Source organism: Myxocyprinus asiaticus, chromosome 29 (genome assembly GCF_019703515.2).
Source record: "Myxocyprinus asiaticus isolate MX2 ecotype Aquarium Trade chromosome 29, UBuf_Myxa_2, whole genome shotgun sequence".
Lineage (NCBI taxonomy): Eukaryota > Metazoa > Chordata > Actinopteri > Cypriniformes > Catostomidae > Myxocyprinus > Myxocyprinus asiaticus.
The window spans coordinates 8424605-8568783 of NC_059372.1; the positions used below are offsets into that span (position 1 = coordinate 8424605).

The 144179-nt window shown below is 38.1% G+C and overlaps 3 protein-coding genes across 3 annotated transcripts in view; 1 reads left to right on the top strand and 2 right to left on the bottom strand.

The window, feature by feature from the left end:
* The first annotated feature begins 20192 nt into the window (after nt 1-20192).
* On the top strand, nt 20193-105002 carry LOC127420197 (cadherin-11-like). Its single transcript, XM_051662249.1, has 13 exons — nt 20193-21077; nt 53227-53521; nt 53727-53846; nt 55457-55624; nt 70101-70282; nt 79858-80114; nt 82379-82515; nt 84911-85032; nt 87787-87904; nt 89450-89782; nt 95489-95693; nt 97487-97853; nt 99588-105002. Exons 1-13 carry the CDS (start codon nt 20193-20195, stop codon nt 100488-100490), a joined length of 4092 nt encoding a protein of 1363 aa, XP_051518209.1. The 3' UTR covers nt 100491-105002.
* Nucleotides 105003-113376: 8374 nt separating this feature from the next.
* Nucleotides 113377-119029, bottom strand: LOC127420461 (magnesium-dependent phosphatase 1-like). The gene is made up of 6 exons (XM_051662777.1): nt 118899-119029; nt 118417-118480; nt 118165-118272; nt 114659-114766; nt 114465-114550; nt 113377-114359 (listed from the first exon to the last, which is right to left on the bottom strand). The coding sequence occupies exons 1-6, from the start codon at nt 118930-118932 to the stop codon at nt 114277-114279; spliced, it is 483 nt and encodes a 160-aa protein (XP_051518737.1). The 5' UTR covers nt 118933-119029; the 3' UTR covers nt 113377-114276.
* Nucleotides 119030-138972: 19943 nt separating this feature from the next.
* cltrn (collectrin, amino acid transport regulator) overlaps nt 138973-144179 on the bottom strand; it is a 16509-nt gene continuing 11302 nt past the window's right edge. The window contains exons 4-6 of the mRNA XM_051662206.1: nt 143781-143897; nt 142659-142853; nt 138973-140677 (exon numbers count right to left, since the gene is read on the bottom strand). Of these exons, the coding sequence (XP_051518166.1) occupies nt 140527-140677; nt 142659-142853; nt 143781-143897 (463 nt within the window). The 3' untranslated portion in view covers nt 138973-140526. The remainder of the gene's footprint in view (nt 140678-142658; nt 142854-143780; nt 143898-144179) is intronic.

A 144179-nucleotide genomic window follows, 5' to 3' on the forward strand; every position in this document is an offset into this window, starting at 1 on the left:
GGTCCTTCAATGGTACTTCCAAAAAACATGGCAATTCTATGAATCTTTTTGTTTGTGAAATTTCAGTGTGTGTGATTATAGTCTGATATGACTTGTTGCAAGAATAGGATGAGATTTATGACAGCTTCAAATCTGGTAAACGGTTTTAATGGCATTTATAGGAAAGCTTTTTAGCCTGTCCCTGATATCTGGGTTTTAGTTTGTGTCTGTTACTGAATTCTATACATCAGTCTGAGCATTAACGCCAGATTACAGCAACAACTCACTGTAATTACACTCTTGCCCAGTTAGTGTGTGCATGTGTGTGTTCTCTCTAGCTTGTTCATTAATGAACAAATGTTCCACAAATGAGCAGTCCCTGTCTGCCAGTTAAGGTGGCGCAGATCTGCATGATATACTGATGTGACTTTCATTTTCTATGCTTTTTAGGTCAGCCATGTAAGATTTGAATGTTTTCACTGAATCTCTCATGTGTGTAGTAGGTCTCCTGTCGTCTGTCTGTGCGAATCTGACATGCTTGCGGGTTATTTTTACTGGCGGCCGTGTTGGAATCCAGTGAAGTGAGAGTAGAACAGCGAATTGCCATTTGAAATGCAGTGACCACTCATCATTACCCATCTGAGCTTACATGAATTGCATATATTCACAAACCTCCCTCTCTTTTTCTGTTACTCTTTTATCTCTCTCTCTCTCTCTCTCTCTCTCTCTCTCTCTCTCTCTCTCTCTCTCCTTCTCTCTCATTCTCTCTAACATTAATTTATTTAGTTTTATTTTTTGGGCACTTCAATAGTTCTTAAAAAATATAGATGTATATTTATATTTTTCATATATATATATATATATATATATATATATATATATATATAGTATATATATTAGAGCTGTCAGAGTTAATGCATGCGATTAATAAAAAAATGCGTACATTTTTCTTAATCGCGATTAACGCATTTACCGTTAATACAGCATAAATACTGGTGTGAAGGGCGGAAACTTTGTAATGTGTCTGCATGGAGTAATTACACTGACGCACACACCACAGCACCAGAGGCATTCTACCAAGGTGGGCCTACAAGCTTAGCATAAAACAGCATAACACGGCAGTCCCATTTACATTATATGGGCAGATCTGTCTTAATACGCTAGCTGAGGTTACGCACTCTCCTATGATAGAGCAGCGGAGGTTGTTATCTCAATAAATAAAATAATCTCTGACAGCGCTACCCTGTCAGTGATAAAATGAAGAAAAAGGACCCTTAACACTATTTGATGTACAAAACAACTTGAGATAGAAGTCAAGTATTTTACAGCCGATGTAAGGCACATTTTAATTACCACAGAAGCACGTCAAGTCTTAACTATCACCAAAATGCAGAATGAGACGTTTTTGTTTGCAAGCGCTTTTCATGGTGAGTTCAAAGCGACGCATGACGCTGGCGTTGCCACTTTGACGTGAATCATGAACACAGCTTCACGATTGCTGTAACAAAGGGGATAGCCACAGTCTACTGGCAAATTAATGTTGTGGATTAACTACGAAAAATTATGCGATTAATCGCGATTAAAAAATGTAATCGACTGACAGCACTAATATATACACCGATCAGCCACAACATTAAAACCACCTGTCTGGTGTCCTGGGTAGCTCAGCAAGTAAAGACGCTGACTACCACACCTGGAGTCGCAAGTTCAAATCCAGGGCGTGCTGAGTGACTTCAGTCAGGCTTCCTAAGCAACCAATTGGTCCAGTTGCTAGGGTGGGTAGAGTCACGTTGGGTTAACCTCCTCGTGGTTGCTATAATGTGGTTCTCGCTCTCGGTGGAGTGCATGGTGAGTTGTGCGTGGATGCCACGGAGAATAACGTGAGCCTCCACACACGCTATGTCTCCACGGTAATGCGCTCAACAAGCCATGTGATAAGATGTGCGGATTGACGGTCTCAGACGTGGAGGCAACTGAGATTCGTCCTTCGCCACCTGGATTGAGGCGAGTCACTACGCCACCACGAGGACTTAGAGCACATTGAAATTTGGGCATTCCAAATTGGGGAGAAAAGGGGTGAGAAATCACCTGCCTAATATTGTGTAGGTTCCCCTCATTCCACCAAAACAGCACCAACCCGCATCTCAGAATAGCATTCTGAGATGCTATCCTTCTCACCACAATTGTACAGAGTGGTTATCTGAGTTACCGTAGACTTTGTTAGTTCGAACCAGTCAAAAACATCCAGTGAGAGGCAGTTTAGCAGACTGAAATGCCGTGTTGATGAGAGAGGTTAACAGAGAATTGCCAGACTGGTTAGAACTGACAAAGTCAGACAAAGTCTGAAACTGGATGTTTTTTGTTTTTGGCACCATTCGGGGTAAATTCTAGAGACTGTTGTATGTGAAAATCCCAGGAGATCAGCAGTTACAGAAATATTCAAACCAGCCTGTCTGGCATCAACAATCATCCATGCAATTATCTAATCAGCCAATCGTGTGGCAGCAGTGCAGTGCATAAAATCATGCAGATACGGGTCAGGAGCTTTAGTTAATGTTCACATCAACCATCAGAATGGAGAAAAAATCTGATCTCAGTGATTTGAAGCGTGGTATGATGATTGGTGCCAGATTGGCTGGTTTGAGTATTTCTGTAACTGCTGATCACCTGGGATTTTCACACACAACAGTCTCTAGAGTTTACTCCTAATGGTGCCAAAAACAAAAAAAAATCCAGTGAGGGGCAGCTCTGTGGATGGAAATGTCTTGTTGATGAGAGAGGTCAACAGAGAATGGCCAGACTGGTTTGAACTGACAAAGTCTACGGTAACTCAGATAACCACTCTGTACAATTGTGGTGAGAAGAATATCATCTCAGAATGCTATTCTGAAATAAAGGGGAAAAAAAAAAGAAAAAAAAAAGATTTTTTTCCCTTTCTGAAACTCCACTAAGGAACTCTATTCGACCACACTTCCTAGCACAGGAACTGATTGTGTGGAGCAGTGCACACTTATTCTATACGTGCAGTGCATGTCCTGGGCATAATAAACACAGTACCGGATTTACTGTACGGAGAATGGAGACTTCACCAGCAAGCGGTAAGACAGGTGTGGGAGAGATAAGGGCAAGTTGCCGTATCTCTTCGCATTCACCTGGAAATGTTCACTTACTGTCATCTGAACCAGTGTCTGAGTGACAGCCAGAGAAAATAATAGTTTTTATTTTAAACTTCAGCAAATTAAAGCATTCAGCATTCAATTTGTATTATGTCTGTATGTATAGTGTCTAATAATGCATTGACAATGCACATTTAAGTTTATCTTGCCAATAAAGCTTGATATGAATTGAATTTGCCCATTTGATCCTATAATAAAATAATAATAATAATTAACATGTACATATTTAAATAGTTTAAATAAATGATGACTAACCAATTTCTTGCAAGTTTTTGAGACAAAGTATAAGTTATATTCATGATTATATTTTATTTTTTGTTTTACTGTACCATGATTAATACTTCTATTATTTTAATAAAAAAATAAAAATATACAGTGTTTATAGAAAGCTATTTTTTTTTTATTTGAATACATTTATTTGATTTACGTTTAGTTAATAATGTATTTTATTTTAATAATGAAAAAACATAGATATATAGATATACAGTGTTTACAAATATCAGGGAAATCATCCTTCAAACCAATTAGCTTACTACGGTTGTCTCAGCATCAACAGTAGGTTGAGATAGGAGAAAGTATTTTAACATAAAAAGTACACACTTCAGCATAATTTTTTCATTTTTAGAGTTTCAAAAACTTGCACCCGCACATATATCCCCTCCTTTTAAACACAGTTCACCTATTACAGATTAAGTTGCAATCAAAAAACTTTTTAGAATGTCTTACACACTGCAGAAGATGAATATATCCCAAATAAACAGAGCTGTAATATCTGCTCTCCCTTATAATGCCATCTGTTTTTTAAGCAGGGCAGAAAATGGGATGGTAATTATGGTAACCATAAGGCAGTATTGCTATGGTGGTATTCAACTGTTGAGAGTTTTAATATAACATAATGATTGATCAAATGATTTACTTGAGATGTTTAAGCAGTGCCAAAGCAAATATTTTACATTCTTTATATATAAGTTTGAAATGTGCATTAAACATCAAAGGCAGACACAAAAAGAGGCATACAAAACATCTGCATAATGTGCAGAATTTACATGCTTTATAGTGCAGAAATAGTATGAGTAGTATGGTAGCTATTTAATACACAGCCAGAGTCAGGTGCGTGAGTTTTTTTGGGTGCAAAGGAGGTGGTGGTTCCGTTTTCTAGATAGGTCAAGGGGATGTAATGAGATGAGAAGAGAGGATACATTTGGAAAAAAAAAGTTTGCTTTTAATATTGATGAGTTTAAGAGTGGCTCTCGTAGAGATGACATTATCCCTCTTTTACCTTTGAGAGAGATTCGAAAAATTGGATGAGAAAAGGGAAAAAGAATGTAAAACACAGACCCGCAGAGTAAATCAAAATTTTATGATCAGATGCCCAAAATATTTACTGCGCTCCCTATGACACAGAGCAATGCTGTGAATTATAGAATAAACTGAAATTTATCGTCTTTTTCATCAATTTGGTAAACACTCCAGTTTGGATCAATAAAAGGCAGCTGTACACACTCAGAGGGCCGACTGTCTCCTCATTTCCATTTTAATGAATGAGGCTTAGTGAGCTATTGAGCAAGTTATAATTGTGTTGTGGTGTAGAGACCTGGAAAAGTGTAGGATATGAAAAGGATTTGTTAAATTGGAGTGGAAGTATGTATATTTCAGGTTTCCAAGAGTGTGACTTTATTTCGTGCCAGAAGTATAAATATTTTTAATATGTGAAATATATGTCAAGGTGTGGGCACTTTATCTTAGAAAGTAAAGGCCTATTCACTCAAAGAGTGAAAATGAACCCTAAACAAGACTTTGAATAGAAACAACGCTCACATATGGACTTGAGTCCCTCTAAAGATTTTTTTTTCATTGGGAATCCTGTTTCACTCAGCAATATTTAAAATTACAGAGGTAAAATGGGTTGTGAACATAGTCTCATGTTTACTTGTGAATGACCAATGTGTGATTTCATTTCATTCTTGGTCTGAATAGGTCTTTTGTCTGATTCGTTTAACTTTCATCTATTCTCTAGTAAAAATGGGTTGCAAATGTCATTTCATGTTGGCTTTTAACCATGGGAAATAACAAAGTATGTTTTTGTTTCACTTTTGGCCTGAATAAATCTTTCGTTTGTGATTTTTGTTTAACTTTTCATCTATTCTCTAGTAAAATGGATCACGGGCATTGTTTCATGTTTTCTCTGAAGCATGGAAATGACCAGAGTTCGTTTTCCTTTAACTTTTGGTCTGAACAGAGCTTTCTTCTGTGATTCGTTTCACTTTTCATCTATTCTAGTAAAATGGGTTGCAAATGTTATTTCATGTTGGCTTTAAAGCATGTGAAAGACTGAAGTGCATTTTTGTTTCACTCTTGGCCTGAATATATTTACGTATTCAATTTGTTTAGGTTTTTCGTCTATTCTCTAGTAAAATGCATTGCGAACATTGTTTCATGTTGACTATAAAAAGCATGTAAATTACCAGAGTGGGTTTTCATTTCACTCTTATTCTGAAAATACTTTTCGTGTTCAATTAGTTGAGACTTTTTGTTGATTCTCTAGTAAAATGGACTGCGAACATTGTTTCATGTTGACTCTAAAGCATGTAAATGATCAAAGTGCGTTTTGTTTCACTCTTGGTCTGAATAGATTTTTGTGAGCAATTTGTTTAGATTTTTTGTTTATTCTCTATCAAAATGGATTGCGAACATTGTTTCATATTGACTTTAATCATGTAAATTAGAGGTTGATCGATAGTGGATTTTGTCGATACCGATAACCAGGGTGGCGGAAAAGGCCGATAACGATTAATTGGCCGATATTTTTTTTTTTTAAATCGATTTATAACATGATGAAACATTTCTTAGTCTTGCATTGTTATGACAGGCACAGACATTGAGGCTACAAAAGTCCAAAATGAATAAAATCCCTAAATCAGTTTAGTGTGCAACCAAAATCCCAATAATAGCCCAAAAAATTCAGATTTGGTGCTTAATGCTGGACTTTTATCTATAAATAAGCCCGAAATACAGCGGGGACTTAGCTCAGTTACAATGCTCTATATGTAATATTTACCAAATTAAGCTTTTTATAGCCAAATATATTCACCAGATGAAGAGTTTGTATATACAGTATATATGGTAAAAGTATACATTCACACATACATATATATATATATATATATATATATATATATATATATATCACCAGATAAGGTTTATTGATGAGGAATAAAAAATAAATAAATAAATAAATAATAATAAAAAAAACTATCTGCAACTATCGGCAGAGGTTTTTTTGCTGATAACCAAAAGATCCAAAAAGCAACTATCGGCACCGATTAATCGGTAAAACCGATATATTGGTCTGCCTCTATTGTAAATGACCAAACTGCATTTTTCTTTCACTCTTGGTCTAAAAACACTTTACATGTGCATTTTGTTTAGATCTTTTCATCTATTCTCATGTAAAATGCATTGAAAACATTGTTTTATGTTGACTTTAAAGCATGAAAATGATCAGAGTGCATTTTCATTTCACTATTGGTTTGAAAAAACATGTCATTTGCTTTTCGACTTGCTTTTTTGTTAAGTTCTTGGTCTGATTAGGCCTTAAGACTGTCATTGAGAAAGAGTGATAAGATGGATGGAAGTGGGTGATGAAAAGAGAGATTGAGGAAGGGAAATGCCTGGTAATTATAGTTCTTAAGTCTCGTTATGTTGGTGACAGCTTCCATCATGCCTTGGGGCTCTAAAGATCAATGGCTGGGACCTGACTCTAATACTAACGAACTTCAGATCGTTAAACGAAAGGGAGCAGAGCCGAAAAAATTAATTATGGCCTTTATGGCTTCAATTTATCACATCAGGGCGATGCTTCTGATAGTTCTCATGCCTCAAGACATTTGGGCGGAGGTTCTATGTCAGAAGATCCAATTTGGACCAATGACAAGAACTGTATTGACTTGTATCCCCATAGAGCAAGACTTTGGAGAACATTGTACAATAATCTAAGCTAGTGCTAATTCTGTTGCATTTTAGGGGCTTCTTAGAATGTTCATTCACTGGGAAATCTGATGCAATATCAAGTCTCCTGTTAATCATAAAGTGCTACCTCATCTAAAGCTTTCATTGGCTCATAAAAAAGTTATTTTAACTGGTGTAGCACTGATGAATACAAAGGAGTGCTTTCTGACAGTCAGAAACAATATTATCTGCTCACTGGGACTGACACTATTCCCTAATGCTCAGCATTAGCTTGAAACAAAATGACAGGGAAAAACACAGGCCAAGTTTGTTATGAGCTCTTTGTTTGTTCAGTCACTTCCATTAAAGGAACTTGATTAATCTGACTCAGTTACATAAGTTTTTTACTTCAGTAAAAATACTTTATGTAGTAAGGCTTTAATATTAAAGCAGGAATATTTTAAAATAGGCTACTTAAAGGGATAGTTCACCCAAAAACTCATATCTTTCCCAAACTGTATGACTTTCTTTATTATTCATTAAAACATCTTCTTTTGTGTTCTTCATATCTTGGTTTGTCTTTTCAATACAGTTGCAGTGGATAGTGACTCACTTTAAAACTTTATAAAGGACTAAAAAGTATCATTACAGTAGTCCATGGGGCTTGATCCTGTAGATGTTTGTTGAGAAACAACATGGAATTTAAATTCTTTGTCATCGAAAATCTTGATGTCCATGTGCATGAGTGCATGAGAGAAACTTGTTCACAGTGACACACATGTTCATTCAAGAAACTGAAATACAGTGGCAAGAAAAAGTATGTGAACCCTTTGGAATTAGCTGGTTTTCTGCATATATTGATCATAAAATGTGATTTTCATTAAAGTCACAAGTATAGACAAACCTTAAATAGTCAGCATTAGTTTCATCAGTCCAAAAAACATTTTCCCAGTAGTGTTGCAGAGTTTCAAGGTGGTCTTTGGCAAACTTCAGGCACGAAGCAATGTTTTGGTTGGAAAGCAGTGGCTTCCTTCGTGGTGTCCTGCCATGGACACCATGCCTGTTTAATGTTGTCCGTATAGTAGACTCATTAACAGAAATGTTAACCAGTTCTGGTGATTCCTTTGAAGTCTTTAGCTGTCACTCTAGGGTTCTTTTTTTACCTTATTGAGCATTCTTCTTTTTTGGACTGATCTTTTTCTTTTTCGGGTGATGCTGAAATGTAGAAATGTTGCCTATTGAGTCCACCCCAAGTTCCCGCCAATGGGGACAATAAAGTACATTCCATTCCATTCTGCTGTGTGCCTTTTGAGTCATCTTGGCTGGACGACAACTTCTAGTGAGAATAGCCACGGTACTAAATCATCTCAATTTATAGACAATTAATCTTACTCTGGACAGATGAATATCTAAGCTCTTCTAGATAACTTTGTAACCTTTTCCAGCTTTATGCAAAGCAACAATTCTTGATTGTAGGTCTTCTGAGATCTCTTTTTTTGGAGGCATGGTCCACGTCATGGTCCAGATGCTTCTTCTGAATAGCAAACTCAAAATGTTTGAGTGATTTTTATAAGTCAAAGCTTTTACCCACACCTCCAATCTCATTCATTAATTAGATGCCAGGTTTGCCAACTCCTAACTCTAATTAGTTTTTGTTGACGTCATTAGCCTAGGGGTTCACATACATTTTCCAACCTACGCTGTGAATGTTTAAATTATGTATTTAGAACGTACAAGAACAATACAATAATTTGTATGTTATTAGTTAAAACAGATTGTGTTTGTTCATTATTCTAACTTAGATGAATTTCTAATCAGATTTTAAGACAAATTTATACATAAATGCAGGTAATTACGAAGGGTTCACAAACCTTTTCTTCCCACGGTATAGTGAAGCTGGAATGTTGTAAAGTCCTGACACAATTCCCTATTGCTCAATAACTTGAAACACAACGACAACGACGACCTTCATTCATTTAGTCTCTGTACTTCCATCGAAGCCTGTTGATTAATTTCTTTCGGTTGCATAAGATTGGCCTTGCCATTCGATTACAGCAGTGTTCAGCCCTCCCACTACCACCTATCTCTATTACTTTCTCCAGCGATACAGTTCCTGTCACCAACACTGATCTGTGGAAACAATATTGATCCACCAGCAGAGAGGTGACGGGCCGTATACCCATTTTATTGCTTTCTATTAATGGTGCATTTCATGGCCGATGGTAAAAATTGTTATGATGTGAACAAAGACCCAGGGCTAAAAGAAGGCCATGGGAGGGATTTGTATGGTTCATATTGCTATGTTTTATTCATTTGAAAGATGGAAGCACTTCAACATAAATTAAAGTTAATGTACTTGGCAGAGCTCTTTTGGACTCTCATGGTAATACTTGTCTTGGCCCAAAGTTTTTTCTCATCTCTGACATTGCAGAGTTTCAACTTAATGGCAATTTTGTGCGATCGAATACCAATCTTAGTCAAGGACTAATCTGCTGGTCTTGCCCTGCCAGGCTGTTTTAATATTCTTCCTGCGAAGACTGGTTCCGCCTAATTCTTTTTTTTTTTTTTCTTTTGGGGCTATAACAAAGTTTTGGGTTGAACTCCAGGCATGGTTACTTTGTTTTAGAAACAAAGTTTATCTGTAGTTCATCTTTAAGAGCATGGCACTAGCAATGCCAAAGTCAGAGGTTTGATTCCCAGAGAACACACATACAGTAAAACATTTTTTTCCAACTGTTGTACTATTACAACAGTAACAAAACAAAAATGTATGTAAAACTTGACACAGTGTTTTTAAGTGAAAAGTTCACCACACAAAGCACATTATGGATAGGAACTGTTTATTTTATTTTACCTTTTTTCGAAGATGTAGGCATGTCTTGCAACCTTTCCACATTGGCATCTGTCTATTTTAAATAACTTTTACCAAGTGACAATGGAATTTGTGCCAAAATACTGTAGAGTTTAAATGGATGCACAGCCTTTTACATCAAAAAGATGTGGGAAATATGTTCTCCACCCTTTTAAAATTTGATAAGCCTCTTTATTTAACTATCCTGACTATGCATGATTATACGGTTAGTTGCATTTTATTTTTATTTAACATTGTTTTTTTTCCTGCTGTCCATAATCAGAACAGACCTGGGTCGACCCACTAATTAAAAACCAGTGCATTAGATAATCAAGGAAAACTTAAGGTGAAATAACAGCCCTTAAATTTAGCGACAGTGCCATTGCCATAAAATTACATTTGTTTAACGTGCTGTTATCTCCTACCTCACAAACAACCAACTGAGTTGGCTGTTTAAATGTGCGACATGAGCTGTAGGGTTGGCTGCTTCAGGACAAAGCTGTTTCTCTCCTGCTCTTAATCTTTTTCTGAAAAGCTGCCCTACTGTTGAGACAGCAATGAGATTTTAGAGGAGGAGGGAGAATGTCACAGTTTAACAGTGCAAATGAAATACTTAACATACATTAAAGCTGAAATGTTATAAAACATTTTAAGGTGCTAGAAGCAATTTTTTTAACACCATGCATAAAATGTCCTTACTACCTGACATACATGAAATGAAATAGGCTCTGTAAAGAGCAAAAAAAAAAAAAAAAAACTGTATGACCCACACTTTTTTATTTCTCTGCCTGTCAATTACTTTGTGTGTTTGAGATTGGGTTTGCTGACATGTCTTTGGAGGGTGGGGTTTTGGACAGAGGGGGTGTGGTTGTAGAGATGAGTGTGGTCTAATTCAGTGGCTAAATCTGAGAAGTATGCAAAAGCTTTAAGATGTAGTAAAGCTGGAATATTGTTAAATACTTGAGATATAGTAAATCTGGGATGTTGTAAAATACTTTAAATAAAGCTGGAATATTGTAAAATACTTGAGATATTGTCAAGATGGGATATTTTAAAATACTATAGATATAGTAAAGCTATAGCAAAAGTATTGTGAAATATTTGACATTAAGCGGGAATATTGTAAAATATTTTAGATAAAGTTGGAATGTTGTAAAATACTTGAGATATAGTCAGACTGGAATAGTGCAAAATACTTGAGATAAAGGCTGGAATATTGTGAAATCATTTAGATAAAATGGGAATATTTTAAAATACTTGAGATAAAGCTGGAATATTGTAAAATATTTGAGATATAGTCAAGCAGGAATATTGTAAAATACTTAAGATGAAGTGGGGATATTGTAAAATACTTTAGATAAATATGGAATGTTGAAAAATACTTGAGATATAGTAAAGCTGTAATATTGTAAATACTTGAGATAAATCTGGAATATTGTCAAATACTTGAGATAAAGATTGCATATTGTAAAATAATTGAGATAAAGATTGAATATTGTAAAATGGTTGAGATAAAGCTGGAATATTGTAAAATACTGGAGATATAGTCAAGCTGGAATATTGTAAAATGCTTGAGATAAAACAGGAATATTGAAAAATACATGAGAAAAAGCAGGAATGTTGCAAAATACTTGAGATATAGTCAAGCTGGAATATGTTAAAATACTTGAGATAAAGCTGGACTATTGTAAAATAACTGAGATATTGTCAAGCTGGAATATTGTAAAATACTTGAGATAAAGATGGAATATTGTAAAATATTTGAGATAAAGATGAAATATTTCTAAATTATTTAAAGCTGGAAGTTGTTAAATACTTGAGATATAGTAAAACTGGGATGTTGTAAAATACTGGGGATATAGAAAAGACGGAATATAGTAAAATTCTTTATATAAGTAAAACTTACAGAAAGTTACAGAAGAGAGAGAGAGAGAGAGAGAGAGAGAGAGAGAGAGAGAGAGAGAGAGATTTTTTTTTTTTTTTTGAGAATTCACAAAGCTTTTATTTACAAAAAAATCATCTTGTTACCCATCAGATAACATCTCAATACAAATCAGTAAAGTGTGAATATTAATTCATTTTCAAAAATGGCACATAGAGCATTATTACAGCACCAGATATTTTCAAAAGTAAACAAATTATCAATACATTTATAGTAATAAAATTCAATTAAGATTCTAGATTGCACCAAGTTAAAAAACAATATGACAATTTTTATACTATACCCTGTTCAATTTTTTTTTTCTCCTACTCAAATAGATGGCCATTTTTGCTTGTCCCACCACAAAATTAAGCAATTGACACACAAACTTTTTCTTTAAAACATATTTGCATCCTAAAATGAAAATCTCTTGTGAGAATACCTCATTGCAATTTTTAAAAACATCTTTTAGAACAGAAAACAATGGTTCAAATCTATGACAGTTTAAAAATGCATGAAAAATAGTTTCTCTAACATCACAAAAAGGACACTTATCAGTGCTTCCAGGATTTAAAACAGAAGTAAATGCATTAACTGCAATAACACCATGAACAATTCTCCATTGTAAATCTCCTGTCAACGGTGGTTTGTAAAAGACTCTCTATTTTGGTTTTTTGTCTTCATTTAAATTGAAAAAATCATGCCAAGGTGTATCTATCCTGTTATTTAACTTTTTCTTTTTAAAAACAATTAAACAGTATTTATGCAAAAACTTTCTGTCACAGAAAAAAAAATCAACATTTTAAAAAATCAGCTTTTTCAAGATAAAACCCAGCGCACCCATCCAATTTAAGAGTAAAAATCAAGCTTGGAAAATGCTCTTCCAAGTCTGGATTGCATAGTCTGTTATTATAGTCCAATAAAAGAGTCTCTCATGATCACTTTGAGCAGATTCCCATCTCCGAAGAAGTTGAGCTATAACGTGAGTAGAATCGATTCCAAGACGTTGAGATGTTGCGTCTTTGTTTTTAAAATCAAGTCCAGCTACTTCCAGCAAATGGCCAAGAGTCACCATTTTGTTATCAATAATTGCTTTGTTTAGTCCGGGAAGGAAAAAATGGTTTGTTAAGTCCAATCGCTTACCGTGGATTAAATTTTCTTCTAATAACCAATAAAGGGATTTTGAGACCTCCACTTTTTGAAAAGTGAAAAGATTCCACACTTTAAAGACATTCTTATAAAAAACAAGTAACATGGGAAAATTACATTTCAAAAATTGTCCTGCCTAGATTAAAATTACCCAACCTATTCAAAATCACTTTTGCCACAGTATTCCAGTTAAAGACATCTGAAACAGTTAAAAGTCTTTGCACAAATTGTAATCTAAAAGCAGCTATTCTACTTTGCAGATGTATCAGTCCCTGACCACCTTCTTCTTTGGACAAAAATAAAACATTTTGTGGGATCCAATGTAGCTTATCCCAAAAAAAGTCCACTAGCAGTGCTTGTAATTTCGTTAACAAAGTTAACGGGGGATCCAAAACAGCAAACTTGTGCCACAGCGAAGAGGCCACTAAATTATTAGCAATTAAAACTCGCCCTCTAAATGACATTTTTGGAACCGGCCATTTCCATTTTTCAAGTCAGACCTTTAGCTTTCTCGATTATACTCTCCTAGTTCTTTTGTGTAACCACTTCATCTCCAATAAAAATTCCTAAATATTTAAAACCTATTTTTCCCCACTCCAAGCCCATAGGAAGTTTTGGTTTATCATTTTTCCAATCACCTATTAAAAAAGCTTCACTTTTTTCCAGTTTATATTAGCAGAAGAGATTTTTTTTTTTTAAGTTTTCAATGAATTTAACAAAGCCTGAATATCACTTTGTCCATTGATACACACTGTCACATCATCTGCATAGGCCGACAGTATGAATTTATTTCTGCACTCTGGTAAAATTACATCTTGAAGTTTGCACCTTATCTGTTGTAACAAAGGCTCAATTGCTAAAGAGTATAACATACCAGATAATGCACAACCCTGTCTTATGCCTCTAAAAACTTTAAAAGGAGCACATAAACCACCACTGACCTTTAAAATACTCTCCACATCACAATAAAGGACTTTAATGAAGTTAATAAAACTCTCACTAAAGCCAAATGCATTTAAAACCTTCCATAAAAAACAATGCTCTACCCGATCAAAAGCTTTTTCTTGATCTAATGAAATAAAACCACAATTTAGGTTTAGCATCTTGGAGACTTCGATAAGATCATGAATAAAAGCAATGTTGTCAAAAATCAATCTACCTGGGACATAGTAAGTTTGATCAGGATGAAAAACACTGTCCATTACTTTAGCCAATCTGTTAGCTAAGACCTTTGATAAAAGCTTGTAGTCGCTGCAAAGCAAAGAAACTGGACGGCAACACTTTATGTCTCCAAGATCTCCTTTTTACGGTTGGAGGGTCAACACAGCTCTTCGGCTACTTTGAGGCATTTTACCCCTTGCCAGACTGATGTTCAACACTTCTAGGAGATCTTCTCCTATTGTTCATCAAAAGGACTTGTAAAAGTCCACTGGTATACCATCGATGCCTGGTGTTTTTCCAGACACCATCCCTCGAAGCTGTCACGAGGAGCGTGAGGTCCGAGAACCATGTCTGGGTGGGCCAGTAGGGTGCTACCAGGACGACCTGCTCCTCGTCCTCCCTGACCTTGCACAGGGTCTGTGCAAGTAGGCTTACTGGGGGAAATGCATATTTGCATAGTCCAGGGGGCCAGCTGTGTACCAGTGTGTCTATACCGAGAGGTGCCTCGGTTGGGGCGTACCAAAGCGGGCAGTGGGAGGATTCTTGGGAAGCGAACAGGTCTACCTGTACCTGCCCGAATCGACTCCAAATCAGCTGGACCACCTGAGGGTGGAGTCTCCACTCTCCCCTGAGGGTAACCTGTCATGACAGCGCATCCACTGCAGTGTTGGACTTGAGGTGCTGCTGACTCCAGAGGAGGAGACGGCGGGCGAGTTGTGACATACAACGGGAGCATAAACTGCCTTGATGTTTGATGTATGCCACCATTGCTGTGTTGTCTGTCTGAACTAACATATGCTTGCCCTGGATCAGTGGCTGAAACCGCCACAGGGTGAGCAGAATTGCCAACAACTCGAGGCAGTTAATATGCCAACGTGGCCGCAGGCCCATCCAGGAGCCGGCGGCTGCGTACCCATTGCATACAGCGCCCCAGCCCGTTTTGGAGGCGTCTGTCGTAACCACGACGCGCCTGGAGACCTGCTCTAGGGGAACATCTGCCCGTAGAAATGTGAGGTCGGTCCAAGGGCTGAAGAGGCGGTGACAGACCGGTGTGATGGCCACGCAATGTGTCCCCCGGCACCATGCCTATCTTGGGACTCGAGTCTGGAACCAGTGCTGAAGCGGTCCCATATGCATCAAGCCGAGCGGAGTGGCCACCGCTGAGGATGCCATATGCCCCAGGAGCCTCTGAAACGCTGTCTTCTGTCTTAACGCCTTCAAACAGGTTAGCACCGACTGTGTGCACTTGTTCATGAGGCGCGCCATCATCGAGACTGAGTCCAACTCCAAGCAAAGAAAAGAGATGCTCTGAACCGGGAGGAGCTTGCTCCTTTCCCAGTTGACCTGAAGCCGAAGGTTGAGGATGCGAATGCCCACTTCCCTTAACGGGACAAGGGCTGCATCTGCGACCTTCCTGAAGATGCGAGGGGAAAAGGACAGGCTAAAAGGGAGGACCTTGTACTGATACGCCCCAACCCTCAAATGCAAACCGCAGGAAGGGTCTGTGTCGAGGTAGAATCGAGACGTGGAAGTACGCGTCCTTCAGGTTTACCACCGCGAACCAATCTTGATGCCGGATGCTTGCTAGAATGCGTTTTTGTGTCAGCATCTTGAATGGGAGTCTGAATAAAGCCTGGTTCAGTACTCGCAGGTCCAAGATTGCCCGCAACCCACCGCCTTTCTTCAGTACAATGAAGTAGGGGCTGTAAAACCCCTTCTTCATCTCGGCCAGAGGGACCTGCTCTATTGCACCCTTCTGTAGGAGGGTACCGATTTCCGCAAGCAAGGTAGTAGCGTTCTTGCCCTTCACCAAGGTGAAGTGGATGCTGCTGAACCTGGGCGGATGCCTGGCAAACTGAATCGCATAGCCGAGTCGGACGGTCCGGCCAGCCATCATGACGGGTTGGAAAGCGCAAGCCATGTGTCCAAGCTCTGGGCGAGGGGAACCAAGGGGACAATCTCGTCGGATGAACCGGCAGGTGGGGTCTCGCGGCAGGGTAGAGCCTGAAGTGCCATGCCATGTCGTGGCCGAGCTGAGTTCAGGGACATCGAAGCACTTACCTGGCTCTTTGTGACCACCCCCGGAACAGCCTGGGACGGTGGAGGAAGAGGCCTGTCCTCGTGACCCGTAGAGACCGTCACATCGGGGGTGGATTTGTGCCACAGCTGGGCACGCAGGGGCGGGGAGACCACCGCTGGAGCGCAAAACCTGCCAAAATGGAATGGTGGACGGTGTTCGTGATGACGGCCATGCGCACCGGGTATGTGACCCAGGGAACAAGGAAACCGATCTTTTGCTGAACTCTTGGGTACCGCAGCCACTTGGGCATGAGGCGAAATTAAATGAAAAGGTAACAGAAGATTCTCCTCCCGGCCCTCCACTGGGGGATGGAGTGGTCTGCTTACCAGCTCCAGAGCAGCGGGTTTCATCGTCCCTGGGTCACCCGTCTCAGGGGCACTTCGAAGCATTTCGCGGTTTCTTGGTGGCCAGCCATGAGATGGGTGGTGTCTGCTTCCTGCGGTGGGCTCCACGCCAGGGCTGGGCTGCTGCGGAGGAGCCGGTGCAGTCACCACAGGGGGACGTCCTTGGCGACGAGCAGACGGGGTGTGGGATCTTGTGCCGCACCGGGGCAGGATGTGCCGGATAGCCTCTGTCTGCTGCTTCACCGCCGAGAACTGCTGGGCAAAGTCCTTGGCGGGGTCGCCGAACAGGCCAACCTGGGAAATGGGGCGCCAAGGAACCGTGCCTTGTCGGCCTCTCCCATATCGACCAGGTTGAGCCACAGGTGGTGCTCCTGGACCACCAAGGTGGACATTGCCCGCCCGAGAGACCGTGCTGTGACCTTCGTCGCCCGGAGGGCGAGGGCGGTCACCGAACACAGCTCTTGCATCAATCCCGGGGTGGAACTACCCTCGTGCAGTTCCTTTAGTGCCTTGGCTTGATGGACTTGCAGGAGAGCCATGGCGTGCAGGGCGGAGACAGCTTGCCCAGCGGCACCGTAGGCATTGGCCATCAGGGACGACGTAAACCTACAGGCCTTGGGTGGGAGCTTTGGGCGCCCGTGCCAGGTGGCGTTGCTCCGTCGAATAAAAAAAAAAAAACACAACAGCACTATTCATTTTAGACGCTGACAAAATACTGTCGTGGCCAACAACATCTCCCATTGCCAAACAACAATCTTCAACACTCACCGCGGACGCCACTTTAACACCGTGACGGCGCATGAGAGACCCAGCTCGTGAGTCCACCATGGCCACACAAGGGGAAAAAAACCCATGCGACCCAAATCAAACAAACAAAAACAATAAAAAAGAAAAGCAATAAATAAAAAATTAAAAAGAAGAAAGAGAGAGAAAACTCATTCAGAAAATCACGCTCCACACTCACGCCACTCCAAACGCTCACATTCACACCGGAAATGAGAGAGAGAGAGAGAGACTATTGTATTTAGTAGCTTTAGGAACTAAAGTTTTAGAGCTTTTGGTTTTAGAGCTGTGACTTGCTTTAGAAAAAAAGTGTTGAGGTGCTATGATTGAAGTGTTGTTCTAACACTTTAGAGATGAGATTACAGCTAAACTGACAGACATATTTAATGAAATGCAGAGAAAACCAATAGCACTGACATTTTAAATGAAGGGTTTTTCACAAGTAGTCTTGCTTAAAGACAGCCAGTGTTGCTTGAAAAAATGGTTGAGGTGTAGTGTGGTTTAGAGCCTCTACAGTGTATAAAAATGGATAAGGAAATGGTGGAGTGCTTGAGAGTGAAATGGTAGAAGAGTAGCCTGCTAATAAGGACGCCAATAAACTCGTCTGTACAGTCTGCAACACTTCAGTTGAATGCTCTGTCATGACTGCAAATCAACACATTTTCAAAGGCCCAATTGATTAACTGTTTCAATATGCTTATCCACCCAAAATCAAAGCCAGGTCTGAGCAACCGCAATTACGTTTCTGAGCGTTATGTTTGTAAGTTGGCCAAGAGCAGTTTTAAAGAAAAATGCAGTATGGGTTTTTTTATTCTAATGCTGTTTAAAGAAGTTTATGTCAGGATAAGTTTCATTTTAGTTCATTTTACTCCATTTAGACCAGTAAAACCAGAGAGCATCCTATATATTAGCTATGTATTTTGTCCCTTTTTTACATTATTATCAGGAATATCCATTTAAATCGCAATTACAATCACAAACACAATAATGACAAAGCTGGGAAAAATGTTTGTTTGGTTTTTTTGTGTGTTTTTTATCATATTTTGCTAAATGTGAAAGTTTTTGCCCACTTCAGCACACTTGAATAGCTTTGAAACCATCACATATGAACAATTTGAAATGTCACTGAAATTAATCTCTTAGGTTCTTTATTTATTTTATGCTATTGGAAAAGGTTTTTGGAAAAGTCCCAGATTGTAAGTAGTTGAGCGTTTTATGAAACCTGGCTAGACATTTCTGTATGCTTTTCTCTGCAAAGAACCAAACTGTTACCTCAATCATTGGTTCTCAACTGGTGAATTACAGGTCTGGTATGTTTCCGATAGAGACAGCAGGGAAAACAATGGCAAATGCTAATAATAAAATGCAACTATCCATATAATCGTGCATAGTTCGAATAGCAAAAAAAAAAAAAAAAAAAAGAAAAGAAATTTACTTTTAAAAGGCAGGAGCAAATGCTTCAGCTGTCAACAAAGACTGTGTGTCTAATCAAACTCTGTTTCATTTGTAATTTAGGGGAGAAACTAGCCAAATTATATATACACTACTGGTAAAACGTTTAAAAATACTTACTCATTCTTTATTATAATTTTTTTTTCTTCACATTTTAGAATAATAGTAAAGTCTTTAAATCTATGGAATAACATAAATGGAACTATGGGAATTATGTTGTGAGTAAACAAAATCCAAAATAAATCAAAACTGCGTTATATTTGAGCATCTTCAAAGTACTCACCCTTTGCCTAGAATTTTCAGAAATGTACACTTGACATTTTCTCAACCAACTTCTTGAGGTATCACCCTGGGATGCTTTTTAAACAGTATTGAAGGAGTTCCCATCTATGTTGGGCACTTATTGGCTGCTTTTCTTTATTATTTGGTCCAAGACATCAATTTCAAAAACTATTTTTTTTTTTTTAAATAAAATTTTAGTTTTATAATTAAATAAATTAATTTTTAATTTTAATTTTTAAGATCATGAGAAACATTTCAGTCAAGTGTTTCAAAACTTTTGACCGGTAGTGTATATATATATATACGTAGTAGATACCCACATGGACTGGTTGTGTGGCATGCCCTCATCCTCAAAAACCATGATCGAAACATTGCAACGTCAAAGAAAATACGACCCAGACTACATCAAATACAGGCTCTGCTGTTATGCGTTTATAAAATTGTCAGTGGCATGGGTTTGGAGTGGCACTATCTGTTTGTCCATGCCACCGGTATGTTCTGGAAACTTGTTTGAAAATCTTCTAAGTCTTCCGTAGCGTGACTCTTGTGGCGGCTAAATTCCACACTTCAGCTTTAATTAGATTTTTGTGTACTTTGGTATGACAAACAAGTTTGGCACTATGTTGGGTCACCACTTTATTTTTTGGTTTTGGACCTGAAGCAAAACCAGTTGAGAACCACTGACCTAATTGAAATGGTGGTAGTTTTTCAGTAATCCCAACTGCAAGTCCAAATTAAATTTACCACTAATAACCTCTAATTCCCCCCCCCCCCCCCTTATTTCTTTTAACAGGTTTGTCCGTTCAAAACCAAACCATGGGAATCACCTTTGGTATTTAGCCGGAGCTAACAGAAAGAAATATAATCCAAGAAAGAGGATAAAGTGCTAATTTAGTTCTGAGCCTCATGAGGAACTTGGGATGGTGAGCACAATTAAAAGGAAAAGGAATTAAAGAGAAGAGATGAATGGAGTAGCCACCCACACAGCAAGACAGTGTGCAAGTGAAAGTCAAACTTATTGTTCTTCCCCCTGTGGCAAACATTCTGACTAATAAAAAAGCGAGGCATGATGAGTGGTTGTATCTGGGCAGTGTTGCTCTTTCTCTGCACGTGGTTGGAGCTTGGGGCAAGTTGCACTCTTCTGAGGGAAAAGAAGAGTGTGGACCTTTTTAAAACCATAAGGAAAGATGAGCAGGCAGAACGTCTAGACTCGGAGGAAGGGCAGAACGAGATGTCGTTTGTCAACACGGAAGGAACACCAAGTTCGAGACTGGCACTAGAAATGGAGGATAAATTGTCGATTTTGGCCAAAAGAAACAAGCACATAATGAATTCTGAAACAGGATTGGATTCCATACAAATAAAAGATATTGCGAAGGGTGGGTATAAAACCGAAGTGACTCCAGTTTCGTTGTCTTACCCTAGTGTGAACACAAATAGTGCTCCACTTATTACAAATGATTATCATCCCAAAGATATCTCAGAATCTGTTACACAAAACAAAGAGACAACCACATCACCTCTTAGCCACAACTCTGAAATATTGAAAATATCTGTAGATTCTTCTTTCTCCACTGAACTAACTCCTGTTGTGGTGGAAACCAAATCATTAGACCATGGTGAAAATGGAATACCGCCTGACAGATCTACTCTGACCTCAGTATCTTTGGATGGCAGAATATCACTTGATGCTAACACCAGCTCATCAAATGCCAACAGGTTTCTCTTGAGCCCTAAGTCTGGGTTAAAAATCAATGGACAGGATGTGCAAACCATAGGGATGGGTGACCAGGAGGCAGACAGCACTAGTGGAGGAGGAATTGATTTCCGCCAGGCCTTCACTGGACAAGAAGAGATGCCCTCTCAATCCCGGAGCCGTAGAAGTTGGATCTGGAACCAGTTCTTTGTGATCGAGGAATATAGTGGGCCAGAGCCGGTGTTGATTGGGCGGGTAAGGAGAATGTCTGTACAGCTGATTGTTTCGATTGCATATTAATGTAAAATGATGCCATCTGACCAGCTTAATTTGTTGAAGTCAACATTTAAGAGCGTTCACAACCAATTTGACTTCCTTAATGTACATTTCTGAGTAGAACAGGATATTCAATGAGGAAAAAAGTGTGGATTTCATCCATCGTGGATTGATTAGATAGCGAAAAGTGTATCTGATGATAATGATATCAACATAACTAACCAACACTTCATGTCATCTACCTTAATCTCTGACTTGTGAGGCACTGTCAAAAGACGATCATTGTGACTCTGTAAAGAATCGGCACTATGAAGTCACATGTTTTTAATTTGGCATATTTTACAAATTTAATATGCTAATCATCACATAATCTGCTGAAAACATAAGCAAAGGTGAGTCAAAACACTAGAGACCGGAAAACAGACTTCCATTATGAATCATGGAACACTTCCAATTTCAGGAAAAAGGTGGATAAGAAAGCAAAACTGTAACGCTCTTGTTAGCTCAACAGCTGTTCACCTGTAAACAGAAATGTCTCATAGCAACCAATTTGAAAAACATGCAGTGATTTTTTTTTTTTTTTTTTAAATAATAGCAGGGAATTTTAAGAAAGTAATTGAGGTCAGTTGTGATTTCATGAACTTTAAGTTTAAACATGTAAACATAATTTAGATACACTCATGTTATTCCCGTTGCTTAGCGATTGCTAACATGGTTAATTTGAAAAATCAAGGCTATTACATTACCTCTTAAGTTTTTAAAACATTTACTAGACATGCTCAAAATGGTCACAAAAAGCTATTACACAGCTGTTGGTCACATTTAGTGACACATGCACACGCATAGACACAAATATACGCACACTCTGCAGTAACTAGCTTGATAAGATAGCTTCACACTCAGTAAGTCTGCAAGCTGCTTATGCAGAACACAAAGCTTTAAAGAGTCTGGCGTTAAACCAACACACGGTATGGAGAGTGCACTTCATAAATGTTTCATTCTCTTCTCTGCCTGTCACTGTGCTTATACTGTATCTGAGTAAATGTTTATTCGATGGGTCAGGGCATGTTGTTGTCACTGATGTTCATCACAATGTGTCATCACTTCTAAATTAGATTAGGTTGAATGGAGGACAAACATCTAAGAGACAAAGCTAAACTTGACTGTGCACTGTAGTGAGAAAAAACACCAGGGCTGACACATCGACAGACACTGATGTACAGTATAAACTAGGAACCACTGAATTTGATTTATTGTTAAGTTATTGAACCTTTAGACTGTTTAAAATGAAGAATAGGAAGTATTAGACTGGGTTTACTATTAAAGACCCCATGAAATTAACATTGGAGTTGTGTGGCCTTTAGGTCATTTTTAGTCTGTTTAGCTTTGATTTAAAGTATATACTTGTATACTTAAGTATACTTGTCAATGTCACCGATTAAAGGGATAGATCACTCAAAAATGAAAATTAAGTCATCATTTACTAATTTTTCTTTCTTCTTTGATGTCACCAAATGATGACAGAATTTTAATTTTTGGGTGAGCAATACCTTTACATAAGAGGGATTTTGTCAAATTGACATTGTTTTTTTTTTTTTAAAGATAAACATAAATGATACTGAAAGACAAAATATTAAATGCCATGGATCAATATTTACTGTTTAATCTATTATTTTGTAGAAGGGGTAAAAATGTCAATTTTCGTGAATGAAAATGGCTAAATTAAAAATACATTCAGACTGAGCCACACTGACTGCGTTTACATGGACACCAGAAAGCGGCTTATTGCGAGAAAGCAGCGTTCCCATTTACATGCACTGTATAAGCGGTGTACTCTTTACTCCCATATACATGCTACTCGGTCAGTAAGCAGCTTTCTCCACAGCAACATAATTTCCCCACAACGCTTGTGTAAATAAACATGGTATCTGAGGAAGACTTCACTATTTTATTCTCTGTTGCTTCGCTTTTATTTCTAGATATTCCAGAGTTGTTACTGTGATTGTTTCCTTAACTTTCCATCAGGACCTGCAGCGGAATTGCACTACTATAGTGAGGTTTCACTTTACGTAAAACTCTGGGATTCCCTCAATGTACAAGTGCATATAAAGGAACCTGATGGACCATCGATATTTTACGGTGGTGTGTGTAAATGTAAAAGTATAGTTTATAGTGTATGTGCTTTTCCCACTGTAGTCCCAGAAATGTTGAACTCTTTCCACTGTGTTGACTTGTTGTTGGGCTTCATCCTATGACGTTTGTTCTCTGGTCTGTTCCATCCACATGCGTACTCCCCCAAAACCTGCTAGAATGCCATTTAAGTGTTTACATGGCCACATAAAAATGCATTCTCCGGAAGAAACCTAGGTGTGTTAAACCGCTTTCTCTTAATCCCTTAAATGGCGTAAGGAAATCGGCCCTCTTGTTTACATGACGTTTCAGAATGCCGCATTCTGCAAAAACCCTAGAATAAACCATTTTCTTAAGTGCATGTAAATGTGGTCAGTGAGAGCCCCATATTTTGAGAAGGATATAGCTGAAGGCAGAGCTCCAAAAAGGGGCAGGAGCTCCAAACCACCATTAAAGATACAGGGATCCCCTAACCCAACCCTTCCCCTAACCTTAACCGTATGTGGAAGTGATGCCCCTTTTTGTAGTCGGTGCAACCCCCTTTTGGAGTAACCCCACCCTCTTTTGGAGATTCTGCCTTCATTTGGAGATCTCCAGCCTGCAGCTATACCTACTTGCATAAATTAAGATAAAAAAGGAATGTTTGCTCAGAACAAGAATCTAAAAAGGATGTTAAAATACACTTAATTATTCTTAGTTTTAGGCACTCAAACTTTGGAAAAACAACACAAAAAAGTGTTCCTTTCCAGTTTTGGACTCGCACCACTGACATATAAAAGTTAACTGATATTAGTAAAAGACCTACCTATCTCTGTGTGAAAATGAAATAATGATGCTCTTAAAAGTTTTTTATTTTACCTATAGTTTTACTCCAAAATCATAGGCAAAAATTGTCATTTTGATACCTTCTACAAAATTATGGATTACTTTAAATATTAAAACATGGCATTTAATAATTTGGCTTTCATCATCATTTATGTATTTCTTTCACCAGAAAAAATAAATAATAAATATCAAAAATTAAATTTTGAGCCAGGGACCCCTGATTGAGTTTACATGGAATGACCCAGAGGATGTCCCACCCTAGCTTCCCATTTCAAGAATTATGTCAACACATTAAAGAATATTGTGTTTGTCAAACCATTTTGTGGTTTAAGTTCGTACGCATCACAGCCTTTGCTCTACAAACACAGAGAGGTCACTTCCATCCATTTAGAAGTCAAAAGAATTACTTGTTCATCATAACCATCTTCATGTCAAAATAGTAGGATCCATTCGATATGTCCCACCCCAGCTTCCCGTTTCAGGAATAACGTCAATACATTAAAGGTGCACTCATTAATTCTAATCCAATACACTTTTTGTCAAATTCTGCAAATGTCTCCTCGCAGTCTGCTTGCTCCTCGTTCTGTGGGTGGGCTGAAAAAAAAATCTAGTATTTGTACACAGCCCTGGCTCTGTAAACGGGACAAAAACAAAGTGGATCAGACCGATCCACACAACACTACTCCAGCCAATCAGCAAAAGGGGGTGGTTCTTGCACGTGCACAGGATGGGGGTGGGGGCAGAGCGAGACGGCAAATCTGGCTGATGCAAACATTCTAAACTCCAAGGAGGACAAATGGCTAAGACACGGACCAAGAGAAAAGGGTCAGATGGATATAAACTAAAAAAGAAGGATTATGATAAGTTGAGGGCTAGGAGCCGCATCAACATAAGTGAGGCTTTTCAGCAGTGGATAGACCTCCGAGAGGTAAAAGGCTTGAAGACGGATGCAGAAGTTGCTCTTTTTCTTCTCGATAGGTGGGTAACATAAATTTTGCTATGTTTTACAGAACCCATATATGCTGTTGGTGTGATGTTAGATTTAGTAGCAGGATAGTTGTGAGTGTCTGGAGCTGGTGTGCGTAAAACCATCTTGCATGCATGAATTTGGGGGGCGGAGCTTCCAAGGGAGCACTGAAGGGAGGGGTGTGTTTAATTTGGCAGTTGAGTTCGAATATCAACAGTGTTTCTCAGGAATCGCTGAGTGCATCTTTAAAGAATATTGTGTTTGTCAAACCATTTTGTGGTTTAATTTTTTACGCATCACAGCCTTTGCTCTACAAACGCGGAGAGGCCACTTACATCCATTTAGAAGTTAAAAGACAATCTTCTCCAAGCATTGAGAGAAATATTAGAAGAGTCTGTTCAATATTTTATTTTCTCATGGCCCACATGGTTGGTATTTATTATTGAGAAGTCAGTCTAGTGTGTGTATTTGTGTATGAGTATGTTTAGGATGTTTTTTATGTGATGTTTGGGCTGTGCCTTGTTTGATCTTGTTTGAATCACACTCAGAATAAAATGTATTTAGTGTCTCTGAAAGAACAAATCTGGACAAAAGAGAATTAGAACAAGGGAGAAAAGTGGTAGATCAAGGAGACGAGTGTGAGACGTTGTGGATGAAAGAAAATGAGAAGAGGAGAGGGACATTTCTTGCTGGGACAATCATGAGAGATCATTTCCCAAATTTAGTTCTTTTTTACAGTCTTCTTTTTTGTGTCTCTTAATTTGCATTGTCTTGGGTTTTTACAGATTCATTTTCTTTCCACAGTGAGAAGATTTGAGCTGCACAACAGAGCCGAAAGAGCAATTAAAGAGCACAAATATGAGTAAGAGAGGATGATTATGAGATATAGAAGATTTATAGACTTCTACTATGCACTAGAAGTATGTACTGGTGATGGGAATTCACAGACTTTCTGTAGTGAGACCCCAAAGGAATTAACAGTTTCTTTAGAGATAGCTCAATTGTTTCTCCAAGACACCATTGAGATGAAATGCCGCCCACTTTTTCAGTGTTGGTTCCGGAAGTGTTTTTTCCATTAATTTTTCCATAGGGATTTCATAAAGTACTTCATAAAGAGTTCTAAGCCATGAATAAAACCAACCAGCTCATCATGGGTAGTGTAGTTTTTCACAAGAAATTCCCTCTCTCTTTTTATTTTTTTATCCCCTTTTCTCCCCAATTTTGGAATGCCCAATTCCCACTACTTACTAGGTCCTCGTGGTGGTGCGGTTACCTCAATCCGGGTAGCGGAGGACAAGTCTCAGTTGCCTCCACTTCTGAGACAGTCAATCCATGCATCTTATCACGTGGCTCGCTGTGCATGACACCGCGTAGACTCACAGCATGTGGAGGCTCATGCTACTCTCCGTGATCCACCCACAACTTACCACGCGCCCCATTGAGAGCGAGAACCACTTAGTTGCGACCACAAGGAGGTTTCCCCATGTGACTCTACCCTCCCTAGCAACCGGGCCAATTTGGTTGCTTAGGAGAACTGGCTGGAGTCACTCAGCACACCCTGGTTTCGAACTCACGACTCCAGGGGTGATAGTCAGCGTCAATACTCGCTGAGCTACCCAGGCCCCCAGAAATTCCCTGTATTAAACATGAGTTTAAAAAAACCAAGTTGAAATAACATGGACTGATGGCTACATCAAAAGTATATACCATCAGTTAACAACCTCGAAACTCACAGTAGGTCTGTTTTTAAAGGTCTATAATTTATCTTTAAAAATATGTTCCCCTACGGAAAAAGTAAGTATGATTTTTATGTCCAGAACCAGACTGTTGCGCACTATTGTAACTGTTAAGCTAGAGCCATTATTGAGGAGAAATTAGAGGGATGAGTAGGAGACTGAGAGCTAAGGACGGGTGGTTTTGGCAGTCCTGAACTAGCAGTGGTGGGTTTATCTCTTCATATGTTTACTCAGAGTTGGCACTTTTGGAAGCTTTTGGCAGCTCTCCGCTGTGTCTGTCCGTTAAGCTGAGGGTCTTAGTTTAAGGGTAGGCGGTGAAGCTGCCCATCACTGGACCGTGAGCACAGCTGAAGCCCCTCTTAGCATGTGGTCGCATTCGACACACTCTCTGTGAGCAGCAGGATGCAGTCCATGCACAGTGTGTGTGTGCTGCATGCCTGTGTTAACTGGTGTGTTCTTACAGTGTTTGAGTTTCTATGTTATTCTGTGTACACAAATTCATGTGTTTGTGTGCATATAGTGTAATATGCATTTGCAACGTGTGTGAAATAAAATAAAGATACGAATTAATGTAACATTTTTATTATTTCTATATTTATTAAAATATTTTATTATTATGGCAACATTTTACAATAAGGTTGTATTCAGTAATGCTTGTTAACTACATTAGTTTACATGAAGTAAAAATGAACAATACTTCTACAGCACCTATAATCTTAATGTTAATTTAAATGAAACAATGAAATGTGTATACATTAACATTAGTTAATGCATTGTGAACTAACAATATTCAATAGCCTTTTTCATAAATTAACATTAACCAAGAATAATAAATGCTGTAATACAACTTTGTTCATTGTTAGTCCATGATGCCTAATGATGACCATCACGTCATATTCGTTAATCGTAGTCAGTTTTACTTTGACTTAATAATTTTAATTGACAAAAATGTGCCAAATGTAACAAACATGTATCAAACTGCACTGAAATATTTAGTAATAATAATAAAAGTAATCATTTTATACCATTAAAATGTTCTTCGAAAAACTTTTAGTAAAATCTACTTCATGACATAATATTTATTAAAGTGATTGAGTAAATTTAACTTAAACATTTCTGTCAATCCCTGTCAACCTTTTATTTATAAATCTGATGTACATGGTACTTAAAAAATTAAATGAACATTTTAATGAACATTTCACATCTTTGTGTTCTTCTTCATCGATCGTTCGCTTTTGTATTTATTTTTCCCTTTCTCTCCTTTGTGAGTCCAGTTGTGTGCCTCCTCTGTTCTCCTCAGAACCCATGGACCTGTTGGTGCTGGTGGTGCTTGGGATCATCTTGCTGCAGATTGCTGCACCATCCTGTTGAGATTTCACTCTGTTTCCTGCAAGCTGGATTCGATGCCCAACTTGAGGACCTTATGGGATGAATTAATGTTCAACTGAGTTTCCAAGTTTTGCTCTTCATTAAACTGCATTACCTGCTTCTGAGTCCCGCTTCTGTTTCATGACAGAAAATCCAGCCAACATGAACTTAGCAGGTACAGATCCCATCTGCTCCACGCTCGACCAGCAGGGAGAACTACTGGAATGATATTCTGAGCTACTTGCGGGTTCCCATGAGGCTTGGATGATCATTATTTCCCAGCTCTCAGATCTCGCCGCCCAGGTGAAAGATCTTCGTCTCTCCTCTTCCTCTCTCAACACACACCACGGCTCCTACAACCCCTGTAGCAGCTGAAATGCTCCCGGCGCCCATCAGAAAACCTTGTCTCAATACACCTGCGCCATATTCTGGAGAACCAGAGGGGTGCCGTGCTTTCATTTCCCAGTTCTCCCTGGTCTTCCTCGTTTCCTTCAGAGGTATCCAGGGTTGCCTACATCATCTTACACCTGGCAGGACAGGCACGGAACTGGGGAACGGCTGCCTGGGAGAGTCATCTGCCTTGCTGTGACTCGTTTGAGAAGTTCTCTACAGAGCTGAGCAAGGTATTTGATTGCGCAGCTCATGGGAGAGAGGTGGCTCGGCGTCTGACCAAACTACGGCAGGGTGGTGGGTTGGTGTCCGAGTACTCCATCAAATTCCGGATACTGGCAGCCTCCAGTGGATGGAACGAGAAGGCCCAGTGTGACATTTTCTTTGGAGGTCTATCAGAGGCTGTGAAGGATGCTATCTATATGCTAGAGCTGCCCGACAACTTTGACGATCTCATCAGCCTGACCATAAGAGTGGACCACCACCTGACACACCGTCGAGATCTTCGCTCCTCTACCCTACCTCCTTTCCATGATCTCTCTCCTCTGTTTGCTGTATGGAGTCGGAGGCTATGCAGCTTGGACGAGTCAGCGGTGACGCCACCTCGGATTGTGCGTTTACTGTGTAGGATGGGGACATATCGCATCAGTCTGACCAGAAAAAGCCAGGTGCTCACTAGGGACCAGGGGACGACTGGTGAGCGCCACAAAGTCTAGCTTGTCTCCTATGCTCCACACCTCCCTGCCTGCCATCATCATGTGGGGCCAGACTTCCCGATGGGTGATGGCACTCATCGATTCAGGAGCTGAGGGTAACCTGTTGGGCGTGGAGCTTGCTGCCCGGTGAGGAATTCCTGTTGTTCTTGTTTAACCACCTATCAGCATCTGCTCGATTAGTGGCTCTTCCCTTGGGCAGATTACTCAAGCCACGGTCCTGGTAAGTCTGAGGATTTCAGGCAACCATGAGGAGGAGATTGTGTTTTATCTGCTACGGATTGCTTCTAATCCTGTCGTTTTGGGTCATCCATGGCTGATAAAGCACAATCTGCACATTAACTGGGCTGGCAATGTTGTTACTGAGTGGGGGACTTTTTGTCCTGCTCATTGCTTGCTTTCCGCTCTGTCTCCTGTCTCTCCTTCTGTCTTTGTGTTTCAGGGGAAGGAGGTCGATCTGTTGGGGGTTCCGACAGTGTATTATGATCTGAGGACGGTCTTCAGTAAGTTCTAGGCCGCTTCCCTGCCTCCGCACTGCCTGAACGACTGCGCTATTAATCTCCTCCCTGGCACTTCTCCACTTCGCGGATGACTCTACTCTCTCTCCGTACCTGAGCGAAAGGCAATGGAGAGATACATTAATGAGTCATTGGCAGCCGGTCTCATCCACCCTTCCTCGTCCCCAGCTGGGGCAGGATTCTTCTTTGTGAGCAAGAAAGACAGGTCTTTGTGGCCCTGCATCAATTATCAGGGGCTGAATGACATCACCATTAAGAACAAGTACCTCTTGCCTTTGATGACTTCAGCCTTCGAGTTGTTACAGGGGGCGACTGTGTTCACAAAGTTGTATCTCCACAATGCATACCATCTTGTGAGTATCAGGAAGGGGGATGAGTGGAAGACAGCATTCAACATGCCCACCAGGCATTTTGAGTATTTGGTGATGTCTTTTGAACTTACAGTACCAATGCACCCACCGTCTTCCAGGCACTCTTTAATGATGTGCTGCGTGACGTGATTAATCTGTTCATCTTTGTGTACCTGGATGACATCATAATTTTTACTCTGTCTCTCCAGGTACACACTGAGTACATCAGGTCAGTGTTACAAAGGCTGCTGGAGAACAAACTCTTTGTGAAGGCGGAGAAGTGTGCGTTCCATGTGAAGTCGGTTCTGTTCTTGGGGTACATCTTGTCATCCAAGGGGGTGCGCATGGATGCTTCCAAGGAGAGAATCGTCACCAATTCGGCAATTTCTATCTGCGTTTTATATGTAATTATAGCCAGATAGCCGCCCCTTTCACGAGTCTGACCTCCACCAACGTCAAGTTTGTATGGTCGGACAAGGCACAAAAAGCTTTTGAGTTCCTTAAAGTCAAATTTACTTCTGCCCCATATTGAGTATGCCTGATCTGTCCCGTCAGTTCGTGGTGAAGGTCAACACATCAGAGGTGGCCTTGGGTGCGATTCTTTCCCAGCGCTCACCCAAATATGGCAAGATTCATCCCTGTGCCTTTTAATCGCACCGCCTCACTCCTGCAGAACGGAACTACGACATCGGTGGCCTTGAGCTGCTAGCCGTCAAGCTTGCTTTGGAGGAGTGGCGTCATTGGTTAGAGAGGGCAGAGGTACTTTCTACGGTATGGAGTGACCATAAGAATTTAGAATACAGCAAGACAGCCAAGAGACTAAATTCTCGCCAGGCTCGCTGGTCTCTATTTTTTGGTAGGTTTAACTTTACCTTATCCTACAGGCTGGGATCCAAGAACGTCAAACCTGACTCGCTCTCTTGCCTGTTTGATACTTCTGCCCACTCGAGTTCGCAGGACACAGCCATTCCCCGGGTGGTGGCCGCTGTGTCCTGGAAGGTCGAGTCAGAAGTACGGAGAGTGCTTCGGTGAGTGACGGTCGCATAGGGAATACAGGCGGGTCGGTTGTTTGTGCTTGTCATCTGGGGATGAGACACACTGAGGCCGTCATTTGGCACTGGTTCTGGTGGCCTGTGATAAGGCGGAACATATTACTTTTTGTGTTGGGTTGTTCCGTCTGTGCTCATGGGAGCCCCTAGCCATTCCCTCGAGACCCTGGTTGCACAATGCTCTCGGCTTTGTCACAGGGCTTCCAGAGTCCCGTGGCAATATGGTCGTGCTGACGGTGGTGGAAAGGTTCTCGAGGGCTGTCCATTTTTGAATAAGTCGATCATTGCGTTGATGAGATAAACACCACTTTAGAAGACTTGGAATATAGCGCACAAGTCGTATGGACTACTTCTATGATTCTTTATTAGTGTTTTTAGTCCTTATTCCAGCTTCACAGCTGTGTTTGTTATATCGTTGTATGGAAAATTCTATGTGGAGATTCTTGAAAAATTCAACATATGGCAAAAAAAGAAAAACAGAAAACAGGTATGGAGTAAATAATGAAATAATTTGTATTTATGGGTGGATTATTCCTTTAAGAAAGTAAATAGGGTGAATTGTGACTTTGTGTTGACTTTAGATATGTGTGTGTCTGAGTGTTTGTGTGTGAGAGTGTGCGTGTTTTGACTGGTTAGACTAATATACAGTGAATGTGCTTTGACATTGTAGTCATGCTGTGCTCTGAGAGTCGCACACACGTAAATGCAGACTGTTCAGCCGGGGGGCTTCATGTAGCGAGGGGTGGGGGACTCCTCAAAGCTGCTGTTTGATGCTTTGCTTTTTTCTGCATTTGGCACACACAACCATGTTTGCTTTATTGCCTCCCAAAATCAGCCAAGCATACTTCATATGTGACCCCCTAAGGGCGGGAAGTCTCTCTGACTGCAGGAAGTGTAAATCTTCCTCACTTCATATCACCCCCAGCTAAATTTTTCTTTGGTTCCACACTCTTGGAAATTCAAGGATATTCTGCGATTATTTCTTCTGAAGTCAGGGTCCATTTGTCTCTGTCTGAAAAACTCTTTCAGTGCATTTGTAAATATATTTGGAATCTGTTCCAGTATACTACAATGAAACATGAGGGAACTTGAATAGTGTAATACTAAAATGGGAATCCATCCAACCATGTTGTCGTCCAATTATGAGTCTCGTGAGGGACTTTTAGATGTAAAAAACAAGAGCAGGGCTGCAGGAATCAACTTTTGGCGACCGTTTGATGGCAAGATGTTTTACTAGAGCTGGTGTAATTGTCATCTCCAGCTATCTCTGAGTAATTCCAGACCCGTTCATCATCAGTGCCCATTAGACGAAAAAAACAAAACACAAAGGAGATCTTGTTAATATATCAGTTATTTGTCCTTGACAGCATCGATCACCATGATATATGTATATAAATAGAGTGATATTACAAAAAAATAACCATGCTTTTACATTAACCACAACCTTGTAGTAAAACCATAGTAACCAAAAAATCAACCATGTTACTACAGTCATGGTTACTTGGTACAAAATTACTATAATAAAACCATGATAATATATGGATACTACAGTATTAAGGTCCATTTACAACCAAGCACTACAACTATAATGACAATGACACAGAGGAACAATATCATTGGGACCACATTCAGAGCAATTTTTTTCCAGTAGATGAACGATAAAAACATTGAAAGCCAATTAAAATCCATCTGACTTTAAAGGGCTCGAGCATTTAAAATGACAGACAACATTGCATACATCGCCGAGGTTCAGAAAAACCCACCACTGTCTGACAAGTCAAATCCCCTTTTCAAAGATGCCTTAAATAAACAGGATATCTAGAAAACAATTGGGTTTACCCTCGGAATGAATGGTGAGAGGTATTAACGGAGATGAGATATTGAAAAGCTAACACTAGCTGGTAGCATAAAATTACCTCAGGTATCCAGTGCTAATGTCGACAACATTGTCTTGCCTCCTCTGAAGTTGTAGTGAATATTCACATATGCAATATACACATTTACAACAAAACTAGAAAACACCCTTTTATACCGTAAATATAGTGATAAACTGCAGCAATTAATTACATATTTTGTTTGAAAAAATATGTCTATTATAAGGCTGCGTGGGGCTCAAGTGAATAATTTTTGTGAACTAGTTCATTCACTAGTTTGTATGAACTAGTTTGTTGGGAATTCCCAACGTTACATACACTGATGAGCCAAAATATTATGACCACCTGCCTAATATGTTGTTGGTCCTCCACGTGCTGCCAAAACAGCACCGACCTGCCGAGGCATGGACTCTACAAGACCCCTGAAAGTGTCCTGTGGTACCTGGCACCAAGACATTAGTAGCAGATCCTTCAAGTCCTATAAGTTGCAAGGTGGAGCCACTGCGGATGGGACTTGCTGGTCCAGCACATCCCACAAATGCTCAATAGGATTGAGATCTGGGGAATTTGGAGGCCAGGGCAACACCTTGAACTCTTCATCATGTTCCTTAAACCAATCCCAAACAATGCGTGTAGTGTTTAAGGGCACATTATCCTGCTGAAAGAGGACACTACCATCAGGGACTACCATTGCCCTGAAGGGGTGTACCTTGTCTGCAACAATGTTTAGGTAGGTGGCACATGTCCACATGAATGGCCGGACCAGGGTTTCCCAGCAGAACATTGCCCAGAGCATCACACTCCCTCCACCAGCTTGTCATCTTCCCACAGTGCATCTTGGTGCTATCACTTCCCCAGGTAAATGGCACACACGTTCACTGCCATCCACATGATTTAAAAGCAAACAGGACTTATCTGACCAGGTGACCTTCTTCCACTGCTCCAATGTCCTGTTCCGATGCTTGCGTGCACAATGTAGGCACTTTCAACGGTGGACTCTGAGCCTAGAGGTCTGCAGGTCTATGCAGCCTAGAGGTCTGCAACCCAACCTGGGCCCGAAGGGACCCGAGAACCGGACGGGTTTCAGGCTGGGTTCAGGTCAGTTTTTCAAGTAGGACTTCGGGTTCGTGTCTGGTTCGGGTTTGTAATTAATGAAAAAATAAACAGGCTTACCGAACTTGTTTCACGCATGCGCTCTCACTCACAGATGTGCAAACGGACGAGTTAGGGGCATTCACACCGAACGTGTTTTTGCGCACATCTGTTCTGTTTTCCCATTGTTTAAACACATGCTGGATGAATGTCGTATTTTTATCCCCTTTTCTCCCAATATGGAATGCCCAATTCCCACTACTTAGTAGGTCCTCGTGGTGGCGCGGTTACTCACCTCAATCCGGGTGGCAGAGGACAAGTCTCAGTTGCTTCCACTTCTGAGACCATCAATCCGCACATCTTATCACGCATGACGCGCGGAGACTCCGCATGTGGAGGCTCATGCTAATCTCCGCAATCCACACACAACTTACCACGTGCCCCATTGAGAGCGAGAACAAATAATCACGACCACGAGGAGGTTACCTCATGTGACTCTACCCTCCCTAGCAACCGGTCCAATTTGGTTGCTTAGGAGACCTGGCTGGAGTCACTTAGCACACCCTGGATTCGAACACGCGACTCCAGGTGTGGTAGTCAGCGTCAATACTCACTGAGCTACCCAGGCCTCTGAATGAATGTCTTTGACATTTGCACCACGTCTCATTTTTTCATGTCCATGTCAAGTTAAAAAGTACTTCAAACTGTCAAAAACGCATGAACCTATGCTCTGTCTCATTCTTTGCACTGCATCTAGATTGTTTTCAGTGCAGTTGTCACAAAGATTCAAAATTCTAAACAAGTTCCGGCTGCATAGAGGGGACTGTTTCAGTGTTTCATATTATTACAGATTGTTCTGCACCAGGTGAAGTTTCAGCGCATAAATGGTAAGGCAATGCTTTTATGCTTTCATTCTGCTCTAGTATACTGAGGGGCTGCCGTGCCTTGTTAAAGCTGTATGTTTACTGTTTCAATAATGTTACGAATGTTGCCTATATGCTTACATAAAATATAGCCTATTGCAACAGTACTTGCTAGGAGAAGAAATTAGATAGTACGCAATTTCAGGTTCGGATCGGGTTCGGACTTAAAATCTGATGGTATCATTCGGGTTAGGTAGGGTCGGACCACACGGTCTTGGGTACAGGTCTCTAACGCAGCCCCATACACAGCAGGATGTGATACACTGTGTGTTGTGTCACATTCCTCCTGTAACCATTATACATTTTTCTGTGACTTGTGCCATAGTAGACCTTCTTCGGTTCGAACCATATGGGATAGCTTCACCTGTGAGTGGTCATAAAATTTCATTGAAAAATTTAGCTCATTAATGGAAAAGCTACAATATTGTGAAAATAGCCGAACTACTGTTACGCTGCTGAAAAATGTGGTTTAGCTGGTAGCATCGCTACTTTTAGTTAACTGCTCCCCAACACTTCAGACTTCTCAAAATTATCTCAAAGATTTATCATCCAATTCTTCCAAGACCACTGGTCCCCATCTACTTTATTTGAATGGAGACCAGCATTCTGCTAAACATCTCCTACATGTTCCATAAAAGAAAGAGAGACCAACAGGTTTGAAACAACATGAGGGTGAGTACATAATGACAGATTAAAAAAAATAAAACAATTGTGAAATATTCCAATAATAAGTCTCCTGAATGATGAAAGAGCAACCTATTAGCAACAATATGTTCCTCTTGTTGTCTTTTCTCTGATGTCACATTATACACTTTGTCTCTCACAGTCTCCAGATCTATCGGGCCTTGCTGCTCCGACTGGTGGTAATTTCTATTAGCACTGATTTTTTGATGTTCTCGAAATGTTCCGCGCTTTGTTCTCTATTATTCTCTCTGTCTTCTATTTCTTTCTTTCAGAAGAGCGGAGACTCCTCTGTCTATCGCTGTGGCACACGCTCTCTCCCACTACAAATGGCTTCAGAGTGCACTAAAGAAAAGCACTCAGTGTACCTCAGAGCTCTTGCTATGATCAAAAGCCTTTATTCCCCCCAAATACCAGCTACCAGATGGTACAGATATTTTTCTGTCTCTGGCTGTGTTTTGAATAGCACACTGCCATGCAGTGTTGGGGAGTAACTAAAAGTAGAGATGTTACCAACTTAACAACATTTTTCAATAGTGTGACTCGCTAGTGTAGCTTTAGTGTAACTCATTGTTTGATCAGCTTGATCACACAGGAAATCGACATGTTGTTTCCGAAAGTTCATATACCATATAATCAACCCCATTCTGCTGAAATATTGTCAAGCAGCATCCCCCATCAACAATTTTTTGCATCAATTCAGACGTGATCACCTTTCCTTCAAGCACTGTTTGGGCTGTGTGCAATCTCTGAGACTCAGGTTCTAGTCCCATGGAAACCAGGAAGTAGTCACGTTCATATATACAATGGCAAGCGTGATTCTGAGGTTTTATTTTTGCCCTAAATTCACATTTTTACTCCACTGATGGTTAGGTTTTGGGTTGAAGTTTGGATTAGAGGGCAGAGTTAATAAAATATGCATTCCTGTTGACTGTATTACATCATTTACAACTAAATATACAACTCCTTTGTGGTGCCCCTCTGTGGACATTTCAGCCAGAAACTGGAGCTTACATGTGTTCATATGTTCAGCAACACTTCCAGCTTCGGCCACTGGGGTCAGTGATTTGAATTTGGGTAAGCACAGACCGATTTCAGCAGCAAAACTTTCGTGCTAGTGTTGCTGAATTCACAATGTGATTAGTATGGTTTGATTGGACTTTCAAAAGTTAAGACCTTTTATACAAAATGTAAGTTTATTCTGTATTGACGGATCTCCCAGCATGATTTCTTCAAACATGGAAGGTTCTAAAAGCCTAGTCCTTCACTTTTTTGCACCAGAAAACAGTAACACGAATGCAGATTACACCTGTTTGATGGTTCACCTATGAGCCAAGAATAGTACGAGCGAAAGGGTTAATAAAAAATGCTAAATAACTTGTTTTATTTCTTAGATAATGACTAAAGCCACTCGCTGAATTAAAAATGCAAAGGAACAAGGTCATATAACAACAGTGTAGCATCCTATCATTGCTAACATTGCTAAAAATTGCAAACTGTTTTACATAGGCCTACTTATTTTAAAACTAGACAAACTTTGATGTTAAAAAAGAAAAGAAAGAGGGTTTGATAACATTTGAATTTTTTGACAGCTGGATTTTGAATAGTATTCGGCCGTTTGAACACATTTGGTCAATGTAAGTCTATGGGGTTTGGGGGATTTTGGATAATCCACTACGGTAAAAGCATTAGCATGATCAGTTAGAAAAGACATAGCAACCCGAGTCAGAACACTCTGAAGGTCTGTGCCAAGCTTGGTGGATGTAGCTTTAACGCTCTAGGACAAGTTACAATCAGACATTTTGGGAAAAAAACCCTCAACCAAGTCTGTAGAATATCAGTGTGATGGCTTTGTGAAGCCAACATAAAAACAGTAGGCAGTTTTAAATTCCAAAAATAGCTTGTGCAGTGTTCTGTACGTGGCTGAGTTCTGGCATCTCTGAATATACAGTTCAAGCTTTCTCATCTGACATATGCAAATGCTTATGTATGTCTGTGTGAGTTTTAAGGTATTTTCAGTGGTAATTTGTAGACTTATATATAGTCGATATACAACGATCAGCCACAACATTAAAACCACCAGCCTAATTTTGTGTATGTCTCCCTTTTGCTGCCAAAACTGCGCCAACCCGCATCTCAGAATAGTATTATGTGATGCTATTCTTCTCACCACAATTGTACAGAGCGGTTATCTGAGTTACCGTAGACTTTGTCAGTTCGAACCAGTCTGGTCATTCTCTGTTGGCCTCTCTCATCAACAAGGCATTTTCATCCGCAGAACTGCTGCTCACTGGATGTTTTTTGTTTTTGGCACCATTCTGTGTAAATTGTAGAGACTGTTGTGTGTGAAAATCCCAGGAGATCAGCAGTTACAGAAATGCTCAGTCCAGCCCATCTGGCACCAACAATCATCCATGTGATTATATAATCAGCCAATCGTATTGCAGCAGTACAGTGCATAAAATCATGCAGATACGGGTCAGGAGCTTTAGTTAATGTTCACATCAACCATCAGAAGGGAGAAAAAATGTGCTCTCAGTGATTTGGAGCGTGGCATGATTGTTGGTGCCAGGTGGGCTGGTTTGAGTATTTCTGTAACTGCTGATCTCTTGGGATTTTCACACACGACAGCCTCTAGAATTTACTACAAATGGTGCCAAAAACAAAATAAAACATCCAGTGAGTGGCAGTTCTGTGGATGAAATGCCTTGTTGATGAGAGAGGTCAACAGAGAATGACCAGACTGGTTCGAACTGTCAAGAAGAATATAATCTCAGAATGCTATTCTGAGATGTGGGTTGGCGCTGTTTTGGCGGCACGAGGGGGACATACACAATATTAAGCAGGTGGTTTTAATGCTGTGGCAGATTGTTGTATATTGTCCCTGTTAGAATATCCACCTTAAGGAAAATGTAATTAAAAGACATAAAGTCTATCAAGATCGAAAAAATATATTTCTTTTTATTGAATTTTTATAGAGCAACATAATTGTGTGAAATAAACAAATAGGGAAGGTTCTTTTGATTAAAATTATGTTTTTTTGTTTTGTATTTTAAAGGTGGTGAGGGAGCCATTTACCCCACATTTGGGGTAAAAGCCCCCAGCGGGGTTATTGTGATATTGTGTAAATACAGGTCCAAAAGCTATCGGGCAAATTTTTGAGTAACAAATTAAGATAATGCTTATTCATAATAACCACTTCAGAAAAGGGTTATCCATTTTCTGTTCATTTCAATCACATTTGGCATTTTATAACATCTCAAGTATTTTATAAACAAATTAATCTCTATTAAAATTGAATTAGTAATAATAATAAGAATAAGAATTATTTTTTTCATTAATATAAAAAGCCCGAACCCATCCCGAAACCCAGGTCTGGTAGCAGACTTATTATCAGTCAAAGTCTCTTCCTGTCTAAGTGGCCCGTTCTTGGTCAGAAAAAGCTATGTTGCGGACCAGACTTTATGTCGATAGTCAACTTCTGGCTTTGCAAGAAAATGATATATTTAACACAGGTGTGTGTGTTTTATACACACGTGTATTTGTAGGACTCTTGTTGTGAGAAAATGGTGTGTTAATGTTTGCTATATGGAAGTGATATCTTGGCAGTGACACAAAAGAAGAAAGAAAGTTGTCACTGGTGTAAGACTAAAAGCATAAGGAAGAGATTTAGCCAACCAAAATAAGAACCCAAGAGCTCCTTTAATCACAAAGAGAGACAGACAGGGAGAGAGAGAGACAACTGAAGAATGAATAATCCCTTCAGCTGCCTTTGGCTGGCCGTCAGCTTGCTTTCTATCTCGCACCCTGACCCAGCTTAGAAATAATAACTTGATTCCTTTTAAAGGGCCCATGAATTGGCTTGACGAGTGCGGTTTTCTTTCCAGTGTTGAATTATCTACTATTAATACAGGAAGTTGGGGAGGGACATATTGTAGGGTTCGTCACATATTTTAAATGGCCGATAGGCTTTAGTTTACATCACAGCCATGAACATGATTTGCTACTTGCTGTCGCATTCACATTCTAAAAAGCATTTGATTGGACTAAATGAGTGAGTGCAGTGTGAATAATCAATATTTTTGTCCATATTCGTGGAAGAGAGAGATTGCAAATTTTAAAAGCAAATACAGTATCTGCTAAAAGTGAATTTTGTTAACGTTAAGAGTACACTAGAATGTAGATGACCTCGAAGCTAAAAGAAATGGACTTAAAGCCACAAACCTCAACTCCAATTTTGATTCAGGGCAGTCTCATAAGGGAGACATCACCGTAGCAACTTTTCGCCTACATCATGAAAATGTCCTTCTCATTCTGTTTTCTTACCTCAGTTCAGACGATTCCGTCACAGGTTCAGCAATTTTCAGATTTTTCGTGTGTTTAACCGTAATGTGTTTTATTATACTTATAAATATGTTAGTTTAGTTGCAATATACTATCACATAGATATTTTAGCTTCCCTAACCCCACCCCTACACCTAAACCTAACCAATTCTCGACCATGTAAAAGAAATAACAAGCAGATACAAGTATAGTCATAATAATTTTTTCCAAAAAATGACAAAAAAGCACTATAAAAGTATTCCAAAAGATTCCTGTTCAATTCAAAGTCCTCCAAAGTCACACGATAGAGCCGTGTGAGGAACAATTGCTGAAAATCTTTGTGGAGGCAGACACATCTCATTCAAAATGTACATCATAATATATTATTATGTTCCAGTCGGTCACAATTCATGCAAGAGCCAGTGGCATTTGACATCAGCTCGGACATTCTGAAAACTCTCTTTGTGTCCCAAGGCAAACAAAATAAAAATTAAATGATACAACATTGAGTATATGATGACAATTTTCAATTTATTTAATTTTAACCTTGGGTAATTCTACAAATCCTCAGAAATTAATTGAGTACAGTGACATTTAAAAGACGGAAGTTGGTTCGGCTATCCTTATGAGGACTCTCCATAGACATAATGATTTTTATACTGTACGAACTATAGATTCTATCCCCAAACCCTAACCCTACCCCTAAACCTAACCCTCACAAAAAACATTCTGCATTTATACATTTATAAAATAAATAAAAAAAATAAATAAAATAAAATAAAATAAAAAACATCGTTTAGTATGTTTTTAAGTGATTTGATATATGGGGACACTAGAAATGTCCTCATAAACCACATTTATAGCATAATACCCTTGTAATTACCCGTTTGTAACCTAAAAAAATGTCCTCGTAAACCACCCAAACCCACCCACACACACACAATTAGAGAAAGAGACAAAGATAGAATACACCTGAAAAATAGGTGCTAGATTCCACAACAACAAAAGATAGATGGATGGGAATGTGAACAGAGGGAGGTGTTAAGTGATAGTTGGACAGATGGACAAACAGAAAGAGTGAGAAAGTGTGTGAAGCAGATGGACAAAGAGTGTGAGAGGCAAACAGATGAGAAGATGAGGACAACACAGATGGACATGCTAACTGCCACTATGTGTGTGTGTGTGTGTGTGTGTGTGTGTGTGTGTGTGTGTGGGTAAGGTTTTGCCTTACATTGTGGGGACCAAATGTCACAAGGATAGTAAAACCTGAAATCTCCTTTTAAAATGATATAATAAACATACAAAAAAAAATTTATATTGAAAATGGAAAAAGGTTTCTGTGAGAGATATTTTTAGGGGTAGGGGATAGAATTATAATTAGCTCAGTAATAAAACAATAGAAGTCAATAGAAATACCGTATACCTACCATGAAAGAAAAACAAACATGTTTCATGTTCAGCCTTATCTACTGAAAATTACGAAACAGTGGCGACAATTTTGCTAAATGAAATTACGTGATTCATTACACGTATTGCGGCAGTTCCGAGGTGAAATTTCCACAGAGTGGCGCTAAAAGCGAGTTACATTTTCTCCCAAACAGATGAAGGGCTCTATTTTCGCGAGTGTGTAAAGCGCAGCATTATGCACTACGACCGTGCGCAACGTCTCATCCAATTGTCGTGAGAGCACTAATTCTAAGTGCAATTTTTTTTTGCCAGCACAAAGCTCAAGTGGGTGTGGGTATGAGTGTTTGCGCTATTGTATGTAAATAAAGTGGCGCAAAGCGCAATTTGCTATTTTCCTAAGAATTTCATCGTTTCAATACTATGTCTTATCTCAGCGCAAATTCCAAATTCAATTCCTGCATTTAAAGTTTGAAGATTCCACCAGCAGATGGTACTAAAGTTCATGTCCAAACTCTGAAAATATAGTGAAACATTAAATTAAGTCCCTGACAATCAGTGTCATAGCCCTTTTTTAGAAGAAAAAATAAAATAAAATAGATTATGTTAAAATATCTAAAGGTCATGGCTTATTTTTCAGTTATTCCCTGACGAAAATCGAAAGTTCATGGCAAATTTGTTGCAAACTTGCCACAAATTCACCACTGATCATTTTCACATGCAAATGAGCTTTGCGGCAAACTTGCGGCAAATTGTGCATTGTTGCCAAAGGTTTGTTGGAGGTTCGCCACTACTGGCGAACAGCTGCAAACTTCTGGCAAACATCTGTGGCGATTTAAATGCTCATTTGCATGTGGAAAATAAAGAGCTGCAAATTTGCGGCTAGTTTAGATTTTTTGTTAGGGTTATCATTATGTTTATATTTACAACTGTATTTATGATCGAATTTATATTGGTATTTTTCCTCCCGTTGTTGCAGAGTGATTTTTATGTCATTGCAAAAGGAGTAAAATGTTTAATGATTTTTTTTTTTTTTTTTTTGACAACTTTGTTGTAATTTGAATTTAGAATTATGTTTGGTTTTATTTTTTCGTGTTTTAATAAATGAATATATTTTTTCAAAATCAAAACTGACCAATAGAAGTGAAGTGCATTCCGATACAATCACTGTTAATCCTAGCCATGATTTGTGTGACAGTAGATGAAAATGATTAATAATACTTACATTCTCTATAATTTAAAGAAGCATTCATCCAAATTCTGACGAAAATTACATTTTCTATGCGTTTAAAAGAAGCGTGCCACTGTCAAAGAAATATATCTGGCATTCATCGAGGACGCAGTTAATACACAAAAGAAAGCAAGTCCATATTTCTGTTCTTTTATTTCATTGCATACAGTCGATTTACACTAACAACTTCTTATGAATGTGCTGTCTTTGTTTAAATTGTTGGTGCTTGAGGGAATGGACTATATAATAGGATGCATAATTGGAAAAGAACCTCATAAATAAATTGCACTTTGTTCAGCCTTTTGTGCGTTGAGCGCGCAAACCCACTTGTGCCTAGACTTAGCGCATACTTGCACGAAAATACCAAAACTTCATGGCCCCTCTTTCCAAAACCCTGCACTCCAAAGAAAACAAATAAGATTTATTGAGACTGACATCATGCAAAAACCGTTGTTTAAAACAACAGCAGCAAAATAGCACCCTCAACAGAGAACTGTTATGAACATGGCTTAAAAATGGCAGTAAGCCTCAATAATTCGCTGCAACTACAACACTATGAGAATGAGCAAATGATTGACAGGTGAAAAGCATCAACACTGTCCGTGGATATATTTTAGTTTTCTGTTTGCAAAGTCTACAGCTGTCACAGAGACTGGTGAGATTTCTCAGGACACTTATTTCATTAATATCTGAAAGTGAGTAGGAACATTTTTTGCATACATTTCCATGAAAAAAAAATCATTTACAGCACCTTTAACGCTTGCGCTCTTAAAAATTTTTTAAAGCTCTATTGAGTTTTAAATCAACAAAACCTACCTACCTCCCTACACTAAACCTTAAAACTAAACATAACCGATAGTATCATGAACGCAAATGTGAGATGAAAAGCACAATTGATGAACCAACCGAGTCATTTTGTGGTGCTTCTATGACATTTTTGGCTCAAGTGCTGACAGGCACACTCTTTAGGACTTGCAAACCTGGGCCTTTGCATTGCAAGTGCAACACTCAATTGAACAAGCTTGTAAATATAGTTGGTTATGTAATGCAAACATTAATATGCATCGCCTTATAATGCACACGCTATATTAAAAAAGTTTTGATGTCATAAGAGAGCATTGTGTGAGGAACAGAGCAAAAAAAATGTAGGTATAGTAACGTGATTTTGTAAGGTGTTCATGTCTCATATCACTCCATGCTCTCTTGTTACGTAGCAAAGTAATTTAAATCAGATTTAAATATGCAATTTAATGCAAATATATCAATTTTTTTTTATTATTTAAGGTAGCCGTGTAATAAGCGGAACTGTAATAGTTTATTTTGCGATAATTGCCAACTGCCTGTATATACTATTTTAGAGTTAAATAGTAGGCAGTATGCTACATTCTGAACATAGCCAATGCATATTTGTTTTAACAGGTTTATTTGGCACATTTTTGCTCCCTGTTTCTGACAATTCCCCTCTGACCTTATTGGTTGGCTGAGCTAATGAATTTTATGCCCGACCAACCATCATCCCCCCTATCAGTCGAAAAACACCTGGTGCTCCTCATATCAGGCAGACTCGATATATGGATATGGAAGTCTTTTTTAGCCCCGGGTAAAAGGTGGCCTTTCTCTGCAATCCATGGATCAGTCCCACTGCCTCAAAGCTCAAACATAGTAATTATGAGTTTGATGGAAAATATTAAAAGGTATAAGTCTTTTTATTATTAATGGTTGCAAAAATAAGGGTAAAACGAAAAAAGGTACTTGCGCCAAACTAAGTGTTCCTGTAGCTCAACTGGAAGGTCACAGGTTGTGTTTGGGATAGCATACTAACATACTACTTTCACCATTTCTGTAGTATGAAGGATGTACACTCACTGAGCACTTTATTAGGAACACTATGGTGCCTTACGTTGTCTTCTGCTGTTGCAGCCCATCCGCCTCAAGGTTCGACGTGTTGTGCATTCTGAGATGCTATTCTGCTCACTACAATTGTACAGAGCTGTTATCTGAGTTACCGTAGCCTTTCTGTCAGCTCGATCCAGTCTGGCCATTTTCCACTGACCTCTCTCATCAACAAGGTGTTTCCGTCCGCTGAACTGCCGCCCACTGGATGTTTTTTTGTTTTTGGCACCATTCTGAGTAAACTGTAGAGTGTTGTGTGTAAAAAGCTCAGGAGATCAGCAGTTACAGAAATACTCAAACCAGCCCATCTGGCATCAACAATCATGCCACGGTCCAAATCACTGAGATCCCATTTTTTCCCCATTCTAATGGTTGATGTGAACCTTAATTGAAGCTCCTGACCCGTATCTGAATGATTTTATGCACTGCTGCAACAAGATTAGCTGATTAGATAATCGCATACAAGTAGATGTACAGGTGTTTCTAATAAAGTATTCAGTGAGTGTATATTGTGTATGTATATTATTTTTTTACCTTTCTCTCACCAAAACTTACTGTATTGTATGCCTTCAGAAGACTTGGAATATGATGCAAGAGCCACATGGACTAATTTAATGAAACATTTGGGTCCTTTTTTTAAGCTTTAAAGTGAGTCATTAAAACATTCATTATTCATTAAAACATCTCCTTTTGTGTTCTGCATAAGAAAGAATTGCGATAAAGAAGAATAGTTTTGGAACAACATCAGTACATTTAAATTTGTAGGTGACTGAACTCCACTTAGATGCAACATGATGAGGTCAAGTGACAACCAAGTAATAAATGACTGTTTAAAATGTTTATTTTTGCATAATGTGTTCTGTTGTACATTTTTTATAAGAACTGTAGGCAGTATACAATATATACTGCATGGTATTTAGTAATTAGTAAGCTATTCAATTCCAAACATAGCAACAAGTAAATTCCCAGGGAACGCACATACTGATGAAATGTATTGCTTGAATGCACAGTAATTCACTTTGGTCTCAATGATAGTCACGGACAGATCTTGTGGATTGTATATCTCACATCATTTATTTTGTCATCAGATATTATATGTTGTGGGGTAATGCCTTAGAGAGTCTAGTTACTCAAAGCTACACAGAGATCTCATTATTTCATTGAGTATATCTTTATTCACTTGAAACCAGATGGTCTTATAAGTCATCATTGTCATGGTATGTTGTTAACACAAAAGAAGAGAGTATTTTGGTAACACATCTCATTATATATAATGCATTGTAAAGGTAGGGGAGACTGTCAGGTTTTGGTTGACGAAATGGCAGGACTCAAATGCAGAGTAGCAATTATGGCTTTTATTGAACAAAAATATAACAAAAACAAGCACAGTCCAGGGTGACAACACAATGATGGGCTGGGCTGGAATGGGGAACCAACAGAAATCTGACTGGACAGGAACACAATCAACAGCGCCCTAACAGGGGACATAAACACAAGCAACACCCCACAACGAACCAGCACCAGACAGAGCACAAAGGGAGATTATTAAGGGAGAGAAATCAGGAGGGAAACGAGGAAGGCAGGTGAAACGAATAAACTAATAATCAAACAGGTAACAAGGCAAACAAGAGGTTATCACTGAAGTCAGGACAGACACGAATGCACAAGGAAATGAGACAATACAAAACCAAGTGCATTCACATAAAACAAAACAAAACACAAGTGTCTGGACTCAGCCACAGAGTAAATAAACCAAATCAGCCGAAGTGGCTGAATCTAGACACACACAAGACATAAAACAGACATGGAACACGTGCATGTCAGGGCTCTGCCACAAAGGAGAAAAACCCCAAAACTAAGGGCAGAACCCTGACAGAGACTGGGGACAACTTGTTTTGTCCTTTATATCTCACAGACTACTAGCTCCAATCTTGTGGTATAGGAAACATATAGGCTATGTGTGCCAACAGTAATTGTATCATTAAACTATTTATATTGAGAAAGACTTGATAGAAATATTGAATTTAATACAAGAAGTCAGAATGTTTCAATCGCCCCCGTTATCAAATAAAACCTCGCCTCAATATAATTGCTTTATACTTAAAGGGATAGTTCACCCAAATATGAAAATTCTCTCATCATTTACTCACCCTCGTGCCATCCCAGATGTGTATGACTTCCTTTCTTCAGTAGAACCCATTTGAAGAAAAATAGAATAATATCTCAGCTCAGTAGGTCCTTATAATGGAAGTGGATGGTAACACGATTTTTGATGCTCCAAAAAGCACAGACAATCAGCATTAACGTAATCCATATGACTTCAGTGGTATAAATGAATGTCTTATTAAGCGATATGCTAATTTTTGGTGTGAAAAAGATCAATATTTAAGCACTTTTTAACTATAAATAAACGCTTCCGTTAAGCAGCGGTATGTGCGTTCATGAGAGGGCTGACATAACGCGGTCTCTCGTATGACGTATTCGCGTTGGCATGTTCACACGAGAAGTGACACATGTGCGACACACCCGGAAGAGCAGCGCTGTTTACAACTGAGTAGGAGCAACGCTGTACAGACCGTACGCCTTAAACAAATTGAAGTGAATTTAAACAAATATGTCAGAAAAAGTCTTACAATTTTTTAGTTTATTGAGAGGTCAAAAAGTGCAAAAAAAAAAAAAGTGCTCTGTGCAAAGACAAAACGCTTTCGATTTACATCCTCATCAGTGTCCCGTTAACAATAGCGCACCTTATTCCATTTATAAAGGAGTATTTACCATATTTGTCCTAACAGAATAGACTTTAAAATATACAAATGTTTGCTAAATGTTATAGACATATATTGCCTCTTTATATGGTATACCAGCATTCACATATATTACTATAGTAACAAAGACAAGTTATCAAGTATCTACGTGTATATATCAGGAGATAGAGAAGGACACAAATTACATAAAAATTACATATACAAAAATTACCCATTATATTATTATATCACAACCATATACCAATAATATTCATTATTCAAGAAGAATTGTTGTATGCATACAAATCAGTAAGGAATTATATTTTGTGTCATATATACATTATACTTCGAGAAATGTAAATTATCTCAATACAAATGTTGATCATGCATAATTCAAAAACATGGGTATAGTACAACAATCACCTTTACAATATCACTTTATAAGACATTCATTTAACCACTGGAGTTGTATGGATGATGTTAATGCTGATTGTCTGTGCTTTTTGGAGCATCAAAAATCGTGTTACCATCCACTTCCATTATAAGGACCTACTGAGCTGAGATATTATTCTGTTTTTCTTCAAATATGTTCAGCAGAAGAAGGAAAGTCATATACCGCACATGGCATGAGGGTGAGTAAATGATTTAAAGAGAATTAAAATTTTTGGGTGAACTATCCCTTTAATAATACAGTATATCTGAATAGTTTTCATCTTTATATTGTACAAATTCTTTAAACAAGAGTTTAATATTTATTGAAATTATACTTATTTGAAAAGGGTTAAATCATTTTAATAAAATACATTTTGCAGACAGTCTTCTACCAGATACTATAATGAAACAACGTTCATTACATATTTATTTAAGATTTAATCTTTTATTTCAGTCATACCGTTTGTAATGCCTAACTACTAATACAATTGTTTTGTCTTTTGACTTTATTCCATTGTATTATGTTCAGTTCTCTTTACTAGATTTGATTCTACTGACAAGATTCTATTCTGTTATATTAACTAGATTTTGACACTTCTTGTTTTGACTAATTTAATCTGTTCTATTTATCTGTTTCTATCTTTTATTCCTGTCATGCCATTTTTATTGACTAACTACTGTTACAATTGACCCCAACCTCACAGCCAAGACAGAATCTTGTATGGTGGCCACCAGCGACAGTTAGCATCAGTGTTAGTGTCATTCATTTTAACTTAACAACACCCAAGAGATAAAATAGACAGAAGATTAAATTCAGAGGTATCAATATTTTATACAGCAGAGAAAAGATAATGCACATCCAAAGAGATATATAAGTGATGAAATAATTACTTTATACATTTATTGTTATTGTAAGTTAAAGAGTCACACTTCTTTAGCAAAGCGTCTTTTCTCAAGCTTGTTTGTGATTTGGAGAAATGTAATGTGTTACAATGAAGTAATTTAGTGTGTAACCTCCAGTCTCCCCTATTCCTAATGTAATATTACGCATTCATTATAGAATATTTATGCATTTATAATATAATCTGAATGCCTCATAATACATTTTATAATCAGTTGTATGTTCTCATACATGTAAATCCTGAGCATACAAGTTGCATGTAATTGTAACCACTGTTATAATACACTAACACTTCCCTAAAAAAAGATTACACCTTATAAAGAATATAATGCATTAAAGGAATATTCTGGGTTCAATACAAGTTAAGCAGTCGACCGCATTTGTGGCATAATGTTGATTACCAAAGAATATATATATATATATATTTTTTTTTTTTATATAAAAATCCTTTGAATCCAAAAAATGGAAAATTGCAGTTACAGTAAGGCATTAACAATGGAGGTAAATGAAGCCAGTCGATAAACATTAAAATAAACACTGTTTCAAAAGTATGTTATAGCCACAAGATGTAAATATTATAAATGTTAATATGATTTTAGTTTGATAAAATTGCTTACAGGGTTTACGTGCATTAAGCTGCAATATTGGATGTAACTTTACACACTGATTAGGTTAGTAAGCAATTTTATCACACTAAAATTATGTCAACACATAATGTTTACATCTTGCGGCTATACTTTTGAAACAAAGTGTATTGTTGCATGTATTGTAGGTGCCTCACTGTAAACAAAATTTTTGCATTTTTTTCAAGTAAACAAGGGATAAGTTGAAAGTACACCAATGAGCCAAAACATTATGACCACTCACAGGTGAAGCGGGTAACGTTGATCATCTCCTAAGAAGGCCACATGTCAAGGTTTGTGTAGATTAGATGGAAAGTGAACAATCAGTTCTCGTAGTCAACGTGTTGAATGCAGGAGAACTGGGCAGGAGTAAAGAACTGAGCGACTATGATAAAGGCCAAAATTGTTATGGCCAGACGACTGGGTCAGAGCATCTCTGAAATGGCAAGGCTTGTGGGGTGCTCCCGGTAAGCAGTGGTGAGTACCTACCGACAGTGGTCCGAGGTAGAGCTGTGTTCAAAATATCGATTCTGAGATATATCGTCACGTGCTCCTTGCCAATGCGTGTATCGATTCAGCTATGCCCATATCGATACTGCAGCAAACTGCAAGTTTGTGTGCAGCCTATCACGTGACGAAATGTCTTTCAATCACTTGAGCAGTAGTGGACCACCGCATTTAAATTAGATGAGACTCTTGCTACCACAGCCAAAACTTGAACCTGAAATATATGTATCTTCCAGTACATAAAGCCAACCATATGCGCTTCATTTACTCTCAAACAGGGTATGAAATTAACTAGAAGATGGGTACTTTTTATAAGGTAACTAAGATCATCTTCTCGCCAACCTGAACATTTTGGACCCGTTTGCACCTGTATTTAGTGCTGTCCACTGATCGGATCTCCTGTGATGGATGTTAATACTAAGTCTGAACAAGGTAATAGTGACATTTGACAAGAGATGCCATTGTTTTGACACAAAGACACACGTTTGAAGGAAAACAGTTTTTATTTTGATGAAAAGATGAAAGGAAAGTGCCCGGTGTGCACATCTGATTCGCTTTTTGTAGAGTGCTCATCACAATGCGGAAAATAATCGTTTTCTTTCTTCCTTATGTCAGTGGCCTGCAAACAGTTGATTTTAGGTCATCTTAAAAGGTTCAGAGTTGTGAATAGCCTATACTGTATACTGTACAGTAAATGAATGGGTGTAGAAAAAGATATACAGTGGATACATCATGGATATCAAATGTGAGGGTGAGTTAGGCAAACTATATGAAGAAATTAAAATTGCAGGCTAATGACTTTTTACTTGATTTAGCACAGCATATTTTGCACTGCCATCTGTGACTCTTTCTGTGTGGTCTACAAAAAGGGTAATACAATTAGTTCTATTAAAGTTACTAAATACAATTTCCTGTAATGATTATTATACAACTCTTCATTTGAGTACAAGAACAGTGTGTAGTTGTGTTTGACTTGTTTGACTTTGGTAATTTGTTTAATCCTAGAGGCCTTGACTTACCTGTAGCACACTTTAAAAACAGGATTTGATTTTAAACCAGAATATTTTAATCTATAGTAAGGGGAGGGTAACACAAAACACTTTGAAAGCAAAAAGAAGAAAGGGCCAATGAAAGTAATTTACTTTTCTGTAACATAATTATTTATTTTGCTTTTCTTACCTTTATGGACCTTTTGTGTTTTGGTTGGAGCAAAATGAAAGTCAGGAGAAATTCAGCTAAAAAATAACATGTATCGTGATATGTATCATATCGTGACCTCTGTATCGTGATGTGTATCATATCGTGACTTTGTTGGTGATACACAGCTCTAGTCCGAGGAGGGACAAACCACAAACCGGCAACAAGGTGTTGGGTGCCCAAGGCTCATCGATGCGTGAGGGTAACGAAGGCTATCCTGTCTGGTCCGAACCGACAGTACGTCTAGTCGCAGAAAATTTTAATGATGGTTAAGGGAGGAATGTGTCACAACACACAGTGCATCACACCCTGCTGCGTATGGGTCAGTGTAGCCACAGACCAGTCAGAGTGCACATGATGACACCTGTCCACCTACAATTGGCACGCAAGCGTCAGAACTGGACCTTGGAGCAGTGGAAGAAGGTTGCTTGGTCCGATGAGTCCAGTTTTCTTTTACATCGGGTGGACGGCCGTGTACGTGTGCGCCGTTTACCTGGGGAAGTGATGGGACCAGGATGCACTGTGGGAAGATGACAAGCCATTGGAGGGAGTGTGATGCTCTAGGCAATGTTCTTCTAGGAAATCCTGGGTCCGACCATTCATGTGGATGTCAATTTGACACGTGCCACCTACCTAAACATCATTGGAGACCAGGTACACTACTTCATGGCAATGGTATTCCCTGAGAGCAGTGGCCTCTTTCAGCAGGATAATGCGCCCTGCCAAACTGCACACATTGTTTGGGAATGGTTTTAGGAAGATGATGAAGAGTTCATCAAGGTGTTGCCCTGGCCTCCAAATTCCCTAGATCTCAATCCGTTTGAGCATCTGTGGGATATTCTGGACCAACAAGTCTGATCAACGGCAGTTCCACTTTGCAACTTTCAGGACTTGAAGGATCTGCTGCTAATGTCTTGGTGCCAGATACCACAGGACACCTTCAGGAGTCTTGTAGAATCCATGCCTCAGTGGGTCGGTGCTGTTTTTGCGGCATGTGGAGGGCCAACAGAATATTAGGCATAATGTTTTGGCTCATCAGTGTATTTGTTGTGGTAATCTGCATTTTGCCACACATGCTGTCGATTGAGCTTAACTTGTTTTGAGCTTGAAATATTCCTTAAAACACATTATCAACACCAAATTTCAAGTATCATGAGTTATCATGGGTTTTAATTAGGGGTGTAACGATCCATCGAACTGGATCGATGCATCAATCCAATGACCATCAATCCAATGTTATCGATACAATGCGTAAATTTCGATATAGAATTTTTTTAAGATCTACCTTTATTTTAATACTCTCATGTCAGCCATGTCCGTACACATTTCCGTCAGGCGATGAAGCAACCTTATTACATTCATTTTACTTTATGAGCACTAAATATGCTTTTCATGTGGGACAAGGATGTGAGCAGGGTCTTTGAAGCCAAACTGTGCTCTGCTATCTGTGCACGCGTGTCAGCCGGGCTTCCCCCGAAATGCGAGCTCCCTTACTTACATTTATCCCAGTTAACTGTAACAGAATTTTTCATTACAACTGTGGAAGTCGTAACCAAGAAAACCATGGATAGCACGGATAGTTGGAAACAATGCATGGGTATGTAAGTATTTTGAACTGGACTAAATTGAAAAATTAGCTGTCATTAAACGAGTGATGATCACTTGTGTGTGACTTTATTTTTATATTATTTATCTGTATTAATTTTTTCAATATCTGAAGTACTTTATTTTGTTGTGGATGTATCAATGTGGATACAGAGAGCTGAATAAATTATATTTTGGATGCATTTGAGGGCAAAAAGAATTTAATTGATTGTGTAAAATAGGCACATAATATCGGAATATCGATCGCAGGCCCCTGAATCTAATCGTACCGCGACAGACATTGAAGTATCGGCAAATATCGGATCACAGGCCAAGAGAATCGGTACAAGATCGTATCGTGATGAAATGTCCGATTTACACCCCTAGTTTTAATGCATTAAGGTGTATTCATGAAAAGGTAGTATTGTAATGTATAACAGCTGTGTTTACAGTTAACGATAAGAAATAACATATTACAATGTGCATTATAATGCTTTATAATGCCTGCATTCTATATACAAGTTAAGTTTCACAAAAAGTTTTTTTCTTCTTACAATGCTAGAGTTGCATGAATTGTCTTTAGAAAACATACAGAAAGTTTAAAGATTTTGATATTGATCAAACTTCTCTCTTATATTTTTCCTTTTTTTTTTCCTTTGTACATTTCATGCAGCTCCATTCGAGTGTGGACAGGGGTGATGGCCGAACCAAATACGTTTTAAAAGGCGAGGGGGCGGGCTCTGTGTTCGTCATCGACAGCAGAACGGGGAATATTCATGTCACCAAGCCCCTCGACCGGGAGGAGAAGGACCAGTATCGTCTTATCGCCACAGCAACAGACAGACAGACGGGCCGAGCCCTGGAGCCTTCCTCTCAGTTCATCATTCGTGTGCAAGACATCAACGATAACCCACCTGTGTTCCAGAACGGCCCGTACAGCGTCACCGTGCCTGAGATGGCCAATATTGGTACTATGCTCACATGCACTCATGCAAATGAGCTCAGCCTGAGAGATTTGTGTTTGAACAGCATGGATGGATGGTCACATGTTCAATGAACCTTGACTTTGTCAAAAATATCTCTTATTCTTTCTTCTGCCCCCACTCCTGCTGTACCTCTCTCACTGTTACTTCTTTCACTGTGTTTCCCATACACTCTCTATGTTTTCCCCAGGCACATCAGTTATTCAAGTGACAGCCACAGATGCTGATGATCCAACCTACGGGAACAGTGCCAAACTTGTGTATTCAGTGATTGAAGGCCAGCAATACTTTACAGTGGACCCACAGTCAGGTGTGTGTTCTTTTCCATTTTATTTAATGGCTACATTTCTAGATTATATTCTATTATATTCTGTTCCATTTTGTTGACCAGATTCTACTCTATTATGTTCTATTTCATTCTGTTGACCACATTCAGTTCTATTGTATTATATTCAGTTTTGTTGACCAGATTTTAGTCTATTACAGTATGTTCTATTGACCAGATTATATTTGATCAAGTTCTATTCCATTCTTTGACCAGATTATATTCTTTTCTGTTCTGGTCCATCCTGTTGACCAGATTCTATTCTATTATGTTCTATTCAGTTTGGTTTATCAGATTCTATTTTGTTATGTTGTATTCTGTTTGGTTAAACAGATTCTAATCTAGTATGTTCTATTGACCAGATTCCATTCTATTAAATTCTAGTCCATTTTATTGACTAGAGTTCGATTATGTTCTATTCCATTCTGTTGACCATGTTCTGTTCTATTTTGTTCTATTCCATTCTTTTGACCAAATTCTATTCTTTGTTCTATTCCATTCTGTTGACCAAATTCTATTCTTTGAGGTTCTATTCAATTCTGTTGACCAGATTCTATTCTATTATGGTATGTTTTATTTCATTCTGTTGACCAGACTCTAATTAATTATATTCTATTCCGTTCTGTTAAACAGATTATATTCTATTATGTTTCATTGACCATATTTTATTGTTATGTTCTATTCCATTTATTTGACCAGATTCTATATTTTATGTTCTATTCCATTCTGTTGACCAAATTCTATTTTATGTTCTATTGACCAGATTATATTCTATTATGTTCTGCCGCATTCTATTGATCAGATTCTGTTCTGTTCTACTGATCAGATTACATCTTATTATGTTCTGTTCCATTCTGCTGACCAGATTCTATTATATTGTTTTTATTCCATTCTGTTGGCCAGATTCTATTCCATTTTGTTTTATTTCATTATGTTGACCAGGTTCTATTTTATTTTGTTCTATTAAACATATACTATTATATTATGTTCTATTGGCTAAATTCTATTCTGTTATGTTCTATTGCATTCTGTTGACCAGATTATATACTATCATGTTCTATTATGTTCTGTTTACCAGATTCTATTCTATTGTTCTATTTCATTTTGTTAACCAGATTCTATTGTTCTATTCTATTGATCAGATTCCATTCTATTATGTTCTGTTACAGTCTGTTGACCAAATTATATTCTATTATGTTTAACTCTGTTCTGTTTACCAAATTCTAATATATTATGTTCTATTGACCAGATTATATTCTATTATATTCTGTTCCATTCTATTGACCAGATTCTATGATATTATGTTCAACTCTGTTGTGTCAATCAGATTATATTATATTATGTTCTATTTCATTTGTTCCATATCAGTTCAATATGATTTTATACATCTCTCTATCCCTAACGACACACATTTATATTTTGTTTCACATGAATAAAATGTAGGATAGGTCAGCAGTGTAATGGCTTAGGAAATCCTTTGTGATTCCTTTTATTTTGGTCAAGTTTAACCTAATTCTCTTATTGGCATGACATTTTTTTCAGAGCAAGAAATATATCCACTATATGTTCCTGTCTATCTGTCTCTCTTTCTGCAGGCATAGTGCGCACAGCAGTACCTGATATGGACAGAGAGACTCAAGCGCAGTATCTGGTAGTGATTCAGGCCAGAGACATGGGGGGCCATCAAGGGGGTCTGACAGGAACCACCACTGTCACCGTACATCTCAGTGATGTCAATGACAACCCACCTCGCTTCACTCAAAGTGAGGGCCTGCATTATTCATTTTTCATTAAATACTGCACTGTTCAAAAACATAAAGAAAACCAACAAGTGTGTTGTTTTGTGTTGCCAAGAAGGCCAGTGGACCCTTTTCACATTTCTGGGTTTGGAATGCATGAGTAATAAAAGTGTACAATTAAGTAAAATTACCAATAATATTGCATATTTTGTCCCATTGAAATGCCCACTCAACACCATTGATTTTGAGTTGAGATACAGATGTAAATTTACTGATATTAACAACAGAAATCTGTAAAATAATATCACCTAATTTACTGTAGATTTGGCTAAATTAAAATATTTAGACAGAGGGAATTAGAATTAGAACATTGCAGCAGATTTTAAAGGAAAACTGATAGCTTGGTCCATAATTCACAAAGGTCCATGCTTTAAAGCCCTTTATTTTACTTAGCCTTTATGAAAAATTACCATATAGTTTTTCCATATTATTTATATTTTTAACTGTGGTATTTGCAAGAAGACCATGGTAACCAGAGGTAAATGTAAAGCCATGCATGGCTCCTCGCTACCATGGTTAGATGTGCAGAAACTGTGGTTCCATAAAAAAATTAAAAATACCTGAACACATTTGGAAAACATAAATGCAAAATATAAAGAACTGAAACTGCCATAATTGTAACAAACATTATATTCCCGTACTCCCCTGATATACAGAACATATTAATATAATAGTTAGTATGAATATACCACATTTCAGACCATTTACCATAGTTAATACAGTTAGTGTGTCTATAGTAAATTCATGGTCAGTTTTTCTAAGGGTTGTGATGTGTGGATTAAAAAGCCCATGTCTGATCATGGTGCAGTTTTCTCCTGTTTTCCTAGTCAATGTTGTTTAGAATAGCGGGCTGTTTAATTTGATTTTAAACTAGTCTAATTAAAGACACATTTGTGGTTTTCATACATTTACATTTTACATTTAGTCATTTAGCACACACTTTTATCAAAAGTGACTTACAAATGAGGAACATAGCAAGCAGTTTGTCACACAAAAGTCAACAATATCTGCAGTATCGCACTGCCTCTCAGAGAAGCTGGAGTATTGTAGAAGCTAGCACAGAAGAAAGAGACTCGTGGAACAGAAGTGTTTTGAGCTGGTTCTTGAATGCTGAGATGGTGTCAGCAGATCGTGTGGAGGTTGGAAGCTTATTCCACCACAGAGTAACAGAGAAAGTGAATGATTGTGAAGTGGACTTTGTGCCTCTTGGTGACAAGACCACCAGGCACCTGTCGTTCATTGACCACAGAAAGCGAGTGGGGACATAGGCTTTGAGGAGTGAATTGAAGTAAGAGGGTGCTGTTCCATTGGTTGTCCTGAAGGCCAGAGTCAAAGCCTTAAATTCGATACGGGCAGCTACAGGTAGTCAGTGGAATGAAATCAAGAGGGGGCTGACGTGAGCCTTCTTTGGTTGATTACAGATCAGACGCGCAGCTGCGTTCTGGACCATCTGCAGCGGCTTAATCGTGCTAGCTGGGAGGCCGGCCAGCAGGGCATTACAGTATTCAAGTCTTGAAATGACCAGCGCTTGGACCAGGAGCTGTGTAGCATATTCAGACAGGAATGGTCTGATTTTCCTGATGTTGTGAGGTTAGGGGATTTCAACAAATTATTTAGTGCTGAATTTTGCGACCCATCCCGCACTTCTTGCAGCGCTGTTTATGATGATAAACCACTGCACAGTTAAAACTCAAGACCGATCAGCAAATAAACACACCTGCTCTGCGCTCGTGCTGCTCTGTCCATTGTGCCAGGCAGACAGTTCCACTATAGGTCCACTATAGCGTGTAGCATGTTCTGTTCCGATTTTGCAGCATTTGCCATTTTATATTTCTCCTACCCAACAGAAGGTGCTGTGACAAATCAGCATTTCATTTTAATAGAAGTGGCCCATCTCTGGTGTAGCTTAATAACTATGCTATGGTTAGCACATCATTTGCTCAATGAAGCAAGCAATCAATTTCATGTACAATATCTAACACCAACAAGTAGCACCCTTTATATTAATCTTGCACAAAAACACATAAAATGACACTTAAATTTAATGTTAACTCTTCCTATCGAGTCCCATGCAAAGCATGCTGGAAAATGGAAATTCATTGCCCAGTTAAATCAATGCTACATTAACACCACAAAAAGTATTCATGTAGTCCCAACTCAAATGGATTAAGTAAACTTCCATTTTACAAATTTAAATGGACAGAACACAATGAAAACAAACAAAAATAAGTTCTGGAATAGTGTTGCAGTTTTTTTTTCTCTCTCTTTTATTTTCCATACACTTTTTTCAGCATGTATAAACTCAGAATTCAATAATCATGTTGTTTAGAAGATCAAAGATATGTGGTGTTGTCATGGTCCTGTCACTCTGTCAGTCTGTGTTTTTGTCTGATAGGACCGTGGCATTATCGCCCCATGTCTGTCATGTGTTTCGTTATCTGTCTTTGTGTGAGCACGTGGTTTCCGTTGTATTCCCTGCTGTGCACTCTTTGGTCTGTCTTGTTACATGTCTGGAGTATGGTGTCTGGGTCCTGACTTCCTGTCTGGTTCTGTTTCGGCCTGTGTCAGGATCCGGACACTCATGCTCCATGTCTGCCTGTTATTGATGTGGGTACATTGCGCTTATGTCATCTTGGCAGCATGCACTCACGCCAGTAGTTTATGTTTGTCTCTCGCTAACGCGGGAAGCTGTCTTTATGTTGTGCTGAAGTTCGGTCACTCCGGTCTAAGGTGTCGGGTGTGTGTGTGGCCGAACTCTCGCACAGGTGTCCTGTCTTGTTTTTGTAGCCTGTTGCGTGCATCGCGTGGCATTTGCCTCTCGTCTTGTTTGTTGGTTGGCATGGGCGTATATTGCCTTATTGTCTTGGCGATGTGCACTCATGCCATTCGGGTGTTCTGTTGTCTTGTGAGAGTACGTGGCTTTGTTTTGTTATTGTATCGTCACGTGTCTCTCTGTCTTACATCATACCCCGCCTCCTTGTTTGAACCATTATTAGTTCATTTGTTACACCTGCCCTGCATTAACTTGTTTGATTTCCTTGCCTATTTTAGTCTCCCCTTGTGTAAATAAATGCCTTTTTTGTGAACTCTGCACTTGGGTCCTGATCCTCTCTCATTCCCTACATCCTGACAGGTGTGACATCTTTATATCTCTGTCAGTGTACACACTGTCCATTAGCTCCTTTAATGATACACAGTGCTCTGTTTGACAACAAGTGTTGTTTCCATGTCTGCCGTCTGACTTACCAGCAGGATGAGAAGAGTCGTGCTCTTCTAGGTGAGGGTGCTTGTGTGTGAAATGATGTAACCTTTTGAAATGGACTCTTTCTCTTTCTCTCTCTGTCCTATTATACTGATTGCCTTTCTGACCACTTGTTAGCTGGAGTGAGCTCATTATGAGAGTTCAATTCATGAACCAGATTTGGTCTTGTTGTGGTAATTGATTGACTGTTCTGAGACGTGTGGCGGTTTGAAGACAGTGGACATGACGTCAAATAATGACTCGGGAGGGTTTGAGTTATGTCTGCTGTATTATATTCTGTCGGATTGTTATGTGATATGATTGGCCTGTGCATGGGAGAGAAATTACACAATTACTCAGCCACATAATTTCAGTTGCCACTCTGAATTGTTTGAATACAATTATTTCCCTAGATATTTGTAATAATGTTAGTTGAATATTACAGCGTATCATATTGGCTGTGCTTCAATTATTGAGTCCCTTTAGTTCATTACAATCCTGAATCAAACACTAATCAGGAGGGCTGAATGACACCTGTTGTTTATTTTCATCTTACAACAAACTTTTAATGTTTTTTATGCTCTGCTCCAAGCTATCTTTATAAATATGGTTTGCATTGAGTGTTTAATTTAGCCAACATTAACACCGATATAATTACAATGCTGATGCAAAATTAACCAGTGCTGTATTACAGCATTCCTCTATAGCTATCCAGTGATAGATACTAAAGAGATCATCTACAGTGATCCACTAATATAGATATATAAAATAAAGTCATATTGTCATTTTCATGACATTTCTAACTATTAAATATTTTAACTATCTAACTAAGCTTAATCGACAGCATTTTTGGAATAATGTTGATTACCACAAAAAATTGACTCACCCCTCAAAAACAGAGGCTAGTCCATAAATGTTAAAACATGCATAGTTTCAAAAGTATAGCCACAACATTTACCTGATTATGTCATGATAAAACAATTGTAATATTGGATGTAAATTTTCTCAATAAAACAATTACTGGTTTAAGTTAATATATTTCTTTAATGTAACATATCTACTACTTGCAAAGCTTAAGCATTAAACACCTTTTTGATATTATAAGGGAAAGGATGTTTTCTCTAGTGAGTTTGTCAGCTATGTTACGGACAAACTGCATGCCACAGTAACACACATAATTAAGGGTTCTTTTGTCTGTTCTGCCATATCTGCAGTAAGTCTAGTAAACCAGTTTTAAGAATTGTATGTTTTTGGAGATTTGTAACATTTTAAATGTAAACAAAAATCAGCTGTAACATAGTTGACAGTGAAAGTAACATAGTTGAAAAAGCAACATCCTGCTTTTTTCACAAAATACAATGACATCATTTACATAAGAAGAGCTCTGTTTTAACTTGCAGAGGAATAATGTCTTTTTAATTTTGTAAAAAAAAAACAATGAAATGTCCCTTGATCCCTAATCATCATGATGCACACACATGCACAAGGGCACTCACACCCTCAGTGTCCTCTGACACATACAGGCTTAAATTATGACAAAAACTGATCTATGGAAAATAATTCATTATCATCAGTGGACACAATAGGGCCATGTGAACTATGTTACCCAAGAGTTGACCTTATAGAGTAACTTAGTTGACTTGTAACAAAGTTGACAATTCCCCCATTTTGACTCATACATTCGATAGTAGGCCTTGCCTGGCCAACCACATTTCATTTTCTTGATCAGGTTAACCTCAAATTTGAATATATATTTTAGGTAAATTAATAAAAAATTTTAATAAAATAATAAAACCATTACAATGTACCCAACATAGTTGACAGTCAATTAATATAATCTTTGACAATATGATATTGTAGTTAAATATTGAAAAAAAAATAAAAGGACACATTTAAAAATAAATAAAATATAGATAATGTTGACTTTAACATTTTTTATTCATTATTTTGAACTCACTTCAAAAACGGATAATGCAAAAACTGTCAATTAAGAAACATCATGGCAATTTCAAGCAGGGGCATAACTACAGGGAGGGCAGGGTGGGCAGCCGCCCTAGAGCCCGGGGTGAGAGGGGTCCCGGAACAGTGGACCAAAAGGAACCATAAAAATGACGGTGGGCCCAACTGGAAACGATAAACTACCCGTGTGTGTGTGTGTAATCAACATTATGCCACAAATGCTGTCGATTGACCTTAATTTGTATTGAACCCAGAATATTCCTTTAAGCATTATTTAAGTCTAGTTGTAAAAAGTTCCATACAATGCAAGTGAATGGTGGCCAGAACTTTGAAGCTCCAAAAAGCACATAAAGGCAGCATAAAATTAATCCATACGACTCCAGTGGTTTAATCCATGTCTTCAGAAGCAATATGATAGGTGTGATAGTTGATAGTTATTGATAGTTGATGGATGATAGTTATTATAAAGTGGTACCACCTGGATAAAAAATGTAAAAAAAGCATTTGCAGTTTAATTTACAGGCTTTGTGCATTTGGTTCCAGTTTAAGAAAAGAAAAGAAAATAACATGTAAGTGTCGTGTTTGGCAATTTGTGTGGATATCACACATAGCTGTGTGTATGTATATATATATATATATATATAAGAGAGAGGTGGATTTCTGCAAAAGCTCTTTATTCGTCTCACTCACACTTCTCTTCTTCACAACAATTCACAGCTCTCTCCTATTTTCGTCCCATTACATGTCTCAGCTGAAGCACAGAAACAAATATCAAAGAACACGTAGTTTTAAAATTGCATACACTGATTCTGTATTTCGGGAAATGCAAACACTGAACTCAAAGCATATATGCAGTTATGAAATAATTGTTAACTTCCTCATACTTTATGGATTTAATATAACATATGTCATAAATCTTGTTGTTTTTGCCACTGACCTGAAGAACAATCCAATGGTCTTCGTATTAATGTTATAAAATTTCCCATTGCATTCTTATTAATACATGCGTCTACTTTTATTCTGACCGGTTTTAGAAAGTTTTAGACTGACCAGAATGAAACAAATATGAATGTATGCATTTGAGCCATGGTGATGTCTAGCTCCACTGTCCTATATAATAAAAGCAAAACGCCTATAAATAAAAGAGTAGATAAATGTGTAAACTATGTTAAATATCAATGGCATTAAACATATTTAATAAATTTTTTAAAGTAATACCATGAAATTCATGGGATAGTTTTGACGGCCCTAATATGAAAGTATGACTAATAAATAAATAAAGCCACTTGCTACACACGGCCCCATAATGTTCAAGCAGTCCTGAGATGTGTTCTTTTTTAAAAGGGCTGAAAAAAAAAATTCTCGGTTAATCGCAATCTTCATTTTAATGACCCCGATTAATTTTCAGATACGCGCCTAAACAGTAAAAAATCAGTGAAAATGTCTTTGTTGGTGAGGTAGTAAAGTAAACACTGTCATTTATGTCTAAAATTAATTTAAACTGATGGACAAAAAGCAGATTTGTATCAAAATATTAGATTTGAGGTGTAAATGCAGCCTAATTATTGTATACAAGTTATTGTCTTGTATGTCGCTAAAGGGATAGTTCACTCAAAAATAAAGATAAAAATCTCTCATCATTTATCCACATGCCATCCCAGATGTGTATGACTTTCTTTCTTCTGCTGAACACAAACGAAGATTTTTAGAAAAATATCTCAGCTCTCTAGGTCCATACAATGCAAGTGAACAGTGACCGGAACTTTGAAGCTCAAAAAAGAATATAAAGGCAGCATAAAATTAATCCATAAGACTCCAGTGGTTAAATCCATGTCTTCAGAAGTGATATGACAAGTGTGGGTGAGAAACAGATCAATATTTAAATCCTTTTTTAATATAAATCTCCACTTTCACTTTCACATTCTTCTTCTTTTGTTTTTGGCAATTCTTTGTACATGTGAGAATTCATAGTAAAAAAGGACTTAAACATTGATTTGTTTCACATCCACACCTATCATATTGCTTTTGAAAATATAGATTTAACCACTGGAGTCTTACGGATTACTTTTATGCTGCATTTATGTGACTTTTGGACCTTCAAAGTTCTGGCTACCATTCACTTGCATTGTATGGACCTACAGAGCTGAAATATTCTTCTAAAAATCTCAGATTGTGTTCAGCAGAAGAATCTGGGATGGCATGAGGTTAAGTAACTGATGAGAGAATTTTCATTTTTTGGATGAACTGTCCCTTTAATATTAATCAAACAACAATAAAAAGAAAATGAGAAAAACACTCACTGCTTTTGGCACTTTAGTAGCTTTAAAAAGTATTAATGTATTATAACAGTTTGTAATGTTTACTTGAATACTTCTGTTTTAAATTTCAAGCGCTGTGTTCTCAATTTGTATCTTTTATTGTTTTTATTTGATCATGTGCTTGCACTTTGTTTCTTTGTTCTTTATTACTGACTGTTTAATTGTCTTGAATAATTACTTGAGTGCTTGAAGCAATGTTTACTGATTAGTATTTTGTTGTGGCATAGAAATTGGTATTGATCGTCGAATTGCTTTCATCTGTAAGCAAAATGCACATTATAACTAAAATATATCCAAATTAATCCAAATCTATTCAAATTTAAACAAAATTGGAATTAAATCGAGAGCTTCTAAGAATCTGTACAGCCTAACCTTAGATCCTGAATACCACATGGGACACAGTCCTTTATTTCCAGGTCTTGTTGATGTGTTATTGTTGATATATGTCCCGTCTCTTAGCAGGGGCTGATTCACAGTGTTCTGGAAAGTGTCACTCCAATCATGAATCTCTCAAACGAACCTTGTGCCCACTGACCCGTGACCTGTCATTGCGTTCATTCTTACACCATCTCAGTCCCTCAAAGTGCTAAAACCCTCCGCAGTGCATGTGTATGTGTGTGTGGAGGTGAGATATCAAAGTGTGTTTTGGTGTTGCAGTGTCTTTGGGGAGGAAGTGCATATGTGTGTATGTGTGTATGAAATATTTGATGATGTCTGTGAAGATAAGAAGACTGCAACATGCACTGTGGCTGTGTTTGTGAGATATCAAAGTGTGAGTGGCTGTGCATTTGATAAGGCTTATGGGTTTCTGTCAGGCCATATCCGATTTCTTTAATATCTGTGTGTCTGTATGTGTGCATCTGTGCCAGAAACATACTATACGCACATACATATGCAGATTTGTGATCTTGTACTTTAGACCTAATGAAATTGCTTATTTTTTTCCCTGTGTATATAGATTATATTTGGTATTGATAGTTACGTATATACAGTACACTGATGAGCCAAAATATTATGACCACTCGCAGGTGAAGCGAATAACTGATCATCTCCGAACAAGGCCAAATGTCAAGGTCTGGGTAGATTAAGTGAACAATCAGTTCTCGTAGACAACGTGTTGAATGCAGGAGAAATGAGCAGGAGTAAAGACCTGAGCGACTTTGACTTTGACAGTGGTCCGAGGAGGGACAAACCACAAAATGGCGGCAGGGTGTCGGGTGCCTAAGGCTCATCGAGGCATGAAGGCAACGAAGGCTATCCCATCTGGTTCAAACCAACAGAAGGTCTACTGTGGCACAAGTCACAAAAACATTTGATGATGGTTACTGGAGGAATATCACAACACACAGTGCATCGCACCCTGCTGCGTATGGGGCTGCACAGTCACAGACCAGTCAGAGTGCCCATGATGACCCCTGTCCACCATCGAAAGTGCCTACAATGGGCATGTGAGCATTGGAACTGGACTTTGGAGCAGTGGAAGAAGGTTGCGTGGTCCGATGAGTCCCATTTTCTTTTACATCACGTGGACGGCCGTGTATGTGTGTGCAGTTTACCTGGGGAAGTGATGGCACCAGGATGCACTCCAGTGGAGGGAGTGGGATGCTCTGGGCAATGTTCTGCTGGGAAACCCTGGGTCATGTGGATGTCAATTTGACACATGCCACAAATTGCAGACATAGTTGCAGACCAGGTACACACCTTCATGGCAATGGTATTCCCTAATGGCAGTGGCCTCTTTCAGCAGGACAATGCACCCTGTCACCAGGGGCAGACTGGGAAGAAAATTCGGCCTGGGATTTTACATAGAAACTGACCCAAAAGTTGTTCAGCGGGGGGTTGCTGTCCTTTTCTGCATATCGCTGCCCCCTTCCGCATATCGTGGTGCCGTTTTGTGGCGCATTCTGCATAACGCAGCGGCCCCATTTCGTGGCCGGCCCACCGGGAGAAGTCCCGGTTCTCCCAATGGCCAGTCCGCCACTGCTTGTCACACTGCACACATTGTTTGGGAATGGTTTGAGGAACATGATGAAGAGTTCAAGGTGTTGCCCTGGCTTCCAAATTCCCCAGATTTTAATCCAACTGAGCATCTGTTGGATGTGCTGGACCAACAATTCCGATCTACAGTGGCTCCATCTCACAACTTACAGAACTTTAAGGATCTGCTGCTAATGTCTTGGTGACAGATACTACAGAGATCTTGTAGAGTCCATGCATTGGCAGGTCATTTAGAGTTTATCAGCTCATTTAGGGCAATATAAATCACCATCCTGAATTACTCAGATACGACAAAGTAACTTTCCTGTGTAAAACACCTGCTGCTACCTCTCCCTTTCTCTCCCTCTGTTCCATGAACAATACTTCCTTGCTCTTTCAAAAGCGTTATGGGCTGCAAAAAAAAATTTGAATTTCAATCGAATGCTTATACCATGCAACATATGTACAGTGTTTCCCCTGATAAAAAAAGACTCATGTTTCACAGATGCCAACAAACGGTTTTGCTGCACTTGTTTGTGATTTCCGGCAAGCTTTTGAATGCAAGTTCGTCTAAACTTTCCCAAGTTTACAGAAAAGATTAGAATGCCCATGTTTGTTGGAATTGCTTGGTTAAGTTACGGCGCGTCGTTTGGGTGTTCATTATCTGCCACGCAGGTCTGAAACTAGGAAATGAGGTGCTATTGTTTGCAACAACAAAGATTGATTGAAGACTTTTTCATTTCTTAAAAACTTCCTGAAATCAAAAGTTTTGTGATGTTTGTTCGTGTCTGGTAGCTTTGAGGCCGGCTATATTCTAGTGTACACCAAAAGCTGACAAAATAAACTTTTAGCTGTTATGCATTTTAAAGTCTTTCTAACATACCACTTTTGCAATTTCTGCAGTATTAAGCATGTACTGTATTTCCAGATGGAAGAATGAACCAGAAGTAATATCGGTTGTGATTAAAAAAACATTTAAACACCATTTTTACACAAAATTGGATTCAAAATGCAAAATAACATTATTTATTTCCAAGATGATAACTGGGTGCCACTCGTTATATGTTGGGTTCTGTAGACTCCATAAAACAAGATCAAAATGATCAATTTTTATGCCTCCAAGAGCTTTCCACCAAACTTGGCATAGACCTTCAGACTAGCCACATTTAAGTCCAGACTGAAAACACATCTGTTCAGCTTTGCATTTACTAACTGAGCACTGTGCTGCACTTAATGATTGCACTGTATCATTTTATTTTAAGTATTTTTTACCTTGCTTTTTATTTATTTTAATACATTTAAAAAAAAAAAAAAAGGTTATGTCTATTTTAAGGATGTTTGGATATTTTTACTGGAAAACAAGACAAAAATACTGAGTAAGAATAAGATTTTTTGCAGTGCATGCCAACACAGGAAAGAAAATTGTGTTTGTCAAATCATTTCAGGGGATCTTTAAGTTTTTGTTAAGGGTATAAACCCAACATTGCTACAACAAACGGGCCACCAAATCGTCCATGGGACTATTGCTACACCCTACGGAGTGTCTTACGGAGTATTTAAAATTTCACAGCTGCAGGGATGCATAGCCAGTAATGAGTGATATTAATTTAATAAAAAACAATGATAGTTTAATGCCGATAGTACAAAGATTGACTGTCATAGGCCCTCTGAGAAAATCTTGCATCATCAAATGAGTACTGTATCATGCTGTGTATCATAATTATAAAGAATAATGATGATGACGATGGTGACTATTATCACTGTGCCAGAGATAATGATAATCTATGTAATATCATCTTTTGAGGGCTTTGGCCTGTCTTTAGAGTGCCACGGGTTTTATCTCACATCCCTATGGATTCATCTCTTCAAAAAACATGTGATTAATATTTCATTTAAAGTTCAAAGCTTTCTGCATCAGTACGCAGCAAAATCACTGCTGAAAATACTGCTTGAAGACATACAATACATCTTCCACGCTTTCTCTCTTTCTTATTCTCCCTACCTCCTACTGTTATATCCTTCTCTCCTTCATAAACACTCAAGTTCTTTTCCAAAACCTAGTGAGCTGCCTGTGGAGGGAGAATTTTAAGGCATCATACATGGCAAAGAAATAAGATAAAATGTCTAAACATCCTTAAAACAAGATATATTTACTTCAGAAGCAAACTGACATAACTGAATGCACTAACTGAAAAGCCACATGTGCCACTTATTCTAAATAATAGTGTATTTTTAGACCCTCGAAAATCGAAATTTTTACATTTATTATTTTCAACATTATTTGTACTTCAGACCTTTGTTTTGCTGGACAAGAAAATAATAGCTTCTTACCATGTGACCCACATTTGGTTTTCGACTGTTGAAAACTTAAAGATGGACAGAGCCACATTGAGAGCCCCATGTCTCTATTATTACACCATGTAGGGCCTTAGATATGAAGATTCAAAAAGGGAAGTTTGCTCTGAACCAGAATCCAAAAGGATATTAAGAGACATGTAACACTTCTGGAGTTATAGGCACTCCAACTTTGGAAAAACAACACAAAAAAGTTTTTTTATATATATATTTGGACTTATTCTACTATAATATAAAGCAACAATGGGTGCTGAAGTCACCAGTAAAGAAAAATGACAAGAAACAAAATTTTGAGCCGGGACCTCTGGCTGAGTTGACACATAATGACCCAATAGAATTTAGTGAGGTTTATGCTTAAAACAAGACAAAACTATTTGCCAATGGGGTACGAAAACTAAAATTAATTTAAAGGGAAAACAAGTTAAATTTTTCGTACCCTATTTTCATGTTTTAAGGATAAACCTCAATAAATTCTGTTAGATTTCTCTGAAAACAAGACTTAAACTGTTTTTATTTTGCTTCTCAAATACTGAAAAAAATAAGACAATACTGAGTAAAAAAGAAAAACTATTTTTTTGCAGTGTAGGCAGCAAGGCAGCTCCTACTGTCATTCTCTCTTTTGTTCTGTCTATCTCTCCCCTAATCTTTCCTGATTATTCCCTTCTCCTCCTCCTGAATAATGAACAGTGTTAATATAGTGTGCGCAGAAGCCATATTGTATTCCCTCAGTGTTTCTCTGATCATCTTCTCTTGGCTGCACTCAGCTTTAATGAATGTTAGAAGTTATTAGCTGGCACAAACTGCCACTGGTGAATCACACTGTCTCTGCCTTTGTTGTGTGTGATTCATTTTCTGCTCTGGAGCAAATTTGGCTTCCAAGAAGCAAGGAATTATCATCGTCCCTCTTTATATTTCTATCCCACTTGCTTTTTGGATCATTGTCATTTCTCTCTCTTTGATATTCTTGTACTCCCCTCTTGAAAAAAAATCATTTTTGGAATTTTTGCAATTGATGATTATAGATTCCTTCTTAGTCGTTTATTTGGCCTTTTGCCATTTCATTGAATTGTGCTTACTATTAGGCCATCTGATATAATTCTGTCTGTCACTCTGTCTACTCTATCTGTCTGTTTGTCTGTCTGTCTGTGTGTCTATCTATCTATCTATCTGTCTGTCTGTCACTCTTTTCTATCTGTCTGTCTGTGTGTCTATCTATCTATCTGTCTCTCTGTCTGTCACTGTCTACTCTATCTGTCTGTCTGTGTGTCTGTCTGTCTGTGTGTCTGTCTGTCTGTCTGTCTGTCTGTGTGTCTATCTATCTGTCTGTCTGTCTGTCTGTCTGTCACTTTTCTATCTGTCTGTCTGTCTGTCTGTCTGTCACTTTTCTATCTGTCTGTCTGTCTGTCTGTCTGTCTGTGTGTCTATCTATCTGTCTGTCTGTGTGTCTATCTATCTGTCTGTCTGTCACTCTTTTCTATCTGTCTGTCTGTCTGTGTATCCGTCTGTCTGTCTGTCTGTCTGTCTGTCTGTGTGTCTATCTATCTATCTGTCTGTCTGTCTGTCTGTCACTTTTCTATCTGTCTGTCTTGTCTGTCTGTGTATCTGTCTGTATGTCTGTCTGTCTGTCTGTCTGTCTGTGTGTCTATCTATCTGTCTGTCTGTGTGTCTATCTATCTGTCTGTCTGTCACTCTTTTCTATCTGTCTGTCTGTCTGTCTGTTTGTCTGTCTGTGCATCTGTCTGTCTGTCTGTCTGTCACTCTTTCTTTTCTATTTGTCTGTCTGTGTGTCTATCTATCTAGCTATCTATCTGTGATATGTAAAACTAAATCTAAATATGTAAATATAAAAAATAATGTTCCTATTGTTGAAAAAGAAACACTTTTCTTTCTTTCATGGAATGCAGTAAATGTGTCTGTTATTTATTGTCTCTAATTAGGTTTAAACAGGTTTTCTCTCTTTACACTTTTATTTTTGGGCTACAGTATATAGCTGCACCCAAAGAAAGAAAAGCCAACTGTCCTGTGTAAAACTGAAGAAAAGCTTTCTGTGAAGGGAGAACGAGCCAAGGCTCTTTTTCCAAAGCCTTTCTTATGTCTAGTTAAGAGTATAGCTCTAATCAATTTGAAAAGCAATTAATACGGATGATTTATGTAATGGGATTAATGAACATGATTATGATGTTCTAATTTTATGATATGGCCTATTTTTGCTTGATAATTTACCAAACTCTCAGTGGCGAATTCACTAAACAGTTGCAGCACTTTTGCGTGCGGTATTTCAGCGCAAAAAACCTGTGCCATGTCCACACTAATCCATTTTCTTTTGAAAACTCAGTTTTCAGTTTCTTAACGTCATCATCCCAGTAGCGTGATTAACGTTGTGCTGTTATAAACAGAATTTCATTAAAAAGAGTAGATTGTGTACATTTTCGAGCAATTATGGCACCTTAATTCATCAAACAATGATCACATGATTGAGAAAAACAATATTACTGAGCATATATACAGACAGAATTTGCCTTAGTATTTTGGTGAATCAGCTGCTAAAACGCAATTCACAGTTCCCCCTCCTTCTTCCTTTTTCCTGCAGGCATGTGGTCATTCTCTGTGTCTGAACTGGCCATTCCCGGCATGGAGATTGGTCGTCTCACATCAACAGATGCAGATCTCGGAGAAAACGCTCGGATGGTCTTTACGATTGTAGACGGAGAGGCAGGGGACACGTTCAACATAACCGGACTGAACCAAGAGGCTGTGATTTTGTTAAACAAGGTGGGAGTTGGAATATGGTTGTGGGTGATTTGCAACTTAAATATCTAATGCTGTTTTCTTCTGTGTTCCATTCCATAATCAAAACCAAAATGTCTTTATTTTACTTGCTAAGGCAAGCATCACTATTGCTATTGATTATACTTTTGAACATCCCTAAACCTAATTCATGAACTTCGGCACAGACCTCTTTGCCTGGCAGACACCCCAGCAACTGCATAGTATTGTGCTAAAAACACTCAGAATACCCTAGTAACCGCATAGCAACACAATAAAAACCACCCAGCACACCTTAGCAACAGCATAGCAACATGTTAAAAACTGCCCAGAACACACTACCAACCACATAGCAACAAGCTAAAAAACACTAAAAACACCCTAGCAAACACATAGCAATTTGCTAAAAACCACCCAGAACACTCTAGCAACAGCATAGCAATGTGCAAACAAAACCACCCAGGACACCCTACCAACCACATAGCAACATGCTTAAAAACCACCCATAACATCATAGCAACCACATATAGCAACGTGAATAAATACCCAGGACACCCTGGTAACTACATAGCAATGTGCTAAAAACCACAAAAAACACCCTGACAACTGCTAAAAACCACCCAAAACACCCTGACAACTGCATAGCAACATGCTAAAAACCATCCAGAACACCCTAGCAACAGGATAGCAACAAGCTAAAAAACACCCAGAATACACTATCAACCACATAGCAACATGCTAAAAACACTAAGATCACCCTAGCAATCACATAGAAATTTGCAAAAAACCACCTAGAACACCCTAGCGCCCATACACCAACATGCTAAAAACCACCACAACAACCTAGCAACCACTTAGCAACATGCTAAAACCACCTAACACCCTAGCAACCGCATAGCAACACGCTAAAAACCACCAAGAACACCCTAGCAATCGCATAGTAACACAATAAAGAACACCCAGAACACCATAGTAACTTCATAGCAACATGTTAAAAACCACCCAGAACACCCTAGCAATAGCATAGCAATGTGCTTAAAACCACCCAAAACACCCTGACAACTGCATAGCAACATGCTAAAAACCACCCAGAACACCCTGACCAGCACATAACAACATGCTAAAAAAAACACCTAGAACACCCTATCAATAGCGTAGCAATGTGCTAAAAACCACCTAAAACACCCTGACAACTACATAGCAACTTGCTGAAAACCACCCGAACCACCCTGACAACTGCACAGCAATGTGCTAAATACTCCTAGAACACCCTACAACATGCTAAAAACCACAAAGAACACCCTAGCAACCGCATAGTAACATGCTATAATCCTCCCAAAACACCCTGATAACTGCATAAGCAACATACTTAAAACCACCCAAAACAACCTAGCAACAGCATAGCAACAAACAATGCCCAGAACATCCTACCAACCACATAGCAACACACTTAAAAACCATCCAGAACACAATAGCAACTGCTTAGAAACGTGCTAAAAATTGGCCAGAACACCCTAACAACTGCATAGCAAGTGGTAAAAACACTAAACACTCCAAACACCCTAGCAACCACATAGCCCTAACCCTAACACCCTAGCATCATGGTGACTACTTTTGAACAGGCAAGCACCACCTACATTTTTCTTAGAAAATTTTAAAACTAGTTTAAATTGAGAGAGGGTAGAAAAAAGGTGAGTGATTACAAGGAAAGAAAGAAGTTATAACAGAATGAATGTAAAATGACTCTTAGTTCACATGTAAATGAAGGTAATTCCACACAGCAAACCTCTGCCAGCAAACTCGCGTATTCGTGCCGGCGGAAAGAAAATGTAACCTGCACTACCCCCCGAGAGACCCCACAGTGCACACAGGAGGTGATCATTCAAATGCAAACTTTGCAGGGATTCAAAATGTGTCTTCACATAAAAGGATGGTAAGTCACACGGAACTAATTGAAAAGACACAAGTTTCCGCCTTTTAGCAGAATCAAAATAAGCAAACTGGAAAATGAATGGTAAGCTATTTTCTGCCCTGATAAATGCTTATAAAGACAGATGTGCATGTGTGCGTGTGTGTGTGTGTGCATCTGCGTGAGCTCTGCCGAGCTCAATACTTCAACGACAGGAATGTGTGCTAGTTAAAGACAAGGCAAGAACTAACAAAAAAAGGAGATACAGATAAAATGGAAAACAGGAAAATGAAGGTAGCAAAAAACAAGCTAAATGAGTCAGACGCAGAGAGTGGAGGGAAAGAGGGAATATAGAGAGCAAATTAGATGGAGAAGAAGAGTGCAGGGAGACTAATGCTGCTGAGTTACAGCGAGAGGAGGCGAGCAGAAGAGATGTTGATTAACATGTGGTTCTAACTCAAGTGACAGGGCTTTTCATCTGTGTGTTAGCAGTGCTCAACACTTCTAATGCCCTGCTGTAAGACCCACAGCTACACTACAGCTACACCGCGGTGCACCGTGACACTATAAGGGCATTGTAACAATTCTTTATGTGTACCTTCATATGTAACTCACAGACTACTATAAATCTACCTGACATTGTTTTGGTATAGAAAACATTTATACACTGATGAGCCAAAACATTATGACCACCTGCCTAATATGCTGTTGGTCCTCTGCGTCCTGTAAGTTGCGAGGTGGAGCTGCCATGGATCGGACTTGTTGGTCCAGCATATACCACAGATGTTCAGTTGGATTGAGATCTGGGGAATTTTGATGCCAGGGCAACACCTTAAACTCTTCATCGTGTTCCTCAAACTATTCCCGAACAATGTGTGCAGTTTGGCAGGGCGCATTATCCTGTTGAAAGAGGCCACATCAGGGAATACCATTGCCATGAAGGGGTGTACCTGGTATGCAATGATGTTTAGGTAGGTGGCACATGTCAAATTGATGTCCACATGAATGGCCGGACCAGGGTTTCCCAGCAGAATATTGCCCAGAGCATCACAGTCCCTCCACTGGCTTGTTGTCTTCCCACAGTGGATCCTAGTGCCATCACTTCCCAGGGTAAACTATGCACATGTACACGGCTGTCCTCACGGTGTAAAAGAAAACGGGACTCATCGGACTAGGTGACCTTATTCCACTGCTCCAAGGTCCAGTTTCGATGCTAGCATGCCCATTGTAGACGCTTTGTCCCCACAGTGGACAGTGGTCATAATGAGCACTCTGACCGGTCTGCGGCTACGCAGCCCCATACGCAGGAGGGTGCAATGCACTGTGTGTTGTGACACATTTTCCTCATTTTATTTTGGTGAGTGTGTGTATACTGCGCCAAACACGTGTTTGAATGCCGTGCTGCAACAGCTGGCTGATCAAATCACAGACACGGAACAACAATACCCGGACTCAGTTATTATTATTCTTGGGGATTTTAACAAAGCAAACCTCACACGTGAACTGCCCAAATACAAACAGCATATTACATGCCCAACCAGAGACAGAAATATACTGAATCATTGCTACACAACAATAAAGGATGCATATCGCTCTGTTCCTAGAGCAGTTTTGGGACTATCTGATCACTGTCTGGTTCATCTTCTTCCAACCTACAGACAGAAATTAAAATCTGCTAAGCCTTTATTAAGGACTGTTAAGAGATGGACCAACGAAGCAGAGCTGGAACTACAAGCCTGCTTTGACTGCACTGATTGGAGTGTTTTTGAGGCTGCAGACACCAATCTGGATGAGCTCACAGATACTGTTACATCATATATCAGTTTTTGTGAGGATATGTGCATTCCTACTAGGACTTATTTAACAACGACAAACCATGGTTTACAGCAGAACTCAGGCAGCTTCGTCAGGCCAAAGAGGATGCTTACAGAGTTGGGGATAAAGTCTTGTACAATCAGGTCAGGAACACACTGAATAAGGGAATCAGAGTGGCTAAAAGAAGATACTCTGAGAAGCTGAAAAACAAGTTTTCAGCTAACGACCCTGCATCAGTGTGGAGTGGCATGAAACAACTTACGAATTACAGGACTCCTACCCCCAACCCTGTGGTGGACCAACAACTGGCTGACAACCTGAATGTGTTCTACTGTAGATTTGAAAGGCCCAATATTACACCCCACACCCACTCTGACCATCACTTCACACAAAAACCAACACCTCCTGCAACCCCCCTCCTCCCCCCTCCTGCTACTGAACCTGCACTTAAGATATGTGAAGATGATGTGAGCCACGTCTTTCGACGACAAAGGATAAGGAAAGCACAGGGCCCAGATGGCGTTTCACCTGCATGTCTTAGATCTTGTGCTAACCAGCTGGCCCCCATCTTCACACAGATCTTCAATAGATCACTGGAGCAGTGTGAATTCCCATGCTGCTTCAAACATCCCACTATCATCCCCATCCCAAAAAACCCAAAAATCACAGGACTTAATGACTACAGACCTGTCGCCCTGACGTCTGTGGTCATGAAATCATTTGAGAGACTGGTGTTGGCCCACCTGAAGAACATCACTGGACCCTTTCTAGATCCCCTTCAATTTGCTTATCGAGCAAACAGGTCTGTGGATGATGCAGTCAACATGGGATTGCATCATATCCTGCAACATCTGGACAGACCAGGGACATATGCAATGATCCTTTTTGTGGACTTCAGTTCGGCTTTCAACACCATCATCACAGCTATACTCCAGAATAAATTACACCAACTCTCTGTTCCCATGTCTATCTGTCAGTGTATTACCAGCTTTCTGACGGACAGGCAGCAGCTTGTGAGACAGGGGAAACTCACTTCCAGCACCTGTACAATCAGCACTGGTGCCCCCCAGGGATGTGTGCTCTCCCCACTACTCTTCTCCCTCTACACCAATGACTGCATTGCCAAGGACCCCTCTGTCAAGCTCCTGAAGTTTGCAGAGGACACCACTGTCATCGGCCTCATCCGAGATGACGATGAGTCTTCATACAGAAGGGAGGTTAAACAGCTGGCTGTCTGGTGCAGTCAAAACAACTTGAGCTGAACATGCTCAAAACGGTGGAGATGATTGTGGACTTTAGGAGGAACACCCCAACACTGACCCCCCTCACCATTCTAAACAGCACTGTGGCAGCAGTGGAGTCATTCAGGTTCCTGGGCACTACCATCTCACAGGACCTGAAGTGGGAGACCCACATTGACTCCACTGTGAAAAAGGCCCAGCAGAGGTTGTACTTCCTTCGCCAGCTGAGGAAATTCAACCTGCCACAGGCGCTGCTGATACAGTTCTACTCAGCAGTAATTGAGTCTGTCCTCTGCACTTCATTAACTGTCTAGTTTGGTTCAGCTACGAAATCAGACATCAGAAGACTACAAAGGACAGTTCGGACTGCTGAGAGGATTATTGGTTGCCCCTTGCCCCCCCCCCCCCCCCCCCTTCAAGAACTATACACTTCCACAGTGAGGAAAAAGGCTGGAAAAATCACTCTGGAACCCACTCACCTTGCCCACTACCTTTTTGAACTGTTGACTTCTGGCCGACGCTTCAGAGCTCTGAGCACCAGAACCGTCAGGCACAGGAACAGTTTTTTCCCTCAGGATATCCATCTCATGAACAGTTAAATTGCCCCATTGAGCAATAACTATGTGCAATACACAGTTTAGTCTTTCTTATATTTATCCAACACATCCAACCTCTTCTGCCATTTCATTCCTCTGAAAAAAAAAGAAAAAAGATTTGCACTGTACATAACAGATTGTATTAGATTTGCACTACCCATGTGTATGTGTGTATGTATGTATGTGTGTGTCTGTGCGTATGTGTAAAATTATTTTTTATTTTTTATTATTATCTATGTCTTGCTGCTGTTTTTGTATTGTTTTTGTATTGTTGTATACTGGAAGCTCCTGTCACCAAGACAAATTCCTTCTATGTGTAAGCATACTTGGCAATAAAGCTCATTCTGATTCTGATCCTGATCTCGTAACCATCATTAAAATTTTCTGTGACTTGTGCCACAGTAAACCTTCTGTTTCTTCAGAATAGACGGGATAGCCTTTGTTGCCCTTGTGCATCGATGAGCCTTGGGCACCCAGCACCCTGTTGTCGGTTTGTGGTTTGTCCCTCCTCGGACCACTGTCTGTATGTACTCACCATTGCTGACCGGGAGGACCCCACAAGCCTTGCCGTTTCAGAGATGCTCTGACCCACTCAACTGGCCATAACAATCTGGCACTTGTCAAAGTCGCTCAGGTCTTTACTCCTGCCCATTTCTCCTGCATTCAACACAACGACTATGAGAACTGATTGTTCACTTACCATCTAATCTACCCAGACCTTGACATGTGGCCTTGTTAGGATATGATCAATATTATTTGCTTCACCTGTTAGTGGTCATAATGTTTGGCTCATCAGTGTATGTGCCAAAAATAACTGTACCATTAATAGACATACAGTATAATGAATGCGTACTAATTCACAATTTCAAATTTAAAGGTGTAATTTCTGTGCCTTCAGCGTTGCCAAACAAAATTGTTAAAATTATCACTCCCCCCATCTTGCATTGGTTGCGCAAACAGATAGTCCCTCCCCAGTCTCACCCCATTGGTTGAGCCAGTGTTGTTGTGTTCAGGCTGGACAGGCTGCTTAAACAAAAAGACAAAAATTTTGATAGTGCCACTGATCAACAGTATTTACACTTAGGTGAAATCCACCTACGAATAGCTTACTTAAAGTTGTCGCTGCATATTAAGATGGAATAGGAGAAAGTATTTTAACATTAAAAACATTTCATACATCAGCTTTAATGTTAGCTGTTCTGGAACTTCGGCCAGACCAAAAATCGAAACATACTTTATGCAAGTACATGAACCCAGACTCTTCTAGTAATGCACGCTTGATTTTGTGCATAGTTGCATTCCAAAATTTGTCAGACCGCGATTCATAACACAATGCAAGTACACATTGCATTCTCAACATTGCCACAAGGGGCACTATAACCATTAGTGTGAACTGTCCAATTCTACGGTGAGTTTTCTACTCAACTACTAAGTCAACTACTGTCATGGTGGAGCAACAGTTTGACGAGAATATTGCTGAGCAAGTAAGGTGAAGTCAATATATTTATAGCAAATTATCAGAGAACAGTTTAATGGCACAAACCTTTGAAGATAACTCTATAGCCCCCTTTAGAACTGAGGTTTATTACCGCTACAGAAGTGCAAGAGTGCACGTAAGGACGTTCAACTGGCCCGACGGTAAGTACACAGCCTTGTACCTTAATTTTTATGTCTGATTTTCAAATAGTTTTTTGCCTCAAAAGAAAGATTGTGGTGTTGTGATTCTCCTCGGAGCTGGTTGATTTGGTTCATGGCTTACAACTCTTTTTTGAAGGATTTTATAAAAAGTCTATGGGAGAAATGAACTGGGAAAATACTTCAGGAACCCAGACAGTTGAAAAAAAGTGGACGGGCACTGTTGCACTCTATTGTGGTGGTAACACACCTCAGAACTTAAGGGGGTGATAGAGTTACCCTTAAAGGTCTGTGCCATTAAATTGGATATGTTACTGTAACAGTTCAAGGATGAGCAAGGAGGAGGCAGGAACCAGCTGAACAGTAAACATAAAGTTTTAATGTCAAACTTAACTTAAAACATACATAAACAAACACAGACACACATACAATGCGGCCGCGTGCGTCTCTCTTTCTCTCAAACTGGTGCCTCCGGCTCCCCTTTATCTCGCTCTCCCTCTGATCAGCTGATTCAGCGCCGGCTGTGCACCATCACGGCCCAGCCACACCCTCCTCCTCATCTTACTCCTCCCCCACCCGATTCAGGCCGGGGCACCACCGGCCTGACTAACTCCCCCCTCATCTCTTGAGGAGATACGCTGGCCTTCCGGCCGTTCTGTCAGCCGGTGGTCCACCCCCCCTCCTGTGAACCTGGGGGAGAGATGAAGGGAGGCGTGGGGAGAGGGAAAGAGCGAGTGGAGACACAGAGAGAGAGAGAGGAGAGAGAGAGAGAAGAACTTGCTCGCCGGCTCCCGGATGCGCTGTCACCCGGTCCTCAACCGCTCCTCCGCCCTCTGGCAGATGCCAGCTCGCTCCTCCCCCGGCGGAGGGCAGCAGTTGAGGCATGACAGAACCGCTCCTTCCCTTCTTTGGCGGATGGCATCGGTTCCTCTGGCTCTCGGTGGCCAGCAGTTTTACAGGCAGATGGCCGCGGCTGCTCCTATGGCGGATGGCAGCGGCGAGGACTCCGCAACAGCACATCCCTTCTCCCTCCTGGGTCTCGGCACCACTGTAACAGTATAAGGATGGGCAAGGAGGAGGCGGAAACTGGCTGAACAGTAAACATAAAGTTTTAATGTAAAACATAACTTAAAACAAACATAAACAAACACAGACATGCATGCAACTCGGCCATGTGTGTGTCTCTCTCTCTCTCTCTCTCTCTCTCTCTCAAACTGGTGCCTCCGGCTCCCCTTTATCTCACTCTCCCACTGATCAGCTGATTCAGCGCCGCCCGGCCACGCCCTCCTCCTCGTCACAGTTACTATTCAGGAACTCTGCTATAAATATATTGATTTTACCTTACTCTCTCAGCAATATTTTCTTTAAACTGTTGCTCCGCCATGACAGTAATTGATTTGAAAGAGAAAACTCACAATTCACACTAATGTCTTTTATTACAGAACTTGCAACAACGTTGACAATGTAACATACTTGCACTGAGTTAAGATTGCGGTCTGGCACATTTTGAAATTCAACAACACACAAAATCGAGCTTGGGTAGCTAGAAGCGTTTGCATTCACGTACTTGCGTAGAAGTAAACAAACTCATTCTGCTCTAGTAAACGGAACTTAATTATTTAAGTACAGTTACTAGTTACATGTAAACTTAACTCCTCTGTGGTTAAAGTATCAAGTGCCACAATTTTGTACTTGATCATTTTGAGTTAGATGTAATTGAAGCCAAAGTTTAAAGAACGTGTATATTTGAGTTATGATTCCGAAATGTGACATTTCAAGTACTGTTTAATTAGGACACTTAAATGTTTTTATTAATGACATCTTTTGAGAGTAACAGTAACTTAATTAAAACAAAGTTAAGCTTAAGTTGAGTTTTGTTTTTCTTTTTTTCTTTTTTTTTCTTTTCTTTTTTTTTACAAGTTGAGATAACTATTAGTATTTACAGTAGTCACATTTTTGTTTGACTATTTCAGGACACCTAATTCAGTGATGTCTGTCATATAATAGGGACTTTTTCTGCATGTCATTTCACAACCCACAAGTTCTGGAACAGTTATTGATGTTATAATAACTACTGTACATGCATGGCTTATTTATATCCTAAATAAGTAATAGTATACCAGGAAAGCAAGCCCTGAAGTTGTTTGTGATATAAAGAGTTGAAATACAGACATATTTTTTCAAGAAAGTCTGTATATTTTTTTTTTTCTATGTAGGTGCAGAGATTAAAAAGAGTTTTACGTGGGAGTTTCAACATTACACTAAAATGAAGAGATATTTTAGAGCAACTTCCTGTTGCCAAAAGCAGAAAATAAAGTATGATGTTATATGCGAGTTTCATTAAATGTGTTTTTTATGAAGATGTGTTTTTTATTTGAACACTAGGCTGTGGACTATGAGAGACGCAGTGCATACTCTCTCACAGTGGAGGTGCAGAATCCAAGCGTGGACTCGCGGTTCCTCAGGCGGGGTCCGTTTAAGGACCGTGCGATGGTGCGCATCACAGTTCTCAACGCAGACGAGCCTCCTCGGTTCTCTAGGTCTCGGTACCGCCTGGATGTGACGGAAAACTGCCCTCCGCCATGTGTGGTGGGGAGAGTGGCCGCTGTGGACCCGGATACTGGCCTCAGTAACAATATAAAGTAAACATTTTCTACATTCTACAAATATTTTCTTCAACTATTTCTAGTTTATCTTGTTGATGTGACAAAAATGTTTTAAAAATACAATAAAAATGCAACTCACACAAAACAATTACTTAAATACACCTCTTCTATGGTGAACATGGTTTTTTTTATTATTTATTTATCAAAGTTCAAAGTAACTTTGATATTTTTTTCTGGGGTTTAAAGGAATTTTTTTTTGAAGTGGTGTAACCGTCCAGAGACAGTAAAAAATAAAGTCTAATGAAAAGCTGAAATTCATATTGGGATAGTTCACCCAAAAATGAAAATTCTCTCATCATTTACTCACCCTCATGCCATCCCAGATGTGTATGACTTTATTTCTTCTGCTGAATACAAACAAAGATTTTTAGAAGAATATCTCAGCTCTGTAGGTCCATACAATGCAAGTGAATGGTGGCCAAAACTTTGAAGGTCCAAAAAGAACACAAAGGCAGCACAAAAGTAATCCATATGACTCCAGTTGTATTCATATCTTCAGAAGCGATATGCTAGGTGTGGGTGAGAAACAGATAATTTTTTAAGTCATTTTTTACTATAAATTCTCCTCCCTCCCCATTAAGTGGTGATATGCACAAAGAATGTGAATCACCAAAAACAAAAAAAAAGAAGAATGTGAAAGTGAAAGTGGAGATTTAGAGTAAAAAAAGGACTTAAAAATGTATGTGTTTCTCACTCACCTATCATATCACTTCTGAAGACATGGATTAAACCACGACAGTGATTTGGATTAATTTTATGCTGCCTTTATATGCTTTTTGGACCTTCAAAGTTCTAGCCACCAATCACTTGTATTGTATGGACCTACAGAGCTGAGATATTCTTCTAAAAACCTTTGTTTGTGTTCAGCAGAAGAAAGAAAGTCACACACATCTGGGATGGCATGAGGGTGAGTAAATGATGAGAGAATTTTCATTTTTGGGGAACTATCCCTTTTATAAAAAGAAAAGTTGGCATAAGTAGTTTGGAATAATATATTATTATTCTATTTAAAAAAAAAAAATGATACCGTTTTGTTTCAAAATATTAGTATTTGTTATTTTTTATTTTATTTTTTTACTCTACGCAAGTACATAAGGCAGGTAGCCATTGTTTTTGTCATTTGACAAGAAACCATGAAAAAGAAATGAATGATTAAGTTGTGTATACTCATGTATTCATCGTGCAAGGAAAGTAATGTAATACCTTTTACTGGATGGTTGCACCAGTTGACATTTTTAAAGCTATTAATGAAACCAACACATACAATTTCTATGAACTTAACACGTGCTTTAATCTAGATATTTAAAATATTTCTTATTTTATCACTTTAAACAACCTTATTTGTCAATGACCCATTCGGATGTAATTGGGTAAATCTTATCCAGGTTACATTTCACCTCAGAATATTTTGCATAAACAAAATTAAGTATATTTTAATGACCATTAATAGTTTGCATTGTGATATTGTTTTGACAACTTCATGACAGTTAAGCACATTTCCCCATTACCGTAATGCATCTAGAAATGTTTTATTTTTTCAGATTTTTTTTTTTTTTTTTTTAATTCTCATTATTCTCAATGGTGAATCTCAGTAGATTCTCATAACTGTAAAGCAATCATTTTTGTACTGTATACATGAAATAATATTTTTACCTTTGTGGCTTTAATCCATGTCTTTTAGCTTTAAGGTTATCTATATTCTAATGTAATACTCAAAAGTTGAGAAAATTAACCTTTAGCACATATACACATTCAAAATGTAAGTCTTTCTCTTCTTAGAAAACGTGCCTAAAATATTGACAACTCATCCTGCACTCAGGGGTGTGTAGAAATATTTGTCCAATCCAATTACCACGTGAATAATAAAAAAAAAGAGGGTAAAGCGCTTGAATACGCTTCGTCCAAAATTCAATAGGGAATTGATTAACACATGAAAGAAGCAAAAGTTTTTTATGTTATATAAAACTATTTTTCTTATTTATTTCTTTAGAGTTTGAAATATTACCTGGGCACGTTCTTCAAAGGTTTTGTGAGATTCACCCATTTAGCACAGTTTGCAGATTTTTAGTACTCTGAAACAGGAAGTGTGTGGGATGTTTTAACTCAGTCCGTCCCGTTTCGCTTGCTTAACTGGGTTATTGACTTGAAATGACTCACTCACTCCTTTTATATGTCTAATCTGTCTGCCCGTCTTCTATATTTCTCTGTCTCTCCCTAATTTTTTCTCCTTCTCGTTGCAGGTACTCAATTGATCCTGAGTCAGACCCTGAAGCGCTGTTCCGCATCGCCTCTGACAATGGTCTCATTACCACGGTGATGGAATTGGATCGGGAACAGGAGCAATGGCATAATATCACTGTCATCGCTACACAGAGAGGTACCAGGCCTCTGCGCCTCCACTCTTAAAGGGATATTGTGTCATTTCTGAGCTCTCGACAATTTAACACAGGCAGCGGCATGTAATCGGGCAACAGGAAAGCTATTACTTCTCCATCGGCCTTGAACTGTTATGCCTGAGACACGCGCAAACAGAAATGGAAGAGAAAGGATGTCGAAATGAAAACTCAAATTGCTTTTGAAACTCAAGCACGTATAGTTTTTTACTTTGGAAATGGATCCACCCGGACTCAAGGTCACCGGTTTTATTTTTTAGAACAGTGGTCCCCATTGGCCTTCATAAAACATTATCTTGCATCCTCAGAAGTGACTCCGAAGTGGATTTGTTCAGCTCATATGTATTAATTACTTTCATATTAGACACACACTTTGTAAAGACAAGACTTGTAGAAATAATTTTCTTAATTAGTATTTTCTTGTCTAACATTAACATCAACAATACAATTTTTGCTTATATCAAGAAAAAAACTGTTTGCCATTGGGGTAAGAAAAAACTTGATTCAAAGGGAAAACAAGTTTATTTTTCTAACTCTATTGGCAAATAGTTTTTTCTTGTTTTAAGCATTAACCACACCAAATTTTGTTAGATTTTTCTAAAACATAACAATTAATATCTTATGTCATTTTGCTTCGTAAGTATGTTTTTACCGGAAGATAAGACAAAAATACTTTTTTTTTTTTTGCATTCTGAGAAGCAAAAATGCATAAGGCATTATGTTTTCAGAGAAAATATCTTAAATTAAGTTTATTTTTCTTAGTCAAAAGTTTTCTTTTTCATTCTTAAAGGCATAGTTCACCCAAAAATGCCCATTATGCTCATCCCAGATGTGTACTTGCACTTATGCCATCTTCTTCTCCTGAACACAAACAACAATTTTATGCAAGTGAATGGGTACCAAAATTCTGAAACTCCAAAAAGCATATAAAGGCAGCATAAAATAATCCATAAGACTCCATTGGTTAAATCCATGTCTTCAGAAGTGATATGATATGTGTGGGTGAGAAACAGATCAATATTTAAATCCTTTTTCTTTATAAATTCTCCTTCCTTCTCAGTAGGTGGCAATATGCACGAGAAATGTGAATCGCCAAAAACAAAAGAAGAATGTGAAAGTGAAAGTGGAGATTGATAGTAAAAAAGGATTTAAATATTGATCTGTTTCTCACCCACACAGATCACACTGCAAAAAATTATTTTCAAGACAAGTATTTTTGTCTTGTTTTCCAGTAAAAATGTCTAAACATTCTTAAAGCGTGATTTATTTACTTGACAAGATTTTAAGTCTTGTTTAGAGAGAAATTTAATCAAATTTTATGCTTAAAACAAGAAAAAACTGTTTGCCAATGGGGTAAGAAAATAAACTTAATTCAAAGTTCAACATGTTTATTTTACTTACCCCACTGGCAGATTTTTTTTCTTGTTTAAGTCAAATTTTGTTAGATTTATTTTAAAACAAGACTTAATATCTTATCCCATTTTGCTTGACAAGTAAAAAAAATCATGTATTAAGAATGTTTAGATAATTTTAAAGGAAAACAAGACAAAAATACCTGTCTTGAAAATAATTTTTTGCAGTGCATATCACTTCTGAAGACATGGATTAAACCACTGGAGTCTTATGGATTACTTTTATGGTGCCTTTATGTGCTTTTGGAGCTTTTGAAGTTTTGGTCACCATTCACTTGCATTGTGAGGACTTGCAGAGCTGAAATATCCTTCTAAAAATCTTCATTTGTGTTCAGCAGAAGAAAGAAAGTTGAAGTAAATGATGAGACAATTTTCATTTTTTTGGTGAACTATTCCTTTAAGCATACATCTAACTATAGTTAGTGGCACTTTTACAAAAAAATGGCCAATGTGGAAAGAAAAATAAGCTTAATTCAATATGTATTCTCTCAAAACAAGTCTTTAAAAAAAAAAGGTACTGAGGTGGTACCATAGAACAGTGATGGTATCAGGTGGTACTACCATGGTACTTTTTATTAGCGTTATCTTATGTAGTTTTGCTTCTCAAGTATAGTAAATGTAAATGTTATTTTAAGGATGTTTAGAAATCTTTCCTGGAAAACAAGAACAAATACATACTTAGAAAAGTTTTTTTGCAGTGTCTGATAAGTATCACTCATTTATGTCTCTTTATAATGTCATATTTAGAACATCAGATAAACAAAGTATAATATTTAGTCCTCTTCTGGTCGTGATGTAATGTTATGTCCCAAAAGAGCGAAGACCGTACGAAGACAGATTGCGTAGTTTCTGTTTCCTGGTCAGTAAGATTTAGCTGACCTACTTGTGCTTTAAAAGCTTTTAGTTTTTAACTTTCTCCTTTTTTGGAAGTGTTATTGTATGTTACTCACTGTGTTCGCTTCAATAGACAGCCCCAACCAAGTTACCAGGGTAGCGGTTGCCATAGAGACGCTGGACCTCAACGACAATGCCCCGGAGCTGGACCGTCAATACAACACAGCCATGTGTGACTCCAGCACTGCCGGACAGGTCAGTCTGTTTGACCTTAATTTTTTTTTTTACCTTTTAAGGCCTGCAATGGATGGGTACAGCTTATTTTAGCATAGTCAAACTTTTAACTTTCAGCATAAAGTCTGGTCCACTTTGCAGCCTATTCTGGCTAAAAACCACCCATTTAGACAGGAAGGCGTCGTCAGACCCCATGTTATATGTTAACGTGACGTTTAGGGATTATTTAAAATAACTGATACTACAACAATGGACAATAATTTAAAGTTGTTTACTGTAAAGGTAGACCGATATATCGGTTTTACAAATTAATCGGTGCTTTTTGGAACTATCTTTAATCGGCAAACATTTATGCTGATAGTTGTCGAATGTTTTCTCGTCATTTCAAAATAAGAGTCCCAGGAGAGTTTCAGGCTTGTTTATACTTAAAAGTCCCGCATTATGCACCAAATCTTCATTTTTTCTGTTTTTTATTGGGGTTTTAGTTTAACAAAAAAACACTGCATCTGGGATTTTATTCATTTTGGACTCTTTCTTTGCCCGCCATAGTAAAGCATAAATAAGAAAACATTTTGACATTCTATAAATCGATTTAAAAACTATCATCCGATTAATCCGTTATCGGCCTTTCCCACCACCTTAGTTATCTGCAAAATGCACTATCGGTCAACCTCTAGTTTCTTATAAATATAGAAAAATTTACTGTAAGCATATTGCTAAATATTCAGATATATACAAAGGTTGTGAGACCGATTTGATTGCGAGCTGTCCCTGCAGAGCTCTTTTGGCGCTCTTTGTTTGCCACGAATCTCTGATTGATGGATCGTTTCTCTTCAGGATAATGGGTAGTGTGGTAAAATTCCTGCGTTATGCACCAAATCTTTATTTTTTCTGGTTTTATTGGGATTTTGGTTGAACAATAAACTGCATCTAGGATTTTACTCATTTTGGACTCTTTGTCTTTTGACCGCCATAGTACAGAAAAAATAAGAAAACCTTTTGACATTCTATAAATCGATTGTAAAAACTATCAGCTGATTAATCTTATAGTGGCCTTTCCCACCACCTTATTTATAGGTATCGTCAAAATCCACTATCAGTCGACGTCTAGTTTTAATAAGTATAGAAAAAATAAATTAAGAATATTTCGCAATATTCAGATATATACAAACATAGGGGACCGATTTGATTGCGAACTGTCCCTGCAGAGCTCTTTTGACGCACTTTTTTCGCCACAAATTTCTGACTGGTGGATAGTTTCCCTTCCAGATCATTGGTTAGTGTAGATCTTTACCAGAAATTGTGCTATTAAACTAAATTTTTAAAAAATGAAGTTGAAATAACGCAGACCAATGGCTTCAACAGAAGCATATACCATTGATTAATAACCTCTGACCTTGTGGTAGATCTGTCTTCAAAGTTATTGTTAAAAATGTACTCCCCGATGGAGAAAGTGAATGGGATTTTTACTTCAGAAACCAGACGTTTGTACTCTTTTCTCTATTCTGCTCTCAAAAATTTTGAGTATAAAGACGCTAAACTATATAAAACTGATCCTGCATACTTTGCGGTAAATGGACCACTAAGGTATTTCAGAATTGTAAAACAGTTTTGCAATCTAATTAACTGACCTATTTTTGTTTTATAGACGTTATTATTGACACCAACACACGAGTCTTTAGATCTAACCATTGCGTGGCACTATACTGTAGCTTACATGTATATAATATGCTGTAGCTGCTTAAAGGAACAGTTCACCCAAAAATGAAAATTTGCTGATAATTTACTCACCCTCAGGCCATCCAAGATGTATCTGAGTTTCTTTCTTCATCAGAACAAGATTTAAAATTTTTAGGAAAGTATCCCAGGTTTGTAGCTTCATCCAATGCAAGTGAATGGACACCAAGTTTTGACGGTCCAAAAAGCACACTTAGTCAGAATCAAAGTAATCCACACAACTCCAATCGATTAAGTAATGTGTTCTGAAGTTAATCGATACGTTTGTGTGAAAAACAGATCGCTAATTAAAACGTTTTTTACTTTAAATCAGCGCTTCCGCCAGCTTGAATTGACCTAACTCTCACATGAAGTACGTTCCTCTGTGGTAAACAGAGCGGAACTTCTGAATTCTTGCGTGAATGCACCAACATGATGACGTTGCACGACACCTCCGTGAGGCATTCAGTGTTTACAAGAAGTGATTTTTTAAAGTTAATAAAGTTTTAATTAGCGATTAGTTTTTCACACAAACGTATCGATTGACTTCAGAAGACATTACTTGATCGGCGGGAGTCGTGTGGATTACATTTACATTTATGCATTTGGCAGATGCTTTTATCCAAAGTGACTTACAGTGCCCTTTATACAGGGACAATCCCCCGGGAGCAACCTGGAGTTGAGTGCCTTGCTCAAGGACACAATGGTGGTGGCTGTGGGGATTGAACCAACTACCTTCTGTTTACCAGTTTAGTGCTTTAGTCCACTACAACAACACCACTCCTACTTGGATTACTTTGATGCTGACTAAGTGTGCTTTTTGGATTGTCAAAAACTGGTGTCCATTCACTTGCATTGGATGAAGCTAAAAACCTGGGATACTTTCCTAAAAATCTTAAATCCTGTTCTGATGAAGAAAGAAGGTCATATACATCTTGGATGGCCTGAGGGTGATTAAATTATCAGCACACTTTCATTTCTGAGTGAACTATTCCTTTAATGGGTAAGAGTTGACTTGAGGCAAATCACCATATCACTCTTTCTTCATATGTGTTTCAGGTGGTGCAGGTAATCCGGGCAATAGACAAAGACCAGAGCGGCTACAACTCTCCAATCCACTTCAGTATTCTGCCGGAGTCCAGCAGCTCCCTCAACTTCTCCATCAGAGAGAGAGGAGGTGCGCTCCCTTGATCTCCATCTCTCCTCCTGTCTGCTTCTGTCATCCATCTGTCTTCTCTTCCCCATCAGTTTCCCTCATCTTCCTTGCGGTCTCTGTCCAGTCATATATCCACCTTCATTACACTCATACATTTATCTTTTTGTCAGATTATGCTCCGTGGAACACGGCAAATCTAAATCTTTCAAAGCTTTCAAATTTGCTCATCCCTTCTGTTTTGGAGAAAATTCCAAACAACCGTTTTGTTCGGGTCAAAAAGACCCGGTAGAAAAAAAGCAATACAGAGTTTTCTTTTTGATTGTAAACATGAATTTTGGCATAGACTTGTTTTTCCAGATTAAATACAAGCTTTTATATTAGCATGTCATCTGGAAAGAGAGCATCCTACAGTATATGTCAGTGGTGGTACTATTCTTGTCCATACACTAAAGCCTTCATTTTGAGTGAAAAAGAGCTAAGAATACATTGTATCTGTCATGATTTATATTCTAAAAGATTTTCATTTCAGAATTTAATGTCTGCATGGCGGACGAAAAATGACAAATAAATCCAATTGACTTTCATTGAGAAGGTCCTCACGCATATCTAGGGATCAGGAAGTCATAGAGACTTGGGAATGGTCTCTTTTTACTTGGGCCAGTAAGCAACCATCTAGAAACCATTTAGTAATTCCCTAGTGACACCCTAGTAACCATCCAAAATACCCTGACATTGCATAAATAAAAATATAATACTTTTTTTTTTCTTATTCATTTATTAATTGTTGTAGAGAATCCAAAGGCATTTATTGACCAAAAACAAGATTAAGATTAGTTTAACCCTTAAATGGGTCATAAAATGATCAGGACCTAACAGTAGGGTTAAAGGAATAGCTCACCCAAAAATGAAAATTATGTCAAATATGTCACCTCCATATTATTTTAAACCTGTATGTTGTTAATTTTCCTATGGAACACAAAAGGAGAATTTTTGAAAACTCTTTTCCGTACAAAGACAGCACATAGTGACCACATCTGTCAAGCTCAAAAAAGTACCAAAGCACCTTTAAAGTAGTCCAAATTACTTGTTTGCTATATTTGAAGACTTCTGAAGTAATACGATAGCTTTGTATAAGGAACAGACCGGAATTTAAAGTTGTTATTCATTGATAATCGTCCCCTTCGCGAAAGTTCTCAGATTAAATATGCTCAGGTTTGACATAATGACATTTGGTCATGAGACACACGAGAGGCAGTGAAGTTTGACATCACTGACATCTCATTTGATGCATCTAATGTCTTCGATATTCACCAATATTCAATTTGAATGCTACAGCAGTTTTCAATTCACAACTTTCGGTGAATAACAACTTAAATTACTACTTATATTATGTTTTTTGTCCTTTTTTGAAGCTTGACATACTGTGGTCACTATGATTTCATTGTATTTTACGGAGGCTGAGTAAATGGACAAAATGTTAATTTTTTTTAAACTAAAAAAGGTAATTTTTCAATGATGTGTCGCATGACTGATGGATTGTTTGTGTTCGGTTGCTTTTGTTTCCAGACCACACGGCAAGTCTGATGCTCTTGTCGTCCTTGAAGGCTCTTCCTCGCTCTTCTTCTTCATCTTTACTCACTCTTAAAATACCTGTAATACTTCACGATGGTGCGTCAGACCTCAGCAGCACAGGAACGCTTACCGTTACGCTGTGCCCATGCCAGAATGGAGGGATGTGGGCGGAAGAACGAAAACAACAAACTGACGACAAGGATAAACCGTCACCACCGGAATGGGAGAGGCAGGCATTGTGCTTGCCTTTGCCTTCAAATTCTCCGCTTTTGGGAGTCAGCTCGGCAGCCATGTTGGTGATACTGGCATGTGCCTCGACTCTTCTGGGTCAGTATGAAGCAACAGATTTAGAGGTTTTTCTGCTTAAATCAGTCTCTGCTTACTTAATTTGGAACCACGCCCCCAGTGGCCAAAGATGGTAGTGTTGTTGAACGTATGGGCATGTGTGAGCTCCAGTTTCCAGGTTAAATTTCCACAGAGTGGTGCCATAATGAGTTGTGTTTTAGTTGTAAATGATGTAAAACAGTCAACAGGAATGCATATTTTATTAACTCTACCCCCTAACCCAAAACCAAACCCCAAACCCAATCGTCAGTGAGGTAAAAATGTAATTTTATAGCAAAAATGCAACCTCCGAATCGCGCACACCATTGTTTATATAAACGCGATTACTTCCTGGTTCCCACAGGACCAGAACATGTGTCTCTGAGGTTGATCGCACAACACACTATCAGGAGCACTACAGGGAATGTGTTCACTTGAATTTCAGGGTCCATGCAACTTTCGGAAGCAACATATGTAGAATACCACAGAAGGTGCTCTTTGTTTGGTTTCAATTTAGAAAAATGGAAGTTTATGGCACTTCTTCTGGTACAAATGTTTGGTTTGTCAAACATGGGTATTAAAAAAGTTACTTGTTACTGCACACTAATCCATTTTGGCAAACAAAGCCTTCCTAAGAATGTATCAGGGTATTAATAAACAACAGATTTATCCTAATTAAGATCTGAGGAAGTCCAAAATCTTAAAGAGAGCCAATCTTCAGTTAGTTGCCAAGTTATTGTCAAAACCAAGTTCTGCCCAGAGGAAAATGTATTGCTCTGAGGTTGCTCTTTCAAATCTCAGGAGACTTTTTTTTTGGAGATATTTTTTATAAGTATCTATGTATTTGGAGATCTCAGGATCAATGTCAACGTCTCAGATACTGATACTAATATTCCTTAGGGGAAATTAAAATAGACACAAATGAGACATACACTGATGAGCCAAAACATTATGACCACTCACAGGTGAAGTTAATAACATTGATCACCTAACAAGGCCACATGTCAAGGTCTGGGTAGATTAGATGTTATGTGAACAATCAGTTCTCGTAGTCACCGTGTTGAATGCAGGAGAAATGGGCAGGAGTAAAGACCTGAGCGACTTTAACAAGGGCCAAATTGTTATGGCCAGACGACTGGGTCAGAGCATCTCTGAAACGGCAAGGCTTGTGGGGCGCTCCCAGTCAGCAGTGGTGAGTACCTACAGACAGTGGTCTGAGGAGGGACAAACCATAAGCCATCAACAGGGTGTTTGGTGCCCAAGGCTCATCAATGCGCAAGGGCAATGAAGGCTATCCCATCTCGTCCAAACCGACAGAAGGTCTACTGTGGCACAAGTCACAGAACATTTAAATGATGATTACAGGAGGAATGTGTCACAACACACATCACACCCTGCTGTGTATGGGGCTGTGTAGCCGTAGACCGCTCAGTGTGCCCATGATTACCGCTGTCCACCATTGGAAGTGCCTACAATTGGAACTGGACCTTGGAGCAGTGGAAGAAGGTCACCTGGTCTGATGAGTCCTGTTTTATTTTACATCACGTGGATAATTTATAATTATATTTATTTATCACACATTATACATTTGCACATATACAGTGAAATTCTTTTTTTTTCACATATCCCAGCTAGTGCAGGGTCAGCCATGATACAGCACCCCTGGAGCAGATAGGGTCAAGGGCCTTGCTCAAGGGCCCAACAGTGGCAACTTGGCAGTGTTGGGGCTTGAACCCCTGACCTTCTGATCAGTAACCCAGCACCTTAGCCGCTGAGCCACCACTGCCCCCAACAGTGATGGCCTTGTACATGTGTGCCTTTTAACTGTCAGGATCCTGTCACTTTTTCAGTCAAGTTTATGGTGGTGAAAGGATTCTGACACTCATTTTCTGTGTTTGTGTTTTCATGTTTGGAGTGTGGTGTCTGGGTCCTGACTCAGCCTAGCTCGGTGTATGTTCTGGGTCAGGATTCGGACACTCATGCTCCATGTCGTGTCTTTTGTAAATGCATGGCTTGTTTTGGTCCACTTGCCATGCGCTCTTCTGTCAGTCTTGTGTGATATGTGAGTGCACATGGCTGTGTTTGTCTGCGATATGGTTCCCTGACCCCACCTCCTTGTTACCCGCATCACTCTCCACGTTTAGTCCTTGTTATGTTACTTGCCTTCACCTGTCCCTTATGTGCCTTACCTGTACATATTGTGCTCCCTTTCCTCTTGTGTTTGTCGGATCTTTTTGTTCTCATGTTGTTAAGACAATGTTTTGTCTGCTCAGCCTCCAGTTTGTCATTTTGTCCTTCAGTTAAGAAGTTTGTTATTGTTTTGCTTTTCAGTTTTCTCCCTTGTGAGAGTTTGTTTTTCCTTGTTTGTATTGTTTTATTTAATAAAATCTTTAATTTTACTCATTCCTGCAATTGGGTCCTTATTCCTGCTTACACCCAGTGACATTAACCTTGGGAAGTGAAGGCACCAGGATGCACTGTGGGAAGACGACAAGCCGGTGGAGGGAGTTGCTCTGGGCAATGTTCTGCTTGGAAACCCTGGGTCCGGCCATTCATGTGGACATCAGTTTGACACGTGCCACCTACCTAAACATCGTTGCAGACCAGGTACACCCTTTCATGGCAGTGGTGTTCCCTGATGCACAATAATGCGCCCTGCCACACTGCACACATTGTTTTGGGAATGGTTTGAGGAACATGATGAAGAGTTCAAGGTGTTGCCCTGACCTCCAAATTCCTCAGATCTCAATCCGATTGAGCATCTGTGGGATGTGCTGGACCAACAAGTCCAATCTATGGCGGATCCACCTCGCAACTTACAGGAATGGAAGCATCTGCTGTTAATGTCTTGGTGCGAGATACCACAGGACACCTTCAGTGATCTTGTAGAGTCCATGCCTCGTCGGGTCAGTGCTATTTTGGTGGCAGGTGGAGGACCAACAGCATATTAGACAGGTTGTCATAATGTTTTGGCTCATTGGTGGACATACAGATATCAGAAATTTGATCTTTGAAGAATTTGATGAGAAATGTTCTTACGGACTTTTGATCATAGACTTTGATATCTTGGGACATCTGAGCACAGTCTGAGATATTTCGAGACTTTAGAGGAGACACACGTGAGATCACTGGTCTCTTTGTCTCAAGAGAAACATCTAAGTGGGAAGCTTCTCAATAGTCTCCATTTGCTCTCCATTTCATTGCTGTCCAGGAGAAACCTGAAATCTATAGAAATCTTGTGATTCCAGGAAAAGTAAAGGCATTTAACTGAAAAATCCAAGAGGCTGCTCTTTGCAAAAGTCTCTGTAATCCACCCCCCTTTCCTAAACAGCCACTGACTGTTTCCTGTCCAAGGGATTCATAGGAAAATCATTGATTTCTCTTGGTCAGTCTTGATTTTCAGACTATTCTGTCAGTTTGTTTTATTGCTTCTGACCATTGGTTCTGTCTTTACCTCTCTCAAATCGGCTGGTTTAATGATTTGCTTTTGCTTCAACTCTCTCTCTCTCTCTCTCTCTTTCTTTGCATCTGCTATTGCCTCCTGGCTTGTCTTGAAATTGTTGGGGTGTTTTTTTTCTTTGTATTTGTGTTTGTTTATATGTCATTCGAGTTTTACTCCAACCTGCCTTATTGTTTCTGCTCTGTTTGTCAGTTGAGCTTGCTAATGAACATGTTTGAGTTTTATTTCGGCACTCAGTCACTCATAATAAACAGCATTTGATGAGGGCTGACGGCATCGTATGGCATTTTGAGTTTGTTGAACAACCCCCTCCCTCATCTGTTACCCCAGATGGCATTGAACTCTCAAATCACACTTAATCAGTCAGGTGTTACTGTACGTAAGTGGTGGAATAGGCACTTTGGAAGAATGGGATTCAATTTGGTGTGCTATTACTTGTTTAAAGCATTAGATGCACATGTCCTCTAACATAAAAGTAGCATACAGTAGCATTAAAATAAGGTCCTTTTAAACACATCAATCATCTGTATCCCCTCCTTTAAATGGTGATTTTAGGCTGCCCCACTTTGGAGGTCTTGACCCTCTTGAATCCAACAATTAATGCTAAGTTCACATGTTTTTATTTGAAAACATCATCGTTTTCCAAAGTATGCAGTAATGGAGAGCATTTTCGAAACGCTTTGTTTTAGTGAAGGAAAACACCGTTCCAATGTGGATGAGAGGCGTAAACGTAGCGAAATCAACGTGTTTTAAAACGAAAATGTTTTTGCGTGAACGGGGCCTACAGTTGTACAACAATAATGTAATTTTGACATGATCTGTTGAATTTATATTTTATTAAATGTGGTATCCTAATACTTTTTTTTTAAAGCATTAGAGGCACAAATCCCACATTTTCGGTGAAGGAACATGCCATTTCAGTGTGTAGCGAAATCAATGCATTTTCAAACGAAAACATGTTAGTCTGATCATGGCCTAAATTGTACGTTTTTTTCACGACAAAACTTTTGTACTTCAATTATTTTGACGTGGTTGAGTTCATATTCAATTCATTGTAGTAAAAAAAATTATTATTATTTATTTTATTTTATTTGCCAGAAACCCACATTTTGAGACAACCCTGGACAATCTAGACTGTCCTTCACAAGGAGTTAAGAAAGTTAACATGCAAACATATCTTCAAATGCTTCTTTGAATTTGATGTTAAATCTTTTAGTTGACAGGATATTAGCAGTTGGATTTAAACTTTTGGAGTTTACATTGCACAGTTATGGTGTTTTTCCCTGTATCACCTTAAAATTGAAATTATCTCTGTACATCCAGTGGTCAAACACTGATTTAGACCGCTCCACCTTCACCTGGCACCTGTGTGCAATTTGTAGCTTTTGAATAAATCATTGAATAGTTTGAAATGGATAAATACATGATGTTGTATTTAAATGTATTTATGTATTTTATTATGTTTTATATTTAACTTTAAATCAATCTGTTTTTTATATCACTCTGTCATTTTGTTGTTTGATCTATAAAGCACTTTAGGTCAAATTCTGTTGTTTTTTAAATGTGCTCTATAAATAAAAGTTGACGACTTGACTTGACAACCCTTCCCCTCTACCTCTCTTCCGAAAACACTCGAGAGGCTGAAAAATGTAAAAGATTTAAAAAGAGAAAAAAATTCCATATAATGAACAATTTGCTGCCATTGCCTAATTAACATGCAATCATGTAATCCATAAGAAAGTAACTATAGTCCAATTACGAGTATTTTGAAATGTAATTTAATCCAAGTACAAGTACTCTGATTATGTAATCCAGATTACATGTAATCAGTTACTACCCAGCATTGACTGTAGTTAATTTTAAAATATACTGGCACCAAAATGACATCCCATAATTCCGGAAACAAGGCCACTGTATTTTTTACAGTGAATTTCTTGCAACCACAGCTGCCAGTCGTTGTTTTTATTTGTATGTAAATGTAACCAAATTTTTTTTTGTGTATTTAGAAACGTTTTCAATTTTATTAACAGGGTTGCAAAAATTGCAAACCTCATAAAATATACAAGTAACATAAACAGCTCATATAATATTTAGTTTGGCCTCCTGAGTTTGACGAGCCACGTTTTCTGAAGATAATGCACCTCTGTTCACTGACTCGTTTAAAAGAGTTTCAAACCCTATTTTGTACCCTATTCGTGGAAACTGTCAACAACTTCTCATTTTGTCTCTCGTTCTTTTTCGTCCCCTAGTAGTGGCTGCGCTCTCGCTATCGTTGCGCAGGCAGAAACGGGACACTCAGTCTCCCTTAGAAGACGATGAGATCCGGGAAAACATCATCACGTATGATGACGAGGGAGGCGGGGAAGCTGACACGGCAGCTTTCGATATTGTGACACTGAAGAGCGCACCCCAGAGCATGAGGAGGGCACAGCACCTTCGAGACAGCAAGAATATGTTAGTACATTTGTATGTGTGCATGTGGGTGTGTTTGCAATGACAAATAGACGTCTCGTTTCATTATTTCAATTTCATCTCTGTAATTTAATGCTGGCACTGTCTGATCTGAAGTCATATCATCTCTTTCACATTTTACTTCTAAAATGTCCATTTTTTATTAGTCCATGTGAAACATGCCATTTTAACGTTGAGTAAGCTGACATTTGCAGTCAAGAAAACTGGTATTTTGCTCTGGAATCTTTTGTGACTCTATATGTATTCATTTACTTCAAATTATATGAAATGCTCCATAGTCATGGTGTGCAGTTTAATGAGCCATTACAGTGCAAGTCTGGCAGCTTTTTCAGTGCCAAAATCATCTGTGCCTTATCATTTATGGCGTCTGTAACGGGTTCAATGAAATGAGGAAGCGGGAGACGCCGTTTCCAACTCAGGAATGTCACAGTTTATTCAACACGAAACAAAAACACGTTCACATTAAGCGTAACGGTGTGACTTCCACGATAGCAGGTAACACACAAACAGCTTCAGGTGTCTGTCTCACTCTCTCTCTACACTCTGAGGTCTGGCCCCTTTTTATCTCCCCCATCTCTCACTGCGAACACAGAAACGAGCAGTTACCAGAAATTCATCTCAGGTGCGAACCCTTACCGCTTACTCTCTTCCCAGACGGATGCTCGACCACGTCCTCACCTTTCCATGATATGCCTTTTAAATGTTGTACTGTAGAATTATCTGGTATTTTGATAAAAAAAAAATAATAATAATAATACAAAAATAAATAAAAAAAAATACTGCATCTAACAATTTGAAAAATTACAATTCAATTTTTAAATCTTATGTCTGGGGGGATAAAACAAATATTTTAGTATTTTTAAAACAACACATTGATAAAATCCACTCAGATATGTATGTAAATGTACAGTATATATATATATATATATATATATACACCGTATATACTTATTATGAATTAAGCATAATGTGAAATGTTTAAAGATTCTATTAAATTCAGTTTGGTGGAATTTTGTAATTCAGTTGAAATGCTAAAATCTTAAAAATAGGCTGAAGTAATATTTTCATGAGTATTTCAGTACACTATACCCCTTATTACATGTCTACTTAATACAAATGAATATAATAATGAAATTATTAATTAAAATTTGTATATTATATTATAATAATAGTAATAACATAATAATAATAATAATAATAATTAACAGTAATTTTACTGAAATTACTGAAGTAACAGTAATAAACCACAGAGTGATTCAAGAGATATGAAACTAGCACCAGAATCAAGTATATCAGCGAATATTTGATATTGTATAATATTGTATACATTTGTATACACCCCTTGACAGGACATGATGGCATCAATATTTTGCTCTATTGTCCTAAAAGGCAAAGAAAAGACTGTAAATATTACATGCATATACTTGCTTTTTATTTTATTATTTTATTTTATTTTATTTTATTTTACCAACTTTTAGGAGTACACAAGTATATAAATGACCTCAAAGTTAACAAACATGGATGAAAAGCAACAAAACTTCAGTAAACCTTTAAATGTGGAAACAGTCATAAATGCACTATTAAATGTAACTAATTGATAATTTAACACTGAAGGTACCGCTAAATAACCTAAAGTATTTGTTCAAAGGCACAATAGTGATAGAAGTCTCTTAACAATTAAAAACTGCAATATTCGCACACTATGTCTCCAATGTCTTACACACTAATTTAAAATGACAAAGTAATGATTCATTTGAATGATTTTACTCTAACAGGTATTCTCAGGACAATCTAGACAGCATCAGAACATTCAGCTGGAGTGAGTGTTTAGGTTTGGATCCGCACCGCCCCATCTCTGCACCTCTCTACGGACAGTACTGCTACAGCATCCAGACCCTACCCGCTCCACGAAACAGACTTGCACCGTTCAGCTCCAGGCTAGACCTCACCAAACTGGCATATGTTCTCCCAGGTAGCCAAGGCCAGCCCGTCGGTCCTTTAGAGTCCGGTTCTGTATTTATCGGCAAGAGCAGGGATGGTTCTGAGCACAAAGAAGTTGACGGATCCACCGAAAGTATTCCAAAAGAAAGTGAGACAGGAAGTGAGGTCATCTCGGAGAGTCATACACTGAGCCAGGATCAGGTAAACATCCTGCAAGATTTTGCCACTGATATTTATCAATGGTATTTATAATGCATTACACTACTTTTTGGACTAAAAACTAATCCAGATTACTGTAACTAATTACTTTGTAATTAGATTACACGCAACACTGATGACCGTACATCCAGGGATAAAGTGATATATTCACCACTCAAGTCAATATTTCATGTCCGTTTAATATGCTACTTGGTTACTTGGAAAGTAGTCGTGTAATAAGCGGGATAATCTACAGTCATAATCTACGGGTCATTATCACAAAATAAACCCCTTCAGGGTGATATAAGACCTACATATTTCCAGTGCAACAGTAGGGCCCTGGAAATAAAAACCACACGGAATAAAAAAGCTAATTTCTTCATAGGGAAATGTATTTCTAATTATAATTAATACATTTTTCAAGTCATTGATGTTGCAGTGAAACAATAAGATGTGAAACATTTTTACTTGAAAAATATTATTAATATTTGAGAAACTTTTGTCCACCAAATCGAAGGGATTTTGTGTAACCAACATGTAGGCGGCCATTTTGTTATGTGACCAAAAAAAAAAAAAAAAAAAAAGTGGAAAAAAAAAGTTTGAAGTTTAAAAAAAATCATTATTTTATCATATCATTAAATATTAATATTTTGACATTTTTATGAAAAGGTGAATTTTTTCGCGCCATGTGTTGTGACCCTGAGAAAACTTTTTTTAAATTAGTGATTAAGTTGTGTACACTCTCGTGTATTCAAGGTGCAAAGAAAGTATTTTTTATAATCTTTTACTTGATGGTTATACCACATGACATTTTTACACGTCATTAAAACATTTTATTTTTTGTATTTTTAGTAGAAAGTGCTAAAAATGTTTTTCAAAAAAATTGTGAAACCAACATGGACTCAAATATTACATTTCCACATGTGTTTTAAACTAGATTTTTAAAAGATTACTCATCTTTATCAACTCGGACAACCCTTAAAGGAATAGTTCACCAAAAAATGAAAATTCTCTCATCGTTCACTCACTCTCATGCCATCCCAGATGTGTATGACTTTCTTTCTTCTCCTGAACACAAACGAAGATTATTAGAAGAATATCTCAGCTCTGTAAGTCCATGCAATGCAAGTCAACAGGGTCCAAAACTTTAAAGCTAAAAAAAGCATATAAATGCAGCATAAAAGTAATCCGTAAGACTCCATTTGTAAATCCATATCTTCAGAAGTGATATAATAGGTGTAGGTGAAAAACAGATCTATATTTAAGTCCATTTTTACTATAAATTATCCTCCCTGCCCAATAGCTGGCAATATGAACATAGAGTGTGAATCGCCAAAAACAAAAGAAGAAGAACTCTTAGGAGAGAAGAGCGCTTAGGAGGGCAGTTTGAAAGTGGAGATTTATAGTAAAAAGGGACTTAAATATTGATCTGTTTTTCACCTACACCTATCATATTGCTTCTGAAGACTTGGATTGAACCACGTGAGTCGTATGGATTACTTTTATGCTGCCTTTATGTGCTTTTTGAGCTTCAAAGTTTTGGATCCTGCAGAGCTGAGATGTTCTTCTAAAAATCTTCATTTGTGCTCAGTAGAAGAAAGTTATACACATCTGGGATGGCTTGAGGGTGAGTAAATGATGAGATAATTTTCAATTTTGGGTGAACTACCCTTTTAATTCTTTAACTTTTAAACATTTTATGTTCCTCACAATTTTCTATTTTATTCTCTCTCTCAGTCAGTGCATTCTGACCAGATTCTGTATATGAAGGGTTCCAGTCAGAGCGGTTCTTGCTCGGAGGCCTCGAGCAGTTCTTTGGGGCATAAAACCGGGTCGTCGTCCCATTGCTTGACCACCCGAGCTTCCATTTCAACCATCACCACCGACGACTCCATCCCTGCTTCGGTTATGGATAAAAACACCAGCCAAACCACACCAGGCCACAGCACACAGGAAATGCCATTCAGAACAATGGAAGGGACCTTGCTGAGAGGTGGCAGAGGAATACCTTTCGCCGGCACTACTTTTCTCCATCCAGAAGCTGCTGGGCTAATGGGCTTATATGGAGTAGGCAGGCAGAACTATGTGCCACACCTCATGATGCCCCTCCCAGGAGGGGCGGGGCTGTATGAGAGAGGGTGGAGCTTGGGAAAGGGGAAGGTTGGACAGGCGAACTCGGAAAAGACAGGTGCAGATTCTCTAACAAACAGAATGGGAGACTTTCTGCAACACCGCCTAGCCCTGGTGACCTTTGACCCCATGCAACCACCATACGACTCACTGCAGACGTACGGACTGGAGGGGAGCGGGTCGCAGGCGACGTCTCTAAGCTCGCTCGAAAGCGAGGCAGAGAAAGACACAGAGAAAGATGGGTTAGAGGAATGGGGACCTAAGTTTCAAAGGTTGCTTGATATTTTTAGGGAACAAGGGAAAGAAAAAGATGATAAAGGAAATCAAGAGGATGAGAATTTAAAGGAAGAATACCAGTTAGAAAAATCAAAAGAGGAAAACATAGTGGAAGAAATAAGAGATGGAATGGAGGCAAAAGAGGACAAATCGAGTGAATCAAATGAGACTGGGCAGGAAGAGGAGGAAAATACAGAGGAAATGGAAATAGGACCAGAGAGAAAGAGGAAATGATGTGATGTCACGTTGTGACTATTCAAAAGCAATAACTGTGGAAAGGAGCCAATGAGCACAATCCGGACAAAGAGAATTTTACATGGACCTGACAAAAATCTGTATAATCAGTGTTTTACAAAACCAAACAGTGTTATGGATGCCCCTTCCTCAGTTTCACATGCATTTAGTTTAATGCCCAAACACACACAAGAGTGCATGGAATAGTTAATCTGTCATCATTTTCTCACCCACATGTCATTTCAAACCAAAATGACTTTATCTTTCTTACGTGCAATACAAAAGAAAAAGAAAAAAAAGAAAGATTTTAATGTAATTTTTATGAAGATTATTTTGAAGAAAAATGTTAGCTCTTTTTCATGCAGTTACGATGAATGAGGACTGGAGCTTTCAAGCTTTAAAAAGGATGCAAAAGCATCTTAAAGGAACTTTTAAAGTAGTCAGTATATTCCAAGAATTCTGAAGTAGACTGGGTATCAAAACAGATTTCCTGATATGATTCGTTTCAGTTCCGATTTCGAAATTATTTGATTCGATTCTGATCCATTTGGGTATATTTCAGTTATAATGTCCATTTTGTTTGTATATGGAATAAATGATTTCTCAGCTAATGCTCTAAAATAAACAAGGAACCTACTAACTTGGTACATTATGAAATATTAAAAGAATTAACAACATGGACCAAACTATGCAGTTCAATTGCTATATATTTACAGATATAATAACAGATATAATTACTGTATCAACACAACCAAAACTGAAGTAAATTTTAAAGTTAAACAACACAGTCTCATGAGAATTTGTCACAATAATACAAGGTGGTGAATTCGTACGACTTACTTGTACGAAAACATACAAACTTATGACATATGTTTCACGAAACATGCATTTGTAACCCGGAAGTGTCGTTTTCTTCCGTGTGACACATCAGGGCTTTTAACATTAATATCATGGTTATGTTTATGCTCTGGATAGCTGTTACACTCTATGGTTAGGTTAAGGGATGGTGTTTGGTTTGGGGTTAAAGTTGGGAAAACAAAGTTTTGGATTAACAAACGGCACATTGGGAACTACAAGGACACAAGGGAAGCGTCTCTCATTGGTGGGTGTATAACTCGTACGATTTCATACAAATTAACTTCACCACCTCGTAATAGTGTGACAAATTCTCATGGGATCAGGTTGAGTAAAATTAAAAGATCGGTCTTGTTGATTTTAAGAATCGAAATCAGGTTCGAATGAAGATTAAGATTAACAGTAAAAATTAGATTTTTACCCAGTAAATGGGTGATACCACTTATTTTCCACGTATTTTCTTTTGATCCGATACCAAGTGCTATCAAGGCCAATATTGCGAATATCAATACCAATACCGATCGATACCTCTATTAAATTTATTTTGTTGCTATTTCTGAGGGTAAAATGGGTAATTTTAGCCATTTAACTTTATATTTGAAACCCATTTTTTATGATTATTCATAGGCCTAAACTGCAAATTATCCTTGAATGTTATGAAACTAGAGATTCGTTAAAAAAGATTAATGCGTTAATTTTCTTAATCGCGATTAACGCATTTACCGTTAATACAGCATAAACCAGCATAAACACTTGTTGGAAGGGCAGAACCTTTGCGATGTGTCCGCCCAGAGTCATTAAACTGACGCACACTAACGCACACTTCACAACACAAACAACAGCGCTTCCATGTCAGTGATAAAATGATTGAGAAAGGAGCTTAACACTATTTGATGTACAACACAAGCCCAGATGGGACTTGTGATAGAAATTTAGTATTCTTCAGCTGATGTAATGTGCAATTTAATTACCACAGAAGCACGTCAAGTCTTAACTATCACCAAAACGCAGAATGAGATGTTTTTGTCTCCAAGCGCTTTTCATGTGGAGTTGACAGCAACGCTGGCGCTGACGCTCTGATGTGAATCATGAATGACGCTTCATGATTGCTGTAGGAAAGCAGATCGACACCGTCTACCAGCTGAATAATATTGTAGAGGATGAGAGTTTAAGAGATTTAATGCCCATTGCAATAAATATGCAACCGGGACTAGTTCTTTCAATTAGTCAAACTCCCACTTAGACTTTGGGTTACTAGAGTTAGTGCTATTTTAGTGCATTTCTATCTTTATACTGTAGAATGCTTTATTTGGGAAATTATAACAAAACATTATTGTTACATGTTGTTTTCTTTTCTAAGAAGAAACTAAATGCATTTTAACAGAAAAAGAAGTATATATATAGTCAAATTTCAGCACTTTCAAAATCTGTGATTAATCGCAATTAAGTACAAAACAAATTGTGCGATTAATTGCGATTAAAAATTTTAATCGACTAACAACACTTTATGAAACAATAATTTTCATAAATCATAAAATCACTAGTTTATTTAAAAAAATGTTTTATGTGAGTATAGATCCTCTCGATACAACATCAGTATTGAAAGTATTGATATACTGTAGATTAGTCCACCCAATCCTATTACCCAGTCTTTTTCTGAAGTCATACGATAGCTTTGTGTGAGGAACAGACTGAAATTAAAGACATTTTTCACTGAAAATCATCACCTCAAGTGAGCTATTAACTCGAGAAACCCTGTGACTCAATCATTGAATCAGTGAGTTAAGTTGTGAATGAATCATTCATACCAGTTTTGTCAACTGAATCGAGCATTACATTTAGAAGATCAGACTCTAAAGAAAGATAAATTCTTAACTCTTCTCATGAACGTACCAAGCAGAGTTAGGGCAGATGTCAAGATTTTGAATGAAAAATGAATTAATTTTCGATCTGTTGCCAACATAAGGCTATCATATGACTTCTGAAGTCACTTTAATGGTAATTTTGGGTCCCTTTCGAAGCTTGAATGCTCCGGGCCTCATTCATTGTAATTGCATGGAAAAGGTCGACTCTGCAAGCGAGCAGCGTAGCAGCACTTCATCGCCAATTAAAACGCTTGCAATGTAGACAGCTTGTTGATTATGGTGGGTGCGATCAAGTTTTGTTGCGGCACTCGTTTACAGTATAGATTGGATATAAGAACATCTACACACTAGAGTTTACACCGAAACTATTGATTTCAATGGGGATGGTGCCATTATAAGACTGATTATAAGATTGCAAATGTGAACAAAACACTGCATCACTACTTTTTGTTTAGATTTTTAAGGGGGATATTCCGAGTTATCGACAACATTTCTATTATACTTGGTTTTTTTATGAAACATGTACAGTTTAAATTTGATCTATGTTGTGAGGGATTCACTAAAATAGGTGTTGGATCGAATTCTGGGATGGTGAATCTGGATTCGGTTTGTTCCGGCACAAATTAAGCCCTGCACACACACATACCGTAGTGTCACATGTGACACAAGCCGTCTCTATCTGTGTTCTCCCGTTACACTTAAGTGAATAATTCACATCAGCACGCCAAGCCAAAGTTATGAAACGTCTCATTTGTGAAATATTGATTTCAGCCCTGCAAGCTGCATTGTTTGAAACATAGGTCTCATGAAATATGTACAATCGCTGGCAAATTCGTATTGATGCCTGTGTATTAATAAGGGGAAAAAAATGTTGTGCCAATTTTGACAGCAAGGAAGCTTAACTGTTTGAAATGGTTCAAAAAAGATTACTCGAAAAAAATAATCTTTTTTCTTTACTAGGTAACTGCAACCACACACTTAAAAGAAAAAAAGAAATGATTTTGAGCATGTCTAACTTTCAACCATTTTTTAAATCTTTTTTTAGTTACTTTACAAGTTAAGATTCTTAACCTGGTTTAGCCTAGCACAGACCATTAAACCATGTCTCGTGCCAGCACTTAATTAACCCTGTTTTTAAGCAAGACCTATGCAAACGAATCCTAAAAACAATGAACTTATAAACTGAATGTGATTATGTTTCTGGTAACACTTTGCAATACGGTTCTATTTGTTAACATTAGTTAATGCATTCAGTATGGTGAACTACAAATGAAAACACTATTTTTTACAGCATTAATTAATCTTGGTTAATGTCAATGTATAAATATACATTATTAGTTCACGTTAGTTCATAATGCATTAACTAATACAACTTGTTAAAAAAGGAATTTGTATCTGTAAAAAAATAACATTAACAAAAATGTATAAATGCTGTACAATTATTGTTTCACGTTAACTATTGCGGTAAGTAATGTAAACATATATACCTTACTGTAAAGTGTTACCATGTTTCTTATACTTTGTTTTTTTCCCCTTTTTCTGTGTGTTGTTTGTAGGTAAATCTAAATTGTGTTTTCATGTACAGATGTAAATATCATTGAAAAAAAGTTTTTAGATGTGAGAATACGTTTCTTTATGTGAATGTTGAATTAATTGGATGCAGATCCTGAAAATGTCTGACCTGTTGTACGATGTGAAATCATTTAATGAACTGTCTGCTAATGTTCAATAAATTGTGTACAGTGAACTTTGGCAAACTTGGATGCGCAAGTTCAGAATATAAAGGCATAGTTCCCACAAAAATGAAAATCCTGCCATCATTTCCTCACCTTCGTGTCGATCCAAAAGTGTGTCTGTTTGTTTCTGCCATGGAACACTAAAGGAGAAGTTAATGAAATTTTGTTACAAAAACACAGGGAAAACGACAGGGTTGTCAAGCTCCAAAAACGACAAAAAAGCACCATAAGAGTACCGCCAATGTTGTGCATACGATCTGCGCTCTGTAATCCAAGTCTTTTGAAACATACGGTAGCTTTGCGTGAGGAACAGGCTGAAATTTTAGTTGTTAGTGTATGCAAATCTTGCTCTCCACCAGAGCTCTCAAATCTCATTGGCACTTTTGCAAAGTCAAACATTCTATGTAGTGATCAATCATGAGACTTGCAAGAATCAATTTGTGTGTGTTGATGTTGTTGAAGTAAATCTGGCATGACGCATTGTGAGGCAGCCAGATTGAATGGGATTTGAGAGATGTTATCTATGAATAAGGACTTCATTTCGAACATGTTATTGCATATTGTTTACAGTGGCAAGAATAAGTGTGTGAACCCTTTGGAATTAGCTGGTTTTCTGCATTAATTGGTCATAAAATGTGATCTCATCTTCATCAAAGTCACAAGTAGACAAACACAATGTGCTTAAGTTAACAACACACAAACAATTATAATCTTTTATGTCTTTATTGAACACATCCCATTAAAATAAAACAGTACTGTGGAAAAAATAAGTAAACCCTTGGAGTTAATAATTGGTCGATCCTCTTTTGGTAGCAAAAACCTCAACCAAGTGTTTCCGGTAGCTGCAGATTAGACCTGCACAGTGTTTAGAAGGAATTTTGGACCATTCTTCCTTACAGAACTGCTTCAGCTCAGCCATATTCTTAGGATGTCTGGTGTGAACGGGTCTCTTGAGGTCATTCCACAGCATCTCTACTGGGTTAATGTCTGGCTCTGACTGGGCCACTCCAAAAGGTGGATTTTCTTTTTCTGAAGCCATTCTGTAGTGGATTTACTTCGATGTTTAGGGTCATTATCCTGCTGCATCACTTAACTTCTACTGAGCTTCAGCTGGTGCACAGCCACCCTGACATTATCCTGTAGGATATCTTGATAAATTTGGGAATTCATTTTTCCCTCGATGATGGCAAGCGGTCCAGGCCCCGAAGCAGATGCTTCCTCCACTGTTGGGATGATGTTTTCATGTTGGTAAGTGGTGGCCTTTTTACGACACACATAGTGCTGTGTGTTCTTCCCAAACAATTCAACCTTAGTTTTATCAGTCCACAAAACATTTTCAAAGTAGCGTTTTTTTTGCTTGTTTTGTTTTTACCTCACTGTGCATTCTGCTGTGTGCCCTTTGAGTTATCTTGGCTGGACAGCCACTTCTAGTGGGAGTAGCCACAGTACTAAATTGTCTCCATTTATAGACAATTACTTTAACTGTGGACAGATGAATATCTAAGCTCTTCGAGATAACTTTGTAACACTTTCCATCTTAATGCAAAGCAACAATTCTTTTTTGCAAGGTATGGTCCATGTCAGCAGATGCTTCTTGTGAATAGCAAACTCAAAATGTTTGAGTACTTTTTATAAGTCAAAGTAGCTCTAACCCACACATCCAATCTCGTTTCATTAATTGAATCTCAGGTTTGCCAACTCCTGACTCTAATTAGCTATTGCTGACATCATTAGCCTAGGAGTTCCGATATTTTTTTCCAACCTACTGTGAATTGTTGAATGATGTATTCAGTATGTACAAGAACAATACAATAAGTTGTGTGTTATTTAGTTAAAACAGATTGTGTTTGTTCATTATTGTAACTTAGATGAAGATCAAACTAAATTTTAGGACCAATTTATAAATGCAGGTAATTACAAAGGGTTCACATACTTTTTCTTGGTACTGTATATCATATCTTCCATGGTTCCAAAGCATCTATAATCATGTACAGCAGCTAAACAGTAACTCACATAATACAGACAAAGATACCAGAAATGGACATGATATACTACATACAAATTACTGTTTACATGGAGCAAACACCAATCTACAGGAATTACATAAATAGAATTTCATCCACCAAGAAAAGTAGGCCCACAGCTAATTATATAACACAATTTCGACAATTTCACTGCTGAAATGATACAGCTTTTGTACAGGAGAATAATAGAGCACAACAGACTGTTACTGGAAGTAAAAATCTCATTATTATTATTATTATTATATTTTTTTTTTCCAAAGGGTAATTGATTGTTAATGATAACTTATAAACCTTTAAAGACAGACCTACCATAAGACCAAGACCATCGAGGTTGTCTGCAGTATTTTAATCTTTTTTTTTTTTTTTTTAAATCATGTTTAATAGCTGAATTCCTGGAGAAGAACTGCACTATCCATGATGCTGGGGTATGAAATCCACCAATCAGAGAAACGCAGTAAACAAACCGCGGCAAAAGAGCTCTGCAGTGACCGCCCACTCCCATGACGCACTGTGAACAAGTCGGCCTCCGTACACTCAGACTATTTATATATTTGTATATATCTGAATATTTTGCAATATACAGTACTTACAATATATTGATTCTATACTTATAATCTAGTGATGTTTTTTTATTGTTTTTAATTTTAACTAGGTCATTTGCAGTGCTTTATGGGATTGTAGTTCATTCGCTCATTAAAAAAGTACACAGTCTTGAATCTTTGTCTTTTTGTCCAATTTTCAAATATTTTTTCCTTATGGAATACTTTTTCCTATAGAAAAAAAGAATGGGAAAAATACTTCCTGTTCCAAGATGGCTGAAAAAGTATGTGGGGACTGTTGCTCTCTAAGTGCTTTAACAAAAATACAGGCTTTGCATTTCTGCTTTTTTTTTTTTTTTTTTTTTTGCCATTTTACATTTCTTGCCCCATTGACTTCCATTGTAAGTGCATTACTGTTAACATGTTTTTTGTTTCTTTTTATAAAACCAATGGCAATTCAACATTACTTTATGTGGTAATCGACAGCACAATGGGACACATTTGGAGAGCCTTTTTATGTTTACACATCCCTGTATTTATGTTCAAAAAGTGCTTTTGATGGCGACAACATCGTTCAGTGTACATAGAAATATCTTACATAACTAGACATAGTGTTAGGAAAGTCAAAAATGATTGCTGTTAAGGTCGCTACTTGTACTGCATATGAAATCATGAAAAACTGATAAATCATCATATTTCCCAAGCTGCCAACATCAACAGTTTTAATGTACTGAGAATATGAACGTCTGTTAAAAAATCCTATTTCACTCAAACCCATTAATATACATAATGACTCATATTAAGCATGCCATTATATATTATAAAGGTTATCATATGCCAAGGCTGTTATTTATTTTAGTGGTTCAGTAAAACCTTTAAATATACCATATATAGTATTGGCTCTGGTCCAAAATTATAATCCACAGCATGCATTTTTACATTTTTAAGCTGCATAAGATAAAACTGGCACAGCACAAAATTTCCACTCTATAGAAAGCATTAAAAGAATTGTTCACTCAAAAATGAAATTTTGTTATCATTTACTCTCTCTACTGTCGTTCCAAACTCGTATGACTTTCTTTTTGGAGAATGTACTTTCCATGCAATCACAATGAATTTAATGAATACACTGGAGCTCTCAAGCTTTAAAAATGACACAAAAGATGAACAGACTAAAATTTAAGTGATTATTCACCAATAAGTTTCCACTGCAGTGAGCTGTTAACTCGAAAACCACTGCGACTGGATCACTGAGTCAGTGAATTGAACTAGAGAACCAGTTCAACCCGATTTGTGAATGAATCTTTCAGACTGGTTTTGTGAACCATTGGACAGATTTACATTGAATAGTGACTTAAATTTCTGTCTACTTCTCGCACAAAGCCATCGTATGGCTTCAGAAGACTAGGAATAGCTTACACGTCATATGGGCTACATTTATGATGCTTTTACGATGCCTCTTTTTTTAAGCTTGAAAGCTCCAATCTCCATTCTTTGTAATCAGTGTTGGGGAAGCTACTTTGAAACTGTATTTTAATAAGCTACAAGCTACTCATTATTTAAAGTAGTTAAACTACAGTCAAGCTACTGTTAAAAAAAAAAGTAGCTAGTTACACTACAAGCTACTACCAAAAAGTAACTTGCCACATTGAAACTATTTAAAAAAGAAAATATTTTTAAATATTTTAAATTCTGATTATATTATTTATCTCTGCAATCAGAAGGTTTTGATTATTTTAATTAGGGTGACATTCCCTTACCAACCAACAGGGTGACAACATTTAATTGAACACAAATGTATACATAATATACATGAATAAAATTAGACAAAACCCTATTTTTATATTACTGACTCGAAATGTAGTGATAAACAGCAATAATTAACTAAACATTTTGGTTTAAAAAAAAAAAAAGAAAGGCTAAATCCCTTTAATGCTGGGCAGGGTCTCAAGTGAATCAGTGAATCATTAATGTGAACTAGTTCATTTGCAGTACATGGACTGTCTCACTCAAACGAGTCAGAGTTCCCAACTCTAAATAGAAGGGAATCGTTTATTTAAACCAGTTCGTTTAAACGAACTGTCCGAAAGAACCGATTCACTTAAATTATTTATTTTTCCGGCACTACATGTGAGAGAAGACGGTTAAGGTTTATTACTAAAAAGTATGTTTTTAAGTTAGTAGTGTGGCGTCGCTACTTTTAGTTAACTACACTAAAAAAAAATAGCTATTTGGCTAAACTTGATTCAAACATTGACAGTGGTTCTACGTGTTTGAAATGAGTTTTCGTAACTTAAAATTACTGAGTAATCTCAACACAAACACGTTGTGTAGAAAGAGCCTAGATGAATTGGGTAAACCTAACAAAAATAGACGTGTCAGTGTAACTCAAATAAATCTCTTATTTCGTTGTGTACTAGCTAGTGAAAGTGAATGTTAGTATGCTAAACACATGCTAGTTGGAAGCACTACAGTGTAGTTAAGCATTTATGCTATTGTTAGCACAGCAGTTGCTCAATGAAGCGAGCAATACACTTCCTGTGCAAAATATTGTCCTTATCGTTAGCTCAAGCTCCACTCTTTGCCATAATGGTAACCTCCAAAACTCCATCATAACGGAAACTCTTCTAAATAGCAAAATATTAAAACATTAAACACTTAACAAGTAGCACCCTTTATATTCACCACCACAAATAGTATTCATGTAGTCCCAACTCAATTTGGATTAGGTAAACTTCCATTTTACAAATTTAAATAGATAGAACACTATGAAATCAAGTTGTTCTAGAATTGTATTACTTTAGTTCATTTTAATTACGTAAATTGAACAAGCAGCAATCCCTTTTTTTTTTGTTTTTTTTTTTGTACTTCCCAACACTGATTGAAATTGCATGGAAAACAGAGCAGTACACCTTGAAACGACATGAGGGTGAGTAAATGATGACAGTCTTTTAGTTTATGAGTGAACTTCTCTAACGTGACATGAAACCGCCGTGATGTTCAGAGGAAGAATGCAAAAGCTTGTGTTGTTTTTATTGCAGTGTCACTTTGCTTTCTTCATCAAAGACGAAAGGGAAGAGGAGAAGAAGAAAGCGAAGTACTGTAGAACCATAATGTGCTTTAGGCCTCAAGATGAGGATCAACCAGATCTTTCTGTCTGTCTGTTGAACTGTAAGATATGCTGCACTTTTGGCTTTTATCTTAACAGGTTGTCAGTAAGACACCAAATATTTTATTCAGCGGAGAGCCTAGATTGAGCAGGCAAAAGCACACCATTTATACTGAGAGGTAGAATACCGTTAAATTAGAAGAAAGGAGAGCGGCAAGCTTTCAGACCAACCGCGAGCTGCTACAGCTCTGGGCACTAAATTATTCAGCGAAACACAAACTGCCACAGAGCGATAAAAAGTTCTTAGTTTTAAACAACCAAGGGTGGAGATTTGGCTTGAACTTTGGGGGGATTGCAACGTGATGCATTTACATGTTTCCATTGATCATGGTATAAATATTGGGGGGGCTGTACTTGCTTGTTTACGACAATGCTCCCCCCATCCCCCCTGGAATCTACGCCCCTGTAAACAACTATACCTTCAAAAGCATATTATCTGCAATATGTACTTCAAAGTTCACATGATAGCCTTACACATTTATTCTGCTAACACGCAGCCCCTAAAGGCAAAGCGAAATGGACCATCCTCCGTTGTCCAATACCTAGTTATTTCTATTTCATGATGTTAATGGGAGAACGTAGCTTTGGTAATGAGCTTGAGTTATGAGAATTATGAGAGACCCTGTGGTCACCTGCTGTCCTCTAGCCATTACTGTACTCACCAGAGAAATGAAAGTTTCATCAAATACTTCCATTAACATTTGTTTTGTCCCAAATTACCTTAAAGGGATAGTTCACCCCAAAAATGAAATTGTCTCATCGTTTACTCACCCTCATGCCATCCCAGATGTGTAAAACTTTCTTTCTTCTGCAGAACACAAACAAAGATTTTTAGAAGAATATTTCAGCTCTGTAGGTCCATACAATTCAAGTGTATGGTGACCAAAACTTTGAAGCTCCAAAATACAGATAAAGGCAGCATAAAAGCAGGGACGTAGCAGTCATTTTAAAAGTGGGGGGGACACAGCTGTCAGTAGGTGGCTCGCACAGACCCAACACCTACAGTGCATTATTAATATATTACAGTATATTATAAGTATATAAGTATAATATAAGTATTATATTAATATATACTGTTCGTATTATTTACTTATAATCTTTGTAGCATTTTAAAGATTCAAGTATTGCAAAAATAAATAAAGGGCATCTTGTGGAGCACTTGCTTCTGTTTCACACATGATAATAAAAGACTGAGCACAAGCTGGTCCTGAATAAATGGTTTAATCAATTACAATGATGACAATTGTGCATGTGCACAATTTTATTTTTTACTCTGTGCTTGTGCATTGTGGGATTTAAATGTATCCAAGTGGCTCGAGTGTTTTGACTACATTCACCAAAATTAATTCGGATCAATTTAATGATTCAGTGATCATTCGGTGATGCCAGTAGGTGGTGACAAATGAGTGTCTTGTGTGAAATTAGTAAGTCACTGAATCAACAACCAAAATAAATTTTTAATCCTTTAAAATATGTATGTCTACAGACCTACAAAGAGAATTGAATAGAGGTTTTAAGCATTATAAGAACAAAGCAAATCTATCATTTCCCTACAGTTTGTGAGCTGCTGTGCATGACTTTTATCAAAAGACAACAATAACAGTCTTATAATAATTATGAGTTTCAATAACATCCGTATGTTTTCATGTATATAAAAAAAGTGTCTAAATATCTATTGACTTCAGTAAAATGCTCTAAATGTTCTAAGAACACAGCAGATCTACAGTTTTTTGACTGCACACCAACCTAGAGTTATAAAACAGGAGCTGATATTAAAAATAGCTTTACATATTTAACACAGATCTAGTAATCTGCTTAAATTGGCAAAAACACCCAATCAAACTATTACCTGTAAAAAGCATAACTTAATGAAGACTCATGCACTGATATGAACTCCACTTACAATGTGTGCTTAAAAGGAGGATTGTCCTTTGTTTTTTTGTTTTTTGCAATGTGCATTTCACGTAATGCTGCCAATCATGAATGATATGCCGATAAATAACTCTCATTTGTGTGTTCCTCATCTCTAGATTATTAGTTTAAATCAACATCAATGCCGATAAAAAAACATGGATAAACGAGCATTATTGAAATCAACTTTATAGAAATGAACGGAGCCGCATTGATTAGATTGTCTGACTGATGGCCTATTACATAAGGTTGTTTCGGCTCATGAAACTCACCTGTGATTGGTGTAGTTTTTCTTTAAAAAATATCTAAAAATCCTTAAAACAAGATCAATTTGATTGATCTTGTTTTAGAAACAACACTGCATAAGATATTTAGGTTTTTCAGAGAATGCATTTTTAACATGTGTATTTTGTCTTACTGTACTGACAGAGTTTTTATAGTCAAAACAAGTGAAAAAATCAACCAGTGCTGAAGAAGTAATCCAAAGTATTTAGAATACGATACTGACCTTGAGTAATCTAACAGAATACATTACAAATTACATTTTACAGCATGTATTCTGTAATCTGTAGTGGAATACAGTTCAAAAGTAATCCTCTCAACCCTGGTTGGCAGTGATTGGACGATGTCGGCCATTACTTGTATCAGAATTAATTATGCTAATTTCTGATTATTAAAATGCTTCAGCACTGGCTATCAATTGTTTGTTTGACAGTGCAAAGAGAGAACATTAGGATTTTGTTGCCAAAGTAGGAAAAAAAAAAAATCATTGTAAAATAAAAATAAATTCAAGTCAAATCATTTTTATTTGTGTTTTCCCAATACACGTTGTTCCAAAGCAGCTTTACAGAAAATCAGCTGTCATGTCAGTAACGTCTCAAAAACATGAATAACCAACACTCCTGAAAACATGATGAATAATTTGATATAAAATGTAAAATTTATATATATATATATATATATAAAAAGCTGACTTTCTATAGCTTGGTATTATTTAAAATTTCACAACTTAGACCTGCCGTCCCCACACTAGGACATAATTATTATTATTTTTTTGCATGTTTATTAGGGGCTACTAGTTACAAATCAAAAAGGGAAATGAAAAATGCACACAGCAGTCACGCTCGGGTCTCAGGAGGTTAAACCACTGGAATCGAATGGATTACTTTTATGCTGCCTTTTTGGAGCTTCAACGTTCTGGTCACCATTCACTTGCATTGTATGGACCTACAGAGCTGAGATATTCTTCTAAAAATCTTTGTGTTCTGCAGATGAAAGAAAGTCACACACATCTGGGATGGCATGAGGGTGAGTAAATGATGAGAGAATTTTCATTTTTGATTGAACTATCCCTTTAAGACCATTGCCTTTACAGAAAGGGAAGAAACTGAAAAGGGAATTGTGGCTAGCTTTGTAAGAAGGGGTGATTAAATTAAGGGCAAATTTGCATCCTTGAAAGCTTGAAATAAAAAAAATTAAGTTAAAAAAAAATCATTAAAAAAAACATATTTCCATGTATTCTTTGTGTAACATTAAAAATCTCATACATTTAAAAACAGTGACCTTGTTTTGCAATTACTAAGTGCTGTACAGTTACTAGTTAAACTTGGAACCATTGAACATATATAACTGTTTCTGTAGCAGCTGTCACTAAGCAACAATCCACAGCAGCATCTCTGCGATGTCGTCATTGCTTCTTGCTGAACTCCTCGAGTGCTTTGTTCACTAAATCACAGGTGATCGCATCACGAACCAACACGCAGTGAACTCCTGAGAGAGAAGAAACAGATGGTGATTAAACCGAACTAAAAACCTCCAACTTTCGGCAATAAAATGGTAGAACAGCCTCCAGGTTGGTGGAAGCAAATAACTAACCCAGCTCGCCGACCTCCAAGATGTTCCTGTCCTCATCATCAAAGAACATCATGTCAGAAAACGGGACAATACTGTCAGATTTCAGCCTGAAGACAGAGAAACAGCCATCAGTGCGTCTCGCATACACACGCAAATACTACGTGAGTGAGCAAGCACATTCAAAGATAGATTTTTGCCACAGTGCAGCACAGTACCTTTTAAAGTGCTTGACCTTTGACCCGGGGTAGATCTCTTTGAAGGAAATGTATTGGTTGAGATTATAGAGTGACAGCAGCTGTTTGGCTCCCTCCACCTCACTGGTTCTTTGAGAAACAGAAAAAGGCCACGGATTTAACATATACACAGTAAGATCAGAGGATACATTTACAGTATATAATTGATAGATAGAATAATCATTTACCTTTATCTATCTTTAAATAATAATAATTTAAAGTTTTAAAGACAGTAACCTAGTCTTACGTAACTGCTCCCCAGCTGGAACGCGTGGTTGTAGATAAAAAAAACGTCCAAACCACACCGATGATTAGTTTTAACCAGAGCTGTCAATTTACGCATTAACGCATGATTAATTAAAAACATTTAAATCGCGATTAACACATTTACCATTTATAAAGCATAAACCAGCATAAACACTGGTCGGACCAGGGCGGAACCTTTGTGATGTGTCGATGTGTCCACCCGGAGTCATTACTCTAATGCACACATCACAACAAACACACAACAGCCATGTCACTGATCAAATTATTGCTATTTGTTGTACAAAACAAGCCCAGATGGGACTAGTGACAGAAATCAAATACATTACAGCCCCTGTTATGTGCAATTTAATTACCACAGAAGAATGGCAAGTCTTAACGATCACAAAAAACATTGTCTGCAGCGCTTTTCATGTGGAATTCAAAGTGGCGATTGACACTGGCATTGACGACCTGAGGCGAATCATGAACGTGGCTTTACGATTGCTGTAGGAACGCGGATAGCCTCAGTCTGCCAGCTGATTAATATTGTGGAGGACGAGAGTTTAAGAAATTGAATGCCCATTGCAAATTAATGTGCAACCTATGTGGGGACTAATTCTAATTAGTCAACCTCCCACTAAATGTTTAAGTTTAATTGAATTGGTGCTATTTTAGTGCATTTCTATCTTCAGATTGCTTTGTTTGGAAGATGTTAATAAAGCATTATATTGTTACATATTGTTTTGTTTTCTTTCCTAAAAAGCAAATAAATGCATTTTGTCAAATTTCAGTACTTTCACAATTTGCGATTAATCGCGATTAACTGAAATTTTTACAATTAAAATTTCTAATCAACTGACAGCACTAGATTTAACCAATCAAAGCTCTTCGAGCCTAGAAGAACTAGCGAGAATTTCAGAGATGTGCATGAACAGGAGAAATTTCTCCAAACGAACACCTTGGCAGAACAAAAACGTCACTGCATTTCATCATCTTTTTAGGTGAACCAATTAACCACATTAATCAGGATCAATTTGAAAATGGCATTTTCATTTTCGAAACTCCTAAAACGGCTCGTATACACTGCCGTTTTCAAAAGTAGTTTGTCCACATAAATGTCTGAAAATGCTCAAATCCCCTAACTGCGCATTTGAAAACAAAATGCAAGCAGTGTGGTCCTGCATCATTTCCATTTACGGTCTGAAACGCAATTGTCCTCCTGTTCAGCCACCAGACAGCAATTCAGAGTAAACTTCCCGTCGCCTTTAAAGGAATGCAATGTGGAGGTTGTACAAAGTAACATTTATTTTTAACAATGGCACAACAACTTGCTACAACATGGGGCACCATCTTAATTGTTTTGGTTGAACTGATCACATGGCTGCATCACATGACAACAAATCAACAACAAATCAATGTTTTCGAATTTCTAAGTTTTCCCTGTCCACACTACAATGGGAAGATGGGTTTCAAATGTATCCACTGGAGAGAGCGTTTTCGAATAGCTCCGTTTTCGCTAGACAAAAACACTGTCTCAGTGTGGACAGAAGGCCAAAACGTAACAAAATGAATGTGTTTTCAAACAAAAATGTATTAAACGTGGCCTAAAAGAAGTCTGTTTGCTTAGCAAGTATAAATTAGCCATTAGACTAGTTATAGCATACACTGCCATTCAAAAGTTTTGAAACACTCATTCTTTATTATTATTTTTTCTTCACATTTTACAATAATAGTAAAGTCATCAAAACTATGGAATAACAAAAAATGGAATTATGGGAATTATGTTGTGACTAAAAAAATGCTAAATAAATAAAAAATTTGTTATATTTTAGCATCTTCAAAGTAGCCACCTGTGACGAGGAGGAGGGCGAGGCCAAGCCGTGACTACGCTCTACGGGCCGCAGAGTCCTCGTCACTGCCGTCCGCCCAAAGGAGCAGCTGCGACTGTCCGCCGGGGGACCGAGTCGCCGCTGCCGGCCACCTGGACACGGAGGAACGGCCACCGTCTGCGAGGGGAAGAGGGTCTCGCTACCGGCCGCCAGAATGTGGAAGGGCATTCCATCCGCTAGGGGTCGGAGGACTCGCTCCGGTCCGCCCAGGGAGGAGTGGCTGTCATCCGCCAGAGGGTGGAAGAGTGGTCGAGGACCAGGCGACGGCATGTCTGGGAACCGGCGAGGAATTTTTTCCTCTCTCACTGTCGCTCCACCTTGCCCTTTCCCTCTCCTCTTTTTTTTTTTTTTTTTTTTTTTTCCCACCTCCCCTTGTCCCCCTCCCCAGTTCTGGAGAGGTGGGTAAAAGCCCAGCCAGAAGGGCAATGCCACAACGCCGGGGGTTCCCCGTCATCCATTTCAAAAACCTTTTTTTTTTTTTTTTTTTTTTTTTTAAATTAAATGTTATTTTTGTAATTAAATAAATTAATATGTTGGCACAATTTTATTTTTGTCTACAAAACTAATTTCAAACATGTAAGCATATGCCTTCAGATCGAAAGATTTTTAAGATCATGAGAAACATTTCAGTCAAGTGACCCCAAACTTTTGAACGGTAGTGTATATATGGACACTTAGTTACAGTTTACTCGCAACTAAATATTTGAGCGCTGCACCAGTAAATTTGTAACCCTACAGTACGTTTGAACGAAATATTCACAGATGCCTCCAACAAGGAGTAACGGTTGGAATAAAAAAAACAAACTGACTGAATGGCAATCTCATGTTTTGCATGACAGACTTATTTCCTTTAAACACAGGCCCTATATGACAGTGTTGACATTTACATTCATTTACATAAAGAGAACATTATGTAAAAACTGACTTCTTAGTGGCTATTCAGCATGAAAGTGATTTAAATGGTGCACTTTACAGTGTGCGTCCCCTGCTGTTACTGGCTTTATGTACTGCCCCTTAATTCTTGTTCCTGAATATTTCTATTTACATATTGAAATATACTCTTTATTATATTTATTTTTTACATATCATAATTCACTGGAAATTTAATATATTACCGCTGACAGTTATGGAGACAAAAAGGTTTGAACATCAACCATAACTTCAAGAATTTTCAACACTTCTGTTTACAAATTTGAGGGCTGTTTATTGGATCAATAAAGATAAAAATAATTTTATGCAAATGCGCATTTCTTTACAGAGAGCCTTGACAACTGGTGGTGCAACTAAATTAAGCACAGACTTCGTTACTACTAACTTGTAGTTAGCAACACATCTAACCTTTTGAAATCTTACCGTGATGCAATGCCGATCTTGAACCCCTGACTCTGGAGTGAACTCAGGATCTTTTCAGTATCCCGGTAGATAGAAACTTTGGCAAATCTTGAATCCCGCACTGTGCCACTGCAAAAACAGGAAACCGGTCAGTGTGCCAGCAAGGGGAAAAAAATGTCCAGATAAAATGTATTGATTTTAATTTACTGTCCCTTTAAATAATTTTAGGAATGACAGACCATAAATAAACACTAAAAACAGAAGTAGACAAACCTGTCATCTTTGTGGAAAGGTGGGTCAAAATGACTGTCCACATAAAACGGCCAGAGAGTGTAATCTGTTAAAACCCAAGAGTAAAATAACAACAAACATCACTGCAATGTAATAATTAAACCGTATATACCTATATACAGTGTGTTTATGTATGTATGTATGTATGTATGTATATATATATATATATATATATATATATACACACACACATACAGTGTGTTTATGTATATTATATATATATATATATATATATATATATATATATATATATATATATATATATATATGTGTATATAAAATAGGTAAAGTGGTCATTGGTGTCAAAAGACATAAGTATTATGTGGTATCCGCATTATAAGAGACAGGAAAGGGGAAATAGGAAATGCATTTATCTAAACATGTGCAATGTAATAAGGATTACAGACACTGTTATTTTAGTTTTCATTAATTAAAACATTTAAACGTGAACACTGAAAACTTACCGAGGTCAAAAACGACTAATTTCGGTTTAGACATCTTTGATCAGCGCTTCACAGGATAAAATCACGTGAAGTAACACCGGTTTTATTTTCCAGTAATACTGGCGAGCTGATTACGGAAGTGGCGTGATGACGTATCATATTAATCCTTTTCACTGGCTGTTTATATCAGCTGTGAGTGAAATTACATCTCTGACGTAATCAAGTCACTCCCCCGTGTCTCTTGAAGCACACTTTACAAATAAAATCTTCAAAATCCACAAAAATTGACCCTTCATGATAAATTATTCATTTGAGAATCTAAATGTAGATTTTCAGCAGATAGAGTGTTGTGTTTTATTTAAAATTGAATTGCTTTTCATTTACCCTCTGTAGCCATAGCAAAAAATATCTTTGAAAATATAAACATAATATATTAGGCAATCTATAAAACAGCCAGTAAAATGGATTAATATGATACCTGCAAAAAATAATCGTTTTTAAAATATTAAAATCTCAAGATTGCTATGGACAGGGGTGAATGCTACCCAAACCCCTTCTTTCTTTCATGGACTCGAGATGAGCATACAGTATTTTACTTTAAGTTATAATAATATAAGCAATATAAGCAGTACGCAAAATACGTATTTTATATAAAGAACAAATACATATTATTGCATACCAATTTTCCAAGTGCTCACTTTTTAATTAATCAATAGAAGCCTTTTTATGCTTTTTATTTTTGTGTTTTTTTAATAAAGACAATATACAAATTGTACATCAAGGTTTTATTTTGAATAACCATATCAAATAACCATTCACAGTATATTTGATAAATAACGTATAATTCATTCATTTACATGTTATATTTTATTTCAAATAAAGTGGAAAGAAAGTTAAGGCATCACCTCCTTTTTTTAAAATATTAAATGAGATAGGACATCATACCTCATATTTTAACAAATTTTGATAAAAAATCAAGAATCTGAAGAAAACAATCTATCTAAATTAATTAATATAATATTTTTGAGCAAATCCCATTTATGTTCACATTCCAGACTTTTATTATTAATTATAAATTACATTTGGTATATTTCCAAAATCATTTCTCTCCATCTGATTCACTGTTGTTTGCCTTGTGTTTCTCCCGTCATCTTTTCCTCCCGGACTACATTTCCCATAATTCCCTGCCTTCATCACTGGGATCGTTTTCACCTGTCTTCCATTAAGTCATTATCATTAAGTGTATATAATGCCCTGTTGTTTGCTTGTTCTTTGTCAGTTGTTATGTGTTTTGACCTCCTGTGTATGACCAGTGCCCTTTGTAGTGGTTTCTGCCTGTTCATGTTCTCCCCTCCCCCCAATTGTGGATGTTTTATTTTGTTCCTGTGTATGCCTGTTATTTTGTACTTTTTTTATTTTTTATTTCTCATTAAACTCCTTAGCCGCACCTAGATCCAGCTCTTGTGACTTCCTTCCAGATCGTTACAGAACAACTGACCACAAAAATGGATCTAGCGGTGTACTTCATACAGCTGAGCCAGGCGGACTTCTCAATAAGAGAGTTCTCTTGTTTCTTCTCCACCATCGCTGTCCACACAGGTTTTGATGATCCCGTGAAATCCATCTATCAAATGGGACTAACAACACGCCGGTGGAGGGAATTGCCGGAGTCCAGCGATTGTAGTTGGGAGGAATATGTGAGGCTAATCTTAGAGACACAGCACTGCAGAGGATCCTCCTCTTTCGATCCTGGTTCTGGCTTCCGAGTCTTCTACGACTCCATCTGCTCCGTGCCCTGTCACAGCCACGCCCCCGTCTGCCCCAATGCCCGCCACGGGCAATGAGCTGGAAGCCTCATCCATCCCAGAGCCTGCGTTGCCTCAGTTGGCCTCCTGAAGGAGAAAGGCTTTTGTTTTTCAGTCTCTGCACATGCCCACGACCACAGAGGTTGTTCCCAAGTCTCAGTCCATGTTCACGACCACTGAGGTCATTTCCCAGTCATCCTGGACTCTTAGCCTCGAGCCGGCCACAGTTCTGCCTTCCACTGCTTCACCCTTCGAGCCTGCCACGGCTCCAATCTCTAGTCTGTGGCCACCTCCCAGGCCTCCTGATCCTGTGGCTGCCAACCAGGCCTCCTGATCCAGTCCCTACCCTGAGGTCTCCTGGTTGTCCTCCTGAACCGCTGTGGTATCCTTGGTCTCTCGGCCGTCCACCCAATCTGCTCTGGTCTCCCAGCCTTCCGCCTGTTCTGCTCCGGTATCCTTGGTCTCCGGTTCCATCTTGGCCCTGCCTCTCTGACCAGCTTTCATTGGGCTTCAGGAGCCACCCATTTTGGGGGGGGGGTTTCCCCCTCCCCTGGCATCTGTTCCTCCCGGACTACATTTCCCATAATTCCCTGCCTTCATCACTGCCAGCTGTCCTTGATTGTTTTCACCTGTCTTCCATTAAGTCATTATCCATTGTGTGTATATAATGCCCTGTTTGTCAGTTGTTGTGTTTTGACCTCCCCATGTATGACCAGTGCCCTTTGTAGATGTTTCCTCCTGTTCATGTTTCCTATTGTGGATATTATTTTGTTCCTGTGTATACCTGTTATTTTGTACTTGGTTTTTCTCAAACTCCTTAGCTGCACCTAGATCCAGCTCTCGTGACTTCCAGATCGTTACACCATTTTTGAAATTGTGGCGTTTCTGGTTTTAAGCCAATTTCTTGTGATCTGTTTCAAAGCTGCTATTCTGATTACCCTAAATATATTTTGTTCAGTTTTATTTCTTAAGGACAATGGCATTTTACCCCAACTAAGGTTTTCTGGATGTATTTCTATTGTGCAGTTAAATTAACCTGTCTATAGTCACTTTTCCAATAAGTTGTCAATTTAGAGCACTCGTATAGAATTTGACTAATGAGCCTTTTTCTCCAATCCCATTTTACCATGCTATTGTATTTATGACTGTTATATTTATTCCTAGTCTTGCTGATTAATTCATCCTCCCACCTACATATAATCTTATTTAGAGTGTCCTGTATATCTCTTTCAAGACATTCTAACATTTTTGTTGTATTATATAATTATTGGATGCGTTTTCTTTACTATCATCTTGCCTGTAAATAATTAAATGTGAATTTGGAAGCTCATACTTTTTTGCTAGGTTTGAAAAGGTATCCATTTCTTTATCAGTGAACAGTTGGTGATATCTTTTCAGACCACTATCCGCCCAAAACTTAAATGTATTATCTTAAATTATTATTTTAAAATGAATAAGCCAGTGTGTTCTTGTTGTTGGCCTAATAGATGAATTCACTTACGCATTGATATGCCAGCTGTTTTTTATATTTTTTTTTATTTTATCACATTCATTTGTTTGCAGCAGTCCTCTTGAGCTCTCGTAGCAGCAGCTGTTTCCTCTTGTTGTACAAATATCTTTAATTGCTTCATACTTTTACAGTTATCCCTTGTACTGTGTAAATCGTGTTTTAAGTCTTCATGATTTCATGCGGGACTCTTGAGCAGTGTAAATGCATTTTATTTCTTTTAAATGTTTTATATTTTTTTAAAACAATGTCAAAATATTCATGTTCTGAAAGCATGTAACATTGTTTTAATTATATTTGGTTATGATTCAACAAAGGTAACAGTAATTGTTGTTACTGTGCAAGGCCGTAACCATGTCTTGAACACTGGGGGGTCACGGGTGTTGAGATCACAAATATAATGGTCCTTCGTGGTCCTTTAATATAGTAAAGGCACTGAATGCAATACTTTTCTGAATAAATCCTTGAAATCCGATAAATGCCCAAAATGTTATAATTTTTGCTTTTAAAAGGTACATGTATTTTTGAAGTTGACATGGACAAATATTGTGTCTGCATTGCTAGCAATTTGCCTGTTTCCAGTCATCTTTTCTTTCTTTTTTGTGCTGTCTCAAAAAAAACACGATTATAATTTGAATTTCTTTTCGTCACTGATATATCTGTAAAATGACACGACTGTGTCAGATGGCTAGCAAAAAAACAACAACAAAAAAAAAAATACACAAAATTATTTGCTGCCCTCAGGTTGTCCCCTCATTGTGTTTTCTTCCAAGTAGAATCTTAACGCTGCTCTTTTACATGGTTAAACAGTTCATATTGAGCACCAAGGTCCAAAGAGAAAAAATCATTATAAAAATACCATAAAAGTAGTCCATACAACACATAGCTGTTGTATGGCCCCAGAAAGCTTGGAATATATTGCACTTGTCATATGGACTACTGTTATGATGTCTTTATACTGAACCTTTAATCATGCTTAACAGTATTTGTCCTTTATGAAGCTTGACAGCTCCTGCTCACTATAAACTGTTATTCTATGGAATAGAGCTGCTTAAAATATTTATATTTATGGTCCAAGAAAAAACCCAGCATATGGGTTTTGAACAACGTAAGGGTGAGTAAATGAGTGAGTAAAAGTACATTTTCCATTTTTAGGTGAATTACTCCTTTTAAAAGAAGACTCTTAGGAGATGCTGTACAAAGACATAAAGAAATTATTTAGAAAATCTTTAATTGATTTTAAATTATTCCCTAATAATATTTGCATTGAGAACATATGACACTGTCCTTGCCAAAACCTAAAAACTCAATAGAAGTCACAAGTCACATGTCTTACAATGTTCTAGTTCTGATCTGGGTGATGACGCTCTAATTTGTGTTTTTTTATAGATCATTTTCTTAGACAAAATTTTGAATTTCGCCAAATAGCAAATAGTTTGCACCTTTGGAAATTACTGTTGGTCTGTACAACATTTCAATAATAAAACAGTGGTCAAAATTACACTTTTTAAAACCATTATGTTATTCCTGCAACAACTTAATGACAATTAGACAACGCTGCATAATGGACTACAGCAGAACAGCAACAAGGATATCAATTATTGGAGGGGACAATCTGGCCATGTCTGATTATTAGGGGGGGACTTGTCCCCCTCAGAGTATATTGTGGTTACGACCCTGTAACTATGGTATTTTGGTGGAAAATTTGGTTGCATATCTCTATTTTGCAGTGCACACACACACACACACACACACACACACACACAAAGATAAACAACAGCATACCAAAAAAAAGAAAATCATAATACTGATCTGTCCTCAACTCAGTATCTCCCCTTCATCATACTCAAAGCTTTGATTTGTGTCCCCTACATCACATTGAATATCTCTCAGTCTCTATATGTCTCTGCTATTTCTCATTTCCTGCTCGAATAAAATGACAAAATATCGAGAATGTTACTGTCTTGTCCAGATTATATCATTCTCTTCATACACGTTTGATTAAACTCATCTTCTGTCCGTGAAGCCAGAGGTGGTAAGGACAATGCCCATCATGACCATCCACTACTACAGGGATGCTGTGAGGAGACTGGGTTGCTAGGAGACCATCACATTCCAGAGACTCATCTTTGAAGAAGAGTATGCTGTTGATACATTCCTGAAGACTTGAGGCATGAAAGTGGAGGACTAATGACGCACAACAACAACTCCAGTATGTTGTAATTACTCATTCACTCACCTCTCTCTCTCTCAATCAATCATTCACTTATTATATGAGTGGCCAAAAATCAGTCACATTTGTCACACTGGAAGCTTTTATTCAAAGTGACTTACTGTTCACTTATTACAGGGTCAGTCCTCTGAGGAATCTCAGGTTAAGTGTCTTAATCAAAGGCACAATGGTGAATGGTTTCTGAGTTCAGTCATTTTTATATTTGTTCTGCGGCTTAAAGTGAAACAGTAAGAGCTGTAGCCATCCACAGACAGTAACAATAAATAAATAAATCTTCTTTACAAGCTGATTTTCTTAAAAAATGTTGGCATTAGTTGTTTGGAATAATCTTTTATTATTATTATTATTATTATTATTATTATTTTCATTAGTAGTAAAACAAATTTTATTAAAATATTTGTAATATTTGTAAAATCTTTTGTCCAACAAATCAAAGTCAGGTGGTGTAACCCAGGGGTTTTCACAAAATATTTTAGAGAAAAAAATGTGTAAAAATGTTGACATTCATTTTCATTCTGAAATCATTCGATAAATCATGATTATTTTATTGTACTGACAGCCATAGTTAGATATGAAACAGAAATAAAAATAAAATGGCATATAATTTCATATATTATGAAGAAAATTTTTATTTGTAAGTTATTCACTATTCTTGGTAATGCTGCTTTGAAACAATATTTATGGTTTTATTGTATACTTTAAAATAAATTATTCATATAGTGCTTTTCACGATAAATAGAAATATTTCAAATAAATATCATTTTTTATTATATTATTTTTAAAATGGAATTGAATTGAAAATTATTCACTTCAGGGGTTTTTACAATCAATTTAAATTTAATAAGAAGTAAATGTTTTCCAGGAAATATTTTAATAATTTCTTTTGGCTTTAGTGCAATGACAATATAAAAGCCAATTATTTAATTTTGCAGACAAGAAGTCTTTTTAATATCTTGTACTGTTTTTCTCACACAGGGGGCCCTCGCAAGGGGATAATCAATTTTGGGGGTCCTTGGCATTAAAAAAAAGTTTGAAAAGCCCTAGTGTAACCAACATGCAGATGCATTAATTTACCAAAGCAATTAAAAATAAATTAAAAATAAAAATGTTATGTAAATCATTTATTATTAAATTTGTATGAAAAGCACATTTTGCTCTTGTCAAATTGAGTAACCTGAAGAAAGCTTCTTGATATTCGTGACTTAAAAAATCATGATTTTTGTAAAAAAAAATAAATAAATAAATAAATAAAACTCTCATGCCCTATCATGAACGTGCACAGGAGATCAACGGTCAGTGAACATTTTTACTATATAATACATCAGATTTCAATTTGTTTCTCATCAAACCTTATCATATGCTTTCATAACAATCATGAGTCTCATGAATTAATTTATTAGACTTCTGAATTATACTTTTATGTTCTTTTAAAGCTTGAAGAGGTGGTCACCATAAACTACCATAGTATGACATCACTGAGCACAATTTTCTTTCTTCATAATTTCTCCCTTTGTGTTAAGAAAAAGAAAGTCATATGGGGTTATAACAACACAGAGGTGAGTAAACAATGACTGAGTTTTCATTTTTGGGTGAACTCTCCCTTAAACATTATTCTAAATTCTTTTTTTGTTTCACAGAAGATAGAAAGTGGTATGAAACGACATGCAGGTGAGTAATAACCTAATTTTCTTTTTCTTTAGAGATACGTTTGGATAATTTCATTGTGTCTTTTGAACATTCAGAACTGACAGTTCGTTTCAGGATGCTATGTATTTTTGAACAACTACAGAACTGAACTGAGATTGAATATCAAGAAATCCACCTCTTATGATTAAATATTGGTCCTATTGCAGGTTTAAACAAGTGCACCTCATTCTTATGCTACAGATCTTTTCTAAATGAATCTCTCTTTCATTTCCATCTTTTTATCATTCATATCTACTACTTTGTGCCAGCCTCTCTGTGTTCAGTCTGTCAGAATGACTATTGCTACATTCCCTCTTGTCTCAACATTACCTCTTTTATCTCTCAGTCTCTCTGCTGTGCTAACACAGCAATTCCCCATTTTTACAGTAATTTTCCTCCAATAGATTCACCTGCTCCCGCTGTGGTTTGATTGGCAGGCTTTTAAGTTCTGAAGTTGCCGACTAACTGCCTCGTCCCTCTGTGAGCTTCACTTTGAAGACACCTGAGTCTGTAGAGTATAGAAAATACAAAGAAATATAAAAGAACTGCAAACTTTTCCAATACGGCACAGGTTTATGTAACAGTTTTGGGTACAGATCGAATTCACTCAGCCCGACAGCACGGAAGAAACATTATCTGTTAATCTTCCTGCAGAGGAAAACTCTAAAAGTGATTTTGAGGGCAAACGGGCATCTGTTTGAGAATTTCATTTTGTTCTTTTGCCTCTAACAATGTAGCGATGCATCAATCTAACCAACATGCAGATCTCGTTAATAATTCCCCTCTCAACAAGACTTCTCTAACGTTGTTGAGCCAATGGATATTACAAAACTTACAGGGAGTAGTGTATCATCATATGAGCTTTTATGGCCGCAGGAGGAATTCTGTTTTACCTCCCTGTGTACTGTAAAATTAGACATTCAAAACAACAATCAGTGAATACCTGCAGGAAAAAAAATAAAAAAAATCTCAAATGAGATCTCTGAAATATTGCAATTGTTACTCCTACAAGATTAAAAAAGAGCAAAAAGACTCCTGTACAATTCTCTACACTGTAAAAAAAAAATCTTGTTGTTTCAAGCTGCCTTAAAAGTTTAAGTTCTGTCAACTTAAGAGGGAAAGTTGTTTAAACAGAACATAAAGTTGACTTAAATCAAAGTCTTTCTAGTAAGTCAGTCCACCGTTGGCCAGAAGGTCGGGGGTTCAAGCCCCAGCACCACCAAGATGCCACTGTTGGGCCCTTGAGCAAGGCCCTTGACCCTATCTGCTCCAGGGGCGCCGTATCATGGCTGACCCTGCACTCTGACCCCAGCCTAGCTGGGATATGTGAAAAAAGAAGAATTTCACTGTATATGTGCAAATGTATAATGTGTGATAAATAAAGAAAATTATAAAAAATTTATTATTATAAATTATCTTTGGAACGCTCTCGGGATGCTATTTTGAATGGAGAAAGACCAAAATCTCAAAAACGGCTGGTCAAGATTACGATCAAAGAACATATTTCTAATCAGCAATAAAATCTGACAATACTGGTATCATAAATTGTGATTCTTTACCTCAAATAAAAAAAAATTTTTTTTAAAAAAAAGTAATTTTCCCAGTTTATATAGCTAATGTGCATGCACGTTCTAGAGTTGATAGACAGGTAATGTTTGTATCTAAAAGGTGATTGGCTCTTTTAACCGTAAGGTGGGACTTCCTTTCTACATCCGTTGACCGCTGGGCGTTCAGAGCTCCGTGGTTGAGCGTTCCAGTTTCTCACATTCATTTTAATAGAAGTGTCCCATCTCTGCTAAATAATCTCTGCTTAAATTAATATAACTTTTAAAGGTGCTGTAAGTGTTTTTAGCATTCTGAAGCTTTCACTTGACTGAGCCATTGAATCATTTTGAGACAAAAACCGAGCAAAACAGCAGCATTGTTTGTTTCTGTGGCTGTCAAATTCAACAGTGGCACAATAGTTTCCTCAACTGACAAACATTATGAATCATAGCCTCAATGAGCCGCTTCAAATGAGAACGAGAAAAATGACTGACAGGTAAAAAGCGTCAATGTCTGTGGTCCGTGGACACATTTTTGTTTGCTATTTATAAAGTCTAGAGCTGTCACAGAGACTGGTGAGATATCTCAGGACACTTATTTCGTTAATATCTTTAAGGGAGTAGGAACATTTTTGGCATACTTTTCCATTAATAAATCGCTTACGGCTCCTTTTAGTGAGCTTAATATCTTTTTAAGTAAACTTGACTTTCTTAGTTCAATCAATGTCAATTCAATACATTTGATCCCCTCTATCATTCTGTATTCAGGCTTAAGGAGACACGCAAGGGCCTCAACACTTTACACGCAAATCACAATGATGGCGACAAAAGATGAGCTTTGAATTATTGCTACATGACAAATAACTGAAAGTGCAACAAACACAACAACCAACAGCATAAATAAAAGTAGCAATTCACTAAAATAAATGAAAAGACAGAAATACTGCAATTTGCATCATTTATTCATGGCGCAGTGAATGCAGAGATGAGCGTAGTTCTCATGACGTATATTTTTTATTTCAGCTGAAGAGTTTTTTTTTTTTTAAGTTCAATAGCCTAGTGTACACTACATGACTCAAGCTCGTCTCCTTTGATGTTTTGAGTCGGCGACTGGTCTGCGACAAGAAGACTCGAATCTCATGACGAACGGTCTTGTTGTGTGCACACTTCTCCGATATGTAGAGACTAGTTGCAGACGCTACGACAGTTTTCAAAACAGCTTGATATGTAGACGTGTGCGTTTCCCTCACTGCTTAACCACCATGGTACAATGCATCGTTGGAGTAATTAACTAGCTAGTCATGACTATTTCCCAAAACCATAACAGTCGCACATCCATCGTTCGAACCACGTCGGTTCAACAACATAGAGCTGTCGTTAATGGCGTTACGCAGGGGGTGGAGTAATAACTTCCGCAAATATTAAATTATAAAAGCTCATTTACACGTACACCAGAAAGTCTTTAATGCGAGAAAGCTGCTGAAGACAGGAAAGATGCATCCACTGTGTAGATACATGCGCTGCAATATGCAAATGAACACTCTTCAAAAACAAACTACTGTATATGAATGGCACTTATGTGTTCACATAAACACAGAAAAGCCGTAACAGCCTTTAATCCCTTAAATGGCTGCATCCGTGTTCACGTTACCTTTCAGAACAGTGCTTTTCTGCGAAACCCCGGAGTGAGCCGTTTTCTTAAATGCATGTACACGTGGCCAAAATGTTGACAGAATAAAGATATAGAAGCCTCAGTGAAGTCAAATGATGTTCACACAGCAAACTAACAATGAACTGTACTTCTACACAGCTTTGCGATGTTGTTTGCGAATGTTCATTGGAACTACAGTTTCAGGAAACACCGAATAGTTGAACTATGTTGGTAACGATGGAACTTGCGACCATAGTTGGCTAACGATGCTTTTGGGAAACGCATCCCTGATGTAATGGTGATGTCTTGCTTGTACGTTTGTGATCGAAAATGCTTTTTAATACTAGTGTACACATGGTCTCAGTCGGGGATGACTAGTCATGTAGTTGATGCACTACAGTCCTGTAGTATTTGCACCAGCACAACCAAAAACAAGACTGTCGCAGGGCTCCGACTGCAATTCGTGTAGTGTACACTTGGCTTAACTTATCACAAGTTCAGCCAACAAAAACTTGGATAATAGAGTTATCTCAACAAGATCAATAAAAGGCAGGTATTCTAACTCTACATTTTAAGTTATGATAACTAAAAGGCAAAGTCATATTTTTACAGTGATAGAGTTTATGAAAAGATCTCAGCCGTGTCTCACACTTGCCAAGATACCAAAGTCTGCAATCAAAAGCCAATGATTTCAATATGAACTCAAACATTTCACATGAAGTTCAATTTCAAGTTCAGTTTATCTGAGCTATGCTATCCACATCCTCATTTGATAGCTCTTTACTCATACGGCAGGTCAACAACTAACTGCATCAATTTAAACAATTAACTCCAATCGATTCCAAATATTTAAGTAGCCTATTCTCAATTTAATGTAAGTACTAGATCCAGTAGTTCTAAGACTGTAGATATATGAGCCTGTAAATCTGATACAAAGTTGTCAGAGGTCTTAGTAATAATTCAACCTCTCAAACTAGTTAATTCACTGTAATTTTGCCAAGTATGACATGTTTCTGGAGTGACATTCTTGGCTTGTTGGTCCTTGAACAACATTGCCTGGTGCCCTAGGTGAGATCAAACATGAATTTAACATTCTTATCACTCATGTGATCTCTTAAAGACCCCATGAAATGGCTTGACAGACTGTATTTTGCCTTATTTCCTATTTTTGAAAGTTTGGGTGGGGCATATTAAAAGGCTTGTTACTTTAAAAACGTCACAGCCATGAATCGAGATTTGATACTTGCTTGTCAGTTGCAGGGGGTATTAGATAAAAAGAGGGTTCTTGAACCTAAAGAACCATTGAAGAACCTTTATTTTTAAGAGTGTGGAGCAAATGTCACATGGTTTTATGTCTAGGTGTTTCAGTGGTGGAAATCTTTACTTAAGTAAAAGAAATACTACTAAAGAAACTATTTACTTGAGTACAAGAAGAAGTACTGAGAAATAATATGACTTGAGTAAATAAGTATTTTGCTGAAAAATTACTCGAGTAATTACTTATTTTATCCTTGATTATGCAAAAAAATTAAAAAGTACTGTAATGGAAGTAATTGTCATTCATTATTTTCCACCTCTCATTCTATTCAGTAATTCAAATGATGCAATGCCAATCATTGACATACATGGGTGTTGAGAATGTGGCGGTTTCTGAACATCTAAACCAAATTTGGAATCTTAGTAAGAGCAAAAATATGATGTCTTGCCAGGTGTGGGATATCTACCTCCAAGCAGGCACTGAAGCTTTGTAATGATGTCAAATGATGTCAAGCCACTGGCTTATTTCACCAAGGTGTTAGTGCTACTGGGATGTTTTCTGCCTGCTATCATCATACTGTTGAACGCCTCCTCATCTTCCTCCTGCGGTGGCTCTTCTCACTGCAGTCTTTCCCAGTCACAGTTAATGACACTGTTTTTACACTCTGTTTGTACAGTTGTGCATTATAAAATTTTGCTGGGGTTCTGCACAATTTCCTCTTGAGGATCAATAAAGATCTACCTATCTATCTATCTATCTATCTATCTATCTGTCTGTCTGTCTGTCCGTCCGTCCGTCCGTCCGTCCCCAGCCATCATTTCAGTCTGTTCTAAGAAGTAAAGCTTCACCATTCAGTTGAAATAAAAAAAAATATTACAATACAGCTGTCATTAAACTTCTTTAGTGTCTCTAAAATAACCGGCATCCTGCAGCAAGAAATCTTGTTTATGAGAAAACAAAAGTGTGCTAGGGAATATAATGACTGTGACAATCAGTAACATTACCCAGTCTGTCCCATTCATCACTGAGCTGCAAAACTGTGAGGAGGGCAGTTTCATCAGTTATACATAATACATAATACTTTCCTATTGATAGTTATATCTTTATTGAGTATGATCAACACCAGTTTGATGTGTTATATAATGTTTAACAATGTGTTACGCTAGAGAGTATTATGAAGTATTTTAAGAGGCTAAGAATTTAAACCCACAATATTTTTTATTCTAATTTTGCATGAAATTTCACCCCAAAATCTAAAGTAAATACAATTATATGAAATTAAAATTATATATTAAATTATAAGAAATTATAAGTTGCATGAAAAAAATTAAGTATACTGTATATGCCATGAAATTTGTAAAATGAAAACTGTGTCAAGAAGCCTATATTTCTATATTTCATAATGTCAAAATGCTCACAAAACAAAAATAGAATAAATATGAAATAAAATAGGCTTTATTTTCTTTATGCAATTTTTTAACATTTGATTTTAAGGGTGTGAACCTGATCATGTTCTTGATAAGGTTTTTTGAGATTCACCGATGTGAAATGCGTGTTCTCGGACTAAAAGACCAGACATATTACCAGGAAACCCTTTATGACAGTCCTATAAAGACTGGTACAGTCATAAATTCCATTTTAATTCAACTGGACAAGACTCATTGTCTTTGGTTTATGAATATGATGTATCTCCTCATTTTATGTTTATTTGATGGCTTATAACAGTTAAAGATCTTCCCGAAACTCATTTGCGTTATAATGACTGTGGAACTTTGTCCCCCGCTGGTCCCGAGGTGAAGTCGCACATCTTCATGAAGTGTGTGTGTGTGTGTGTGTGTGTGGTCAGGTTTAAGTGGTTTACGATGACATATTTTTAGGTTACAAACTGGTACTTACAAGGTTATTATGCTATAAATGTGGTTTATGAGGACATTTCTAGTGTCCCCATGATTCAAATTGCTTAAAAAACATACTAAACAATGTTTTTTTGAAAATGTAAAAATGCAGAAAGTTTTTGTGAGGGTTAGGTTTAGAGTTAGGGTTAGGGGATAGAATCTATAGTTCGTAACCTACAGTATAAAAATAATTATGTCTATGGAGAGTCCTCATAAGGATAGCCGCACCATCGTGTGTGTGTGTGTGTGTGTGTGTGTGTGTGTGTGTGTGTGTGTGTGTGTGTGTGTGTGTGTGTGTGTGTGTGTGTGATTCTCTTATTAAACGTCCAAATATCGTATTTTTGTTTCCTGTGATTAATTCTAGAGCAGACTGTCTCCATGGTGATATTCAAATGACTCGACATCCGTTTTGCTAACTTTTCTTTAATGTTACATCATTTAAAATCCATAGTAACTTCCATTACCTTGGAGGTCTTGCTGTGCGCCAGTTGTTGTTTCATTGTAAAATGACTTAACAGGAGGTTAATGCTTAACCAAGTTGAGTTCTCATCCCTGTGGAACTAATGTGTGCATGTCTTCATTTTACACCTGTTAATGTGCTGTTTCTAAATCTTAAATACACTCTTTTCCTCTTACAGGGACAGTTCACCCAAAATTATTTACTCACCCTATATACTTCATACAGTTAAAGTGAATGGTGACTGATGCTAACATGTCCTTTTGTGTTTCACTGAAGAAAGATTTGGAACAGGGTGAATACTTTAAATATAGCATTTGAATCCATTCAAAACTTTTTAAATGGTTCTGACATTGTCAAAACAGATAGCAATAACTCTTTTATTGGTTTAATATAAAAACAAGCATTTGCATAAGTGTTACCTTGACTCATTTTCTCATTTTAACATCCTGTTAGACTTGAGAAATTACATGGGAAGTGAATACACCCAAAGTAATTTGACCAATACAGCATTTCAAAATGGAAAAATAAATGAGAATTTTAAACATAATTGTCCTTTTGGTAAAAGCAGGGGTAACAAATATCAACCACAGGCAGCTTTAGGCTGTGACGTGCTTCATGAAGGCGATTGTGCGCTTAGATTAGACACAGTCAATTAAATGTACTTTAAATGCAATAAATGAAAACACAGAATCCTGCTGGCAGACCTACAAAATGAAAACTACATTATGCATGACTGTAAAACAAACAAACAAACAAAAAAACAATAACAGTGAATGTTTGTTATTCATTAGGGTGCTGGCAGGGCCGTAACCACAAGTTCCCCCCTAATAATCAGATATGGCCAGACTGTCCTCTCCAATAATTGATATCCTTGTTGTTGCATATTAAGTTGTTGCAGAAATAACATAATGGTTTTAAAAAGTTTAATTTTTACCATGCTCAGTAGTCTAACACCACTCATCAGTGTCATATGAGATCAAATCGATGAGGGCAGTACTCAAGTTTGAGATGCTAAGCGGGAACCTTGTGGATTATTCCAGAGCAGTGCATCAGCAAGCATTTCAGGTTAAGAGTTTTTGTCTCATGTGAGATGTAAGTATCTAACTAAACATGCAATATTTGACAACTGTTTTATGATGAAATGTACCAACCGACATTAATTTCTAAGGGAGCAAACTATTCACCATTTGGCAAATTGAATTTAAAATATGTCATGTACAGTGCGTGATTTGTGTCATTCTAATTGTGAATGTGAAAACATTAACAGAGCAGTTTTCAGAGAATCAGGCTTAAGACAAAGAGCAAATGTTTGTATATTGTAAAGGAATTGAATGAATGTGGTAATCTGGCAGGCTTTTGAAGCAGCTTTTTAGAAAATCCTCTTGACATTGTCTAAGAAAATGATTTATAAAAAAACACAAATTATCACCCAGATCAGAACTAGAACATGGTAAGACCTGTGACTTGTGACTTCTATTGAGTTTTTAGGTTTTGGCAAGGACAGTGTCATATATTCTCAATGCAAATATTATTAGGTAATAATTTAAAATCAGTTTAAGATTTTCTAAATAATTTATTTATGTCTTTAATTAATTCTGAATTTTGTACAGCATCTCATAAGAGTCTCCCCCAATGTTCAAGACATGGTTATGGCCTTGGGTTCTGGCAAATTCTGTTTGAATATTTTCAGTGATGTTGTTTACAGCCTTACCAAAGAGAACTTGAACAGAATGTGAGATTTAAGAAGCTGTTTTACTTGTGTATTATTAAAAAATAAAACATAACAAGACAGTATACTTGGGGGTAAAAGTACATATGTAAAATAAATGTAAGGTTTAAAGTTTACCCTAAATTAGCAGGTATTATTAGAGTTTTCTGTACACTATTTATTATGTCTCCTTTGCATTCGCTAGTTTCTAAAGTATATATGTAATAATTAACATTTTAGAAGCTGTCCATACATCATCCTGGTTACATTCGTAACCTCTGTTCCCTGATGGAGGGTAGGTGCTCCGCATGTGTTGGTTCCCCATAGGTAACCCCATGCGATGTATATCTTCCGCTAATTCGTTTCCCTGTTGGTAACTGCGTCTTCCTTGAGCAGAGGCCCCTCTGCCCATTCACCATGTTTGTAGAAACTCCTACCCCCTAAGGTAGGACCTACCATGGGACTTCTCCACATGACATATTTCCGACAAGGCTCGGCAAGACCATGTGACGTATTTCCACTCAAAATACCCCCACCCCCCTCTCTCTGGACAGGGTGTGGTCTCTGCGGTGTCTTCCCCTTGGGAGTGACCCCCCCCCCCCCTGACGTAGACCTGGTGGCCCCAGTCGGTTAACAAATTTCACTCTTTTTTTGGGGAGATAAAAAAAGAGGATAAGAGGCCATGACTGGGCTAGCCTGTCTCTATCTTTTGGGCAGTCGACCTGTTCCTGAAGGGCCGTTCGACACTCATAACAGCATTGGGGGAGATTACGTGTCAACCTGGTGCACTGGCTACGAGGCACACAGTGGTCTGCCTGTCACACACCGCCAGTTCACGTAACACAGTTCAGCTAGTTGTGGCATTTCGTATAGGGATCCCTAGTGTCACTATATCGACACAACGTCGAGTGAGTGACAGATAGGGAACGTCCTGGTTACTTTCGTAACCTCCGTTCTCTGATGGAGGGAACGAGATGTTGTGTCCCTCCTGCCACAACGCTGGACTACCCACTGAAATGGCCGGGACCTTGTCTCGGTTCCTCAGCACAAAACCTGAATGAGTGGTTGCATACCAGCTCCTTTTATACCCGTATGTTCGGGGGAGTGGTATGCAAATACCACTCGCCAATTTTCATTGGCCTTTTTTCAAAGACCAGAGGTGTTTCGGGCTCCCAAGAGTGACCCCTAGTGTCACTACATCGACACAACTTCTCATTCCCTTGCACAGGGTCTGTGCAAGTAGGCTCACTGGGGGAAACGCATATTTGCGTAGTCCAGGGGGCCAGATGTGTGCCAGCGCATCTATACTGAGAGGTGCCTCGGTCTGGGCATACCAGAGCGGGCAGTGGAAGGATTCTCGGGGAGCGAACAGGTCTACCTGTGCCTGCCCGAATTGACTCCAAATCAGCTGGACCACCTGAAGGTGGAGTCTCCACTCTCCCCTGAGGGTAACCTGTCGTGACAGCGCATCCGCTGCAGTGTTGAGGTCGTCCAGGATGTGAGTGGCTCGCAGCAACTTGAGGTGCTGCTGACTCCAGAGGAGGAGATGGCGGGCAAGTTGTGACATACAACGGGAGCGTAAACTGCCTTGACGGTTGATGTATGCCACCGTTGCCGTGTTGTCTGTCCGAATTAACACTTGCTTGCCCTGGATCAACAGCCGAAACCACCGCAGGGTGAGCAGAATTGCCAACAACTCCAGGCAGTTGACGTGCCAACGTAGCTGCGGGCCCATCCAGGAGCCGGCGGCTGCATACCCATTGCATATAGTGCCTCAGCCCATTTTGGAGGCGTCTGTCGTAACCACGACGCACCTGGAGACCTGCTCTAGGGGAACGCCTGCCCGTAGAAATGTGAGGTCGGTCCAAGGGCTGAAGAGGCGGCGGCAGGCCATGCAATGTGTCTCGCGGCGCCATGCCCATCTCGGGACTCAAGTCTGGAGCCAGTGCTGAAGCAGTCTCATATGCATCAACCCGAGCGGAGTGGCCACCGCTGAGGATGCCATTTGCCCCAGGAGCCTCTGAAACAGTTTCAGTGGAGCTGCTGTCTTCTGTCTGAACGCCTTCAAACAGGTCAGCACCAACTGTGCGCGCTCGTTCGTGAGGCGTGCCATCATCGAGACTGAGTCCAACTCCAAGCCGAGAAAAGAGATGCTCTGAACAAGGAGCTTGCTCTTTTCCCAGTTGACCCGAAGCCCTAGTCGGCTGAGATGCGAAAGCACCAGGTCCCTGTGTGCACACAACACATCCCGAGAGTGAGCTAGGATTAGCCAGTCGTTGAGATAGTTGAGGATGCAAATGCCCACTTCCCTTAACGGGGCAAGGGCTGCCTCTGCGACCTTCGTGAAGACGCGAGGGGACAAGGACAGGCCGAAAGGGAGGATCTTGTACTGATACGCCTGACCCTTGGATGCAAACTGCAGGAAGGGTCTGTGTCGAGGTAGAATCGAGACGTGGAAGTATGCATCCTTCGGGTCTACCGCCGCAAACCAATCTTGATGCCAGACACTCTCTAGAATACGTTTTTGCGTCAGCATGTTGAACGGGAGTCTGTGTAAAGCCCGGTTCAGTACTCGCAGGTCCAAGATTGGCTGCTACCCACCGCCTTTCTTCAGTAAAATGAAGTTGGGGCTGAAAAACCCCTTCTTCATCTCGGCCGGAGGGACAGGCTCTATCGCACCCTTCCGTAGGAGTGTAGTGATTTCCACGCGCAAGGTAGTGGCATTCTCGCCCTTCACCGAGGCTGACTCATCCGGAAGCCCGATTGGGGCAGACGAGCGTACTGGGGAATGGGAGGTCCGTGGGGGGATACTCGGCGGAGATGGTCCCATTGGGGTCCCCAAATCGCCCCCAGTGCTAGCCGTGCTGGCCTCATACCCATAAGTAAAGAAGGACCGGGCCTGGGAGCCGCTGGGGTGGCTTGCTTGCTTTCTTACAAAGGCAAGCCGTGACTGCAACGTTGCCATGGTCATGTTCTTGCAATGAGTACATGACCAATCCACGAACGCTGTCTCCACGTGGGCAGTGCCCAGACATGGAAGACAGTGATCGTGACAGTCAGAAGGCGAGAGATAACGACCGCAACCAGGAATAACACACCAATGGAAGGGGATCTTTAAAAAGACGTTCCGTGTGTGCCGCTCTTTTAGAGAAATATACTCTTTTTTAGAATATACTCTTTTATTTCTGCTGAAGCGCCCAGGGGCATTCTTTGCAGTGTACCAGTGCAGAGGGGGAGAAGCCGCTGAAATGCGCCGTCAGATCCAGAAGTAGTGAATGAACAGTCGTGAGAATTCAGCTCAGTGAGCATCGACCGTTCAGCTCCGAAGAGAAAATCTGAATGAGTGGTTGCATACCAGCTCCTTTTATACCCGAATGTTCAGGGGAGTGGTATGCAAATACCACTCGCCAATTTTCATTGGCCTTTTTTCAAAGACCAGAGGTGTTTCGGGCTCCCAAGAGTGACCCCTAGTGTCACTACATTGACACAACGTCGAGTGAGTGACAGATAGGGAATGATATTTTATCACAATGTATTCTCAGTGCATGGCGTCAGTACAGTAATGAGCCTTTTTGTAATATTAATCTGGTATCTCCCTGTGATTGTAGCCCTGTGTGAAGCCCTGTGCTTTTTATCTCATGATGGAAATGTCAGCAGTGCAGCAGTCTGGTTCTGGAAGTACAAATCCCATTCATTTTCTCCATAGGGGAGTAAATTCGTAACAATAACTTATAAACCTTTAAAGATAAACCTGCTGTGAGCTCTTTGGTTGTTAAACGAGAGTATATGCATCTGTTGAAGCCATCAGTCCATGTTATTTCAACTTAAATAAAAATAAAAAACAATTTGTATAATAACTGAATTTCTGGCGAAGAACTACACTATCCATGATCCTGAAGGGAAACGATCCACCAATCAGAGAGTTGCGGCAAACAATGCGCGCCAGAAGAGCTCTGCTGCGACTGCCCACTCGTATTATGACTCACTGCGGATGACGCAATCGAGTCTCCCTGAATTCTCAAACTATATGAGCAAATATCTGAATAGATTATTAAACTATTGATTTAAACTTGTTTATAAACTCAAAATCAGCAACTTTAAATCATTAGTCTTATATTTTCTATCGTTTTTAATTTGATTACGTCATCTGCAATGCTTCATTGGAATGTAGTTCATTCCCTTATTAAACCTTTAAGCTTGAATTGGCCCCGCAAAAAATTAAAAAATAGGTATTGTTTGAAAGCCTAGAAGTTATACTTTCCAATGCATGCAGGTATTATGAACAAAAATTAACAAGTGCTTTGAAATTTGCAGAAGTTCAGAAATGAATCAGAAGTGTTTCGTTAATAATAACAATTAGAATTTATTTTAAAAAAATTACACTGTACATTTTATTGCAATCTGTAAAAACATCAGATTCATCAAATGTCATATCATATGTTGTTGGAAAGCTCTCAAAGAGTAAAATACAACCAGCCTATTTGTTTTACTCACAGACAAAAATATAGATGGTAATAGCTATGTATATTTCTTTGACAATTATGTTGGTGTTGCTTATATGCCACGTTTTCGCTTATAACTTCACGAAAAATAAACGGAAAATAAAATACCACATAGCATTACTTAGAGGAGGTGATTATCTTTCAGTGAAGCCCAGCACAAGGTAATTGGATGCAAAGATCATTAGATAATCTACACGAATCCCGATGTTACCTGTGGCCACCAGGAGATGGCACCAAGTAAATGACACAGACTCAATGATGCAGACTCATTGAGTCAAATGGCACTCATTCTGTGAAATCTCATGACTAAGATCATGTCTGCATGCTATGCAAACCTTTAGTCATTGTTGTGTTTGCATGTGTAATTAGTTCTTACTATAAACCCTAATAAGAACTCCAAAAAATTGAGGCAATCAGTAACATAAAATTTTTTTAAGTTAATGAACTCCGCTGTTAAAGCTGATAGAACTATCAGAATTTACTACAAATGCATGTTAATTGTTCTTAACTTGAAATATTGAGTAAGTTAACGCATACATTTTGATGGCACTTAACATTAAATTTAACTCTGGCTGAACTTAAAATTAACAAGTAATCTCAACTTAAATACTTCATTACATTTACTTTGTCTGTCGAGTGCCATGTTAAAAGTTCATTCAACTCATAACAATAAAACAGTTCAGGTTCCTTAAAATGTGTCAGTTTCGGGAACTCAAAAGAAAGAGAAAGTTCTAAATACTCATCAAGGTTTATTTATTTGAACTAATTAGTATGATTTCATTTTCCCCTACTTAAACAGTTAATTATGTTGAGCATTAGGGTTTACAATGTGAGGTTGTGATTCACCTTGGAACTGGTTGGTTTTATTCATGGCTTAGGACTCTTTTATGAAGGCTTTTATTAAATCCCTATAGAAAAATGAGTGGGAAAATAATTCCGGAACCACGACGGCTGAAAAAGTGGTAGAGCACTGTTGCGCTCTATTACAGCAGTTGAAGTATGATATATATGAAGAGACACAGATATTACCACTAATGCCCAATATGGTAATTTTTTACACACTGTTACTAGTTAAAAACATGTGGTTTGTTCATAGATTATTGATTCTTTCTGATAATTCATTAAACTATGTTTCTGAGTAAACAGGCACCTGAGAACACAATTCAGACTTTAGAGAAAAGAAGCAATGGTTTACACTTTAGTGCTGTCATTTCAACCACAGACCCCATTAAATGGTTTAATCAGCACAATTTTCTTTCCTGTATTTGCTTTCAACTCAAACTTATTATTATTATTATATATAAATAATCAAATAAAAAAATTCCAAACAATATAAATGAATATTTTTCATTTTTCATGTTTAAAGCACTTTAGAGTTGTGAAGTGATAGTCAATAGGTTCTACAGCTTTGTGAAGCGATCATCGTTGGAGAATCCTTGATTATAGATGCCATCTTTTACTCCAAGGCTCGAAAGTGCTGTTCCATTCTCTTTGGGCATTGCTTCTCTTCCCTCTTCCTCTTCACAAGGACCAACACCCTTATCTTTATCTCTGTGGTGAGTCACAAACAGGTCAGATCAGAATAAAGGGAAGGAAACATAAAGTCCCAGCATAATTCATACGAAATTGAAGAACAAATGGGTGTGATGTCATTTCGAACAAAATCTGGCCAAAACGAAGGTGTTTTTGTGTTCGTTTCAGCTCAGTAGCGCAAACTTTCAGGAAAACTATGTACCGGCTGCTAAATACCTTCTTACTCCCATTGGTCCACATCATCTATAGGTGTGACCTGGAGCCCCACCTACTTTGAGGCGGACAACTAATTCCATTTAAGCTATTCAGTTAGTTCAGATCAGTCAACATGCACACACTGGCGTGCAGAGTTATTAGTGAGCTGGTGTGAACTTACCTACATCTGTATGATCGTTCACATAGACATTTTCCAAGAACATGTTATCCGATGTTTTGTTTAATTAGTCTAAAAATGGAATCAAATCTACTCACATACCCAAAGTGCCCATTCACTCTGTTGTCTGCACCCAAAAGCCATTCACTCATCTGCCCATAGTAAGATATGCCAATCGTCATCAATCTTTTGTCTGCATTCTGCCCATTAACACTCTTTTATAAACCTATCTTTGCAGTAGTACCAGTGTCATCATAAATTACAATGTACAGTGTAATCAGTTCATTTTATGGCCACATAAAGCGTGTTAGTGCATTAGCGTCATGAATTCAGAATGTAAACATGACAAATTACACATTATCTACAGCATATATATTACTTTAGCATCGAGTGGTTAAAACTTTTACTGATCTCGTGTGAATTATATTCATAGAATGAGGCATAAAGTCATTAATAACACATTTTAATGTCACATTAGTTAAGGTTTTACATTGTCGTGTGCTTTCTCATATTTAAATGCTACTCTAAACGCCTCCCCCAGCGGCATGGTCTGAATGTTCGCAAACAGTATGCCTTTGCACGGCTGTTTTGAACGTATTTTTGGCTCTGAGTGAAAAAAAATTAGTATGCCGGACCATAAGGGACTGCATGTTGTTACTTAAGCCACAATCCTCACCAAAGACACATTTCAAAGAATTGAATAATTTTCAAAAGAATGTTACTGACCAATGGAAATCTAAGATAAAACCAACCAGGGGTGTAAATTGCTTGAGTAATTGTATCTCATTAATATACTTAAGTATTATTTCAGAGTGATCACACTATTATTTTGGCTACAGTAGGTTGAAAGTTCTGCTGTTGAAATCGGTCTGTGCTTACCGAAATTCAAATCACTGCCCCCAGTGGCAGAAGCTGGAAATGTTGTTGAACATATGGGCACACGTGAGTTTCAGTTTCTGAGTGAAATATCCACAGAGTGGCGCCAAAAATCAGGCTGTTTCATTAGTTGTGCCCAAACCCAACCCTAAACCTAATCACCGTGGAGTATCAATGTAATTATTAAGCAAAAATGCAACCTACGAATCGCACTCACCATTGTTCATGTAAACGTGATTACTTCTTGGTTCCCAAAGGACCAGAACCCGTGTCTTTGTGGGTTGCTCACAAAACACACTATCAGTAGCGCTAGGGGGAAATGTGTTCACAGCTGAATTGATGCATAAAATGTCTGATGGTGGATGGCGCTTGTTTCTAATTCGGCAGTATGGGGTTGATTTCAGGGTATATGAACTTTCGGAAGCTACATGCCGATTAGTACATTTGAAATTTACTTTACAATTAAAATACTTGTACTTTTGCTCAATGACATTTCTAAGGAAAAAAATCATAATTTTTACTCCTCCATTTAGACCTTCAAAGTACAAAGTATATATTTCACTGGTCATCCTGACATATATTTTCATATTAAAAATATGTTTAACTAACGGAGCATGCAAGTCAAATCACATAGCTATACTTTTCTAGATACTTTAACTTGGGTAAACTTTTGACACAGTATCCATATTTCATTTAAAAGTATAATTTATCAGTACTTTTTGCACACAAATGAACACACAAATGTCTTACCTTCTCCGTTTGGTGACCGAGGACATGAGTAAAGATAAAATACCCACAGCCACAACCCCAATCACCACCCCGAACACGATGAGCCAGGGGGGAGTGGAGTATGTAATCGGGGCTGCGAGCGTCGGTGGGATTCCCACAAATTCCAGAGTCATGTCCGACAACAGGAACGCATTGTTGATCCGATGCTTACTCAGCCTGGAATAAGGAAAATGCATTAGGATCCAGCACACTAAATTAAATAGTATTATAGACAAATTATAGTTCCTACACCTTCTGACAAACTAATTTTCATTTCATTCCAATTTCCGTTCACGACTTTTCCAGCCTTTTGTTGGATGAAAATTAGAATTGTAAAATTCCTCTATATTTCCAGGCAGGGGCTCAAGCCCCGAATAATTTTAGTCTAGCCACAAATTTGTTCAACTTTTGGAGTTGAATTGAAGTGGGAGTTATTAAGTAAATGTTGGTTATTGTTTCTCAGTAAGTCATTATTTCATAAATATGGGTTGTTGACTGGCTTATATCTTTTTCAAATATTTTCTCTCGCCTGTTTAGAATAAGAACTAACGGTGTCCGATTCGCAAATGAATTGCTCTTTTTAGTCAGTTCTTTTAAAAGAATTGCTCAAACGGGTTGGCAAAAATGTCTGAATCAGATTGCAATCCACTCTGAATTATTCAGACACCATGTATAGACCAGTATTTTCTGTTCATAATCTAAGCGTGCTGCCTACCCATGCAACATTTTTAGGCATCAGACACACTCTCTATTTGAGGACTGTTCTGTAGTTTTTATTCGGTTCTAAAAAATAGTTCAATTGTATTTACGGTGCTTATAGAAGTAATAGAGCTGTTAACATACCAACATATTACCGTCAGGTAGTCTAGTTTTCTACTTTGACAAAGATGGTGGCCGAGATGTGTGCATTTACAAATAAGTCACTTTTGAGGTTTTGTTTTGGTTAGAAAACTGTCATAGAATGCAGCTCTGTAGAGTTTGGAACAGAGGTAATGTTTACACTAACATGTCACATTGAGGCCCATGTGCAGTCTAGCTTCTAGTTAGCCATCAGGACACATATAGTATAAACCCATAAACCTTTAGCACAGAGTGTTGACTCACTTCACTGCCCGTTCCACTTCCTCTTTAGGGATCAGCTGGGTTGGATTCACTGGTGATGTCACCACAAACACAAACGACACTCTTTGTGTCTCATTGCATACCAGAATGTTTGAAATGCTAAGAGACAAAGATAGACAGATGAAATTAAATGCATTTGTTTAAAAAAAAAAAAAAAAAAAGAAAAAAAAAAGAAAAGATTAAAAAATCTCTGGCTAAATATATATTTAAAACATATATTTTCTAAGCAGTATGGATGAATAAAATTTAAATATTTTGTTTTCAAATATTTTAAAGTATTTTACATTTAAAAATATATTGTAAAATGTAGGAAAATACATTGAAATGTATATTTACATGTTAAAACACAATATATATATATATATATATATATATATATAT

Bases quoted from the DNA above. Each gene is read 5' to 3' on its own strand.
- LOC127420461 (XM_051662777.1), bottom strand. From the start codon at position 118,932: ATGTCTAAACCGAAATTAGTCGTTTTTGACCTCG. The intron at 118,481-118,898 runs GTAAGTTTTCAG...GGGTTTTAACAG, and splicing joins ATTAGTCGTTTTTGACCTCG to ATTACACTCTCTGGCCGTTT. The intron at 118,273-118,416 runs GTTTGTCTACTT...CTGTTTTTGCAG, and splicing joins CCTTTCCACAAAGATGACAG to TGGCACAGTGCGGGATTCAA.
- LOC127420197 (XM_051662249.1), top strand. From the start codon at position 20,193: ATGATGAGTGGTTGTATCTGGGCAGTGTTGCTCTTTCTCTGCACGTGG. The intron at 82,516-84,910 runs GTACCAGGCCTC...TCGCTTCAATAG, and splicing joins TGTCATCGCTACACAGAGAG to ACAGCCCCAACCAAGTTACC. The intron at 97,854-99,587 runs GTAAACATCCTG...TCTCTCTCTCAG, and splicing joins ATACACTGAGCCAGGATCAG to TCAGTGCATTCTGACCAGAT.